Genomic DNA, 144,179 nt, shown 5'->3' with positions numbered 1-144,179 from the left:
CATTACTAACTCCATTATTGAGTAATTTTTCTTGTGTTGGGAGAGTGATGGATCTTAATATTTCTATATAATAGTAGATATTATCCCTCAATTTCACATGTTTGAGCTGAAGTTTTTCATTTAAAATTTATCTGCGTTATAGTTAGGTGTTATTTAATTTGTTAACATCTATCTATTTCATACTAAGCATTAACTCTTACTAATTCTGTAATCGAAAGAGGCGGAAGAGTAAATAGTTAATTTTTGGTATTGATAAATGTTAACTTTTATGTAGTGACATTTAACTCTTATATGTTAAAATTGCTTCTACACTTATTTGTAATCGAAAGAAGCGAATATTGTAGTAATCAGTTATAACAAGTAGGGTAACCGAAAGGGACTTACTAAAAAGAGCAAGTTTTAGTTTAAGCATATATTTCTGGCTCTTTAATATTACTATTCTGACGATTAATTTGTATAACCGAGAGGAACGCAATTAATTGTTCAACTTAAGTAATGATATATATAAATGTAATCGTGAGAGGCATTTATACATTTGTGAGAAATAGAAATTGAAGGATAATTTTACCTATTATATAATAGAAATATTAAGTGAAGTTATGATCCCAACACCTTTTTATTATATTTGTGAAAACAAAATATTTTCTATTGCTCTATTCATGCATTTTTAGTTAGTTAATTCACAACTCAACTCTTCCTAGTTTTCTTAAATAGTAATTAAAACAAGAAATGTTTGTAGAATAGATAAACCAATCTCTGTGGGTTCGACATCTTTCTATACTATAATTTGACAGAGTACGAGTTTAAATTTTATACACGCCAGACTCTCGTCATTTTGTTACATATAACTGGTTATTCGTCTATTACTATTTGTTACATATAATTGGTTATTCGCCTATTAATATTTTTTACATATAACCGGTTATAATTTATTGCTTATAATTTTAAAATGACCTGTCCAATTGAAGGGAAAAAAAAAGAACTTCACTATTCGTTACATGTAAATTTTTCCTCAAAATTTTAGTTCTTCATTTATACTTCTTGAATAGAGAATGACTTTTTAAAAACAGAAATTTTTCTCATACATAGTATTGAGTTATCAATATAGCATAATTTATTAAAGCCCTAGAAAAATTCAATTGATAAAACATATTAAGCACACTTGAAGTTTTGTATTTATCAAATAGCAAACAATAATTTTGTACATTTATCTAGAAAATTGAGCAATTATTAGTTATATAAGGAGTTACAATCAAAAGAGATATTTTTTGTTAAGTTATTTTCGATCGGAGAATTTATATGTAGCTAATAAAGTGAAATACTAAATTTGTACATTTATTAAAGAAATTGATAATCATTGATTATATAAGGAGTTATCATCCGAGGAGAACTTTTTTTTAAAATTATTTTCTATCGAAGAACTTATATGTAGCTTATACGAAAGTCTAAAACGGTGGAAAGAAAATGTAGAGAACAAGTAAATCGCATTTGGGACTTATAAATCGCAATTAAGGATATATATGATACAGCAAAATCTCGGGTTTAGGGCTGTAGGAGGTGACTCGGGATACTTTCCGGTCGTGATGGGTTTGCACCATCGTTCAGCTCTTACCCATTCTTGTTCGTTTTGGCGATGGATGTATTGACGTGGCACATCCGCGGGAGGTGCCATGGTGCATGTTATTTGCTGATAACATAGTGCTGATTGACGAGAGGGGAGGCGAAGTTAATACTAGGTTGGAGGTTTGGAAACAAACCCTCAAGGGCGTATACACCTTGTCCTATACAGTGTCACGGGACACTGCTTCATCGATTTTTTTTACTAGTTATATATAAGAGAAATAAAAAAAACAACTATAATAAGTTATTTATTTGTACATCTCTTCAAATTGTGACATTGTTTATGAAAAATTCTGCGTATGCCACTGCAAATCCTAGAAGCTAAAAATTTCAGGTTAAGCAGGACTAAAACCGAATACATGGAGTGCAAGTTCAATGGTATTACTCATGAGGACGTAGTGTAAGTAAGTCTTGATTCACAAGTTATCCCCTAGATGGGTAGATTCAACTATCTTGGATCAGTAACCAAAGTAACCAGAGAATTGATGCACACTATATTGGAGCAGTTTGGATGAAATGTAGGCTTGCTTCTGATGTCTTGTGTGATAAGAAGGTACCACCAAGACTTAAAGGCAAGTTCTACAGAGTGGTGGTTAGACCAACCTTGTTATATGGGGTGGAGTGGGTCAGTTAAGAACGTGCATGTCCAAATGATGAAAGTAGTGGAAATAAGAATGCTGAGATGGATGTGTGGGCATACTTTGAGAGATAGGATCAGCAATGAAGATATTAAGGACAAGGTGGGGGTGGCCCCCCATGGAAGAGAAGATACAGTAAGTGCGCTGAGATGGTACGAGCATGTGAAGAGGAGAAGCTCAGATGCCATAGTAAGGATGGGTAAGAGATTGGACATGTTGGGTTTCAAGAGGGGTAGAGGAAGACTTAGAAATATTAGGGAGAGGTAATTAGGCATGACACGACGCATCTTCAGCTTACTAAGGACATGATATTAGATAGGAGGTTGTGGAGGTCGAAGATAGCTTAATTGTAGGAATTCTCTGAAGAACTCGAGGATCAAACAGCTGACTCAAGAACTTAACGGAGAAGTTCGAGAATTTCAGCAATGGCGACGAGAAGAGCTGTGGAGTTGAGAGAATTATGAGAGAAGAGAGTATTTAGGAAAATTGTAATAGAATTCTTATTCATTTCTGCGTCTTACACTGTACTTATATGAAATGGAATGAATACAACTTGTTTAACAGAATTTGTTCTCCTAACAACTCGCACAACTAACTCCAACTAACTTTTGTTGATGTGGCATCTAACTAACTAACTAATTTTCGAAACTTTTCCTCCTAACTGTCATTTTGCTAATTCTACTAACTTTGAGATGGATGAGATGGAATTTCTGTATCAAGATTTTCTCATTTTGATCCTTGTGGTAAGTGGTAACCATGCCTATTTCACCAGTTCTTGTCCTACAGCTTTGTTTCCTTTCTTTACCATCCTTCTTTGTAGTATAGTCTCTGGGTTTGGGCGATGTGGGATGGTAGTGTCTGTGGTGGGAGGGTAGGTCATTTGAGTGAGTAGTTGGTGGCATTTCTTTAATAGTGATACATGAATGGTTTGGTGTATTCTGACAAATGGTGGAAACAATATGGTATATGCAATTGGTCATACTTTTTTGGAGATTTGAAAAGGTCCATAATACTTTGCAGCTAACTTGTAGAATGGATGTGCTGACACAGTAGCTTGTATATATGGTTGAATCTTCAAATAAACCCAATTTCCAACTGCAAATTGTCTGCCACTCCTATGAGCATTATCTTATTGTTTCATCCTCAGTTGAACTAGGAGTGATTTTAATAGCTGAATGATAGGATATATTGTACCGGTATTCAGCCATAAGTAACCAAGAATACTATTTGGAGTTGTACTCATTGCAGAAACATCTAAGATATGTTTTTAAGTATTTGTTTAGAATTTCAGCTTTCCTATAAGATTGAGGATGATAGGCCGATGAAGTGTTCAATTGCACCAATTGTATTGAGAACAACTCTTGCCAGAATGAACTAAAAAACACTACATCTCTCTCACTAACAATCGAGTTTGGAAGACCATGCAATTTAACTATGTTATCCAACAATACTTTGGCTACTGATTTGGCAGTGTAAGGATGCCTCAAGGGAATGAGATGACAATACTTACTTAGTCTGTCCACAACCACAAAAATGACTTCATAACCATGGGACTTGGGGAAACCATCTATAGAGTCCATACTAATTTGTGACCATACCACATATGGAATAGGTCGTGGTTGTAGAAGGTCAGGGTAGGCTGCTAGATCAGATTTGCTTCTTTGATATGTGTCATATCCCTGCACAAATAACTGGACATTCTTCCTGATTCCTTTCCAGTAAAATAGTGTCATGAGCTTTTTAATGTTGCTTCAATGCCTGGATGACCTCTTTGTGGTGTAGAATGTCATAGCCCAATGATGTGTGCTTTCAACTGCTGAATGTTGCCTACTACCAGTTTCTCTTTCCTACTTAACTGGTTGTGCTTCCAGGTGTACTATGGGTGAGTTGAAGGATTAGCCATTAGTTGCTCAATCAATGCTTTGAGCGCAGAGTCTGTCTCCTAGCTATCAGTTATAGCTTGCATCAGATCAGAACTGGTAGCAGATAGTACAAGGGAGAATAGTTCAGTTCCAAGCATCTTGAAAAGGCAGCTGCCACCTTATTTGTGACTCCACGTTTATACTCAATGATATAGTCAAAAGGCTTAAGCTTGGTCAGCCACATAAGTTGAGAGTTGGTAAGAAGCTTTTGTTCCATTAAGAACTTCAAAGCTCTTTGGTCAATTCTGATGATGAACCTTTGGCCAAGCAAATACTGAGACCATTTAGTGACTTCATGAACATAGCCAATAACTCCTTGTCATACACTAAGAGTGCCATATGCCTGGTAGATAATGGCTTACTAATAAATGATATGGGGTGTTCTTGTTGCATGGGAAAATACCTATCCCACTGGCATCAGTTTCAGCAATAAAAGTTTTGCTGATATTAGTGAATGCTAATATAGAGCGCTTTTGTCAAAGTTTCCTTCAATTATTCAAAGCAACATTAGCTTTGGGTGATCATTTGAAGTTATATTTCTTCAAAATGTATGTTAATGGTTTGCAAATGATCCCAAAAAATTGTATGAATCTTCTATAGTAGCCAGTTAAGCCAAGAAATCCTCTTAGTTGTTTAATGTTGGTTGGTATGAGCCTGTTTTTGACAGCTTATATTTTCTGAGGATCTGTTGATACTTTTTCTTCAGTAATGCAATGGCCTAGATACTCAATCCTTTTAACTCCAAAGAAACACTTACTCTCTTTAGCAAACATATAGTTTTTTTTTTCATTTCAAGGAATACAGATCTGAGATGCCCCAAGTGATCATTCATGCTCTTGTTATAGATGAGTATATCATCAAAGAAAACTAGTACATACTTTCTTAGTAAAAGCCTGAAAGACAGAGTTCATCAAATCTTGAAATATTGCTGGTGCATTTGACAGACCAAACGACATCACTAAATACTCATAATGCCCTAAGTGAGTCCTAATGCAGTCGTAAGCACATCCTCATTTGTCATTCTCAATTGGTGATATCCATATCTTAGATCTATTTTTAAGAAGATCTTAAAACCTCTCAATTCATCTAACATATCTTCCACCATAAGTATAGGAAACTTATTCTTTATAGTATGTTTGTTTAGGTCCCTATAGTCAACACATAATCTCGAGGACCCATCCTTCTTCCCAACTAAGACAACAGGTGCAACAAAAGGACTGTTGCTAGGTTATATAATCCCCTGATCTAACATTTGTTATACCAGTGATTCTATTCCTTTTTCACTAAGGGATGCCTGTAGGGTCTCTTGTTTATTGGTTCAGTTCCTGATTGCAATACAATTATGTGGTCAAGCACTCCCCTAGAAGGTGGTAATTGTGTAGGTTCCATAAACAATTCCTTGAACTCTGACAATAAAAGTATGTATTACTTGAATCATACAAAGCTCATAATGATTACCTGTAGCTCTAGTTAATCTCCCAACTCCAGTAGCTATGACATATTTGTCTGCTCCTCTCAGAACTTGCTTTCTTTTGGTAGTAGAACTCCATAGTAAGAGTTCTGAAATTCATCTTGATATCCCCTATAGTTAAGAGCCGCTGAACACCCAATATCACACCACATTGACCCTAAAGGCAATAGCAAGAATTCAACAGAGAACTCATCCCCTTGAAATAACCAAGAAATTTTGCACATCTTGTCAACCGTCAACATGTTATCATCAGTTGCAATTACTAATTGGGGTGTGGTTGGTATGATAGGACACCCAAGTTTGGCTGAGGATCAATGAAATTATGGGAGCTTATTGTATCCACCAATATCTGTAGGGGTTTCTTATAATAATAACCAGTCACTCTCAAGATTCTAACCCCCTTGGAACCATTCAAAGCATGAATTATTTTCAATTGGTCCAAAGGTTGATCCAACTCTAGTCCTTGTTCCCCCACCTCTCCTTCTGTATCCTTTTCAACTAGCTGACCTTATTCTTGTTCTTCTAGTTCCAACAGATACAACTGCTTAAGGTTTTTGCACTTATGACCCTGTACATACTTCTTATTGCAGAAGTAGCATAAACCTTTAGCCCTCTTCTTATTCATCTCTTATACACTCAAGGTTCTTCTATTGTATCCTTTATGAGTTATCTAGTTACTTGAATTAGGGGTTGGTAGAAGAGGTCTGTTGTAAGTCGTTGGATTCCCATACCTGTTAGCATTTGACTATTGGCCGCCTTGATCAGTAGAAGGATACCAGATAGCAGCAAGATAGGCTTCTTGTAGCATAACAATCTTGTAATCTTGAGACAAAGTAGTGGAATTTGTTAGCTTTACTGCTATGTTTAACTCATGTTTCAACCAACCTACAAAGTAACTAATCGCTGTGAGCATGTGATTTTTGCCTCACACGAATTGCTCCAAAATAATTCCCAAAATTAGGTCTTTTCTTTAATTATGTGTTATTTTTAGGAAATATTGTGCGATTTTCCTGTTTGTTTGCATAGATCTGTGTGCATGTTTAATTTTATTAATGCATTAAAAATACAAAAATATATAGCATTTGCATTTAGGATTGGATTTTTATATTTTGGAATTAATTAATAATTAGGTGTTTTACAAAAATGAAATTCACAAAAATAACATATTATTTGTATTTTGGTCAAATTGTGTGATTTTCTTTTAATTTAAGTGTTTAATTGTTTGTGATGGGTGTTATTTAAAGTTAATTAATATTTTTAAGTTAACTTAGGTCTTCTATAATTTAATGTAGGATCTTTAAGTTTAATTTTGAGAAAAAAAAAGAAGAAAAGAAAAGAAAAAGAGTTAATAAAAAAGAGGAAATCAAATTTGGGCGAGAAGATACTCAAGCCCAAACAAAATCCGTCCAAACTCACGCCAAACCAGCCCAGACCCGTCTACCATACCTGGTCCACCCCCACCAGAACCAAACGACGTCGTTTGGACACATTTCAATCTGGACCGTTGATCTCAACTGATCAAACGGTCCCAAAGTTTTGACCAAACCCGACCCCGACCCGCTTACCCTGAACCACACCCGCCCCAGCACTACCCCAAAACGACACCGTTTTCCTTAAATGAACTAATTCATGCCATTGATCGTGCCCGATCCAACGACCAGGATTAGACCATCCCTTCCGTATATAAACCTAACTCCTCCCCTCACATCCCCCTAAACCATACCTTGTTCATGGTCTCTTTCAGAGACGGACCCAAGCAACCCTCCCAAACCCTAGCCGCCCTAAAATCCCTTCGCTTGAAAGCTGGCGGCAACAACGCCGGTGACCACCAAAATAACACCCCTGAATCTCCTAACCACCCTCTCCACAAATCACTTAACTGTTTTGCTCGAATTAGACTCCAGCTTCTCGAATCTTCAATCGAAGATTCGAGCAAACTTGAAACCCACCCCAACCAGTCCCAAACTCACACCAAGGCACCCCCTGACCACCCTCATTATGGATCTGTTAACCGTTTGCCTCGAATCAACCTCCAGCTTCTCGAATCTTCAATCGAAGATTCGAGCAAAACCTGGACCTACCCCAATCTACCTTGAACTCATACCCTAGCACCCCTTGACCTCCCTCATGACCAAACCACTGTTGGTTTGGTTCGAATCTGGCTAGAAACACTCGAACCCCAAATCGAAACAAACAGAACCCTAGAAAAACCAAAACTGGTTTCTGTCCGAATTTTAAGAGGTTTTAGGTGTTTAACTGACCTTAGTCGAAGTGTTCTCGGTTGAGAACACTCGATTAAGGTCCGTTTGACCTCAAAAGAAGTTCAAATTCGAGTCGATTCAAGTCCGTCTGTTCTTTGTTTTATCTAAGGTATTTTTCTTCTTTTTTTTATTCTATTTTCTGATATTTTAAATGTCTGTTTATGTGTTTAGTATTGTTATATTAATTTTTCAGTTTTGTTGATTATTCTTTCCTTCTCCATCAGACCTTTTTATTTGGTCGAATTTGTTTCTGTTCTTTGTTGTGTATAATTATAGGCTGCATAATCAATTCAAATAAGTTTCGTCAATTAGTTGTGTTATTATAAACCTCTGTTCTTGTCAATGCCGATTAAAATTGCCTGATTATCTATTTTCAGATTGATTGTTATCAATTGTTGTAGGTAATCGGTTAATTAGTCCTCGTCGATTAATTCATTCTTGTTTGTAAACCAATAAGTTCGTCAAATGGTTGTTGTGTATGCTTGATCTGTGGACACTTAGCTTCAGGGCATTGTCAGTAGGCTGGCAATGAACCTGCATTCTTGTGCATTTTTTATTCAATTTTCAATTTCAGTTTAAATGATCCTGTTGAGTTCTGTGTGGTGATTTAAATTCAGTTCATTTGTTTCAATTGGAATTCAACCTTAGTCATTTAGCTGTCAATAAGTTTGGTTATAGCTGTTAGTCAGGTTTAGTTTTTAAATCTTTGTTAGCTTGAACAGATTTCAGAATTGAGTTTTAATACAGTTGAATAATTGTATTAGGGTAGGAATATTAAGGGGTTTCAGGGTTGATTTGGGAATGAAACAGTTAGGATAATATTTTAATGTTAGTGTTTTGTTAGCGAGATATTAATGTCTTTAAATTAATTTGGTAATGGGGAACAAAAGGGAATGAGGGGCTGAAAATAAGGAAAAGTTTTCCTTAGTGGGATTTTAAGTGAAAAAATTCAGATTTTAGTGGAAAAAAGGGGTCGGGTAGTAGGTTTAAAAGGTAATGCAGGTCTGTATAAGAGAGGGAGAACATTCTGAGAGAGAGGGATAGGAAATAGATACAGCAAGAGAGTTTAAGAGATTTATTAGGAGAAAGAGATTTAAACTCTAAGAATTCTGAAAATTGAGGGCTAAGACATACACGGATATACACACACAGGAAGACAATTCTACTGTTCCATTGAATTTTTCACTGATTGAGAATTATTTTAAACTTCTGAAACAATATCAATTCACCTGAGTGAGAAAGGTTTAGAATTGGTCTTCAAATTTGGTTTAAAGTTGTACGAGATATTGTTTGATTGGGGCTGTTTGTTGCTGCTGGTGATTGCTGTTGTTATTACTGCTGGTCTTACCTCCTTTGGACTTTCATTTCCAGGTATGTAAGGACATTTGAACCTTGAAGTAAATCTAGACCAGAAGCCTATGAAATCGAGAGGAAATTGTTTGTTTGTTTTGGCAATCCGCTAGGCAAGTGCCTAGGCTAGTTTTTTATTAATAAAAGAAAAGAAAAATACAACAGTTAGGAAAAGTACAAATAAGGGGGACAATAGCACCGGTATTGTTACCCATATGCCTTGGCATTGTTTTGTTCTTTCAAATAGAAGCTACTATTTTTTTTTTATGATTTATGCACATTTATCTCGTCAATCATTATGAGTACTTAGTCATATAGTTTGTAGTCTATTTCCTTTTTAGACTTGGGATTTTCACCAATGTGTTATAAATAATGTTAGATCATTGGATTATTATAATGATGTAAGTCAGTGCTAAGCTCAGCCACACCTATGTTTTGTTCATGAATGTCATTCATGTCTTTGGGAAACTGTTAGAATGTGTAAAGGAGTTTGATCTTCCCTAATCATGCTACTCATGATATAGGTTTGGTTACTGAGGAGAATTTGCCCAGGACCTACCTGCATTTTTCAGGAAATATGCATTTGTTCTAATGTATTCATCGTAAGTTTTATCTTTCAGAAGTTGGGGTTTTGTTATCTTTGTCCGTTCTTATATCGAAATTTGTTTTATTCCGCTAAAGTTTGCTGGATTCGGGTCATAGCTTTACTGTCAGTTTTCACAATTCAATCGTTAGTTTTATTATACGCCCGGAGGTATGATTCTTTGCGAGGGCGTTTCAAATATATTATTAGAGAAATAGCTTTGGGCTTTAAGAAATCAGGTTTTGGACAATGGTTTGTGCTAATTCTTGGGGATTATGTCCAGCTCGCCTGGATCTTCGAACTGGTCATGTGACCAGATTTAAAGGATGTAATTTTAAGCAAAGAATATGGGCCTAGCAAATAAGCTGCCAGGCCCTTCTCCACATTAACATTTCTGGGCTGTAAATCCATGTGCTTCGAATTAGCCCATTTGTTTTTTCACAATGTAGCTGGCCCATAACTTGTGACCCTAGCAATACTAATTCGATTTAGGGATAATTGTTGAATATTCGTAGAGAAACCTCTAAGGCCGTTTAAAATACAATTGTGATTGCGCACACGTTCGCATGGCATGATTACAATTCTAAAAGCTAAATTCGGAGTATGCGTTCGCGCAACTCCGAACAAACCTTCTTAATAATAAAAAATGGGTTTCGGAGGTTATTAAATTAAATTAGCTCATATAGTCTGAGGTGTGCCGCCTACCATTTAATCATACAAAATTGACAAATGTTCGTAGTTTGTTTTAAGCACGCGCAACTTCGGCCAAATTCATTTTTATAATAAAAAATGTTATTAATCTAATTATGTACACGTACGCGTGACATGATTCCTTACATAAAAAAATAAAATAAAATGAATATACGTACGCGTGATTCGCTTCAAGACAATTCTATAATTACAAATAATCAAGTTAAAAGTGGTAATAAAAGTTAAAAATACGCAATAAGTTTAAAATGTGTAATAAGTCAGATAATTAGGCCAAGTAAAAATTGTTAAGCGACCGTGCTAGAACCACAGAATTCGGGAGTGCCTAACACCTTCTCCCGGGTTAACAGAATTCCTTACTCGGATTTCTGGTTCGCAGACTGTTAAACAGAGTCATATTTTCCTCAATTCGGGATTAAAACCGGTGACTTGGGACACCATAAATCTCCCAAGTGGTGACTCTCAAATAAATAAAAAAATCCCGTTTCGATTGTCCTTTGATTGGAAAAACTCCCTTATATACTCCCTTCTCGGGGGGTGTAGGTAAGAAGGAGGTGTGACAATCGCATTTTCTTGTGACGGATTCACTCTAGTGAGATTCCTTTCAAATATGGCTTGGTATTCCTTTACACTTTTAGTTAGTGTTGCGGAAGCCAAATGTATATAGTGTGAATGAGTTACAACTACTATACCAAAAATTATGACAGCCACCAAAGAATAAATAAGACAATAAAGCAACAATAAAAGGAACACCAGAATTTACGAGGTTCGGCCAATTTTGCCTACGTCCTCGGACACAACCAATATTTTATTCCACTCCAATAATACAAGTGAAATAATACTAAAGAGAGAATATACAGATGCCTTAAGATGATAAGAAGGCAAATGAGAGGTGTGTTTAAATCCTAAACATTTGGCCTTCTTTTATAGGGAAAAAATCTCAACCAAATATATCACCCACCGATGTGGGACTTTTGCCAATTTCAACAAATCTCCACCTTGGCAAAATTCCACATCTTCAATTTTCTCTCAATAACAAATTTTGGTTGTGTCTTCATCTTCAATCTTCAGTGTTCAACAATGTTGATCAAATCCAAACAATGTTGAAACTTGACCGCAGTCACCACCTTTGTCAGCATATCAGCAGGATTCTCCGTAGTATGAATTTTCTTCACCGTGACTCCACCTTCTTCTATGATTTCTCGTACGAAATGATACCGAACATCAATGTGCTTCGTCCTTGCATGATAAACTTGGTTCTTCGCTAATTGAATAGCACTTTGACTATCACAAAAAATTGTGATACCTTTTTGTTCAACACCAAGCTCCTTTAGCAATCCTTGAAGCCAAATTGCCTCCTTCACAGCCTCTGTAATAGCCATGTACTCTGCCTCTGTTGTAGACAAAGCAACTGTTGACTGCAAAGTAGACTTCCAACTAACTGGTGCCTTTGCAAAAGTAAACACATAACCAGTAGTTGATCTTCGTTTGTCCAGATCACCCGCAAAATTCGAATCATAATATCCAACTACAGATTGATTGCCTTCCTGCTCAAAAACTAACCTAACATATACAGTATTATGAATATACCGTAGAATCTATTTCACAACATGCCAATGCTCCTTTCCTAGATTATGTATATATCTGCTAATAACTTCAATAACTGGTGAAATATCAGGTCTCGTATAGACCATTGCATATATCAAGCTACCAACAAGATTTGTGTATGGTACCCATGACATATACTCCTATTCAGCTTTATCTTTTGGCGACATAATAGTACTTAGCTTAAAATGGGGATCAAGTGGAGTACTAACTGGCTTAGTCTTCTCACCTATGCCAAAACGGTGTAGTACTCTTTTCAAATATTCTTTCTGAGATAAACAGAGTGTCTTTGAACGTCTATCTCTTATTATCTCCATGTCAAGAATTTTTTTTGCCTCACCCAGATCCTTCATCTTGAACTCCTTCTTTAGTTGAATCTTGAACTTATCAATTTCTTCCGAATTCTTGGAAGCTATCAACATATCATCAACATATAGGAGAAGATATACAAAGGAACCATCTTCAAGCTTGTGCAAATACACACAATGATCGTATTTGCTTCTCTTGTACCCTTGCCGCAACATAAACTTGTCAAATCCTGTGTACCATTGTCTAGAAGATTGTTTCAATCCGTACAATGATTTTTCAAGTTTGCACACCATATTTTCCTTTCCAGCAACTTTGAATCCTTCTGGCTGAGTCAAGTAGATTTCCTCCTCCAAGTTTCCATGTAAAAACGCAGTTTTTACATCCATCTGAACTAGTTCCAAATCCAACTGTGCTACTAAAGCCAACATAATTCTAATGGAGGAATGTTTTACAACTGGAGAAAACACTTCATTGTAATCAATTCCCTCCTTTTGAGCATATCCTTTGGCTACCAATCTTGCTTTGTAGCGAACATATTCTTGGTTAGGAAATCCTTCTTTCTTTGCAAATACCCATTTGCACCCAATTGCTTTGTTTCCCTCCGGGAGATTGGCCAATCTCCATGTGTGATTCTGATGAAGGAACTGTATTTCATCATTCATGGCAATCCTTCACTTATCTTCTTCTGAACTTTGGACTGCGTCTTTATAAGTGGTAGGAACATCATCAACTACAATTGAGGGGCACAAGCAACCGTTCACTCTGTTTCACTGCTGAATACTCCGGAGACAGATCTGGTCATCGGCGTTTATGGTTTTCGACAGCAGCCGACGCTGGCTGGAAACGGAGGAAGTTGACACCGGCGGGTTGATGAAGAAGAAGCTGGCGATGGAGAGGAAGGTCATTTTTTGAGTCCATGTCCTTTTTTGGTCTAAGTTGTATATTGTATGTATGTTTTTAGCTCCTTAGGCGTTTTCTGATTTTTTGTTCCTCCAACCCGGAGTATGTTCAGGGGTTTTGTGTATATATAGGTCTAGGTTAGTTTTTGTAAGATTTTTTAGGTTAAAGGGTATGAGCCTAGGAATTATGGGCTTGGTAATTATGGGTTAGGTCCAAAAATTAGGCCTAAAAATGGGTTGCTCGAGCCCAAGTTTTGTTCTTTCACCGTAAACAAAACTAAAACTACGACCTTATTTACTAATTAATCCTACTTAAGTAAAATAGCTATAAAAATAAGACTGTCCGTTAAAACAAAACTATTTTTGATATTTTTCAAGATTAAAAATGACTATAAAATATTAATAAACCTATTTTTGTAATTTTCGTTTTCTTGTAATAAAATTAAGTGAAAGAGTAAAAATGAGTTGAAATAGCTATATTAGGCCTAAATTAAATATTTACGTGCTAAAAGAGTAAAATCTCGGGGAGGGTCAAAATTACATGTCTACAATGTTTGGCCTTATTCTTCAACTTCGGACAGTCTTTCTTCCAGTGCCTCTTTTCTCGACAAAAAGCACACTCATCTTTGTTGGGTCTAGATCTTGGCTTGGATCTTTCCTTCCTTTCCTCATTTGATTTTGAGGACGACCCCTCACAACCAGTGCTTCTCCTTCTCCGCCCTTCTGTTTCTCTCCCTTTATTTGTTTATAACTGTACAAAGCCTAACAAACTTTTCTGAGAGAAATTTCATCATTTTCATGGAGTAGAGTAGTTTCAAGGTGCTCGTACTCATCAGGAAGTGACCCCAGCAACATCAAGGCCAAGTCACCATCATCAAAAGTTGCATCCATATTTTGCAAATATGTGGCCAACTTATTGAAACTGGTGATATGTTCATTCATCATGGTACCAGGAACATAGGTAAATTGAAATAGGATCTTCTTCATGTACAATTTATTTTTGACTATTTTTCTTCAAAAATTTATCCTCCAGTGCTTTCCATAATTTACTTGCAGAAGTTTCCTTTGTGTATGGATATTTCTGCTCTCTAACAAGGTATGATCGAATGGTACCGCAAGCAATACGGTTGATAATTCTCCAATCTTCTTCTCCAATAACATCTGATCTTTTTTCTTCAATGGCAAGATCTAGCCCTTGTTGAAAAAGGACATCTAGAATCTCGCCTTGCCACATCCCAAAATGTCCTGACCCGTCAAAAATTTCTACAGCAAATTTCACATTTGACACAATTCTTATCATAAGCGAAGATGCCAATGATGACGTATTGTTGGCACTTGATGTAGATTCTTCTTGTTTATTGTCTCCCATCTTTGACACAAATATTATTTAATAGCTGACGATACAAATCAAGATTATTTCCTTTCTGGTGTGGAAGATCAGACTAAGCTGCAACCACATAGCATACTCAGATAGAACCTTGACTCAGTTACCAAGACTATGCTGCAACCACAGAGCATACCTAGACAGTACCTTGGCTCTGATACCAATTATTGCGGAAGCCAAATGTATATAGTGTGAATGAATCACAACTACTATACCAAAAATTATGACAACCACCAAATAATAAATAAGACAATAAAACAACAATAAAAGGAACACCAGAATTTACGAGGTTCGGCCAATTTTGCCTACTTCCTCGGACACAACCAATATTTTATTCCACTCCAATAATACAAGTGAAATAATACTAAAGAGAGAAGATACAAATGCCTTAAGAAGATAAGAAAGCAAACGAGAGGTATATTTAAATCGTAAACATTAGGCCTCCTTTTATAGGAAAAAAATCCCAACCAAATATGTCACCCACCGATGTGGGACTTTTGACATTTTCAACAATTAGCTAGATCTTTTTGATTTCTTCCATCGGATAATCCAAATCTTTCCGCCATTGCCGTAATATATTCATTCCATGTAGCAGGATGAAAATATTGTTTGTACTTCATGAATGGCAAGTGTCTTAGATGGCCTCACATTCTAACTGCATTGCTGCTACTTCCACCTTCTCTTCAGTAGCTACTTTCTCTATGGAGAAAAACTGTTCGATCTTGTATAGCCAAGATCTCAAATCTTCCCTAGCAAACCTCAAATACTCCATCCTAGACCATCATGAAAAATTGAAATTGTGACCATTATGATGACCAACATTCCTTTCTCTATGAGGACTTTCATCAGATGGCTATTCTTCATGCTCTAATGGAGTTTTATTCCTTCATTGTCCAGTAGAAGTTGTGACTTGCTCTTGCAATTCAAGTACAATTTGATCTAACCTTTTAAGATTAGAAACCTCCCCTGCTAAAGTCCTGATCTATGAAATTATCTTTTGCATCAATTCACGCAATTCACCTACTTCTGATAGTGAATTTTCAGTTGAGATTACTCTTGTTATTCCTTTCATCATTATTGCCAAGGAAATGATCGCTCTGATACCACTGATAGCTTAATTGCAGGAATTCTCTGAAGAATTCGAGGATCAAGCAGTTGACTCAGGAACTTAACAAAGAAGTTTCAGCAATGGCGACTGTGAGCGCCTAATTTTTGACCATGCTTGAACTTTTCTCACTCTCCCTTACTAAATAAACTAATCACAACACAAAATCAAAAAGGGAGGAGGAAAAACAACACGGAAGAATGAGAGATTTGCTTTTGAAAAGATGAAAAATAGCAAAAGTCAAAAAGGGAGGAGGAAAGAGATGGACAACACGAGAAAATAGGGGGCATCTTTTGAAAAGGAGGAAAAGAACGTTGAAAAAATAGGAAAGAATTTTGAAAAATTGGAAAAGCAATATGAGAAGGAGAAAATGGAACACCTAAATTTGATTATTTTTGGACCGTAGCTTCACCACGTTTTTCTTCTTTCTATTTTGGTTCTTTATACCAATCGGCAAAAAACCACCTTCAAAGAGGGGGACATTCTATCTTACAATACAGGGAGATATACACACAAAATGAGAGAAAAATCAGTAGCTATAGGATCCCTTAGCAGCTAAAATTTAGAGCTTTGTGATGAGTGCAAAAACTTTTTGAAAAAAAGAAGAAAGAAAGATCCTTTAGGCATTTTGTGAAGTTGATAGCTAAGTTTCAAGCATCTCTGTTGAGTTTTTGGGTTGTTCTTAACATTTGAGTTGTTGTTGTTGTTGTTGTATGTTGCTGCTAAATTTCTGTTATTGCACTGCTATATTTTATTATTCTGCAAACCAGGTAACTTTCAAATTCTTATATTGCATATTCTTTGTGATAATAAGAAGGATTTTATCCCGGTCTGGATTGACGGAACATGTTAGATCCGATTATTTATTGCTTTAAGATAAATGTTATATTAATCTTATTATCATGTAAATCTTTTAAAAATTAGTTAAATTAACTTTTTCTCCTTTATGTATGTGATTGAAATTGCATTCTTTTAAGTTTACTTAGTTTAAGGAAAAGATAAATACCTCATTTTTAACCATGCTTGTTTAGTTTGAGATCTTTTATGTGAATTACTTTTAAGGTTCATGAATAATTAGTTAAAAATATTATGTTAGCCCTTAAGAAATAATTGAATAAGGAGATAAAGAGCAAATGTAATAATTAACATGTAAGTCTTGCTTGTGAAACCCAATTCTTTTTTGAACATTAACGTGAAGAAGAAATTTAGGCTTAGAAGAATACTCTATATTTTGTCATTTTGTGTTGTTTTGGTCTTTGAGGTTTTAAAGCAACATGGGTCAAATAAGCTAAAATCTTCAGGCACAATGATAATAGAAAGTAAGATGACTTTTATTTAAAATCAATAATTTATCTTTTGTTAGATAAAATAAGTGACCCAACATGAAAGTTTAGCAATAACTTACCTAGATTTAATGTCCAGCATTAGTTATATATATATTAATAGTATTTTTTGTCGAATAAGTAATAGTAAAAAAAGAGTTTAAGCTTTCTTTATAATTTTTTTAACGCCCGACAACTAGTAGGCGCATTTTGACAATTTAATGTTATTCAAATATTTTTATTTATTTTTATTTTAATAAATAAAAGGGACATAGGAAAATCATAAAAATCAAATAAATTACAGTTTATACAAAATTAGTTTAAGCCAAATATAGTCAATAAAGCGACCGTGCTAAAACCACGGGACTCGGGAAATGCCTTACACCTTCTCCTCGGTCAACAAAATTCCTTATTCGAACTTTATTTTCGCAGACCAATAAAAATAGAGTCAAATTTTCCTTTGATTAGGGATTCAAATAAAAGGTGACTTGGAACACCCAAAATCAATTTCAAGTGGCGACTCTGTAAATAAAATAATCTCTGCTCAAGTTTGTCATTTTAATTGGAAAAACTCTTTGACCCACAATCCATAACACCGCATATCTTTTTGGAGGGGTAAAAAGGGGTGTGACAGCGACGAGAAGATCTGTGGATTTGAGTGAATTATGAGAGAAGAGAGTATTTAGGAAAATTATAATAGACTTCTTATTCATTTCTATATCTTACACTGTACTTATATGAAATAAAATAAAATGAATACAACTTGTCTAACAGAATTTGTTCTCCTAACAACTCGCATAACTAACTCCAACTAACTTCTGCTGACGTGACATCTAACTTACTAACTGGTTTTTGGAACTTTGCCTCCTAACTATCATTTGCTAATTCTACTAACTTTGAGTTTGATGATCCGGATTTTCTGTATCAGTCAAGGATTAGGGTAGAATGTTAGTACGTAATATAGTGTCCGGCCTTTCCATACTGATAATTTTGGAATTACTCTTGTTCTAGCTATCCTAGGATCCCCATTATTATCAATTAGTACAGTACCCGCGCGATGCGCGGAAAGTGTTAGAGAAACAAAGTATTAAATATTATTGCGTTATTCTAAAAGATAAATATAAATATTAAGGATAATAGAGGCAATTGGCACAATGACTGTCATGGGCTGCTTTCCAGACATGCCCCATGACCCCTTGGTCGCGCCCCATGGCGGCCTAGCAAGCCTCACAATTCCTAGCGCCATGGTCGGCCCCGTGGTCTTGGCTGCGCCAAGTGACAAGCGCGTATGTGCCTCTGTCGCCCCACCGATGCCTCTCGCCAGCGCCCAAGGGCTGGCCAATGACAACAGCATCGCGCGCCCTGACAATGCCACGCGCGCAGATCCTTATGCCTCGCCAGCGCCCAGCTGCAGGCCCATTCCAGTAGCGCCTCGCGCACAGACCCTGATGCCAAGCACCAGTGCCCATTCTCAGGCCAGCACATCAAGTGTCGCGCGCGCCCACAGCAACGCGCGCAGACCTTGACCCGCAAGACAAAGATGCTGCCATCGGACTTAGTTTTACCTTGTAATAATCTAAATCCTTTTCATTGTAATCATAGGCTAGTTTACATCATTTTCATTTCAGTGTGCTTCTACAGCTTTATTAGGACTAGTCTTGTAATGTTGGTTTATTTTTTTTAAGCATTATTAAGGGGGACCAAACAATCAAACATTTTCAAGCAAGCATTTTCTGGTGTCTCTCCCCCTCGACACCGCATCATTGTAATCAGCATTTTCATTCATCAATAAAATCATCATCATCATTCAAAACCCAATTCTCTCTCAGCTTCCGCAATTTGCTCACGACATTGGTTTTCCCGCACGGCACTGACAATCTAGTCTAGCGTGCGGCGAGGACCTCATTGGCGGACAGCAACCGCACTGACATCGGTTGCTTAGCCTTACGTTGCCCTTCCAAAGATCATCAGGAAGGCGTTGCGTAACAGTTGGTATCAGAGCCTAGGCTCGACATCGGACGAGGGAAAACATTTGCCATCATCACCATTTCTGACCATGGTGAATCATGGGGAGCGTCTAGCATCCCTAGAGGAGACGGTTGACCGATTACGACCCATCGTAGAAACGGTGCCTGATCAAAGCAACAACCTAGTGCAAAGGTTGGACGACCTGGACCGCCGAATGCGGCAGGCGGAAAATGACATTGCAAACATCAGTCGTGACTCCGACGAGGACCGACAAACGGCAGCCATCGAAACTGCCAATATTCATGGCAAATTTGAGGACCTCCAACAGGAGCGTGCCGACGATTTAGCCCATCAGCAACATGAGGCAGACAGACTAACTGCCATGCAGCAAACCATAAACGACTTGACTGACAAGCTCAACGTTGTCAATGCTGCCTTACAGAGCCTACTTCGAGAAGGCGACCATCACATCAGGGGTGCAGCAAATCTCACCCCCATTCCACAAAAGCTTAAGATACCGGAGCCAAAGCCATACGACGGATCCCGGGATGCTAAAGAAGTGGAAAACTTCATCTTCGACATCGAACAATACTTCGATGCCGTGGGCCATTTGGAGGAATCCAAAAAGGTAGCGACTGCTGCCATGTATCTTCAGGGCGATGCCAAACTTTGGTGGCGGGTCAAATACGAAGCCATCAAGGCCGGTGAAGATACTCTCCAGACATGGGATGAATTGAAGGTAGCCATACGCCTGCAGTTCTTTCCCGAAAATGTGGAATACAATGCAAGGAGAAAGCTACGGGACCTCCGCCACACCAGATCAGTGAGGGAGTACGTGCGCGAATTCTCCGCACTCATGCTAAACATACGCGACATGGGGGACAAAGACAAACTCTTCGCATTCATAGAAGGTTTGAAACCTCATGCCCGTATGGAACTACAACGACAACGGGTAGACACCCTGCCCAAGGCCATTCAAGCTGCAGAATGCCTTGGCGATTATCATTTGGGAACTCAGAACGACAGGCCCCAGCCGTCTGTCCGAGGGGGATCCAACGGGCACCATCCCAGCAATGGTGGCCCAAGCAAAAGTGGGGGAGATCGGAGTGCATCCAAAACTAAGACTCCTCCCTCCAACAGCAACAGTGCTGCATCCATCAACAACAATCAGGGGAGAAAGCCTCCCTCAGAATGCCGTCATTGCGGCGGGGCACATTGGAACAATGAATGCCCAAACATCAAGGTCAATGCTCATCAGACTGTCGAGGATGAGACAGATGCATCAGACACATCAGAAGACAACCAGGTAGGCGCCTTCAATGCAATTGTTGGCTCTATCCCTCATGCCTTAGCGGGGACCAGTGCATGTCCTCCTAAGAAAACATCAGTCCCGATCACCAGGAAAGGGAAAGAAAAGATGGACGAAGGACCTCCTAAACAAGCGAGGACCCTCATGTTCGTCGAATTGAAAGTGAACGGCAAGCCCCTTCACGCATTGATAGACACGGGTGCCACCTATAACTACTTGTCATCAACACAAGTAGAGCGCCTAGGTCTTGTTGTACAAAAGAGCAAAGGCCGCGTCAAGGCTATCAACTCACCACCTCAGACATTGGGTGGAACAGCTACAAATGTCCCAGTGAAACTTGGCCCATACAAAGGAAGCATCGACCTGCGCATCGCAATCATAGATGACTTCGACATCATAGTGGGTTTGGAGTTCATGAGGCAAACCAACACCATACCGGTACCATATGCCAACATGCTCCTGATGATGGGAGAAAAAGGGGCCAAGCCCTGCACCATACCATGCTTCCCCATAAAGATGGCCGCTGAAAACATCTCGGCCATGCAGTTGGAGAAGGTAGTCGACAGACATGAACCCCTGGTTCCGACTACCCTTCGCAGCAACAATCAGCCATCATGTCATCGGCCTCAAAAGACTGGTGACGCTCATCATCGTGTGAAGACTTGTCAGCCATGCCACAAGGACAAGTCGGATCACTCATCACAGCCGGGACCCTCGCAGCCATTACATGTCCCTCAGAGACCATGGGAAAGTGTTTCCCTCAGATTCATCACGGGATTGCCCCAAGTCGGCAATCTTGCATCCATCATGGTTGTCATAGATCAGTTCTCAAACTATGCAACTTTCATAGCAGCCCCGCAAAATGCATCAGCAGAAGATACATCTCGACTCTTCTTCTCGCACATTGTCAAACATTGGGGCCTGCCCAAAGACATTATTAGTAGGCGCGACTCACGCTTCACTAGCAACTTTTGGACCCATCTCTTCAGGTGCTTTGGGTCAACATTGAGTCACAACTCAGACATCCATCCACCATCGGATGGCCAGACAGACCGGTTCGATGACATGCTGGAGGAATATCTCCGCAACTTTGCAACCGGATCACAGAAGCATTGGGTGAAGCTCCTGGATGCTGCTCAACTGTGTTTCAATTCTCAAAAGAGCCATCATACAAACAAGAGCCCTTTTGAAATTGTTACCGGACAGCAACCGCTTCTCCCGCAAACGGTGAATGCCTCAACCATGCCGAAATCTCCTCGAGCTGCCAACTTCTCGAGCGAATGGGAGCGCAACATGGAGATAGTGCGGAGCTATCTCATCAGGGCCCAAGAGCGGGCAAAAAGGTTCACCGAACAAAATCTTTGCTTTGCCCAACATCAACCAGGGGACAAAGTAATGCTATGCATCCCAAAGCGGTACTTGTTTGCAGAAAGGACCCATGACCCTCGCCTGCAACAAAAATACATTGGGCCCCTGCCCATTGCAAAACGCATTGGGAAGTCCACATACCAGGTCAAAACTCCATCCTGGTGGAAGATCCATCCAGTCTTCCATGTCAGCCGCATGCAATCATTGCTTCGCTACAACAGCAAGCTCAAAGAACAGAGGGGCGCAGACCTCCCATCCAACAACCATCAGAATCATCATCATCATCATCATCATCATAAGGCTCCGAGGACGGCGCCAACTCAGGTGGGGGAGAATGTCATGGGCTGCTTTCCAGACATGCCCCATGACCCCTTGGCCGCGCCCCATGGCGGCCTAGCAAGCCTCACAATGCCTAGCGCCATGGTCGGCCCCGTGGTCTTGGCTGCGCCAAGTGACAAGCGCGCATGTGCCTCTGTCGCCCCACCGATGCCTCTCGCCAGCGCCCAAGGGCTGGCCAATGACAACAGCGCCGCGCGCCCTGACAATGCCGCGCGCGCAGATCCTGATGCCTCGCCAGCGCCCAGCTGCAGGCCCATTCCAGCAGCGCCTCGCGCACAGACCCTGATGCCAAGCACCAGTGCCCAGCCTCAGGCCAGCACATCAAGTGTCGCGCGCGCCCACAGCAACGCGCGCGCAGACCCGCAAGACAAAGATGCTGCCATCGGACTTAGTTTTTCCTTGTAATAATCTAAGTCCTTTTCATTGTAATCATAGGCTAGTTTACATCATTTTCATTTCAGTGTGCTTCTACAGCTTTATTAGGACTAGTCTTGTAATGTTGGTTTATTTTTTTTAAGCATTATTAAGGGGGACCAAACAATCAAACATTTTCAAGCAAGCATTTTCTGGTGTCTCTCCCCTCGACACCGCATCATTGTAATCAGCATTTTCATTCATCAATAAAATCATCATCATCATTCAAAACCCAATTCTCTCTCAACTTCCGCAATTTGCTCACGACATTGGTTTTCCCGCACGGCACTGACAATCTAGTCTAGCGTGCAGTGAGGACCTCATTGGCGGACAACAACCGCACTGACATCGGTTGCTTAGCCTGACGTTGCCCTTCCAAAGAACATCAGGAAGGCGTTGCGTAACATGACAAATGTAAAGTTATTTCTTTTATATAGTGAGAATTAATAAAAAGAGTCGCTTACCTAATCTCTTAATCGAAAAATAGTCAGTGAAGGTATAATATATATACATATATATATATGTGTGTGTGTGTGTTTTGTGTGTGTGGGGGGGGTGAGTTTGTTTGTGTGGAATTAATGTATAAATTATGCATTTGACTGAAAATAGATAAACAGTAAATATTGACTGCTATTTGTATAAAAATCCGTTTATATATACTATATAAGTACTTGCATAATTTGTGGATTTTGTTAAGTATTGGAAAAAAATTAAATGTAAAACATTTTTCATAGTATAATTTATGCGTTCATCACAATAAACCATAATTAGCTTTAAAAAATCGTGATTATACAAATTTATTTAAAAACACAACGGTTCTAATAGGAGTGCATTAATTTATATATTGCTACAAAGTTTGATAATTGCTCGATTTCTACTTATAACATTTTTTCATAATGTTGTATTCAGCTCGTTAATAATGTCAGAAGAAAAAAGATTTTTAAACATTTAATGATTTTATGTGGATTAATAATAATTATAGTTTTCTTCATGCTTGAATAAATATGCCCCATAGCAACTCCACTCATATAGGAATAAGTTAGTGTTATTCCATTATGTTAATTATTTAATGTAATACTATTATGAAAAAATTATAGTAAAATGAAAGTTACTCATGTAAAGAAATAACAAACTTTGCTTAATTAAACAAATTATAAATAGTTGTACAAACGGGTCTCCCACTCAGCTTCAAATATAAAAACATACACACAAAAAGGTTTACTTGGCCAAACCTCTTGATAAATTTCAGTTAAAATACTACCTAAAGGTTGTCCAACTGAATCTATTAATATTGCTAATGAATGCCAATCTGATAGTTTCATCTGATCAATAGCATCAAATAGCGCATCTCTAGTAACATGATAATTAGCAATGTCTTCATTTAATGAAGCCCTAAGCTCGCTAAATTTCTTTTCTCTTTCCCTTCGTGCAACCCTTCGATACATGTGAATAATTTTGTATCGCAACTGGGACATTACAGATGACTTCAGTCTTTGAGTCAAAATGATTAAAGGAATAAACGTTGCGACGTCGTACCCTTATACGTTCTCCCATTTCTTGAATTTGAGAACTCGCATTTGGACTAATTCGAACGTGTCCATTTTTAGCCATATCTGAAATAAACTTGTTTTACAGTTCGAACTAAACGAAATATTCCTATAAAAATCTGGAAAAGCAAAACAAATGTTTGGATATTGACATTTAAATCTGGAAGAGCAAAACAAATCTATGGATATTGACATTTAAATTTCGAATAGCAAAAAGGAATTAGCAAGCCAATAACATAATAAAAATACCTTTTCATCTTGTAGAACCAATTCAATGGAGAATATAGAACCAGGATTAAAATGATCCGGTTTTTCTCACATACGGACAACGCGAACTTTCAACTTCCATTGCATCTTTGATATAGTTATATCCTTGATGAAATCATTGTTAGCGGCCATCTTTTGGGTAATTCGTAATTTTTGTTGAAATCTTGATAGAAGAACGAACATTAGAATTGAAGCAGTTGTACATGTGGAAGAAATATATATTTTGAGCTTTGAGCAGTTGATACCCAATATAGTAAATCGTGGGTTTGAAAGTTCAAAATAAGGTGACTTTGCAGATAAAATTTAGGGTTAATTGAAGTTAAAATTTGTTTACCAAATTTTGTGGAGTAAAACGATTCCGGTCACGTTTGTTTAAAAATAATTAAAATAAATTTAATTTAGATATATTACTGGACGTTTGAACGGTTTTTTTGTTTTACCCACGTTCAATTAATGATTGTTATTCAATTAATGTTTGTTAAACAAATTGTTTTACCCACGTTCAATTAAGGCTTGTTAAACAAATTTAAATTAATAAATAAACGCATGGAATCTTCAGCGGCAGTTTTGGAATAAATGCAAAAGATCATTCATTTAATGATTTTAAACAAATTTAAATTAATTAATTCGAAGACAATCTTTACCGGCGGTTTAGAAGAATTTTGCAAAAAAAATTTGAGTAAATAAGTTCTATCGAAAATACCTAATGTAATTAAGATTGTACTTCGTTAGTTTATTCCTAATATGTAGGAGTCTTGTCCGAATGTGACATGTGTCGTTCTTGCATTGTGACACTTGGCTTAATGAGGGGCTTTTATCCCCTGCTTTTAATTATAGATAGATTTCGAATGTTGTCAGAACACATTGTTAAACAAATCGATCGAGCAATTCTGAAAATTAAAGGCAAAATAGGAATTTCATAAGTTTTAGCAATTCAAGACATGTAACCACTCTGTTCAAAAAAAGAAACAAACGTATTGTAAATAACAGTTGTGTTGCTAATTCTGTTTATTTACCTAAGAAGTATATTATAAGGTAGTATATTAATTACAATATAAGTATTTAGGTACGGAGGCTTATGTAAGTTAGTATATTAATAAGTTGACAACACGAATATACTTCTACATACTAAATTAAAAAGTGATATAAAGATCATACCGTTGTTATCGAGTGAAATTTAGAGAGATGACGCTATCGAGATTTTCCAGAAATAAATTGTACGTAATATCTTTGGAGTTTATCAGTTTTCGTTTTTCTGTCACTTGTTCTTCTTTTACCGTCTCCCTTTTCATCAGATTTTATAATATCATGGGAAGATAATAGTGTGGAAGTGGGTATGGTGTGTAAGTGGGGAAGATTTGTGGATGGAGTTGTTAAGGAGATGGTTGGAATGTGCATTTGTTGTTACTGTAGGAGTGGCAGAACGTGGGGGTTAAATTGGTAGAGGTTGTGTGGCAGTTTTTTCTGTGGCAATTTCTTTAATTTTTTCCAGCTATTTTTCTGTCTAGTTATTGTTTTGTAGTTAAAAGCAAAGCAGAAACACACATTATCAAAGAAAAACGTGACTTTGCAGAAAAAATGCTTGTACAAATAATTAATTGCGTGCAATTGTCAAAGAAAAACAATTACAAATTATCCACATGTATACGGGATATAAAGCTGAGCATTGGTAATAAACTTGTTTTACAGTTCGAACTAAACGAAATATTCCTATAAAAATCTAGAAAAGCAAAACAAATGTTTGGATATTGACATTTAAATCTGGAAGAGCAAAACAAATCTATGGATATTGACATTTAAATTTCGAATAGCAGAAAGGAATTAGCAAGCCAATAACATAATAAAAAAACATTTTCATCTCGTAGAACCAATTCAATGGAGAATATAGAGCCAGGATTAAAACGATCCGATTTTTCCCACATACGGACAACGCGAACTTTCAACTTCCATTGCATCTTTGATATAGTTATATCCTTGATGAAATCATTGTTAGCGGCCATCTTTTGGGTAATTCGTAATTTTTGTTGAAATCTTGGTAGAAGAACGAACATTAGAATTGAAGCAGTTGTACATGTGGAAGAAATATATATTTTGAGCTTTGAGCAGTTGATACCCAATATAGTAAATCGTGGGTTTGACAATTCAAAATAAGGTGACTTTGCAGAGAGAAAACGTGACTTTGCAGATAAAATTTAGGGTTAATTAAAGTTAAAATTTGTTTACCAAATTTTGTGGAGTAAAACGATTCCGGTCACGTTTGTTTAAAAATAATTAAAATAAATTTAATTTAGATATATTAATGGAAGTTTGAACGTTTTTTTTTTTGTTTTACCCACGTTCAAGTAATGCTTGTTATTCAATTAATGCTTGTTAAACAAATTATTTTACCCACGTTCAATTAAGGCTTGTTAAACAAATTTAAATTAATAAATAAACGCAGGGAATCTTCAGCGGCGGTTTCGGAATAAATGTAAAAAACCATTCATTTAATGATTTTAAACAAATTTAAATTAATTAATTCGAAGACAATCTTTACCGGCGGTTTTAGAAGAATTTTGCAAAAAAAATTTGAGTAAATAAGTTCTATCGAAAATACCTAATGTAATTAAGATTGTACTTCGTTAGTTTATTCCTAATATGTAGGAGTTTTGTCCGAATGTGACATGTGTCGTGCTTGCATTGTGACACTTGGCTAATGAGGGGCTTTTATCCCCTGCTTTTAATTATAGAAGATTTAAATTAATTAATTCGAAGACAATCTTTACCGGCGATTTTAGAAGAATTTTGCAAAAAAAATTTGAGTAAATAAGTTCTATCGAAAATACCTAATGTAATTAAGATTGTATTTCGTTAGTTTATTCCTAATATGTAGGAGTCTTGTCTGAATGTGACATGTGTCGTGCTTGCATTGTGACACTTGGTTAATGAGAGGCTTTTATCCCCTGCTTTTGATCATAGAAGATTGTGATTGCGCCTTATAAATCGCATGAGCTCTTACGACTTATAAATCGCATGAGCTCTTACGACTTATAAATCGCATGAGCGTACTGCGACTTACACTTTTCTCAATTTCCGCTGCTAGAAAGTCTAATTTCAACAGCTCTTGTCTTTATACCTTTCGCTTATGCCCTCGAAGGGATAGAAGAGACGAATCGAAGAAGAGAGCAAAATGAGCGGAGCGCAAGCAATGAAGAGAATCCCACGCATCAAATTTCCACAGAGGCACTCTAAGCCTTCTGGTATTTCATCATCCATATATCCTCTATTTCTACTCGTTCGCCCGTGTATTTTTTTCTCTGTATTTAGGAATATTTTGATGGATTCTTCAGTTCCGGTATTCGGTTTTGGCTTACGTTTTAGAGCAGTATCGTATAGATTTTACCCGATCTCAACTAGTTTGGGATTGAAGCAAAGTTGATTAATTGATTTCTTTTGTTTACTCATGGTTGTATGCTGTTTCAATTAAATGATATATCTCTGAAAGAAATTGTTGGCTAGGAAGGAGGGGGATTCGGGATGGTGGTTTAGGATCCCTAATTTAGTTTGCTTCGAAACTAGAATTTGTCTATAATTCTAGAAAAATACTAAAAATTGAGGTCTCAGGTTGAAATCAAAATGAAAACACACAATACCACGTTATTCCTCCCCCCTCTGCCTAAGCCTTGGTGGACAAAGATGTCCGGTGACTGTGCTGGTGGGAGGTAGCAGATACCCGGTAGAATAGTCAAGGTGCCTGCAAGCTGGCCCCAACACCATCGTTGTCCAAAATGAAAAAAATAAACTGGAAATTAAGACCAATTGCGAGTAGTTTTAAAAATAAGAAGCATCTTTCTTTCTCTTTCATTCATTCACTTTCTTACGAGCAAATGTGGAAGAAGATGAATTCGTTGCTCAAGTTCTAAATATCTATTATTGGGGTGATCTTGCTAAATCACTCCGCTCTTATTGCCTAGAAATTATGTGAGTTTTTTTTTAAAACAAAAATCTGGACATAAACTCTAATTGCTCTACTGTTAGAGGAAGAAGAATTGACTACTTTGCCCAAGCCATCAATAAGCTATGCCGTGTCTCACAACCAGCAGATGATAGTCAAACTTTGGCTTTCATTAACAAACCCGACTTGGATGAAATAGAACATAGGCTATGCTCATTTGGAGCAAATTGGAGTTACGAGACATCTGGAGACAAGGTATGCGTAAAAGGAAAGAATTTATGTACATGGGAATACCTTCCCTCAGTTTAAGAAGTGGCAGGCTGATTCCAAATACTAATATCTCAAAATCATACTTGGACAGAGTGGCTCTGTTGTATGCCATCTGTTCAAGGATGCATCTAGATGTTTGTAACGTTATCAATGCTTATATCAGGATGTGTAGGTTTGAACCTAATGTGGGGAGTTTGTGGTTTCCGTCAACCATAAAATTCGGCTGGCCAGGGAAGTTGGGTGAATCCAAATCCAAAATCTATGACCCATTAACAAGATAATTAACAAACATTTCTGGTAAAAAATTGCAAAACCTCATGGCCCAAAAATAAGAGAAGGAGAGGAGGACCTACGTTTGAGAAACAGGAGACAACAACCACCTGCCTATTCTGGAGGAATGAGACAACTTATGGAACTTTTGGCAGGAAAGTTTGATGCCACCAAAACAAAATTTAAAAACTGAAGGACGATGTGGTTGCCAAAATCTAGGGACTAGAGGAGAGGTTGATGAGAAGCTAGATAGAATTGAAAATATTCAAATGCAATAAATGATCTACAACTTCACTTTGGTTTGGGGCCCCATAAACTTCACACAAAGAATGGTTTAGTCGTCGAATTACACTGAGCAATGAGAAATGCCAAAAAATGTTTTCTTAAACTTGATAGAAAAACTGTTTTCTCGAAAGCTGCGCAAAGGTACACTTTTTAGTGCTATGTTGTTGAGTACAAAGGCTGTCATGTTGGAAACAATTAATAAGATTCATTATAGTGATGCTTTTATTATGGAAAGTCTCATTGATCTAGTCTTTGCTCATCAGTGTTCTGTATCACTTAGTTCTTTTGACTTCATATTCATAGTTTCGTCTTAGCTGTAGCTGAGATATGGCCCTTGAATGCTGATGGAGATTAATGGCTGTTAGTAAGTTGGGTGAAACTTGTAGGGGTACTCACTTACGCTGGCCTTTAACTATCTGCATATCCTCCTACAAACCTGCCCTGTGCTATATCTACGAGTGCCTCTTAATCAACTGCAGCTCTGGTGGTGCTTTACTTGCCTCACCTTAGATAACATCATTCACCAATTTAGGCAGGATTGTCAAAATTCACCAATTTGCGTGTAGTCCAAGAAGTTGTAGTAAACAATTTCACGTCCTATGGTGAATTCACAGGTTGCTGGTAGTTTTAGTTTGTGCTCTTGCACCACAAATAATCACCATTGTTTCTTGTACCAGAATGCTGATCATTGGTCTTAGTCTAATAGCCTCCTTTGCACATTGAGGACTTCTCCCAGTAAAATGAGCAGAAGATCAAGTTTGCTATTTGCTCTCACCAAACTTTTACATGTATTATGTAATGGTATGTGTGGCTGAAGCTCAATATCCTCCTTTGGACATTGAGGCTTCTCCTCATGCACTAAACAAAAAATCAGGGTTGTATTTTGCCTCATCAAATATGCATTTGCGCTACGATTTGAAAATACAACTCCTAATATATACCCAAAAAATGCTAGGTAATTTCTTCCTATTTGTTTAAGTCTTAGCTGACAGTGTTACATGGTACCTGTGCTGGTGCCTTGTGAATTACTTGAGGTGCGCGCAAGATGTCTCGGACACCAACACTAAACCCCCCCCCCCCCCAAAAAAAAAACTGATATGTATTAGTTTTTTTTCTTTGAAAACCAAGAAATCCAGGAGTAGAGCATGGTTCGAAACTGGGTGGATAATGGGTCAGCCCCTCTACCCTTCTCCACATAAATACCAGGCTTTTGTCTGCTGTTGGGTTCGAACCCATGACATGCGCCTAATCCACGCATCACAGGTTGCGTGCCTACTACTGTAGCAAAGCTTTGGGGTCTCTGATATGTATTATTCTTTCTGCATGGGTTATCTTTCTCATGTATATCTTTCTCACTCTAGTGGCCCTCAATGATCCTGGTTTTAAAATCTAGATTGTTACTGCTATTTTTGCCCTATCACTGTTGGTTGTGCATTATCTGGCTAAGAAGAATTGGGGTAAGGTGATTAGGAAGGATATGGTTTTGCTCCAGCTTATCGAGGACATGACCCTCGATAGAAAGGTGTGGAGGTTGAAAATTAGGGTGGTGGGTTGATAGACAGTCTAGAGTTTGCCTTGTCTTACTAGTAGTAGTTGTACTAGTCGGGTACCTTCCTATTCCTAGTCCCTTGTTTATATACGATATGTCAGTATTAGCCGTGAGAGTGGCACTATTCTTGTTATTTCATTTTCGTGGATCTCTGTCATTATTCGTAGTATTATTTGTTTACACTGTCTTATTACATTGTTGTTGCTATTGTTTCTATATTGCTCCATTTGTTTTACGTTCTTGAGCAGAGGGTCTTTCGGAAACAACCTCTCTACCTTCATAGGTAGGTGTAAGGTCTGCGTACACACTACCCTTCCCAGACCCCACTTGTGGGATTTCACTGGGTTGTTGTTGTTGTTGTTGTTGTATTATTGCTGCCATTTTTGCCCTATCACTGATGGCTGTGCATTATCTTGCTAATAGTTCAATAAAGCCTCATTTGTTTTTTTTAAAGATTAAGACGTCTGAATCTGAATATCAAGATGTGCTTTAAGATTAAGATATCTGAATCTGAATACACATCTGAATATATTAAGATGTGTATCAAGATTTGAATACTAAATGATTAAGGCTGTTTGTTTTTTAACATCTGAATGTATAAAATTTATCTTTATTTGAAAATTAATAAACACAAAATTCAAATAAAATACTATTTAATCTGATATTCTATCAATATTATATATATATATTTTTAAAATATGATAGTTAGTGGTGGTGATGGCTAACGGTGGTGCTTGTGAATGTCGACTAGAGGCGGTAGTTGGTGGTGGTTCTGGGTAGCAGTTAGTGGTGATTGGTAGTGATAGCGATTATGGTTGAGGATAGTGGTGGTGGGTGGCAATAATTAATAATGGTAGGTGGCGACGGTGGTGGTAGTTGTGATTGAGGAAGGTGGTGGTAGTTTATAATGGTGGGCAGTGTTGGCTATGGTTGTTGATGGTGATGGGGTGATTAGTTTAGGTGAATGAATTTGTGGTTGTGGTTGAGAATGATGGTGGTGGGTGTAGTGAAGATGGTGGGTGGTGGTTGTCGATAATGGTGGCGGCTATAATTGAGTATGGTAGTAATGGTGGTGGTGGTGGTGGCGGCGGTGGTTGAGTATGGTGGTAGTAGGTGGCATGGTGATAGTTGATAATGGTAGGCGGTGACGACAATTAATAATGAATGTGGATGATAGCATCTTAATGAAATGAAGTCTTTGTTGTGGATCTTAATCATACAGACCTATTCTCTTAATCATACAGACCTATTCAGACCCATTAAGTGGTTGTGAAGTTAAAAAAAAAACACGCTTAATGATCAAGATCTTCATGATTAAGATTCAGACTTTAAAAACAAACGTACTTAATGTCTGAGATCTGAATGATTAAGATTCAGACCTCCATTAAGTGCAAACAAATGAGGCCTGAGTATATTTCAAGGTCATACCAAGACAAAAATAGAGAATGAAAAAAGAAAGTGAAACGTTAAATGTAATCCTTGAAGTTACTAAGTCAATAACTAATCAATTATTATGCTGAAACCAACAAGTAGAACTCGTATATGTAAGGGCATCTGTTTGAAGGTAACATTTGATGCTAACACAAATATTTTTACCATAGTGACAATTGGACTGGTGATTTCTGCACAATCCAATCTGGCTAAGGTCCATTGTGGGTTTAAAATTGATAGTATTTACCTAATCCTCCAGCATCTCATGAATATGTAGCCTGAAAAGTAGGTTGGTTGTGTCCCCACATGGTTTGGAAGAGTGTTGATCAATCCCTGAATCTCTCTATTATTTTCTAAAGCAAATTAAATTGTTAGTCCAAGGCAGGAAAATGTTTGTCTTATAGGCTTGCAAGTTCAGAGAACTGCAATCTTTCGTTTCTTCTGAAACAACAACTGAAGCTTATTGTAATTTATTTGATCCAAGAACATAGTCCAGCCCGTTCAATACAATCAGACTCTGCTTTATCCTGTTGTAGCAAAATTCCTAATGCACCACTGCTAGCTGCCTGTCTAGAAGTCTAATGGTGTAACTGACTGCTACAACCCATTGTGGTAGTGTTCAATCATATCCCTTTGTTCCTCTTTCTGTTCGATTGTTTTAATCCTGGGGTAGCAACTGTTTTTATTCTTTTTCATGCTGCCTAAGTCCTTTGCTCTTCATTGCTCATGCTTGTTGTAACTAATATCTTATTTTAGCCTTTTCAATTAAATGATGCATAATGAACTTGTTTTTTTCCCTCTTGGAATTATTTTCTATCATCACAGGAACAGGAAAAGTAGGTGCCAGTTGTGGATCTTGTTTGTTAACGATAGAGAATGGGTTATATAATGCTTTTAGCTTTTATCTGGATAATATGCTTGATTGCTTGTACACTTTCTTGATCTAAAAGTGAAGGTTCTTTTTGTTCTGCAGGTTCCACATCCCAGAATTCCCAACATCAGAAAACTTCAGCAGCTGAAGAAGCTCCTCGAACATTTTTCTCAAGGTCCCCATCTAGCATGTCTGCTGCAGGGAAGGCTTCTGACCAACCCAAAAGAACACCCGTGTCTCAGGAGGAAATTGATTCCATTTTGGTACATATCAACTGTTAATAAATAGTTTTGAACTTTCTGACATTCATATATTGGCAATTTACGTTTAATACAAAGCTCTTTATGGAGTAATTTTTAGGTGTTGGACAAAAAATAGTTGTATGTAAAATCCCAAATTTGGAGTGAGAAACAAAATGAACTTTCAAACATGATCGGAAAAACAAGCATGATCGGAAAAACAAAATCACCTTTGTCTGAATTGTAGTATTTGCCATTTTTCTTTTGCCTTTCAATTCAGTAAATTCAACTGTCTAATTATTTTTCTTTGCAGTTGGGTGGCTGCATCTGATTTCAGGCAAATTACCTTCAATGAGACGACACAGTTCACTACTTCTGGCTTATGTTCAGTGACTTGGTGACTACCTTTTTGCGTTTATGTTTTAACTGTTGTACTTCTTGGAACCAGTGACCCTTTTCAGCAACAAATGTTTTTGATTAATGATTGTTAATAATTTGTTATGAATGGAATGGGAAAACCTGGCTTGCTCAACTATCTTGTTGCATTGATAGGCTTTTATAAAGGATTCTCTACCATCTGATTATAGAGTTTGCAGAAATTTTCAGATAAGGTGGTCATATGATTCTACAAGGCACTTGCACTAATATTTGCACATGCCTGGACGAAGAAGAGGAATCAAGCCCGCACATGAAGAAAATTGAATTAAATAATTAAGGACACTTGTACTAGTTTCGAATTGTCATCCCGGTCCCTATACTCCATAAAGTTTCATCCAAACACCTCAACTTGATCAAAATAAAACTTTTAAACCCTTCTGACTACTGATCGAGCTTATGTGGCATTGATATGGCTGAAGTGGACAAAATGAGTGATTTACACGCACATTCGGTGCGTGAGTTGATGATTTTTCTTTATTAAAAAATAAAATTAAAAAAATACTAGCATAATTCCCCTCCACACTTCTCTTTTCTTCTTCATATCTACCCTCCCCCTTCGTTCTGCCACCCCACCCCCTTCTCTTCTTCTTCTTCTTCAGATCCCCTCCCCCTTTGTTCTCTTCCCCCCTCCACCCCCTTCTATTCTTCTTCTTCTTCTTTAGATCCCCGCCCTTCCCCTTTTTCTTCATCTTTCTTCATCCCTTCTTCCATTAGATTTTATCCTTGGTGTGTATTTCTTCTTCTATCATGTTATCTTCCCCTTCTCTATGACTCCTTCATTTTTTTCGGTGGTCTAAACTTTCAAATTTTTTCACAACCCTTCCAAATTGGGGTAGAGGAATAAGTCAAAATTCAAAAGAATTAATTCTCTCCTCATGTATTTTTCAAGAGGATTTTTCATCGATAGATAGCTTTCTTTAAAAGAGGAGTGAAGGAGGTGGTGGTACTCATGGTGGAAGCCATGACAGGTGGGTTATTCTTTTAAGAAGGTTGAGTGGGTGATTTGAAGAAGGGATGAGGGGGTTTTCTTTAATTTTTTGCTTTTTTTATTTTATTTTTTTTTATTTTTTTATTTATGAAATTAAAATTTTGTTAAGAAATATTATTTTGGCATAGAATCTGATGTGGATGCTGATTCGTCAAGCAAGTGAGCATCACACCTATCCGAAGGGGTTTAAAAGTCTTGTTTTGATTAAGTTGAGGTGTCTGGATGAAACTTTATGGAGTGTAGAGACCGGAATGACAATCCGAAACTAGTACAAGCGTCTCCTAGGCTATTCGACCAATAATTAATCTATGATTGCAGAATTGAACATATTAAACACCAGCATTTCTTTCTCGAGTGTATCTTCTGGGAAAATCCCAGATGCAGGATTTCCTTGACTACCTTTAGCAGCCGTAGATGAATATGATTCATTGGAGACTGACTTCTGTCATTCCTGTTGGAGGCCTTGTTCTCCATTACAGAGTCCTCTGCCTCTTAGTATCTCATATAGATTTGAATCTTGCAGTCGGTGTAGTTGAAGTTGAAGATGGAAATGTTGATGGTTTTGTTTGTAGATTAAAGTTTCAGCTTGCAAGTTGACGTTCGTTTATGAAATTGAAATGAAATTTTGAACTTGAATAAACTTTTCCATAACTTCAAATCTTTTCAAACTTCAACTTCAAATATTAAGAAGAGGTGGTGGAATTGAAGGCTTGGGAGAGCTGAAAGGAAGAGGAATGCAACTAATTTCTCAAGAGATGTGCTTTAGGTAAAAATAGCACGGGCTAGTCAGTTTTTTGGACTGGTCATTCAAAAATAGTCAGCGTTTGCGAAGTCATTGAAAAATAGCTACTATTTTGCTGCAACACGGAAAGTTCCAACATAATATATTGGAGATCGGTGCACCTGTGTATGGACTTCCAACACGCGGAAAGTTCTAGTATAATATACTGGATCGGTATATTATATTGGAACTCCAGTATATTATACTGGGATTCCAGTATATTATATTGGAGTATTTTTCCAGATTTTGAATAGTGTTTTTGTTCAGATTTATCTTTACATGAAAAATAACTAAATTTGATTACTTTTGAAATTGTGGTTATTTTTGAATGATCGCTTGTAAATTTGGCTATTTTTGAATTTCTCCCGTGCTTTAGAGCATGCCCCGGAGGGGAAGTGCAGTAACGGAAGGAAGTGATTCTGTCCTTATGCTAACCACAAATCTAGTGTTTGATATTTTTGAACATCCGATGTTTGGTGCGCCCTTTGATATTTGATAAATTTGAATTCACATAAGGAACTCAGACTTTGGGGTTAAATGCTTCCTAACAATTCTATTTTCAGGGCTTAATCACGAGATCTCTTACCACCCTCATCACGTGGTAGTATACTATGTGGAGTATTTATCTATGTGCAATTTGAACTAGATGTCCTTATTTTCATTTTTTTTGAGTTAAAGAAAAAACTTTTACTCACAACGCATCAACTAGATAAATATATGATGTGTATCAAATTTTTTTAATTTATAAACTTCTTCACTTAATCATAATTAATGTACATTTTGCGCATAGCTATTGATGATTGACTAATATCTTATTCTAAACGATTCTTTTATGTTCAAAAATTATTATATGTTCGAGAATTATTACACTAAATTATACTTCTACTATTAGATAGAAGTAATAACAAAGCAGCCTAGAACCAAAATAAAGTATAATTCAACTTGAAGAATCAAAGTAACGCGATTTTTTTTTTACCTCTAGGCATGCGCTACGTCCTAAGCTAACGGATGTCTGGTCAAGTTTAACCGGTGTAGCGCATGCCTACCATGCATTGGACTAATTGCCTAGGGCGAGTCCTCAACTTACAGTAATCTTCACAGTAACAAATATAGCATTTTATGGAATGCATTGAATTGAATTGAATTTTGTGACGCATGCGACATAACTAATCTAAAATATAAAGCTAAAGAAGAGAGAAAATGGAGAGAAGTTGAAGATGATAGGCATTGGATTCATTGGGGGTGTTGTAAGGATGGACAAATATGTGCTATATCCCGTCAAACTTGACTAGACGCCCGTTAGGCTGAGACGTTTATCCAATCCAAGCATGCGCTATAGGTAAAAAGGTTCCTTTTTTTTCTGCCCCCGTTTGTCATAGTTTTTGCTAAGTTTTTTCCAAATTTATTTTGGCAAAACATGTTTGTTTATAGATTTTATTCATGTTTTGGTAGATTTTGAAAACAAAAATTTCAAATCCCAAAACTAGCTCTAGACCTGTTTTTGGCCCAAAATATTACTGTTGGATTTTTTAACAATTTCAAAAATTACCTTAAACTTTTATTTTTTTACAATAAAGCCCACCATCTATTATGACCCAACTAATCAACCGGCTAATTACTATCATTTTTTTGGACTGATGGATCTTGTAATATTATTGCAATTTGATAAATTATAGTGGGCGATAATTGTGTTATTAGCAATTAATATTAAAATAACCGGTTATGATTTTAGGATAGTGCATTATGTAGTTCATTATAAAAATAATAATTTTGTGCCAAACTTATCTAAGTTCAGGACTATGGTTTGTGATAATGATAATGAATGACATCGATGAAGGTTCTGCATATACATGATTAGCAAGTTTGTTTGCTTGGTATTGTTGGGTATTTTTAATAGCTTTTAGAATTTATGAGTATAAGTCACATTTCATTTTTTTTAAAAATAAGTAAAATATATTTTGAAAAATTATATCCAAACAGATTTTCATCTTCAAACCAATTCACCAAAATCAGATTCTTTTTGAAAATTTTGGGAATCTGAACCTCAAAAAATCAATAGTAATTTCAATTTGTTGACTAAATAGAGAAACAACAACAACACAACAACAACTATCCAGTATAATTCCACAAGTGGGGTCTGGGGCGGGTAATATGTACGCAGACCTTACCCCTACCCCGAAGGGTAGAGAGGCTGTTTCCAGGAGACCCTCAGCTCAAAAAAAGCAATAAGAGACGATATATTAGTACCATAAAAATGCATAATAAAATAACAGAGTAGATATAATGAAATTACCAACAATTCCTGCAAAACAAAATCAAATACAGATTCTGCTGTAGATATAAATAATCAGGTCATCACGTGTCAATAGAAATTCAACTGTAGATATAAACTTCCCTTCAGGGTATTTCCGTCATTACACACTCCAATAAAAATCACATTTTACTTTCCCAGCAAACAAACCGTCGCCTCCAATATCTCTCTCGCTCACATTTTCTCTGCATTTTCACTCTCTATATAAACTCAACTTATACGTATCCTATACGGTTTTCTATACGTATACGGTTATCGGACGATTTGAGTGAAGGTCAAATTTCTGCAAGTTCGTCGGATTTCCGGCGAGTCAACCGGTACCGTCGGCGTTTGTCGAATTGGTATTGGTTCTCTATTAACGGCGCGTGATTCTAGTGGAATCGATATAAGTGTGCTGTGGAGGTACTTTTAGGATTTTGGTTTGAAAAAGCTTAATTTTTGGAATTTTACAGTTGCGGCTGGAAATTTATACGTATGCGATAAAGAGGTCAAAAGTTTCTGCAAATTGGTGAAATTTCCGGCGATTTGACTGTCACCGGCAGCGGTAGTCTGCTGCGAATTGGATGTCTAGTGGCGGCGCGTTAGTGAATTTTATGTGTGTAGTGGTGCTGTAATATTTCTTCGGTTTTGAATAAATGAAAAAGGCTTTAGGAATTTGACACCTACGCTTCGAATATGAGTATTGTAGTGGTGCTGTAATACTTGTAGGGCTTTGAATTAAGAAAAAGGCTATGTTTGGGGAATTTTAGAGTTATGCCTCAAAGTTCGAAGCAGAAATCGCACAAGCAGAGTAAACACAGTGCTAAGGGGAGTAGAGACTGTTCGGATTCTGACGAGGATATGAAGATGACGGAGAGGAGTAGTAAGGAGGAGAATTCAGCAACTTCCGTTGAGAAGCGTAAAACTTCTGGTAAAGATCTGATTAGCTATGGAAATGGTGAAAGCAAAGAAATGAAGGGAAAAAGTTTGAAAATTGATGCTGAGAAGGGATTAAAAGAAAAAGAAATGAAGAATCTGGCTGATTCTAAGAGTAAATGTAGTAAAAGGCAGGAGAGTAGTAGAGAGAAGAAAGAGGAGAATGTTGTTGCCTCATTGGTGGAGAAAGAGGACAGTAAGAGTGGAAGGGTAGCAAAGAGGAAATCTGAGAAGTATTCGGCCCGGAAAGAGGGTAAGGATTCAAGGGAAGTAAAGGAAAAAGAGATAGGATTATCAGAAAAAGAGAAGAAGAGTCAAAACAGTTTGAAGAGGCAATCAGGGGATTCTGTTGATGAGAAGCAGGTCAAAAGAGGTAAAGAAAATGCTGGTAAGGTGACTTATCTGTGTGTTTTTTGTGATTGGTATTTTGTTTAGGTAGCATTATGTGGTGCTTGGCAAGGTTTTGGTACCCCAAAGCCCCCTTTGCCTTTTGAGTAAAAATTCTCCTAGGTTTCAGTTAGCAGTAAGTTTTTGGTAGTACGAACAACAATTCGATTGAAATCCTATGATACTTAAGTGGTAAGCATTGCATTTCTTGTTGAATTCTGCATACCTAATTATGAAAGGTTGAAACTTTAATGCTTTTCCTAGACTAGAGGATGGCTTGTTTTAGTCATATTTGAATTAGAAGGAGCTCGTATGTAGTTACCAGCAGTGGTGGGAAAACCGAACCTAGAAACCTTCTGGCTTTGAGTATATAGTCACTGGTGCTTAGGAAATACTATGTGGAAAATGCCAGAATTATTGCGTTTTTGATGGATTGCTACGTTTATTATTATACTTTGTAGAAAGTTCACAAAGGAAAATAATGAAAGATAACAAACACAAGAGTTTCATATAGATGAAAAATCAACTTTTAGATCCTATGTAACAAAAGAGAACAAAAGATACATGCAAAGAAACAAAGATAAATAAATAATGATCTGAACTTTACGAACATGACCATGAATGCATGAGTTCCAATGATCTGGTATGAAGCTAAAGGCCACCAACTTTAGCTTGTGTTACAACTGCATGTAACAGTTTTGATGTTACTTTGACTTGGACTCAATAATAAGTTAATAACTCTATCAGTATATGTACATTATGTAATGCATGTATTTCGATATCATCTTGCATGTATGTAAAGTGTCTACTGTGCATTGTTATTCTACATCATTGGTCAAATTGTTATGTGTTGGTTAGTCTTTTTTTTTTCTTTTCCCTTTAATGAGAAATTACTGAGTGTTACCTTTAAAATCTTTTCATTTTTGTTGGATTTTGTAGAGTGGTCTACACAAAATGAGTTATATAATCCTGAGTTGGAGAAGGAAAGTGAGAGAAGGTCACGGAAGAGAAGAGAAGGCTCTGGTGATCGAGACAAATATGTAGATGTTTTAAACGAAAGTGATAGTAGACGGTCGTCATCCAGGTGTGACCGTAGTAAAGATGAAAGGCAGAGAGATGGAAAACATAAAGATGGATATGGAGATAAGCATCAGCATGGTGGTAAAGATGACAAGGATAGGGATGCTATGTATTTAGAGGATGTGGACAAGTATAGAAGACAGCATGATGAAAAAAGTCGGGAATATAGTGATAGAGATGGTCGACATAGAGAGGGTAAGTACCAGGAGGATGGTGAAATAGATAACAGGCACATGCATGAGAAGTATCTCAATGATGGTGACAGAGATAGTAGGCGCAAGAATGATAAGTATCACGAAGATGGTGAAAGAGAGAGGAGAGATAGGGATGAAAAGTATCGTGAAGATAGCGATAAAGATGATAGGCATAGGGATGATAAGTATCGAGAAGATGGAGATAAAGATGGCTGTCACAATGAAGATATATATCATGAAAATGTTGAAAGAGATGATAGGCAGAGGAATAGCAAGTACAGAGAAGCCAGTGAAAGAGATAGTAGACGCAGGGATGACAAGCAAGCAGATGAAAATGACAAAGACAAGAGACTCAGGTATGCCAAGTACAAGGATGAACGTGCTCCAAGAGACCGTTTAGGTGACAGGTCTGGTGCTAAGCATCCGAGGGATGAGAGTTATGCTGCTGATTTGCAGCCTAGAAAGTCAAGTAAGCATGAAGGCAGCCCTGGTTATGATGATCTAACAAGGTTTAAAGATGACAGAGGAAGAAGAAGAACCGGTGCTAAAGAGGACATTGGTGATATTAGATCTCGAAGTATTAAAGAACTACGATCTGATGCAGAGAAGAGATCCATGAGCAGTGCTACAGTAGACTTGGTCACTGAGAGCGGAAGATCTATCTCCAGGAATGCTGAAATAGAACTTGTTCCGAGCAACAACAGACGCTGGACTTCACCTAGTTCTGGATCTCATGCTACAAGGGATTATTACAGGCAAGTTTACCAGTTTCCTCACATGATACTGTGAAAATGAAAAGAATGATAGATGTGCATGGGCATAGTTGTGTTCTTTATTAGAGCGGATACTGAAATCCTTGGTTGTGGTACATGGAATGATCATTCTAGATATTTTTGGACCCTTCTATTATTTTTCTCTGTTTTTTAGGGGAAACTTGTATTCTGTACCACATTAATCAAACTTCTCTCATTCTTTTTGGTAACAAAATGACTATTTCGAACGATAGCGACAGTCCCTGGAGTAAAAGGAATATCTAGTGGCACTAAAGTTGGTATTTCCTGGAATTTCTGCCTGATCAGTGGGATAATTGAGATGTTGGATGGACCTCTTTGTGATGTAGGAATGCCAGAAAAGTCATTAACCCTTTATATTGCAAGAAATTTGTTCTGGGAGGTTTTTGACTGATCAGTGGGATAATTGAGACATTGTTTATAGTTTATCTCATTAGTTTTGGCTGCAAGTCATAATTATCTTCTTGGCCTTTTTCCCCGAAAAGGTAAATAACTTATTGGCAGTTTTATGCCACGTTTAGTTAGAAGTTCCGGGCGGGTGATTCTTTGTGCTTATGGTTCCCTGGCTCGAATGACCGTCTGATTGGCACACTGCTGTGTATTATATTGGAGAATCAAAACATCTTCCTTTGATAATCTCTTTTGATCATAAGCCAGTCACTTAAGTATTGTCTAATGAGCATTTTCTGCTTTTCTGCCAAATTGCTTATTCTCTGGTCATTAATTTCTTGTGTATAACTATGTGTTTCCTTGCTTTATCATTTTGTGCACAAATCTGACATTTTCGGCCGTTCTTTCGACTACCAGGTTCTCAAAGCAAGATGGATCTAAGCACAAGGATTATCCTTATGAGGAAAGGGTTCGACATGGCGTCACTAGAGATTATGCTGGTTCTGCTGGAGCAGTGGAGAAAAATTCTTCTTCTCGGAAAACGGAGAAACTGATGCAAAGGGAAGACAATATTCTCGGAGAGTCTTCAGCTGAAAGGCGTTTCAAATCAGATCTTTGCAGTTCTCCTTTACAGCAGGTGGATAAATCCCCTTCATCAGCAAGCTATGATAGGAGACACTCAAGTAGATCAGAAGTATGGAGGACCCTTGAAGCTGAGGAATCAACACAGAGGAGTGGTGGCTCCCGGGATGTAAAGGAAGGCAGAGGAAGCCGTGACTTGGTTGGGAAAGCACTCGCAGGTGATAACTTGTCCTTTATAGATGGAGATAATGTCTCTGTTTCTTCACCTTATACTAGAAGGAGTCACTTCTCTGTCAATTCAAAGTCTGTGTTGCCTGCTCCTCCCCCCTTTAGGTCAGGGGGTGACAGCCCTTTGATTTTTGGCTTTTCAGAGGATGATGGTAGAGGGAAGTCAAACAACCACCACAGAAGAATTAATGATCCTAATATTGGAAGAATGCAAGGACATGGTTGGAAGAGGGTTCCAAACTGGCCGTTGCCTGTTGCAAATGGGTTCATGCCTTTCCAACATGGTCCCCCTCCTGTTGGTTTTCATCCAATGATACCGCAGTTCCCTACACCACCAGTATTTGGTGGGAGACCTTCAATGGACTTGAGTCACCCTGGAATTACTTACCATATACCAGATGCTGACCATTTTCCTGGCCATGTTCGACCGATGGGTTGGCGAACTCCAGTTGATGGTTCATGCGGTCCTCCAATGCATGGGTGGAATGCTAACAATGCTGTTTCTGGTGAAGAAGCTCACCTTAATGGCAGACCAGACTGGGACCAGCCTAGGACACTGTCAAATAGTGGTATGAGTTGGGAGATAAGTGATGCGTGGAAGGGGCCACTAACAGGAAGCAGTGTGGAGCTGCCATCTGGTTCACAGAAGGAGGACTATTCAGTTCAGGAAGAGGAGTCAGCTCAACCAGTTCAGAGTGAGCAAAAGCAGACTGATGCAGATGATCAAAGCAATGACATCAGTCAGTCCAGGGGTGCTCTTGGGGAGAGTACATCTGAAAATTTGAAGACTACTCCTGAAGAGCAACCAATTGAGGTGAAGCCATCGGAGAAAGACGATTCTCTTCTTTGTCATGTTTACCTCTCAAAGCTTGATATATCTGCAGAGCTTACAGAGCCTGAGTTGTTTGATCAATGCATAAGTTTAATCGATGTCGATAAGAAAATGACATCTTATGTTGATGATTCCAGAATTTTGTTTTTGGAGGTAAGGAGAGGCAAAGTTATTTCTTTGCTTATTCATTGTTCTCATTTTTGAAATCATAATAAGCTTTCTTTTTCCTGTGGCAGGGGCATGTAGCAGCCTCCATAACGATACCAAGTAAATTTTCAAGTGGTCCACCTTTTGCTGTTATGACTGATTCTGTTTTTCAGGTACTTTATCCTGTGGTACATATGCACATGTCCTTTGAAAAAGAGTATTTCGATCAACTATATCTTTGACATACTATCTCAGTCATGTCTTCTTAGTTGTGTATTGGTAAAGTTGTCCGGCTCTTCTTAGCTGTGAAACGGAATTAATAAATTTATTTCTCTTTTTTTGCTGAGGTAAATATGAATCAAATTTCTCTTCTAAGCATAAAGTTGCACCATTAAATTTGTCTATTGCATGATGTTCAATTGCAGAAAGCGCTGTCCCTTTACCAGGAGAGAAGAGAAGTTAAAGTCATGAATTGCAAGAAGTGGTCATTTCCTGGTCAGGACGGAAAGGCTTATCCAGGACATAAGTTCGAGAATTTCAGTTCAGAATGCGGTGAAACTACGGAGCCTGCCATGGCTGGGAACATGCTAGAAGAAGATGGTGATCTGGGGGTTGTAGGTTCTTCAAAATCAAGCTGTCCTGAGACATCAGAGCCAATGACCGTTGACGGAGAGGAGAAATCTGAATTTCGTCTTTCCACGGCGGAAAGTGTTGGGATGGAAGGGGAAACAGTTCTGGGTGTAGCCGAGGAGGGAAATCCCCTGTCTGCTGAAGAGGTGGAAGGATCTTCTGAGTCTCCAACTGAGATGTCTAAAGATTTGAATAGGAGCAATGATTCCGTGGGGAATTTTTCTGATGATTTTAAGAAGGAAAAGGAGATAGTTGATGTTAAATGTGATCCTTTGCTATTGCCCTGTGTGTCTTCTGAGGCGTTTGAGGCAGTGATGCCAGAGTCAATTGAGTTTGGGTCAGTAAATTTAAGTCGGATACATCATTCTCCTGAAAGTACACATTGAGACAATTTATTTTGCCATAAGTTTTTGAAATGCCGCTCTTTCTCTTATTATTTGTCTGCCTGCTGCTATTAGCTAATAAATGAAATTTTTCTTGAAAATGCTTTTTCCCCATTTATTGAGCCTGTTTCATGCAAGGAACTATGGTCCCTAAGGCCTTTCTCCGGCAGAAAGGTTTCTTTAACTTGGAATGGTAGTTGATGCGCTCACGCATTTTGGAAAAATCAGGTACACATGCAAATAGCTTTTACTTGTCTGTTCATTACATCATGTTTCATTTGAAATAATATTGCATTGTTTGAGGCAGTTGATGTGAGTTTTGATTGGTCTTTTTTCTTGGAGGATTAGGTTCCTCTTATGCATGCTCGCGTGTGCTGCTTTTTGGGGTGTGTTATTTTCCAGCTTATATGATACCTAAACACCAAGTTTGTGCTATTGTACTGTGATTTACTTGTGATCATTTTCTGGTTATTTGGTTTTGTTCTGTCATTTGTCCTTTCCTGCTTTTGGTTCATTTGCCCTTTTACTTTAGTCCTTTCATCCTGCTTAGAAAGTAGTATGTTCGCGTAAGGGTAAGTGTGAGATTGGAACCTATAATTTGTCTAGAGAACCTATAATTTGTCTTAGAACAGTATTATTCAGTAGTGGAATGACAAAACTTAAAGGCACAGATAAGCGATTCATATAGTCTACTTTAACTAATTGGCGCAGAGGCATCATTCATCAAGTGATTTATTTTGGTTTGCTGTTCCCTCCTATTTCATGTAATGTTTGATTTGGTCTTTTTTAAGACAAGAGGGGTAGCTCTGATGGTAAGCAACCTTCACTTCCAACCAAGAGGTTGTGAGTTCGAGTCTCCCCAAGAGTAAGATGAGAAGTTCTTGGAGGGAAGGATGCCGGGGGTTTCTATTTGGAAACAGCCTCTCTACCTCAGGTAGGGGTAAGGTCTGAGTACACACTACCCTAGGTTGTTATTGTTGTTTTTGCTGCACTCAAAGGCTTTATCTGACTTTTTTGTTTTGTTTGCGTTTGTTGTTCTCTAATTCGCTGTCTATGCTCTGTTTACGTATTGCATTCTCAGGTTTAATAATGGTTATGGTGCTAGTAACGTCGACTTAGGTTATACGGAATAAATTGAACCGACTTCTTGCAGTTAGGGAAAAAAAGAAAAAACTCGAGTTTGATTTTTGGTATCAATTCTGCATTATCAATTCATAGTTTGTGCGATCTTTTACATATTATTTAATGTTGGATACTATGTAGAATAAAAATATGATAAACTATTACGTGGTGTCTTCCTGAGATGTCTTTGAAGGGCGACGTAAGGCAAATCAACTGATTTTTGTGTGATTACTTTTCACCAACTGAAGGTCCCCTCGGCATGCTGGACTAAACTGTCAGTGCAGTGCGGGAAAGCCGATATCAAAATCACAATTTGCAGTGAGAACAAATTGAATCAAAGCCGATATCAAAATCACAATTTGCAATGAGAACAAATTGAATCGTATAATTGAATGAAAGCTTGCTTGCGTTGACAGAGAACAGTAAGTATAAGAAAGCCAACTTGGTGCTCGGAGAATACTAGTACCTGGATAAGATTATCTAAAGAAAAGAAAACCATCGTATAATAAATTTAATGTACTTATGAAATGGAAAAGGGAATAATGAAGTAAAGAATCCAGTCGGACACAATCAACGAATAAGAATGATTAGTCGTTACTCTTTGATTACTTTATAGATATATTTCAATAACATTTTAACCAACATTCAGGTACATTGTTTTTCAAGAGAACTGCAGCTATGGGATTAACTCAATCTAGATAAATATTTCACACCTCCTCTTTTTTTGTTTTTAAAAAAAAAAAAAAAAACTGGATTGACATTTTAAAGATTTTCCAATCACAACTCAAATTATCCGTTACTCGTGTTGGTCGAAAATAAACAAATATTCAGAAAATAATCGAGATATTCAAAAGTTGATTAAAAACAATGGTTTTTAAAGAACCTTTTTAAACATGATATATACTTACCCTTCAAGGTGGAACATGATCTGAAGTTTATGAGTTTTAAATTTGTCACAGAACCTATAGCTCGTCTTAGTTAGTGGATTCACAATTAAATATTTACATATATTTAATGAATTTTCTAATACAAATATAATATTTAAGCAAAAGTGATTAGGTTCGGCCGAACTCGCACCTAATAAAGTTTGCTCCGCCATTGCTTACCCTCACTTGATGAGTACACCAAACGATATCAACTTATCGCGATTAAGTAATTTAATGAGGTAAAAATATTGATTAATTAACCAATAAAACAAATGCACGTGTTTCAGATCTAATGAGAAAGCAACATAGATACGAAGTCGTAACTACAAAACAACGAATCTGATTCATTCAATTAAGCCCAACAACTACGGCTAAGATTTGACCCAATCAAAGCCCAAAACTTTCTCCTGCCACGCTCCCACTTAGCGCGTGAACATCGTGTGCATTAATAGTCTTGGCCAAACTTATTTTTGGCCAAAAGTATTTTTTTTTTTGCCAAAAATACTTTTGACACAAAATTGAGTTGTTTGGCCAAACTTTTGTAAGTAAAAAACGTACTTTCGAGGAGAAGCAGAAGTAGTTTTGGAGAAGCAGAAAAAAATAAGCTTATCTCCAAAAGTACTTTTTTGAGAAACACTTTTGAGAAAAATAGACTTAGAATCAGTTTTTTAAAGTTTGGCCAAACACTAATTGGTGCTCAGAAATGCTTTACAAACTAATTACCCAAACACGAACTGATTCTCTCGCCAAAAACTACTTTTCTTTTTTGAAAAAAGTAGTTGCGAAATGATTTTTGCAGCTTGGCCAAACGTGCTCCAAATCAATTGCCTCAAATAAAAGCTCACTCATATCACAATCACTATTCATTCCTTTCTTCTTTCACTCTTCAAAAGAGAGTGCATTAGTATTTGTGTTTCTTTTGTTGAAAGATGAATTCTCAGATTTGTAGATCTGCTTCACGAGCTACTAAAACTCTGTTTTCTGTTTATTCTAAGCAGAGTTCTCGTGCTTTTTCTGGTAAAATATTTCATTCCATTTCTCTTTTAATTACAATTTATTCCTTCCTTATTCCTCGCTTATAGCTCCTTTTATAAATGTATATAAAATTTTGGATGCCGTGTAATTTTTTTTTTTTTTTTTTTTTTTGCACTGTGAGTCTGTGAAACGGAGCCTTGGAGCAACAAATAAAGTTGTTTTAGGACTTATAGGTTATAGGTTCAAGCCGTAGAGTACGCCATTGATACTTGCATCAGGTTAGACTGCCTACGTTACAACCATTTGGGGTGTGACCCTTCCCGGACTATGAGTCTATGAGTAAATTATAACATATATCAATTTTACCAGATTATCAATTAATGCTTATTAAGAGATTTAGCTATAATTACCTGAGAAGTGACCTCTTTTATGAGTGACTTATATTTTATAATGTCAGTGAACAAAACATAAAACTCTAAAAATTTATTAATGTGTGTGTGGTGCACATATTGATATCAAATCCTCGTGCATATTCGAGCTTGGTCTATATACACGTATGCGCATATATGTAGTGTGTCTGTGAAGTGTATTGATTTAAAATCCTAGATATTCCTATGGCTTCCTTTGGGATCGTTGATGTGTTTGATCTGCGCGCGGGAAGCATTGAGCTTTTCAATCATGATATCTAAGCTTTTGAGCTTCTAGGTTGATACTCAGGAAAAGGTTACTTCCGGATCAAGAATAATAAATAAAATGGAAACAAGATAAAATCTTATATCAAAACGACTTCTGGCATCACCGGAAGGATCGAAACCACATTCGTAGGCCGACAATTTTTCTGGATAGGTCGAACTATTGGAAGAAAATAGAAAAGGAAGACCGAGTGGGAGCAAAGAAACTAGCGGACTGATCACTAAATAGATACAAATAGGTGCAAATTCTGACATCACGCCGGTGTTCCCCTTCCTTCAGTAGATTGGTGTTTATGTTTAAGAGGAAACAATGATTAGTGGATATTTGAGAATGTTAAGTCTTATGGAACAATGGAGGAGATAGATCTGATTGATTATTACTAGTGGTCTTTACCTTTATATTTGTCGAGCAATAAGTTACCTATCAAAGCAGAAAAACAAGTAATTGTGTGCAGAGGCGGAGCCAGAATTAGAACCTTATGGGTTCGGAATTATAATCCTTCTAAGTTACCGGATTCTAAATTAATAAGTTGTACATTTCAATGGATTTCTTAAGACAAATACATGGTTGGAACAACCCGCATCCCGCACTCTACCTCCGCCTCTGATTGTGTGAATATGACTTGTCCTGTTTGCAGGGGGACGAGCAGTGGCTGCAGCAGCCACAGTTTCTTTGAGAGGAGTTGTGCCTTCTTTAGCTTCATATGGCAGGACTGACTCCGGAAATTCATCTAGAAGTTGGATTTCGGGAATCCTCGCCCTTCCTGCAGCAGGTTCATATCTTATTACTTATCTATGTTAAATTAATGTTGCTGCTCAAGTTTGTGTCATTCTGAAAATGCAACTTCGGTAAAAATTTGAATTTACTGTATGCATTGGCTTACCAGAGAAATAGGAACCTCTAGTCTAATTTCATTTGTTTTGTTTCTCTTTATTATATAGCTTACATGATCCAGGAGCAAGAAGCACATGCTGCTGAGGTACACTATCTTAACTTTCCCTTTGATTGAGATGTTATATCTTGCATTTGTCATCATTTTCATTTTTCATCACAACTAACATCACGCAATATTTTTCGTACAAGATGGAGCGTACCTTCATCGCCATCAAGCCAGATGGAGTACAAAGGGGCTTGGTATGTTAAGTAGTGTTAAAATGCTGCTTCCTTTATTTCTTATAAATTCCTGTATTATGCGTTTTCCTTCATTCTCGATTAAGTGGTTGGAACAGTATTTTGCACTTTTCATGTTCTATATGGAGTCGAATTGGATTAGTAAGTTCTTGGAATCCTATACTGATGTGAGTTCTATTTCCAATCGGCTTAGAAAGTTTTGTTTTATTGCAGATTTCAGAAATCATATCGCGCTTTGAGCGCAAAGGTTTCAAGCTGGTTGCGATCAAAATTGTGGTTCCATCTAAGGATTTTGCCGGAAAGCACTATCATGACCTTAAGGAGAGACCATTCTTTAACGGCCTATGTGATTTCCTCAGCTCCGGCCCTGTTGTTGCAATGGTTAGAGACATTTAGCTAAGTCTAAATTTACTTGTTTGACAAAATGATTCACTTTAAGTAATTCCATAATCAAATTCTAGGTATGGGAAGGCGAGGGAGTAATTAGATATGGACGGAAGCTTATTGGAGCGACAGATCCACAGAAATCAGAACCTGGAACAATCAGAGGTGACTTAGCTGTTGTAGTCGGAAGGTACAAAAACTTCTTGCCTTAATTCTATATTTAGTCTTCTTTAGTCTTAGAGCAACGGTAAAGTTGTTTCCGTGTGACCTATACGTCAAGGGTTCGAATTGTGGAATCAGCCAAGCATCAGGGCGGGTTGCCTACAACACACCCTCTTGGGTTGCGGCCCTTCCCCGGACCCTACGTAACCGCAGGATGCTTCGTGCACCGGGCTGTTCTTTTCTTGGTTTTCTTGTGCTGTTGCATATTGCCGTTAACACGAGTTGTTTTCAGGAATATCATCCATGGAAGCGACGGCCCCGAGACTGCCAAGGATGAGATCAAACTATGGTTCAAACCAGAAGAGTTGGTTAAATATACAAGCAATGATGAGAAGTGGATATATGGTGTAAACTGAGCAAACAATCTTTTCTCTTAATTTAAACTGCAATTAACTCAACACGAAGACTTGGAAACTACAGATTATCTGAATAAATCTGATGCCAATTGTCTTAGGCTAGTAGTAACATAACCTTTAGCATATTGTTATTATAATTGTTCAATAATCAGATGTACTGAAATGCTGCTGAGCCTTTGTCAATTGTATTTTTCTTTTTTGTGCTCCAAGCCTAGTGTTTTTTTGTATTGGAAGATTAGGTGCAACTCTTTATCTACTCTTTTTTAATTTTAATCCCCACCCAGAAGTACATGCTCTAAGCTTTTGGGACAAAGTAACGGGAATAACTGCGTTAGCTGCTATATTCACACTCGATGTGTACACCAAACCAATGAATCAAATAGATTTATTTTTCTAACCAAGGTCAAACAACGTGCATAAGGTTAAAATTACTTATTTTGGTATAAATACGGGTAAGTACAACAACAACATTCCTAGTATATTCTCATAAGTGGGGTCTGAAAAGGATAGTATTAAACGATATCACCCATTTCAAATGGTATGAGTGAATGCCTTTTACTTGTTTCTGCGCTTACTGCTCTAGAAGTTTTAAATGCTACATGTACTGTTGGAGCGCGATAAATGGGATTACTGGTTGCCACAGTGTATTGGATCAACTTCTAAGCCACAATCTTAAAACCAAGGTTGGATTGAGAGAGAGCGTATTCTATTTTTTAGAAGTACACTGTATGTGTACTTATATAGGGATAACTAGGATTACAATAATTACTAAAATTATTGTGCTTTGCCCTAGTGGGACCTAAGAACATCCCTTAAAGGTGAACTCTATTTCCTACATGAACATCTCAAATTCATTTATATTACCTGCGATTCTCGGCTTTAAAAAAAAAAGGTTGCTTCTGAGGCACAATTGCCTCTGAACTCAAGAAATTACAAAAAAATTATAGTTATATTGTACAAGTTTGTTAGATTTTTTTTGGTAATTAAATGATTTTATTTACCAGTATCAATATGTACAATGTCAAAACTGAGACCAGACAACCCCAATCTCATACAACTTCAGCTACAAATCTTCTATATTCAAACTAAGGATAGAAATTCATTTCTGCTATTTTCTTCTCTAGCTTACTATCTCTTGATCCCCTATTAACCATCTCTTGTATAATTTGTCTAACTATTATTTCCGGTGTTTTCTATTGTTCTTGAAATACTCTCCTGTTTCTTTCATTCCATATATGGTATACACCACATGCCAAAGTCAGCCTATATACTTGAGCAACTGCATTGTTTCCTGTTGCCATGTCTTCACCCCATTGTATCTCCCCTTGCCACTCCATCGAAGGTCTTGTTATGCCTTGCCAATAGAGCAGCTTACTCCATATACTTCCATCTATTCCACATCTAAATATCAAGTGATCTGTGGTCGCATCTGCATCATTACACAAAGGACAGGTTACGTCGTCTGCGATCCCCACACATGGAGTCTACTCCTTGTAAGAAGTCTATTTTGCAGAGCCAGATTTAGCACAAAGATCCACTTTGGAGCCCCAATTGTTGCACGTCAATTCCTTCCAAGTTACTTTTTGAAACTGTCCTCTCATGCCTTTATAAAATTTCTTGACAGAAAAATAATTCTAATCTGCCATTTCCTTCATATTGATCCCTGCTACTTTTACATATCTTTTTGCTTTAATGATCTTCTGAACTATCCATGATGCATTGCTTGGATTGCTTTTCCACACTTCTTGTTTCTTCCCATAATACATGTGAATCTACTGGACCCATAGTTTGTCTTTCTTCTTACACAGGTTCCATAGCAGTTTGCAAATTGCAGCTCTATTCCATGTACGCACATCAAGTACATTATATCCATCAGTAGTCTTTGGAGAGCACACTTTCTCCCAATATAACAGAGCTTTTTTTGATGCATCTACCCCTCTTGTCCATAGAAAGGTTCTACAGACTATTTCTATCTTTTTCATCATCTTCTTAGGAATTACAAATATCTGTGACCGATATATTTGGTTTAAGAACAATACTGTTTTGATCAATTGCAACCTTACTGCATAGGATAGGTATTTTGAAGTCCAGGAGATGATCCTTCCTATTATTTTCTCCAGTAATGGCTAACATTGTATCATAGAGATTCTCTTAGTACTTAGTGGGGCTGCAAGGTATTTGAAAGGCAAATCTCCCCTGCTAAAACCAATTGCTTGTATTATGCCCTGCTGTATATCTTGTGGTACACCCCCAAAGTATATAGAACTCTTTGTTGCATTTGCTTTTAGCCCAGATGTTTTAGCGAACTCCACGAAGCAATTATATACCATTTGAATAGAAAGAGCATCTCCTCTACAGAATAGCAACAGGTCATCTTCAAACCCTAACTGTATGATTTTTAGCTTATCACTTCTAGGATGGAAGTTGAAGTCTGGATTATACTTCAAGGTCTTGAATATCCTTGTGAGGTATTCCATACCAACAACAAACAGGTATGGTGACAGTGGATCACCTTGCCTTAGGCCTCTCCTAGCTTGAAGTGATTCCGCAGGTTTCCCATTAATAAGAATTGAATAAGACATTGTTCTCACACAGACCATTATCCATCTAATGAACCTCTCTGGAATATTCAAACTATTCAGAACTTGCTCTAGAAAATCCCACTCAATGGAATCATAAGCCTTCTGCAAGTCTAATTTCATCATACACCTAGGTGAAATACCCTTCCTCCCATATCCTGCAAGTTTGTTAGAAATTGATACTTCTAAAAATTAAAACAAAAGAAACCATATATTAGAAATTGGTTTGCAGAGGAACATTAATGTTATTATGGTGGAATCAACATTTGAACCTTATGAATTTGAGTTTAGGTTCGACTGAACCCGTGATCAAAGTGCTAGCTCTGCCCCTTATACTAGAAATTATGTTTTACATATTAACCTTTCAACTAATATAAGATATAAGATTAATATCAACTCCCAATGGAAGAAAATAACAAGAAAGTAACATTAAGCAAGAAATATTGTATACCGAAACATAATATATATCAAGTCTTATAAAACTGCACAAATATTATGAAATATTTAATAAATGACTTTTACGAGCTCTTATTTTTTCTTAAATTTCGTGCTCAATAGATTATACCATATAGATTGAGACGTACAGAGTAAATTGCTAATAATATGTCTAATGTTAATTTCCGCAAAGAAAAGTAAACATAACTCTCAAGCGAAAAGCACGTGATTGGCTCGTGCCCGATCCAATAATTAACGGTGCACCTGCACCGCCTCTCCATATAAATAGGTCAATATCCATATTTCATACTCAGTTCACCATAAATTTTTCGCCGTCTCAAGCTTTCTCTTCTTCTCAAGCTCGAAACCCTAACTTCAAATATCTCTTCTTTTAATTCTATTTCGAAAACATAATCAGGTAACAATCTTACTTCCAGAAATTTTCAATTTTAAAGATAGATTGCGTTTCACGAGCTCTGTTTTTGTTTTTGATATTTATGTTCATGTTATTACGCCGCAAAATGTTTTGATAGAGTAAAAATTGTGATTTAATTAGTTAAAGTTTATTTTTTTGTAGCTATCGGAGCCTTAATTTTATAATTATAGCCTCTTGTTATGTGGACTTGCGTTACTCACGAGCTCTTTTTTTTGTTTGTTTTTGTTTTTGTTATTCATTCATGTTATTATGCCGCAAAATGTTTCGAAAGAGTAAAAATTGTCTTTTAATTAGTTCAAATTTAGTTTTTTTAATTTATTTTGTAGATATCGGAGCCTTAATTTTATAATTATAGCTTTTGTTATGTGAGGATTGTAGCCTTTTGTTATGCGGACTTCTGAAATTTTCATACTTTTGTAGAAGTTATAACTAATGATGCCAAAAGCTGAGTACGAGCTCCTTTTTGTTTTTGTTATGTTATACACTACGAAATGTTCTGAAGGAGTAAAAATTTGTGATTTAATTCACTCAAGTTTAATTTCTCTCTCTAATTTTATAGCTATTGGAGCCTTAATTTTATGACTATAGCCTTTTGTTATTTGGAGACTCTAGCCTTTCGTCATGTGGACTTGTGAAAATTTTCTTGATGTTCTGGAAGTTATAATTAATGGTGCCAAATAGTTGAGAGTAAGGCTTAGTTTCTGTTGTTACACTTATATCAGAAGCAGAGATAGGATTTTGTTATGAATAATAATGCTGACAAGGATGCCACAAGGGATGAGCACATGGTGCCACGTAAGGGCTCTAGAAGGATCATTCCTCCAAAAAGACTTGAGGACTATTTATGGCAAGGAGGGGGCTCACGTGATTAATAGGCAGAGTTAGTTAGCCAAAAGGGTATAAAGCAGAGTGTCGTGGGCAGTGCAAAGGGAGGAAAAAGTTGTTATGAGTAGTGTCAATGTTCTCTTCTCCTTCTTCTAGTTCCTCACCCCTTCTGTTAGCCTCTCTTATTTTAGTTTCCTGTTTTCTGTATTTCCATTGCTAGCTGCAAATTGAGAGTGGTTCCTACAATTTGGTTATTGTAATTGAGTTCAATAGTCGGTGGAATAGTCGAGGTGCGCGAGCTAGCTTGGTGGAATAGTCGAGGTGCGCGAGCTAGCTCGGACAGTTGTATATAAGAAGGGGATTCATGTAGCTAATTCTATCTAGATTGAGGCGTTGCTGTTGCTGCTAGAACTTATTCCCCTTCCCCGTGCTTTTCTTTTGGGCTTTGTTTCCTTTTGAGGTCATTGGGTTATTCTCCGAGGAGAAGCTATAAATTTAACATACTTTTGCCTTTTCTAAGAACAACTACTGCTGCTCTCTGTTTCTAGTTCCTCTAGTTTATTTTAGACGGGAAGCCTGGGAAGTTGGGGAAACTGGTAGGGAACTCGAGCTTGGAGTTAGTTTCATCATATGGTGTGATGAAAAAATATAGCTGGGGAAGGGTCGAAATTTAGTTTCTAGATATTCATGTGAGAGGAGAGAGCTGATTTATGAGCAGAAGGCCTGATTATTTCTGTTTATTCTTAATGGGGATCCTTAAAAGGTTGAATGCTGTAGAGATGTGTTATTACTTGAAAAGGTGTGGGAAAAAGCAACTAAAGCTTCCATTTTTATCTGGATCTCATGTGTGTGTGCAGTTACTTTAACACATGTCTATTTGAACAATTGCTTTTGTCTTTTAGTTAGTACCTATAAGTTCCTCTGTCCTTTGAATAATGTGCTTCAAGCATCTGGGTTCTAGTGTGTGCTAGCATTGAGACTCTTCTTCTCTTGATCTTCCATCTACTGATATTCAAGTTTAGTTGGATAGTCTCCAACTCTCCATGTTGTCAATGCTGTGTTCAGTTGACTGACTTTCCTCCTCTCTCAGATGGCAGCTAAACCACTAACAAGTGAGGCTATTGCTCTTACAGAGAAGAAAATGGACATGACTTTAGGTATTATTGTCAGCTACACATGTTTTACGCGTCTCTTTTGGTTTTCTTCCTCTTTTGCTGATAATCAGTTGGTGCTTGCAGATGATATCATCAAGATGTCCAGAACAAACACAACCAAGCCTAAGAAGCAAAGAGTTTCAGTAAGCACATCGCTCTCTGACCATTTAGTGTTTATTTCAGCTTTTGTCAGTTTGATATGAAACGAGATTTTAATATTTATCATCTGCTTTCTGCAGAATAGAAGCCAAAAATTTTCTAATAATGTTGCTCAGGATAAATCTGCTAAGATACAAAAGTTTATGGACACAAGATCATCTATGAGACAGGTACTCATCACAATCTCTGAACCTATGAAGAATTTGATGGTTTCTTTTTCGTATTGGTGGATGCTGAATTATACTCCTTTGCTGATATTCTTATGCTTAGAGGGTTCTTGCTCGAAGAAGATCAAATTTTCAGGGAGACCAGTTCCCTTTGGCAACTGAGGCAGCCAAAAAGTCAGCAGTTGCTCCTATTCGCAATAGGCCTTTCAATCGAAGCCGAGCAGTGACTGTAAATAAACAGAGGTATGTTTAAACTGTGAACTGTGAAGTTAATATATGATTAAGCTAGTCGGTTATTAGTATCCTGGTTTGCTGCGCATGTCAAATTCTGAGCAATTTAACCCTCATTTGATGCAGGTAAATTGTGGTCCTATTTATTGTTGATGAATTTGCCAGGTGTCTCTCCTTTATGCACTTTAAAAGCTTGCTGATAGTTTGGTCGGGTGATGTTCAAGCTACAATCCTTGGAAGTTATATACTCTAAACCATGTTGTTAGTTTGGTTGGGGTTTCGTTCACGCTACAATATTTGGATGTTTGTTCAAGTTTCAAATGATGATTATTTTCCATCAGAACATTGCATCTAAAATAAAATGTGTCAGTGGACTTAAGTTTGTTCTGCATGTTTTGAGTTTGAGTCCTCTTTTAAGTTGGTATTGGACACCCGAGACTTGGGAAATTTTAAGGTGGATTAAAGTGCATCTGTGAGAGCTGGCATAGAGAAAAGAATGTGTTACAATATATTGTTTTACCTAGCTGCAATATTGCCCTTGGAGTATGAGATGAATGAGATCTTCCCCGTAATGGCAATAAGTGTGTATTTTGACTATTTTCTGGAGGTTTGTTTGGTAGCACTAGCATCATGGGGTATACTATGTCTCGTAAGTTTGTGGTTTTGGAATGGTTGCTTTCATATGAACAGACACCCTTAGAGAAGCTTGTCCCAGAATAACTCATTAGTTCTTTGAAAGTTGATCATCATTGATTTCCTTTTGAGTCACATTGAAGTATGTCCTGGTGAAAGCTTCTGTTCGAAGTAACTCAACTATTTGGCATGTACTTGTCTTTGAATTTCCTCTGGGATATGGATGATCAATTCTTTCTGATTTTATTTCCTCTGCCCAACCTCCAAAATTGTTGTTGATAAGAAGTTTGGAAAGGCATGGAGGCATTCATCTGTTGATAAGATGACACATGGCATTCATCTGCTTCCTTTCAGCACTTGCGAGGCTGCTGTGCATTTTTAGTTTTGCCTTCTACCACCTTAAACAATATTACTTATATTATTCATGGTTGGCGCGGTACCATTCATTTTGAAATGGTTGTTCCGGGACATGCAAGTGTTGATACTTCTCTTTCCAGGGGTTTGTATCCAACTGTGTGCAATAATCTAGACTAACCGGGGTTAACACTCCGGAAATTAAAAATGCCAAAATAGGAACAAGGATGGATATTGTTAGAAATGCCTTATGTCATAGAGTTGATCCACTAAAGTCTTGAGCAGCGGTGTAGGATCAGATCCCAAAGATAGTAAGTATTTTCTTTCTTATGAAAGAAAGTCTTCTTCAGCAACAAGAAGAAGGAAAAGAATTGAATAGAGGAACTCCTGAGCATTTTGCACTGTTTTGGAGGATAGATATTGCATGTTCTGCATATTAGGTTGTTTTACCAGAAGTTTTTAGGTTCGTAGTTGAGCTTTGCGAAGTTCGAAACTTTTACTTGCAACTCTAGTGAAGCAATTCTGGAAATCTTGGTGAAGCTTTACTTTTTGCTGAAGTTAGAAGTACTCTTGGATATTTGACTGATGATGAGATCCCAAGGATGTTATTTCTCCCACATCAATGTTCTGATAGTTCTACTTTGGACTTTGTTTCCTTCTGGTGGAAGATGAGCTTATGAAGTTCTGTTTCTGGGTGCCGCTTTTGTTTCTAAGGTTTGGCTAGTTGAGAACTTTTAATTAGCAGACTGATGGTAAGTTGGAAATATACATGAACTTGCTTATAGTGCTCTGCCACCACACATTGATCCTGCAACTTGGGGCTGCTCACTCTTTTAATAAGAAATCTGTGGATAAGCACTTCTCCTTACAGTTGCTCCAATTCTTTTTTTCCTTTTGCAGGTTCGGGGCTCCTTCGGTTCAGAGGGGTGCTGCAAATGGTGGCCGGTTTATTATTAAGGTAATTGAGGGTCCAACTAGAATTGATATAGCTGTTCTTAAGCTTATAAAGGTCCCCGCTTTTCTGTTCTTCCCACATTGAAATTTGAAAGCTTGGATTTGAGTCAAACTCCGCAAGGACCATATCACTGGAGGTGTCTCCATTTTTTGATAGTCTGATTTGTCACTTTTTAAAAGCATTGCCTTCTTGCTGCTGTCGGTTCTGTAGATCAGCTTGTATGCATCTTCTAAGGTTTGAAGAAATGTAACAGTTTGTGTTCTCTGTGTGTAGCAACAAAGGCGGGAGGTCAAACCAGTGTCAAAGCAGAGGCCTCAGACATTAGATTCTCTATTTGCAAATATGAAGGAACAGAGGATGAAGATGCATTCTCAGCAGAATAACGCTCCAAGGAGAAATGGAGGTGGGCAACAAATAGTGCCATGGGCTAGAGGTCGTTTTGGGAAGTGATGACAGATCATGTGCAGCTGATTCCATGTGCTATGGGCTAGTGTCGTTTTGGGATACAGGTTACCGTGCAGCTAATGCTGTGCGCTGTTGCAGATTAGTCCTTTGGGTCCGTGTTGTGAAGTGATAGCAGAGCTCTCTGCACCTGATCATTGTGGTTCTTTTTGTGTTCTTATCTTTTCTTGCGGAACGGCGAAAACTGTTTGGAACGTGTTGTGATTTGATGCAGATGCGCTTTATAACTATCAATATAAAAGACTTGTATAGCATTTCTGGGTTTTCGTTCGATTCTTAAGTTTCTTTATGTTTGATTCGTAAGGTCTTATATCTTTGTATTATTTGGTAGGAAGCATATATGATAAGAGTTGTCCCGAACCACGGACAAGGCATTACTAGTTTCTTTTTGGCACTATGCATTTGTCTTTAAATAGGTTGAATCCAACAGAAGTTTGAGTCTGAATCATTGAGATCTCAACTTAATTAAATGCACTTCTTTCTTTCAAAAGTATTTATCTTTAAATAGGTTTGAATTAGGGGTGTACATGGACCGGGTTGGTTCGGTTTTTATCAAAACCAAACCAAACCAATTATATCGGTTTGGATTGGTTCGGTTTTGTCGAGTTTTCGGGTTTTTTTGTTATATGTATATTATTTCAATTTTACTTTATTAAAATTATAGATAAAGCTTTGATAAGTGAATATATGTTTAGTAAATATGGAAAAAATTGATAAACATATGATCTATTAAAATATTCTAATGGGAGAATTTTTTTACTAACACATGATAGTTATTTTCTTAGTCGTCTAACAATAATTTTTTGCTAATTTACTCTTTCAAGGTCAATACATGAGATGATTCCAAATATTTCTATATTTTCTAAAGAAAAATCACTATAAAGTCTTAAAAATATAAATAAAATTTATATATTTATATGTCGGTTTGGTTCGGGTTTTATTACTTAATACCAAATCAAGTCAAACCAAAGTTTTTTAATTGATTTGAACACCCCTAGTTTGAATCTATCAAATCTTGTATAGACTTTTACTTTCAGGGACTTAAGTATTTACCATCACCACTAGCTTTCAAAATATGGTTACATCAAAGAAATAATTTAACAACGTTAAACAAAGTAATATTTTTTCTTTAATATTTTTTACGTAGAGTATTTATTAATAATTTATTTGAATTTTATATTGTTCAAATTTTAAATAAAGGCAACAACAACAACACAGTCGAATTTTACAAGTGAGGTCTGGGAAGAGTAGTGTGTACAATATCTTAATTATACAATGTTTAGTTCTAGATACAATATCTTAATTATACAAGGTTTGGCATTGAGTAAAAAAACCTGAACCAAATCGACATATAAATATATAAATTTTATTTATATTTTTAAGACTTTATAGTGAATTTTCTTTAGAAAATGTAGAAATATTTGAGATCCTCTCATGTATTAACCTTAAAAGCGTAAATTAACGAAAAATTATTGTTAGGCGACTAAGAAAATAACTATCATGTGTTACTAAAAAAATTCTCCCATTAGAATATTTTAATAGATCATATGTTTGCCAATTTTTTTCCATATTTACTAAACATATATTCACTTATCAAAGCTTTATCTATTATTTTAACAAAGTACGATTGAAATAATATTCATGTAATAAAAAAACCCGAAAACCCGAAAAACTCGACAAAACCGAACCAATCCAAACCGATATAGTTGGTTTGGTTTGATTTTGATAACAACCGAACCAACCCGATCCATGTACCCCCTAATTGCATGCACGCCCCAATACTTGATTTGACAAAGCCTTGAGATTCTTTAAGTTTTAAAATAAATTTTACATATTTTAAGACAATTTAAAAAAGCATTATAAGTCTTACTTGTTAATAGTTTAAAATATGAAAAAATATTTAAGATAAGCATGTCAATTAAAAACATTCTTTGACTCCCCAATAATATTATTTGGTGTAGATTGTTTTCACTATTAACTATTTTGCTGGACAACGGCAATAACCTACCAACGAAATGATTTCTCATGCCCACTTACAATTTAAATAGAACAAATAAATACAACAACAACAACAACGACCCAGTATAATCCCACAAGTGGGGTCTGGGGAGGGTAATATGTACGCAGACTTTACCCCTACCCCGAAGGGTAGAGAGGCAAATAGAACAAATAAATCTCATACTATATTTTATTTATATTTTTCAGATTTTATTTTATAGTGATCGTCTATGAAAAAGGTCATATAACTAAAATAACATTTATAATGAACTACAAAATCAGATAAATTTTCAAGAATACAATGTTAGGGAAACATTTTTCATTTTTCAGATAAATAGCAACTGCATTTTCCTTAATTATATATAACTCAGAAATCCTTGTAAATCTCATCATTTTTTTCTATATTCAGCACAAAACTAGGAAATGCAGCTGTGATATCCCTGCAAAATAAAATAAAAAACTCATTCTTTTAATTCAGTAAAATCAGCATAAATTTTGATAAATTAGCACTACTCCATTAAATTTGAAAAAAGAATTAAAGAAACCATAAAATTACTTGAGATATGGAATTGTCATGTTCTTCAATAAAGATGGATTTAGAGCTGCAAAATTATTCCATTCTTCTATATCTATCTTTCCATCCCCTTTTGAATCTGCCTCTTCCAATGTCTTCATGGCCCAAAAAAATTAGATTAAAAATATGAGTTAGTTAGCCTTAAATTCTACATTTTTCGGATTTTTATTGCATTTCTTTTATATATTGTTGGGGTTTTTGTGTGTTTGCTAGGAGCCGAGGGTGTATCGAAAACAACCTTTCTACCTGTACAAGGTAGGGGTACGGCTGTGTAGTGACTACCATCCCCCTCCCCAGATAGAGGCGGATTCAGAATTTAAACCTTATGGGTTCAGCTTTTAAGATTTTTAGCATTAAAACCATTATAATTTTGAAGTTATGAGTTCATATCTACTATTTATTCTAACTTTAATACATTTTACATATAAATTTATGCTCCGTGTCAAAAGTTATGGGTTCAATTGAACCCGTACTTATAGTGACATTCGCCTCTGTCCGCAGACTCCACTTGTGGGATTATACAGGGTTTGTTGTTGTTGTTGTTACGTTATTCGGACTCTTCAAAAATGCTATTGGGTGCTCGTTAGAAGCGGTGCATCTTTGGATGATCTAACACAAGTACGATAATATTATTGAAAAGTCCGAGCAACATAATTTAAATGTAAGATAATTTAGTGACCATCCCCCCCCCCCCAAGTAATTAGTTGCATATAAATAGTACCTTGTCGACAATATCTTCAACTATATCATCAGTGAGTATTAATTCTGACTCATATAATAGTGCTAAAATCAGCTCCTTCACCTGAACTCAGCTTAAATTCAAGGAGAAAAAACAGAAAATTATCTTAGTGAAATAAGGGCTTATTTAGCTTCTATTATGAAAAATTAACTTAAATAGCTGCCCACTTAACTGCTTTAATTTAATATAGTTGACGGATCTATAAAATACATATAATCCTTGTATAGTATGTCAATAACTATGTATAATCAGTGATTAATTTATGTATACCGACTAGAAAAAGTAACAATGAATATGACACGTTATTTGCGTAAAGCCTTCTATTAAAGGTCATATAATGCTAACTTCACACGTGGTCATCAAATTTTACTCACTATAATAATAGTCACAAACTACTTTTTTGTAATTACCAGTATAATAGTATATTCATACAATTATTTTTTCCATATTAAAGTGACTAAACTTTATCCATATATTAGAAAAATCACAACACTTTATTCACTATAATATTAACGGTAAAGCCACCATGCTGTGTACATTTGTCGTTATAGTGGATAAAATTTAGTGACTTTACTGTTATAGTCGATAAAAGTCAGACACGTTGATGTGATAAAAGTAATTTTTTGAAGTTACCGTGGTAGTAGAAAGTTTAGTGTTTAATAAAATAGTGGGTAAAATTCAATATTTTAAGGTGATTAAAGAAATAATTTTATGACTTTACTGTTATAGTGTCACAGAAGTGGTGCAAATTTACCTCTTCACGGCCAATGAAGCCTCTTTGCCATAAGTCATACAGTTTAAATGCAACTGCAGCATCAGAAACCACAGGGTTCAATGCAACAGTTGTAGCAATTTACGTTGCTCGGACCTTCCAAAAATATTGTCGTGCACGTGCCGAATTCTTTATGTATTTTTGGAGGATTCAGCACACACCCGATGATATTTCTAAAGAGTCCGAGCAACATAGGTAGCATCGTCTGTTTGATTTCATTGCCTTAAAAACACCTAATTGGAATTTCATACCAGCAATTTTCTGTGCTTGAGAAGCATCAGGATGGAAGATGCTTAGTGTACGAATAAACTCGCCAAAGTCTATTAGCCCATCATTGTTGGAGTCAAACAACTTGAACATCTATATATAACAGACATTACTGTCAAACCAAGGTTTAAGAAAATGTACATAATGAAAAAATGGCCATTGCCGGATTTTTCGGGTTCAACTGAATCTATTGCTTTCAGTTCAGATTATGTGTACCAAAAAAATTATAATATATTATATAATAAGATCATACTCATGCTGAAACAGTGGCAGAATAAGGAATTCTGGAAAGGGGATTCTACTACAAGAATAACACTTTTGGTATGTTGGATAAACAAAAGTAATCCTGGATAAAAATTTAGTACCGTATTGTCCCTTGTTTGGTTACTAATCATCAGACAAATAATCTCAGGATAAAAATAGTATCGGAATAATTTATAACTGCAAGAGGATGGAATAATAATCCCAAGATAAAGCAGTAAAATTGATAATCCGAGGATTAATATGACATGCCAAACAATCAATAAGAAATAATACCATGATAATTAATTCCAGCATAATTAAACCCAATATAACTAATTCTAATATAACTAATCCCAGTATAACTTGTCTTCAAACCAAACGACTATTAATTTTTGAACCCCTTTACCACTACCCTAGACGTTTCTCTTATGTCAAGGGAATTGAACATTAGTATATATATACAAAAAAAATAAAATATTTTTACTCTGTTCACGAAATATAATTTTTTTAATAAAATGGATTTAATTCCCTTCCCAAAAGGTGGCTCGACACATTTTTTTGCATTCACTAATTTTAAATTCTGAATTCGCCACTGCTGCAGCGTAAATATGTACATGCTGAAGTATAGAGCTAAAAAGAAGTTAACTAACCCTGTCTGAAAATAGAGATTGCTTCCTGCTATCTCTGAACAATCCAAGCTGGAACTCTTCCTGTAACAAACTCAATTATATTAAATCATCAAATATAATAAAGGAAAATTTTTAAGAAAGAAAGAAATGATGGAATTTACTTTGCTAATAAACCCATCTTTGCAAATAGAACAACTTAATTTTCTGAAGAGTTCATTTAAGGCCTTGACATCTTCCAAAGAAACTGAAATCACAAAAAATAGAAGTGAGTGGTAAGGGAAAAAGGGCAGCCCGGTGCACTAAGCTTTCGCTATGCGCGGAGTCCGAAGGAGGGCCGGACCACAATGGTCTATTATACACAGCTTTGCCCTGCATTTTATGCAAGAGGATGTTTCCACAGTTTGAACCCGTGACCTCCTGGTCACATGGCAACAACTTTACCAGTTACTCCAAGGCTCCCCTTCCGAGTGTTAGGGGAAGAAAATGAAAAAATAAAAAGGAAAACCCTATACGTACAATGTGTCTGAGCTGCGAGTACAACATGATCTTCATATATCCTTTCTTGCTTTCTTAAAGCACAGCCCATTTTATAGTAATATTTTTGTGTTGTTATGCTCTCACATTTATCTGTTTTGTGTAGGCTATATATAAAGAGGGGTTTGATTGTATAGATGGAAAGGGAGCTTTAGAGCAACGATGAAGTTAGCTCCGTGTATTCTATAGGTCACATGTTCAAGCCGTAAAAGCAGTCACTAATGCTTGCATTAGGGTAGGCTGTCTACATCATACCCCTTGAGTTGCGGTCCTTTCTCGGACACTGCATGAACGCAGAATACCTTGTGCAGCGGATTTGATTGCATGGATAAAAAGCATAGCCAAACGTTCATAAGCCCTTTACCTTACTTTCTTGACCATAGAAAGGTAACAAATGAGCAGGTTGAGTTAAATTTGAGTACGTCAAAAATGGTCAAATTAATAAGCGAGGTATGACCCCAACTAGTTTGAGACTAATATAAGGTGTAATTATTTTTTAGTGGAAAAAATTGTGGGAGTGACTTAGTAAAATGTACAAAAAATATACATGGGCGAAGCAATAGCTAACGTAAAATTATACTGGATATATAGGTTAATGTTACTTCTTCTACATATATACTAAATCTTGAACGTCCTTAGAGAAATTCAGCTACTGGCCCTATAATTAAGAGCAAAGTGTACATTCTATTAAAGGTATTTAGAGATTTCAACAATAACAACAACAACAACCCAGTATAATCCCACATGTCGGGTCTGCGGAGAGTAGTGTTTATGCAAACCTTACCCCTGCCCCGAAAATAGGCTGTTTCCGAAAGACCCTCGACACAAAAATTTTAGAGATTTCAACAATAACAACAACAACAACCCAGTATAATCCCACGTGTGGGGTCTGCGGAGAGTAGTGTATACGCAAACCTTACCCCTGCCTCGGAAATAAGCTGTTTCCGAAAGACCCTCGACACAAAATTTTTAGAGATTTCAAATGGTACATTATATTCTTTAGGTTATCATTTTCATTCAGGTAATTTCCTTTATTCTTTAATGTTGTTCAGCTAATGTGGAACCAGGTGCTGTTGCTTTTATAATGTGCGGTTGTAAGGAACAGAATTGTTCACATTCACCAAATTGGTTGTACATAAGTAATTCCCAATGTTCCAAATTCATGAATTATTTTCTCAAGAATCGGTAAAGTATTAAAGCTCAAAGGTCAGTGCTACAATAGCAATAATTACGCTTCAATTTCAAATAAGTTGAAGTCGGTTGTATTAATTGTCATTGGTCATATCGCTCAACAAATATCATTACTAAATGAAAATACGCAAACTAAGCCCCGTACCATCACTCTATTATTGCCATACTTGTTCCGCCGAATATGAGCTTTGATACCATTTGTTGGGCTAAACAAGCCCAAGGATACTGTACTCTTACATAATATAATATTGTCCGCTTAAACCAAACCCAACGATTTTTTCCAAACTTTACCTTCTTGATTGATAGATAGTGAGGCCTACGACTTGCTTCCTTATATTTGTTGAATTTAATTTCAGTCATTAATGTAGGACTTTTTTCTTTCAATAATTTCAGCCACTGATGTAGGACTTTCTTCGTACCCCCAACAATCGAAACATTTAAATTCTTACATAAAAGATTAGAAAATTAAAAGATGCAGGGAAAATAGAGATTTAAGCACCTTGAATTTTTGAAAAGCTAAAATGAGATAAGCAATAAATTCCAAAAGGATAATGACAACCATAAATTAGGCTAATGGTGGATGTAGCATATAATTAGCGGGTTCAAGTGAATTCAATATATATTTTCAATCGGAGTATAAATATATATGTGAAAAATCTCTAGAATTTTAAAATATTAATTATTTTAACCCCTAATTTTAGAAAGTATAATAAATATAATGATAAGTAGAACTAAAAAATTAATCCATCAAATTTAAATTTTAAATCCGCCCCTCCACCAAACATCTATTTTGACATAATCATTCATTTAATACTACGAGGTAAGGAGTGTACTAGCATTAAGTTATTGTCTTTCCTATCATCCATCTAAATAGAGATCTCTCTCGTTATCATTCATATAATCTTTGCATAAAATTTCAAATCCTACTTAGAATATATTCCTCCAATTAATTTTTCTAACTTATTTTTCGCCTTCTACCTATATTAAGCAAGAATATCTAGATCATAACCACTAGATTCGCCTAAAATAATATGTGCGCACCTTCTTTAGAAACTTGTCAGCTTAGAATCTTGCCAGTTCTGCTTGACCCGTCCTCCATCATTGGCATAATTTTATAAACCATAGCAACTCTCGTGGCAGAAGGTAGCGGCGTATGTAGCGTATATGTGATGGATTCAACTGAACCCATAATTTTTAATGCGGAACATAAATTTATGTATAAATTTTACTAAAATTGCAACAAATAGTAATTTGAACTCATAGCTTTAAAAGTATAATGAGTTCAATGCTAAATATCTTAAAGACTAAACCCATAGGATATAAATCCTGGATCCGCCTCTAGCAGAAGGGGAGCCTTGGCGTAACTGGTAAAGTTGCTGCCATGCGATCAGGAGGTCACGGGTTCGAGCCGTGGAAACAACCTCTTGTAGAAATGTAAGGTAAGACTGCGTACAATAGATCTTTGTGGCGCGACCCTTCCCCGGACTCCGCACATAGCGAGAGCTTAGTGCACCAGACTGCCTTTAGGAAATCTTATGACACATTCAAGATGACAAATTTCAATTTTTTTTTATTTAGTTCTTAAATTTCGTGCCTAATCAAACTATGCTACATAAATTAACACGGAGGGACAAATCTAACACAACTAATTCTTACATGAGATATTTCTGCTTCAGGAGTCTTCTGGTGGAATATACTTTAGTGACCAAACAATTTTTCCAAATTCAGTAACACACTTATGCTTATGATCTAACAGATCAGACCACTACAATAATGCTACAAAAAGGTAAGGTTATTATGTGGAGAATAAAGATGAAGATACTGGAATTTGTCAAAAAAAAAAGGTCCAAAATTTGCTCCTCTACTATATGAAATTGCTCAATTGCCTACGACAACACTTTTGAACAATTCATACAAGAAAATAGATTTTCGGTGACGATATTTAGTGGCGACTAATGAAATCGCCACGAACTTATGCCCATTGGTGGCTATAAACCGGTTGCATGTGGCGTACACAGGATATTATATAAGCGGTGTCACAATTTGAAGAAGCGGACTAATGAACAAGTTACTATAATGATAAGCATTGTCATTTTTTATATCCATCCTCAATTTTTTTATTTATTTTTTATACATATATAGTAAAAAAATTTGACGAAGTGGTGTCCCATGATACTGCATCAAGGTGCATACGCCCTGTCGGTTGCCATGATAAGTAAGAGTCTTAGTGGCGACTTTCCAAGTCGCCACGTATAACTGCGATTAAAGGTGAAATTTCTTGTAGTGTACCGTTGCCGTTAGCAACTTGTTTCATTTTTATGTTTTGCTCTTTATTGTTAAATAAAATGTCTAAGGGTTCGAGTGTTTCATATGGGTCGATGTGGACTTGTCACGTACACGATATAGCCAGTTTTCAGACTGGTCATTCAAAAATAGTCAGCTTTACGAAGTCAATGAAAAATAGCTACTATTTTGCTGCAACAGAGATCGGTCCAGCATAATACACTGGAGTTCGGTGCACCTGTGTATGAACTCCAGCATATTATGCTGGACCGTTATACTTTGATGACTCACTGGAGGCTGGAGCACCGGTGCTCGAAACTCCAGTATATTATACTGGACAATTATACTTGCTGGAACTCCAGTATATTATGCTGGAGTTCTAGTGTACTTATACTGGAACTCCATCATATTATGCTGGAGTTCCAGCATACTTATCCTGGAACTCCAGTATAATATGCTGGAGTTCAAGCATACTTATGCTGGAACTCCAGTATAATATACTGACGTATTTTCTGGGTTTTGAACAGTGTTTTCGCTCATATTTATCTTTACATGAAAAATGGCTAAATTTCAATTACTTTTGAAATTGGGCTATTTTTGAACGACCAGTTGTGAATCTGTTTATTTTTGAATTTCTCCCCGTGGACTCCTTTGAATACAGGGAGACGTTTTTTCAAATGTTCGAAACCTGAAGTAAATTAATTTTTTCACTCAATTGTTTATACTATTATGTATTCTATTAGTTTTCACATTTCAATTGTTTGATCAAATGGCATGAACTAAAGTATAAGCCTATTAATTAATTGCTTTTGTTAATTAACTGTTGTTTAAAAGAGAATATTACAATGACAATTTTTTCTTTTTAAATCTTAATTAATGGGGTAGACACTTGCATGTACATTAATTAATTTAATTAACGTCTTTCAATTTTCAAAGAGAAAATGACACAGAGGTAGAGGTGTTCATGGTTCGGTTTGGATCGGCTTTTCCTAAAAAGAAACCAAACCAAGTAAGTCGGTTTTTCAAATATTAGAACCAAACCAAACCAATTAAGACAATTTTTTCTCGATTCGGTTTATGTCGATTTTTCGTTTTTTTCGGTTATTTGTCGATTTTTTTCTTAAATATAAGACATACACTACCAAACACACATTTCGGTGACCATATTTTCAACGTAACACTATCAAATCAATTGCCCTTTGAGAAATTTATTATTTACCAAGATATATTGATGATAATTGAATCAAATAGTGATGAATAATTTAAGAACTCAATTAAAAATATATTATTTTTAACATGAAATAGATTCTTACACTTAACAAAAGAAAACTACTAATTAAACTAGAATGTATAGATAAAGAACTATACTAAAAATGCAAACGATTAATATTTACTATAAAAAATTTAAAACTTTGTATAAAAGTATACATATATATATGTGTAGTAATAAATTTAAAATAGCTACTCCTATATTCGGTTTGGTTCGTTTTTTTTTAATTAAAACCAAACCAAACCAAATTTGATCGGTTTTTAAATTTCAAAACCAAAACCAAATCAAACAAAAACGTATTGATTCTTTTGATCGGTCTGGTTTGGTTTTTAATTTGGTTCGGGTTTTAGAGGGAATCTACACTACTTCAAAAGGTGCATTCAATCTCACCTAAACCATACAGTACTTTTACTACTATTAAACTTTTAAATCTGACATAATAGTCCTTTTTTCAATTGAGGCCTAAATTTGTTATCAACTGGAATTCAAGATTTAAATTCTATGGGCCGTTTAGTTAGAAAGAAGTTACCCCAGAACTAATTATCTCTAGAGTAGTTATCCTGCAATTAGTCATTTCACCTTTTCACGGGGATAAAAAAAACACTACAATCCCGGGATAACTAATCCCACAATTAATTATACTGCACTTTTCTACCAATCAAATATGGAATAAACTCTTCTTAAATTTAATCTCGAAATTAATTATTCCTTATCCCTCATCCCAAACGAGCCCTATGAGTTTAACTTTTAAAATTCTTAGTATTGAACTCATAATATTCTTAAAGTTATGGGTTAAAATCTAAATTTATTGCTATCTTAGTAAATTTTTGTACATAAATTTATGGTCCGTATCGAAAATTATTAGTTCAATTGAACCCGTTGCTATAGGGCTACATCCGCCCTGTACCAGGTTAACATGCAAGTGTCTCACATAATGAGATTAAGGGCATCTTTGTGACCTTTGTAACTAAAATTAATCCTCAAAGAAAAACAGAAATTGAAAATAAATAATAAAGAGGGAACAAATAAGGAAGAAAAAGCAACAAAACAATTAAGCAGCTAAACACAATTAACTTTCCAATAACAAATCTTCATAGATTCATACAATTGACTACCTTAGAGATATTAATTAGCAACATATATAGTGAAAATCCTGTAATTTTCCATCACTAATGAGATCATATGTTAACTAGTAAGTAAACAAATTAGAGCTCACTAATCACTAATATAAACCAACTGCTATTGGTCCTATTAAAGGACCTGTTATTCTAGTTAGCAGTTCCAGCTCCGTATCAAGATCACGATCGATGTTATCACTAATATACTCGAGGAAGTCTTTGTTATACTCTTGTACATGGTCGAATCTAATCTACCTTCTATATAACGGACTATTTTTTGCTTCTCCACTTTCCTTCATCTCGGCCCTTCCCACTCTACTGGTCCGACCAATTCAAATTCGTGTCGTGTAAGGTCCACCGGAGACAAAAGAGCTATATCATTTAGGGCTGCTGGTGGAGGACTGATCCAATGCTAGTATTTTATTTTGCTTTTCATTTGGCAGCTTAAATACACTAGGAAGAGTAGATTTCCAATTAACACCACAAGAAGTATTTCTTTTGTGCTTTGTAGCTGAATTAGCAGTTGCAGCTAATCTCATTTGCTCAATTAAGGCATTTGTATTCCCTTCCTCTGATAATATTTCCTCTAATTGCTGTGGATTGATAACTAGCTTCACTCTCCAAACACCTGTTAGCAAATACAAAATCAGAAAGTAAGAAAAAGGGTTTCAGGCGCAGTGGCGGAGACAGAATTTTTACTAAGAGGGTTGAAAAAAAAAGAAAAAATTAAAAACTTAAAAGAGATTGTGTCCGGTGGGAATTGAACTAGCAACCTTACAAAGGTTTTAAATAAAAATTAAAAAAAAAACAAGTTTTTTAATTAATGTATATATCATTCAAAAATTCAAGTTTTAAATGAAAATAGAAAAAAACCACGTTTTTAATTAATGTATATAGCATTCAAGTTTTAGACGTTTTTAATTAATGTATATTTTTAACTAAGTAAATAAAAATGTATTTATAATAGTTTAAACTTTTAGATAAGATTATCACACACTTTAGCAAAGTATCATAGCAGACAGTGATACTCGAGTTCAAGTCTCACAGCGTCCACTATCAAAAAAAAAAAATATACTCATGAAAAAAAAAACTTGGCCACAAGTGAAAGGGGTGATGAAAACATAGGGCAGCCCGGTGCACTAAGCTCCCGCTATGCGCGGGTTGGGGGAAGGGCCTAGCCGCAAGGTTCCATTGTACACAACTTTACCTTGTATTTTTACAAGAGGATGTTTCCACGGCTCGAACCTGCGATCTCCTCACTAACATAGCAGTAACTTTACCAGTTACGCCAAAACTCCCCTTTAGCGCGAGTGAAAATACAATTAAGTAAATCAAAGTGACTATTTTGAACACTTCAAACTTTTATTAGACGAGATGGAAACACACTTCAAGAATATATGTTACAAACTATTCCTATCTAAAAATACCTTCTCGTGGAGCTGGCAAAACTTCCATAGCTGAACCTTTTGTCAAATTACTCGAAGAAACTCGAATTGGCTCTTTTTGTTCTGCTTCTGATATTCGTTCTTTTTCAATCACAGGGAGAAGATAGTAGAATTTTCCGTCGACGAGTAATTCTTGATCATGTAATGGACAAGACAAATGATTAGAACTAAAAATATTGTAACCTGGGAATTCATTTAGGACTTGTCGAACTAATTTTGGACCTTTAAGGTTTAATATTTCTCCAGAATCTGTCATAACACGAGCGAAATTAAAATCTAGTTTTCTTGCATCTGTTGTCACTGCTTTCATTGAACAGTTGCAGTTTCCCATTGATAAAAAAAGAGAATATTTTGCTCAATGAATGAAAAGAGAAATGGTGGGGTTTATTTGTAGTGTGTGAATTTGCGTGCATATATATATATATATATATATTACAAAAAGTTTTAATTTTGTGAAGTCACAATATACGTTTTTTGAATTTAAATAATATACATTAGGGTAAAGAATCTTTACATCATTCGGCCGTCTTTATTTGTTGTAGCAGATAACTTTTTTTTTTTTCAAGATCACAAATCTTATATTTTAAGAAGAATTATCTATAAATATTATTTGATTAACTATTTTTTTCTGTCCGTTCAAAAAAGAATGATCCTTTTCTAAATTTGAAAATAATTTAGCTTAAACTTTCAATTCTACATTTAAGGAGAAGCTTTTATAACCACACAAATATTTTGGATCCCTTTCTAACATGTTTAAGACCGCAAATTCCAATTTTTTTTATTTTTTCTTAAACTCTGTGTTCAGTCAAACTGATTCACGTATATTGGAACGGAGGGAGTAGTATACAATTATTTACACTAACATTACATATAACTTATACTCGATAATGTAGAAAACTATTTCTACTAATCGTTTACACAACAAAACCAAAATTTCTATAGCATTCTTGATGTAATAATCTGAAAAATAGAAAAAAAATAATCGGCTACAACGGTTAATTAAATATAAAGAGCAGTCCGGTGCACAAGGTATCCTGTACTCACGCAGGGATCAGAAAAAGACTGCATCCCAAAATGTGTGGATGTAGACAACTTACCCTAATGCAAGTATTAATGTCTGCTTCAACTGTTCGAACCTGTAACCTATATGTCACACAGAGATAATATAAAAATTCTGTATAGGGAGAGAGATAGAGGTTCCCTTTATAAATGTAAAGAGTAGTCTGATGTACAAGGTATTCCATATTCACACAGGGTCCGAAAAAAGGCTGCATCACACGATGCAGCGGGTGTGATGTAAACGACTTACCCTAATACAAGTATTAATAACTGATTTTACTGTTCGAACCTGTAACCAATAAGTCACACGAAAATAATATAAAAGTTCTTTAAACTGTCAATGTATCTTAAATCGATATTACAAAGACTCGTGACAGAAGAATCTTTAGCTAAATGCAAAAGGTCACGGATGGAGACGAGTGGGACGAGAGAGTAGGTGTACTAAGGATGCAGAAATTTATGGGAATTATTGGCTTTTTGAAAATTTGAATGCGAAACTTAAGTGATTAGACCGTTGGGATAATGATGCATTAATAATGGGTGAATTTTGTCATAGAGTGACAGTGAATTTAACTTTTATGCACGTGATAACATTTCAGGATGTCCACATATGTAGCATTTTGTTCAAGGAGGAGGAGTGAATCATCCTTATAAGAAGAACATCATGAAAAACAAAGTCAAAAAAGTAGTTGATTTTCTTTTGAGTAAAAAACAAATTCATGAACGGCTAAAGCAAACCATGAATCACTCACATGATCTCCCTTAGATAGAAAATGATCGTGGTAATAACTAATAAGCAATCAATTAAAAATTATTTAGGTCAATTATAGAGTTACATGCGATTTTTAGATAACACATAAACGATATATGGTAATAACTAATAAACAATCAATAAAAGATCACTTAGGCGATCATAAATAATACACGTCGATTTTTAGGTAACATATACGTGATATATGATTTTATCAGGATCTTCCACTTATAAAAAATAATCATGGTAATAATTAATTAACGATCAACCAGAGATCACTTAGGCGATCATAAATAATACATGAGTGGTATTTAGGTATCAAATAGACGATATATGATTACATCATGATCTCTTACTTTATAAAAAAATGATCATGGTAATAACTAATAAGCGATCAACTGCAGATCACTTAGATGATCATAAATCACATGTGATGCCTAGATAACACATACGATCTATGAGATCACCGGTGTCTTCCATTTTATAAAAACCTGGTAATAACTAATAAGCGATCTACCCAAAAATGATCTTGGTAATACCTAATAAGCGATCAGGAGATCACTTAGGTAATCATAAATAATACACGAGCGAAATTTAGATGCACACAGACAATCTATGAATTCACCAGTATCTCCTACTTTATAAAAAATGAAGAATAATAACAACTAATAGACGATCAAGCGAAAATCACTTAGGCAATCATAGATATTACATGCGCGATCTCTTAATAACAACGAAATTCCAAATTTATGGTCATAAAGGGCCAAATATGAGGAACGGTCATGGCGAAACGATGATTATTATATCTTAGATCATTTTTTATAGGCCGAAATTTTTTTAGGCAATTCGGGATCGGTTGTCCGGATGCATATAGATTACGTGGGTTATAACACACAAAAATCTGAGAATCGGATGGTATTTTAGTTTTATGGCCCTAAAACACCAAAATACGAGGAACGGTCATGGCGAAATAATGTTTATTGTTCTTTAAGTTGTTTTTGATGGGCCAGAAATTTTTAGGCGAATCCGGTCTGGTCGCCCATACGTATACAGATGGCATGAGCTATAACATATAAAATCCGAAAATCGGGCAAAATTCCAGTTTTATGGCCCTAAAATACCAAAATATGAGGAGCGGTCATGGAGAAGTGATGACTAAATTTCCTTAGGTCATTTTGATGGACCGAATTTTTTTTAGGGGATTCGGGACCGGCCTCCCGGATGTATGAAGATAAGGTGGGGTATAGCATACAAAAATCTGAAAATCGGACGGAATTCTAATTTTTATAGCCCTAAAACGCAAAAAAGAGGAACGGTCATAGCGAAACAATGACTATTGTTCCTTAGATCATTTTTATGGGCATGTAAAATTCTAAGGGATTCGGGTCCGGTCACCTGGATGTATGCAGATGTCGTGGGCTATAACACACGAATATTTGGGAATTGGGCGAAATTCTAATTGTTTGGCCCTAAAACGCTAAAAATAAAGAACGGTCATGGCGAAGCGATGAGTATTGATTCTTAGGTCATTTTTTATGGGCAGGTAAAATTTTAGGCTATTCGGGTCCAGTCGCCCGGATGCATGCAAATGGTGTGGACTATATAACACACAAAAATTTGAGAATCGGATGAAATTTATTTTTTGTCCTAAAATGCCAAAAACAAGGAACGATCATGGCAAAACAATGACTATTATTCCTTGGGTCGTTTTTTATGGGCCGACAAAAGTTTAGGTAATTCGGGTTCAGTTTCCTGGATACATGCAAATGTGGTGGGCTATAGCATACAAACATCTGAGAATCAGACCGAATTATAATTTTATGACCCTAAAATACCAAAAATGAGGAACAATCATAGTGAAGTAGTGACTATTGTTCCTTAGGTCATTTTTTAAGGATCGGCAAAAATATAAGTGATTCGGGTCCGACTGCCCCAGCTCTTGTAGAAGGCGTGGGCTATAGCACATGAAAATCTAAGAATCAAACGAAATTCTAGTTTTATGGCCCTAAATCGCCAAAGACGGTCATGGCGAGGCGATAACTATTATTCCTTAGGTCATATTTGACAGTCGAAAATAATTTTAATCCGGCCACCCGGGCCCATGCAGAAGGCGTGGGCCATAGCACACAAAAATCTCGAAATTGGGCAGAATTTCAGTTTTATGGCTCTAAAATGCAAAAAACAAGAAACAGTCATAGCGAGGTGGTTACAATTGTTCCTTAGGTCATTTTTGATGGTCCGGCAAATCTTTAGGCGATCCGGATCCGGCCGTTCAGGCTCATACAAAAGGTGTGAGTAATAACACACAAAAATTTGGAAATCGGGCGGAATTCCAGTTTTATAACCCTAGAGCGCTAAAAAATGAGGAACGGTCATGGTGAGGCGGCGACTATTGTTCCTTAGGTCATTTTTGATGGTTCCAAAAAATTTCAAGAGATCTGGGTCTGGCCGCTCGGGCCCATACAAAAGGCGTAGAATATATAGCATATGAAAAATTGGGAATCAGGCGAAATTCTAGTTATATGGCCCTAAAACGCCAAAAAACGAGTAGAGATCATGGAGAGGCAGTGAATATTATTATTTAGGTAGTTTTTTAAGGTTTAACAAAATTTAAGGTGATTCGGGTCCAGCCATCCAGGCCCATACAGAAGGTGTGGGCTATAACACACGAAAATCTAGGAATCGAGCAAAATTCTATTTTATGAACCTAACACGCAAAAAACGATGAACGGTCATGGCGAGGCGGTGACTAATGTTCTATAGATCATTTTTTATGGTCCAGCAAAATTTTAGGTAATCTAGGTCCGGTCACCCGGACCTATGTAGAAGGCGTGGGTTATATCATATGAAAATCTGGAAATCAGACAGAATTCTATCTTTACAGCCCTAAAATGCCAAAAACGAGGAATAATCATGGCGAGGCAGTGACTATTGCTCCTTAGGTCATTTTTGATGGTCCGACAAATTTTAATCGATCCGGGCTCGGCCTCTTGGGCCCATACATGAGGCGTGGGCTACAACACACGAAAATCTAAGAATCGGGTGAAATTCCAGTTTTATGACCCTAAATCGCCAGAAAAATAAGGAAAGATAATGGAGAGACAATGACTGTTGTTCCTTAGAATATTTTTTATGGTTCATCAAAATTTTACGCTATTCGTATGCGGCCGCCCGGACCCATACATAAGGCGTGGTTTATGGCACATAAAAAACTAGGAATCAAGCGGAATTCAAATTTTATGGTCCTAAAACGCCAAAAAAATGAGTAATGGTCATGACAAGATGGTGAATATTTTTCGTAGGTAATTTTTGATGGTTCAGTAAAATTTTAGGCGATCCGGGATCGTTCACTCGGTACCATGCAGTAGGCACGGGCTATAGCACATGAAAATATGGGAATCAGATAGAATTCTAGTTTTATGGCCCTAAAACGCCAAAAATAAGGAACGTTCATGGTGAGGTGGTGTCAATTATTTTTAGTCATTTTTGATGATCTGGCAAAATTTTAGACGATCCGGGTTCGGCCACCCGAGCCCATATAGAAGACGTGGACTATAGTATATGAAAATCTTAGAGTCGGGCAGAATTCTAGTCTTGTGGCCCGAATCCACAAAAAAGAGGAACGGTCATGACGAGACATGACTATTATTCCTTAGGTTGTTTTTGATTGTCTTGTAAAATTTCGGGCGTTCTAGGCTTGGCAGCTCGGGCCCATGCAGAAGGTGAGGGCTACAGCAAACCGAAACTCTAGGAATCAGGCGAAACTCCAATTTTATGACCCTAAAATGCTAAAAAATGAGGAGGTCATGGTGAGGCAGTTTTTATTTATCGTCGGGTCATTTATTATGGTCCGACAAAATTATCGGTGATCCGGGTCCGATGAAGGCATGGGCTACAACAACACGAAAATCTGAGAATTGGACGAAATTATAGTTTTATGACCCTAAATCATCAAAAAATGAGGAATGGTCATGGAGAGGCGGTGACAAATGTTCCTTTGGTCATTTTTGATCGTCTGGCAAACTTTTAGGCAATCCGGGTCCGACCATCCGGGCCCATGCAGATGACGTGGGCTATAGCAAACGAAAATTGGAGAATCGGGCGAAATCCCAACATACAAGGAAGAGTCATGGAGAGGGAGTGACTATTATTCTTTAGGTAATTTTCGATAGTCTAGAAAATTTTTAGGTGATCCGGGTCCGACCGTCCAGGCTCATGCAGAAGGCGTGGGCTAATGCATATGAAAATTTGTAAATTGGGCAGAATTCCAATTTTATGGCTTTAAAACGCAAGAAAATGAGTAACAGTCATGGAGAAACGGTGACTATTGTTCCTTAGATTATTTTTTATGGTTCAGAAAATTTTTAGGCGATCCGCGTTTGTCCGTCTTGGCCCATGCAAAAGGTGTGGGCTATATACTTCACGAAAATCTGGAAATCGAGCGGAATTCTAGTTTTATGGTCCTAATACGCCAAAAAATGAGTAACAGTCATGGCTAGGTGGTGAGTATTATTCCGTAGGTCGTTTTTTATGGTCCAGTTTTTTTTTTAATCAATCTGGGTCTGGGCGCTGGGGCCCATGGAGAACACATGGGCTATATCAGACGAAAATATAAAAATCAGGCAGAATTCCTGATTTATAGTCCTAAAATGCTAAAAAAATAAGTAACAGTCATGGAGAGGCGATGAATATTATTCCTTAGGTCATTTTTGATGGTTCAATAAAATTTTAGCCAATCCGGGTCCGACCAACTGGGCCCATGTAGAAGGCATGAGCTATAATACAAGAAATTTTGGGAATCAGGCAAAATACTAGTTTTATTTCCCTAAAACATCAAAAAATGCATAATGGTCATGGCAAGGCAGTGTTCCTTAGGTCGTTTTTGATGGGTAGGCAAAATTGTAGTCGATCTTTCTTTCGCAGTCTGGTTCCATGTAGAAGGCGGGAGGAATTTCAGTTTTATGGCCGTAAAATGCCAAAAATAAGGAATGATTATAGAGAGGCGGTGACTATTGTTCCTTAGGTAATTTTTTATGGTCCAACAAAATTTTAGGTGATTCAGGTCCAGCCGCCCAGGCCCATGCAGAAGTCGCGGCCTATAACACATGAAAATCTCGGAATCGGACGAACTTCCAACTTTATGGCCCTAAAACGCCAAAAGACGAGGAAAGGTCATGACGAGACTTTGACTATTATTCCTTTGATCGTTTGTGATTGTCCGACATAATTTTAGGCAATTCGGGTTTGGCCTTCCGCTCCCATCAGAAGGCGTGGGCTATAGCGCACAAAAATCTACAAATCGGGTAAAAATTCAAATTTATGGCCCTAAAACGCCAAAAAATGAGGAACAAACATGGAGATGCGGTGACTATTATTCCTTAAGTCGTTTTGGATGATCTGACAAAATTTTAGGCGATTCGAGTCTAGCCACCCAGGTCCACGCAGAAGGCGTGAGCTGTCGCATACGAAAATCTGGAAATGAGGCAGAATTTATTTTTTATGTCTCTAAAATGCGAAAAAAACATGTAACTGTCATGGAGAGGTGGTAAGTATTGTTACTAAGGTTGTTTTTGATTGTCTGGCAAACTTTTAGATGATCTGGGTCCGGGCGCTCGTGCTCATGCAGAAGGTGTGGGCTGTAGCACACGAAAATTTGGGAATCAAGCGGAATTCCAGTTTTTTGGCCCTAAAACGCCAAAGAACGAGGAACGGTTTTGGCTAAGCGATGACTATTTTTTCTTAGGTCATTGTTGAAGGGTCGTAAATTTTTTTAGAGATTCGGGTCCGGTCGTATGGATGTATGCAGATAGTGTGGTCTATAGCAGACGAAAGTTTTAGAATCGAGTAGAATTCTAGATTTATGGCCCTAAAATATCAAAAAGAGGAATGATCATAGCAAATCTATGACTATTGTTCCTTAGGTCATTTTTTATGGGCCGACAAAATTTTAGGCAATTCGGGTCCGGTAGTCTGGATACATGCAGATGGCGTGGGCTATAGAATACGAAAATCTGATAATCGGGTAGAATTCCAGTCTTATGTCCCTAAAACGCCAAAAACAAGTAATGATCATGGTGAAGCGATGAATATTATTCCTTAGAGGTCATTGTTTATGGGCCGAAAATTCTTTGGGCGATTCGGGTCCGCTCGCCCATTTGCATGCATATGGCATGGGCTATAGCACATGAAAATCGGGGAATCGGTGGAATTCTTATTTTATGGACCTAAAAGGCCAAAAAAGGAGGGATAGTCGTGGCTAAGCGATGACTATTGTTTCTTAGGTCTTTTTTGATGGGTCAGCAAAATTTTAGGCGATTTTTGGGTACGATCACCCGGATGCATGTGGATGGTGTGGGATATATATAGTATACAAAAATCAAGAAATTGTGTAGAATTCCATATTTATGGACTTAAAACTCCAAAAAGGTTGAATGGTCAAAGCGATGCGACGACCACTGTTCCTTCGCATCGACCACTGTTCCTTACGCTCGGATACATGCAGATGGCTGGGCACAAAAATCTGGTAATTAGGCGGAATTCCAGTTTGTGGCCCTAAAATGCCAAAAAATGAGGAACGGTCATGGTGAAGCGATGATTAATGTTCTTTAGGTCAATTTTTATGGGTCGGCCAAATTTTAGGTGATTCGAGTCCGGTCACCCGGATGCATGTAGATGACGTTGGTTATAGCACACGAGAATCGGATGGAATTTCAGTTTTATGGCCTTTAAACACCAAAAAACTAGGAATATTCATGGCTAAGCGATGACTATTATTTCTTAGGTCATTTTTTATGGGACTACAAAATTTACGGCGATTCGGGTCCGGTCGCCTGGTATCATGTATACGGTGTAGGCTATAACACACGATAATCTTAGAATCGAGTAAAACTCTAGTTTTATGTCCCTAAAACTCCTAAAATTGAGGAACGATCATGGTGAAACGATGATTATTCCTTTGGTCATTTTTGATAGGCGACAAAATTTAGGCGATTCGAGTCCGGTCGCCCAGATGCATGTAGTTGGGCACACTAAAATTTGATAATCGAAGGGAATTCCAGTTTTATAGCTTTAAAGTCAAAAAATAAGGAAAGGTCATAGCAAAGAGATAACTATTATTCCTTAGGATGTTTTTGATGGGCCGACAAAAATTTTAGGTGATTCGGATCCGGTCGTCGGATGCATGCAGATGGTGACACATGAAAATACGGATACCAGGTGAAATTCCAGTTTTATGGCCCTAAAACGCCAAAAACCGAGGATGATCATGGCGAATTAATGACTATTGTTCCTTAGGTCGATTTTTATGGCCCGACAAAACTTTAGGTGATTCGGGTCCGGTCGCCTGGATGCATGCAGATGGCCTGGGCTACATGGGCCCAAAACATTTAGGCAATTTAGAACTCGTCTCCATAATTCAAAAATATGGTGTAGACATTAGCACACGAAAAATTAGAAATCATCTTGAATTCCTATTTAATGGCCCTAAAATGGTAAGAAATAAGGAACCGTCTAGACGAAGCAATGACTTTTGCTTCATTTGGTCATTTCTAATTGGCCCACAAAATTTAAGGTAATTCGCAGCTCATCGCTCAAATTCATGAAGATAACATGGACATTAGCACACAAACAATTTTAAATCAACATAAATTCCTGTTTTATAGCTCTAAAATACCAAAAATAAGGAACAGTCATGGCGAAGCAATTGCTATTGTTCATTAGGTCATTTATTATAGGCCCATAAAATTTTAGGCGATTCGGCGTCCGTTGCCCGAATTCATCAAAATTGCGTGGACATTAGCATACGTAAAATTGAAAATCATCCTGAATTCCCGCTTTATGGACCTAAAATGCCAAATAAGAGGAATGGTGATGGCTAAGCGATGACTATTGTTCATTAAGTCCTTTTTATGTGCCCACAAATATTTGTGATTCGGAAACTGTCGCCCAATTTCATGAAGATAACATGGACATTAGCATACAAAAATAAAAAAATTATCTTAGATTCTTGTTTTATGTCCCTAAAATACTAAAAATAAAGAAAATCATGGCGAAGCGATGACTATTTTTTATTAAGTCATTTTTGATGGCCCAAAAAAATTCAGGCGATTCAAAGCGTGTCTCCCGAATTCATGAAGATGGCAAGGACACTAACACATGAAAAATTAAAAATCGTTCTGAATTCCTATTTTAGAGCCCTAAAATGCCAAAAAGCAAGGATATGTTATGGCAAAGTAGTGACTATTGTTCATTAGGTCGTTTCTGATAGGCCTACAAATATTTGCAATTCGGAGACCGTCGCCCGAATTCATAAAGATGTCGTGGATATTAGCACACAAAAAAATAGAAATCGTATTGGATTCCTGTTTTACGGCCAAAAATGCCAAAAACTAGGAACAATCACGGCGAAGCAATGACTACTTTTATTAGGTCGTTTCTGATGGACCCAAAAAATTAGGTGATTCAGAGCGCGTTGCCCTAATTCATGAAGATGGCATGAACATTAGCACACAGAAAATTAGAAATCGTTATGAATTCCTGTTTTGTGGCCCTAAAATGCTAAAAAAAGGAATAATCACGGCGAAGCAATGATTGTTTTTCATTAGATCGTTTTTTATGGGCCCACAAAATTTTAGGCGATTTGAAGCCCGTTACTTGAATTCAAGTAGATAGCGTGGACATTAGCACATGAATAACTGGAAATCGTCTTGGATTCCGGTTTTATGGCCCTAAAATGCCAAAAAATAAACCATGGTGAAGCGATGTCTACTGTTCATTAGGTCGTTTTTGATAGGCCCCACAAAATTTTAGGCGATTTAGATCCTGTTGCCCGAATTCATCAATATTGCGTGGACATTGTCACACCTCCTTTTTCCGCCCCCGCGAGGGGTGAAGGAGTTTTTTCCAATTGAAGGACAATCGAAACGGGATTTGTTTATTTATTTCAGAAGTCGCCACTTGGGAGATTTAGGGTGTCCCAAGTCACCAATTTAATCCCGAATCGAGGAAAAGAATGACTCCATATTACAGTCTGCGAAACAGAAATCCGGATAAGGAATTCTGTTAACCCGGGAGAAGGTGTTAGGCATTCCCGAGCTCCGTGGTTCTAGCACGGTCGCTCAACTGTCATATTCGGCTTGTTTATCTGATTTTATACAATTATGCGCTCTTGTTCAAGTTTTAACTCTTTACCGCTTTTATTATTATATTTTTTTTAAAAAAAAAAGAATGTGAAGATCGTCTAAAAACATGTCTTTAGACTGCGTCACATGAAATGCACCCGCAATCCGGAACACAGTTTATTCAATGTTTTGGGATTTGAATTTGGGTCGCATGAAATACGCACCCGAGTTTAAGAAGATAACATTATTAAATGCGCGCCTAAAGCGACTAACGCACCATTGATTTTGGTAGGTCTGTGAAATTTTGCTAAACGATCCATCCCGGAGTCTAAGTAATTTTAAAACAAATATTTACTGAGGGCCCCGCGATTTTGATTTTTTTTTCGGCGAGGCTCGTCTCATTCTTATTATTAAAAGGCAATCCTAAAAGTGGCTAAGGTTTTCTATTAAATTTGTCTCTAAACATGAAAGAAGACAAAGTCCTAATTAGTTCACATGCTTGAAAAGTCCGGGCCCTTTAATAACTTTTGCAGATTTGATTAGTTGCCTATCCTTGCTTGCTACCTTAACTAGCAATTTTAGACTTACAATTATGCTTCTTTTTCCTTAAAGCGTTACAGTACCCTTTTTTGAGTAACAATTGAGGGTAAGATTAATGCTCCGACCTAATTGACCAAGAACTCAAACCATCATGCTATAATCTGAGATTAGTTAACAACTTACTAGCTATTTCAGGGATCAAACCACAAGTGTCATTTTGCAAATTATCGGAAGTTATACCCAAACATCCATTACATGATCAAGTTCTGTTTGAATACGAGCTACACTACGTTATTCCAACACACTATCTAACGCATAGCAGTTTTCTACAGTCCCTCATAGACAACTAGAATGATGAAACTATATTTTTACAAATTACAGATTCAGTAATGCCTTAAGTGACTAAACAAAACAGTAACGACAAAACAAAACAGATTGCTTTTCTGGTTTTCATTTCGACTTCAATTTTCATATGCATTCATGCTTCACATTTTTCCGGCTTACAACAGCCATGGTAAAGGCGTGTACCTGATAGAAGAATAGAAACAGAGTAGAGAAAGAAGTCAGCAACAGTTGCAATGGCACAACAACAAATTCAGCAACACAGCAGCAGCCAAAAATAAACCCAACAGTAGATTAAAACCCAACAGTAGCTTCAGAAAATGCCACGCAGCGACACCAAATGCACCAGAAAATTCAAGAATACAACCCAAATGCCCCAACAGCAATATAAACCACCACAATATGACCAAAACTTGAGTTTGCAACAGAAGATGGACCAACAGACTTTCAGCAAATTTCCACAACTCTCAATGCAACAGTAACAGAGGTGAATACTGATTTCAACAGTAAAAGTAAAGCAAATTTCTCTTCTTTCAATCTCTCTTTGGTCTCTTAGGATCAGAAAAACCAGCCTATGCTCTCAAAACTAAACTGACCTCTCCAAGGTGGAAAAACCAGCCTCGTTTTTGCTCTTTTTTTTTCTCTGGACACTTAATAATCTTCCATCCCTTTTCTTGTTCTAAATGAGCCTATTTATAGGCAGAAATGGCAGGCCCCAGGCTGCCTTGATTCCTTCAGCCTTTTCCTGCTCATACCCCTTAGTTTCCCATGCCTAAATGTCTTTTCTTGATGCCAGTTATATTGTTCCCCATGCTTGTCCTTTTATTTTATTCAAGAGGTATGAGTGATTAAAGTATTATTAGTCAGCCCCCATGCTCCACTGTTTGGTTCCCCATTAACAACTAAATAAGGTTAGTTATTAACAACTGGGCAGACTTGAGCTCAGGGCCTTTTGAGACCCTTTTAGACTTACCAAACTTACCCTTTTAATCCACTGTTATTACTGTCTAACCCTAAACTCAGAAGTTAGAATCACAGCCTATATAAGCTTGCACCTTAAGACTGATTTCTGGTTGAATACTCAGGGTATTACAGCTATGTTTAATTCTCAGTTTAGGCTTAACCAATGGCTCGAATTTAATCCAACAGGGGTGCTAATCAGATGGTGTGAGTTGGCCATATTGGAAACTAATCCTGACCAACTCATACTCAATTGATCAGGGGGCAGGTGAGCAGGCAGACTAAAATCGAAACACTACTGATTAGGCACATTGATACTAGTCTCAATATGGACAAGAGGAATAGGCTAGTATGATAATCAGTTGGCGACATTTATTTAATCAACTATATGTACACAAAGGATAACAACAAACACGAAGGAATTGACCAAATGAAAGGTTTACTGAAGACGGGTGGAACTAAAAGAACAACGGAAGAACAATCAAACAGGAAAACAAACAAAAATTATCAGAATCCTAATAAAGCAGAAGACAGAAGAGAATACCTTAATGCCCGTAGGACAACAAATGACCCAGGATCGAACCGGACTCGACCTTTTTTGAGGTCGAATGGACTTTAATCGAAGTGTTCTCGACTGAGAACACCTCGATTAAGGTCTATTAGACCCCAACCTGTTGTTGATTTGGATGGACCCCCATGGATTCGATTTTTAGGGTTCTTGAGCTCGGATTTGTGGTTCGAAGAGTTCTACCTAGATTCGAACGAAACCAACGTTGATTAGGGTATGAGGGATGTCAGGGGAGTGGTTGGTGTGAATTTGGGACTCATTAGGTGGTTTAGGGTTTTGGCTCGAATCTTTGATCGAAGATTCGAGAACACTGGAGATGATTCGAAGTTAAGTGACCAGGGATTCGTGTTCAGGGTGGTTTGTAGGTTCAGTGGTGTAGCTATGGTGACCGGTGGCGTCGTTGCCGCCGGGTTTACGTTGAAGGGGAGCTATGGCGGCTGCTAGGGTTTGGGGGTGTTTGGGATCGTCTCTGAGAGAGACGATGAAACCAGGGGGGTGTTTGGATAGGGGGCGGGGTAACAGGGTTGGGCTTATATACGACTTAGGGGTTTAGATCCTGGCCGTTGGATCAGGTGAGATCGATGGCCAGGATCTATTCACTGAAAGGGGGCGACGTCGTTTGGACGTAGTGGTGGGTGAAACCGGATATCGGAATGGATCGGGTCAGGTCAACGAGTCTAGGGGATGTGATCCTGGCCGTTGATCCATTTGAGATCAACGGCCCTGCTCAACTGGAACAGAAACAGTGTCGTTCGGGCACCTCTGAGGAGACGGACCAGTTTAATTCATTGGGCCAGCTCGTTTGGGCCTATTTTTATTTTAATTTCTTGGCCCAAACCGAGTATTCTTACTATTTTCAACTCTTTTTCTTTTTCTACTTTAATTAACAATCAACAAAATTCTAAAATAATTTTTGTAAAACCAAAATTAACCTACAACAATGTTAAACCTTAACAACAATTAACACACAAGGTCAAATATTTAATTAAAAATAAAATTACACCGCGACACACATAAATGACAATACACAACAAAAATGCATATTTTTGTGATTTTCTTTCTTTTAAAATAAAACTTGGTTTAATTGACTCCACAATGCACAATTAAATCTTGAATGCGCATGCAACATGTATTTATACATATATATATTTATATCAATCACAACAACGGCAAGCATTTACGGACCAAATAATTACCAAAATGTCACGTAAATTCTAAAAATCGTACACAGATGGATTTTGTTTTATTTTTTGATTTCTTTTGGAGCAATTTCCGTGAAGCAAAAATCACGTGCTCACAGCTACCCCTCTTTGTCCGAAAGCACAAAGAGCTTTCGCGCAAAGATAAAGTGAGCGGATACGAGTGATTTTTGTCCTGTGGGAGTACTCCGTGTGAAGCATTTTTTGAAAAAAAGATTTAACTGAACCTTTGCTTCAAAGGTCTCCTACATATCCCTGGCTAAAAGGGAATCAGGTTAATGTAGTTCGGGAAGTTTTGGTAGCTGGGACTACCATGTGACTGTAATGTTTGCTGCTACTGATGTTGTATGCTGTTACTGCTGCTCTACCGGTCTCCTTGTTACACCGTGCTAAAAAGAAAACAAGATGCTAGACTAGACTACGGATCACAAGATTTTATCTATCTTCAAACTTGTTCTTGCTGTCTCGCTTTCTTGTCGGCTGGTGTTTCTTCCAGTGCTTCTTTTTTCTGACGATTGCTGGTGATGACACTGGCCTTTTGCTTTTCCGAATACCAGTATTCATCATTTTGTTCTGTCCATTGAGGATGCGGCTTTCTCCATTCTGCTGGGGATTTTTGTTGTAACCCTCTGCCTTCCGGTAGGTTACTGCTTGATCTTGTAAGATATTTTTCTGTTCTACAGGAGGGCTCCTGACTTTTTCATTTTTCAACACATAACAACCTCCGTTCTACAGGCGGGCTCCTGACTTCTTCACTTTTCAACATATAACAACCTCCGTTCTACAGGCGGGCTCCTGACTTCTTCATCTTAGACATACAACAACCTCCGTTCTACAGGCGGGCTCCTGACTTCATCTTTTTTCAGTTTAACAACCTTCGTTCTACAGGCGGGCTCCTGACTTCATCAATCTTCAACATATAACAACCTCCGTTCTACAGGCGGGCTCATGAATCTTCAACATATAACAACCTCCGTTCTACAGGTGGGATCCTGACTTCAACAACTTTCTCAAAATTTAATTCAGCCTCCATTCTCCAGGCGGGCTCCTGACTTCAACAACTTTTCTCAAAATAATTTAGCCTCCGTTCTCCAGGCGGGCTCCTGACTTCAACAACTTTTCTCAAAATAATTTAGCCTCCATTCTCCAGGCGGGCTCCTGACTTCAACAACTTTTCTCAAAATAATTTATCCTCCATTCTCCAGGCGGGCTCCCGACTTCAACAACTTTTCTCAAAATAATTTCAACCTCCATTCTCCAGGCGGGCTCCTGGCTTCAACAACTTTTCTCAAAATAATTTAGCCTCCATTCTCCAGGCGGGCTCCTGACTTCAACAACTTTTCTTTTAATTCAACCTTCATTCTCCAGGCGGGCTCCTGACTTCATCAACTTTCTCAAAATTTAATTCAGCCTCCATTCTCCAGGCGGGCTCCTGACTTCAACAACTTTTCTCAAAATAATTTAGCCTCTGTTCTCCTGTCGGGCTCCTAACTTCTACAACTTTCCTAAATTCTATCACCTCCATTCTCCAGGCGGGCTCCTGACTTCGACAACTTCTTAAAATAAATCACCTCCATTCTCCAGGCGGGCTCCTGACTTCTACAACTTTTCTAAAAATAATTTAGCCTTCGTTCTCCAGGCGGGCTCCTGACTTCTACAACTTTCCTAAATTCTATCACCTCCATTCTCCAGGCGGGCTCCTGACTTCTTCAACTTCTTAAATTTTATCACCTCCATTCTCCAGGCGGGCTCCTGACTTCGACAACTTCTTAAAATAAATCAGCTTCCATTCTCTAGGCGGGCTCCTGACTTCTACAACTTTCCTAAAAATATTTTAGCCTCCATTCTCCAGGCGGACTCCTGACTTCAACAACTTTTTTTTTTCCAAAAATTTATCACCTCCATTCTCCAGGCGGGCTCCTGACTTCTTCAACTTCTTAAATTTTATCACCTCCATTCTTCAGGAAACTTTGACAACTTTCCTAAAAATGAATCAGCCTCCATTCTCCAGGCGGGCTCCTGACTTCAACAACTTCTTATTGAGAGAAATATTTTGTAATGAGAGAAAATTTTCTGCCCCAGTTTGATAATCTGCTTTGTGACTCTGTCTTCCTGCGGTCAATATTATTTCTTTTCCCTGTTTCAAATCAAAGAAAAATTTGTTAGTTTAACATGGGGCGAGTGGTCGTGCCACTTCTGCTGAGGATGGTTTTTCCCTTTTCTTTTCCTTGCATGGCTATAAAACTTGTTGGGGAGAATATTGATTGTTGGGGCTGATATTCCCGCTGGGGACGGTTGTCGTTTCCCTTCCTTCCCCACTCCGTGTCGTCCGACCATTGTGGAGCTTAATAGAGAATCTGTCGGACTTGTCCCTGTATCTCGCAAATCTGCTGCGGATCATCTTGGAATTTGATCCATAACTTCCCTTGGAAATTTGGGCCTCTTAGGATCTAGACCCATTCCTCATTTGGTCTTGCGACAAACTTCTTTTCGTTTTGTCGCCTTATCTTTGGCTTGTCCCTTTCGTATTTCGCCTTGCACCATTTTGACAATTGGTAGTAAACTCTGAAAATCCTTTTCAAAAATGAAGTTGGGGGGAAATAAAATCTTTTAAACCAAGAAATGAAAGAGTGATAATTTTACAGATAGAAAAAGAAGCCTTTCTGAACAAACGCTGGGGAAAAAGAAAAGAAAAGAACTTATCTGAATGATATAACCAATCCCAACGATCATGTCGTGCATTCCGGATCGATCAACCTAGTCTATTTGTATCGATCAATCTTTCGGATGGCCTCATCTCGCTGGGGATAAATGAATATTCGACTTTTGCCAAAGGCGGACCCTTTCCGCCAATCTCGCCTTGTCGTCTCATAGCGCCCTTCGAGAGGTTTTCACTAATAAGACTCTCATTTCTCTCAACTCTCGTCGCCTTATGGTGCCTGTGAAGGTTTTCACCAATACGACTCTCTCATTTTATTTTATTTTTCAGCTGGGGATTGGAGCGTGTCGATACGACGCTCTTTGTTGGGGATTCTCTCGGATATCAATTCATTTCTAGTTTATGATCCTCTTCTCTTCTGGGGATCAGAGTGTTGTTCCCGACTTCCACGTGCATGAACTTGGCACTTCTCGAATACTGATCGGGAGGTCTTTTTTGGACATCAATATGGTTTTTTTGTGTATGGATAAAAAAGGGAAAATGGGCATCAAAAGGCTCAAAATAATTTTGACGGGTAAAACATTACAACTCTTGGAATCAAACTTCCTTTCCCAAAATTATAAACATAACTTCTGCCCCAGTTTTCTTGCTTGGGGATTCTTATTTTTGTTACACTATGACCGAGCCGTGAGGCGCCTACGTATCCTTCTTTGAGGAATCAGGTCAAACGTAGTTCCCCCGTTCTTTGTTTTTTTTTGTGATTTTTCTTTTGTCTTTATATTGTTTTTCTCTCTTTTTATCTTTTATTTTAATTAACGATTCCAAAAGAGGGATGTGAAAGAATAAATAAGGCTCAAAAGGGTAAGCAAAGGTTAAAGTGTTTTGATAGAAGAAAGAATTGCCTCCGTCATTTCATTCTCCGATAAATGCCAACCACAAACAAATGTCAATTACAATCAAAGAGATCATACATAATATCTCTTAACTACGTCGGAATTAATAGCCATGTCGACGCATTTTCCTTCGATATCCGTTACATAGAGCGCCATTGAACAATACTCTGGTTACAATGAATGGTCCTTGCCAATTCGGGGCGAACTTGCCCTTTGCTTCCGTTTGGTGTGGCAGGATTCGTTTCAACACTTGTTTCCCCACTTCAAATTTTCTGGGGCGCACCCTCTTGTTGTAGGCTCTTGCCATTCTCCTTTGATATAACTGGCCATGACACATAGCTGCCAATCTCTTTTCATCAATCAAGCTCAACTGTTCCAAACGGGTTTTGACCCACTCATCATCATCAATCTCAGCCTCGGCGACAATCCGAAGGGATGGAATTTCCACTTCCGCCGGTATCACTGCTTCAGTTCCATACACCAACAAATAAGGGGTTGCACCTACTGAAGTCCGAACGGTAGTGCGATAACCCAACAATGCAAATGGTAATTTTTCATGCCATTGTCTGGTTCCTTCTACCATCTTCCTCAGTATCTTCTTGATGTTCTTGTTGGCTACTTCAACAACTCCATTTTCCTTGGAACGATATGGTGTGGAATTACGGTGTGTAATCTTAAACTGTTCGCATACTTCTCTCATCAAACTGCTGTTAAGATTAGCACAATTGTCCGTGATTATCACTTTCGGGATCCCAAATCTACAGATGATATGGGAATGGACAAAATCCACCACTGCCTTTTTGGTTACTGACTTGAAAGTTTTGGCTTCAACCCACTTAGTAAAATAATCGATGGTCACCAGAATGAACCTGTGACCGTTCGAAGCTGCCGGCTCAATAGGCCCAATGACGTCCATCCCCCATGCCACAAATGGCCATGGTGCTAACATTGTGTGCAATTCCGCTGGTGGAGAATGAATCAGATCGCCGTGTATTTGACACTGATGACATTTCCGCACGAATTTGATGCAATCATGCTCCATGGTGAGCCAATAATACCCTGCCTGAAGAATCTTCTTCACCAATACATATCCGCTCATATGGTCCCCACAAACTCCAGCATGTACCTCTGTCATAACCGTCGTGGCTTGACTGACGTCTATACATCTCAGCAATCCCAAATCTGGGGTTCTCTTATATAACACTCCTCCACTGAGGAAGAATCCACTAGACAATCGCCGAATGGCTCTTTTTTTGTCTCCGGTGGCCTGCTCCGGGTATATCCCCATCCTGAGATACTCTTTGACGTCATAAAACCATGGCTCACCATCCACTTCTTCCTCTATCATGTTGCAATAGGCATGCTGATCGTGAACCTGGATGTGCAACGGGTCAACATGAATTTTGTCTGGGTGGTGAAACATTGATGCTAAAGTGGCCAATGCATCAACAACCTCATTGTGAACTCTCGGGATGTGTCTGAACTCTACTGATCGAAATCGCTTGCTCAGATCGTGCAAACATTGTCGATATAGTATGAGCTTCAAATCCCGTGTTTCCCATTCACCCTGAATTTGATGCACCAGGAGGTCCGAGTCTCCCAAGACCAAGACGTCCTGGACATCTATGTCTGCCGCTAATCGCAAACCCAAAATGCATGCCTCATACTCAGCCATGTTGTTGGTACAATAGAAACGCAGTTGAGCTGTAACAGGGTAATGATGTCCTGTTTCAGAAATAAGTACTGCTCTTATTCCAACTCCCTTCGCATTTGCGGCTCCATCAAAGAAGAGCTTCCAACCGGGTTCCTCAGGTAACTCCAACTCATCTATCTGCATTACCCCCTCGTCGGGAAAATACGTCCTCAACGGCTCGTATTCCTCGTTAACAGGATTCTCAGCCAAGTGATCTGCCAACGCTTGGGCCTTCATGGTTGTCCTCATCACATAGATGATATCGAACTCCGTGAGTAATATTTGCCATTTTTCTAGCCTTCCTGTGGGCATAGGTTTTTGGAAAATATACTTTAACGGATCCAAACGGGAAATGAGATAAGTAGTATATGAGGATAAATAATTTTTCAACTTCTGGGCCACCCAGGTTAGGGCGCAACATGTCTTCTCGAGTTGAGTGTACTTAACCTCATATACTATAAACTTCTTGCTGAGATAATAGATGGCTTACTATTTTCTTCCCGTAACGTCGTGTTGCCCCAACACGCAACTAAAAGAATTCTCCAAGACCGTCAGATAAAGAATTAATGGTCTTCCCGGCTCAGGGGGAACCAATACAGGTGGATTTGATAAATATTTTTTGATCTGGTCGAATGCCACCTGGCATTCCGTCGTCCATCCTATTGCAGCATCCTTCTTCAACAGCTGAAAAATGGGTTCATAGGTTGCTGTGAGTTGAGCAATAAATCTGCTGATGTAATTCAACCTTCCCAACAAACTCATTACTTCTATCTTGTTCTTCGGCGGTGGCAACTCTTGGATAGATTTGATTTTTGATGGATCCAGTTCAATACCTCGCCGACTAACAATGAATCCCAAAAGCTTCCCAGATGGAACACCAAATGCACATTTGGCCGGGTTGAGCTTAATATCATACCTTCGAAGTCTTTGAAAGAACTTCCTTAGGTCCGCTATGTGGTCTTCCTGATGCTTGGACTTTATGATTACATCGTCTACGTACACTTCGATTTCTATGTGTATCATGTCATGAAACATAGTGGTCATTGCTCTCATGTACGTTGCCCCAGCATTCTTCAAACCAAATGGCATTACCCGGTATCAATAAGTTCCCCACAGCGCAATGAAGGCTGTTTTTTCCGCGTCTTCCTCATCCATCAGAATCTGATGATACCCAGCATAGCAATCCACAAAAGATCCGATCTCACGACCAGCACAATTGTCGATTAAGATATGGATGTTGGGTAAAGGAAAGTTGTCTTTAGGGCTTGCCCTATTCAGATTGCGGTAATCGACACATACCCTGATCCTTCCATCTTTCTTTGGTACCGGCACCACATTAGCCAACCAATCAGGATATCGAGTGACACGAATAACCTTTGCTTGCAGCTGCTTGGTTACTTCTTCTTTAATCTTCACACTCATATCCGTTTTAAATTTCCTCAATTTTTGCTTGACGGGAGGGCATGCCGGGTTAGTGGGCAATTTGTGAACCACTAAATCTGTGCTTAACCCCGGCATGTCATCATACGACCATGCAAAAACATCTTTGAACTCAATAAGTGTTTTGACCAATTCCTCCCTGATATTTGGTGCAATGTGGATCCTTACTTTAGTTTCTCTAATATCGTTGGTATCTCCTAAATTGATGGCTTCTGTGTCATTTAAGTTGGGTTTGTATTTTTCTTCAAACTAGCTCAACTCTCTGTTTATCTCCTCGAATGCTTCATCCTCATTGCATTCCGATTCATTATCATAATCGACCTCTTGTATGTTTAGCTCGGAATCAGATTGATCTTTTAGACTAGGTTGAAGATCCGTTGTGCATGCCATGTCATTAGAATCAGTATGAAAAGAACTGTTCAGAGAAAGAAACGAAAGAAGCAAAATTAAAATAAATAAAATAAATAAATAAAAAAAAAGATAAGAAATAAAAAATAAACTCTTCATTTTATTGAATTACGGGATAACAAGGTTTCACACTGTATTCGACATAATAAAAAGAGATCTGGAATACAACCCTAGAATAATCCAGAAAACAGAAAAGGAAAATCAGAGTCAACTACCAAGACTCCCTCCAAGTAGGAAGAGGAGTAGCCATCCAATTGTTGACCTTGACCTTGGGACCCACAAACTGTATGTCTGCCTTACTGGAACCCTCTCCAGCTTCTATCATGTTGACGTCGGCAAACACTCTTCCAAAACTTTCATTCAAATCTTCGTTTGGCCCCATCAGAGGTCCAAGAACTTCCGGGACTGGCAACTTTCTGCACCCTGCTTTGACAAATGACTTGGACAGGCGTGGGACTGGTTTAGGAAGGACCCAAACTCTTTTCTTCAATTTGCAGGCTCGCTTCACATCCGCTGCGGTGGGCTTGAATCCCAACCCAAAAGTTCCCAGGTTCTTGGGCAAAGAAACTGGCTGGATCATTCCCTGTAGATCAACCCCCAGACCTTTCCCTGGTACAAACCCGCTATTCAACATTTCTGACGCTATCATGACGGTTGTAGCTGTGATTCTGGGAAGTGGAAGGCCCTCGCCCTCAGGGATTTTGTCCACCGAGATTGCATCAAAAACCTAATAAACCCATGGGCCCTTATCATCGTCGGTTTCTATGAAGGGCACAATAGTATCACTGGCGGCGTGTGTGCTGTCATCCCCGTGTACCACAATCTCTTGTCTATCCCATTCAAATTTGACCACTTGATGTAGCGTAGAAGGCACTGCATTAGCTGCATGGATCCATGGTCGCCCCAACAAAAGATTGTACGACACTGCCACATCTATTACTTGAAATTCCATGGTGAACTCGACTGGGCCGATGGTTAGTTCCAGTACGATATCACCTACTGTGTTAATGCCGCCCCCATCAAAACCTTGGACGCAGACACTGTTCTGGTGGATCCTGTCATCAGCAACCTTTAGCTTGTTGAGAGTGGCCAAAGGACAGATATTGGCACTTGACCCGTTATCAATTAATGCTCGAGTGACCACCGATTCTTCGCACTTTACCGTCAGATAGAGTGCTCTGTTGTGTTCAGTACCCTCTACTGGTAACTCATCGTCAGAGAATGTCACTCGGTTTACTTCAAAGATCTTGTGCGCTACTTTCTCCAAATGGTTTACTGAGAGCTTGTCCGGGACATAGGCCTCGTTCAGAATCTTCATTAAAGCCTGACAGTGATCGTTTGAATGGATTAACAAGGATAGCAACGAAATCTGGGCTGGGGTCTTTCTCAATTGCTCTATAATTGAGTAATCATGTGCCTTCATCTTCTTCAAATATTCCTCTGCTTCTTCCTCTGTTACAGGTTTCTTTATTGTTTCAGGATTGACCCTTCTCAACTCTGCGGGAGCAAAACACCTTCCCGATCGAGTTAACCCTTGTGCTTCGCATACGTCTTCCACAACCTCCTTACCCTTATGCGTCACCGTCACTTGACTGTAGTTCCACAGCACAGCCTTCTCACTTGTCATCGGCAACTGTATGACTGGCTTGATAGCAATTGGTCCCACATGGACCCTTTTTACTACCAACCTTGGTTTGTTTGCTACTCCCTGCAACACTGCACTGACTGACTCTGGCCTCTTCGCAGTAATAGATGACCCTTTCCCTGCTATCATAAAGGGCTTGTCATATACCTCTCCCGACTGTACCACTGCCTTTCCACTGGTCGACTTTTCATTAGTACTGGCACGAATCATCATTACCGTTTGTGAGGGTGTTTTTGGTTTCCCTCCCTCGTGCACTAATTCGATCATGTGAGCTTCATAGTGCACCGGTAACGAATTTTCATTGATGTTGGGTGCCCCTGGTGCCTGAACCTCGATCCTATTTATGTCAATAAGATCTTGTATGGCAGTCTTCAACCTCCAACACTTCTCAGTATCATGCCCGGGAGCACCCGAACAATATTCGCAACTCACTGAATGGTTCAGATTTCCGGGGAGGGGACTTGGCAATTTGGCTTCAACAGGACTTAGTAGGCATATCGCTTCAACTTGTGAAACAGAGTAGTATAGGTTTCTCCCAACGGAGTGAATGTTCTTGGCTTCTACATCCTTTCATTCCTGAAAGCCTGATTTCCGCGGAAGCTCGGTCCTGAAGGATTCCTGTAGGTCCTCGGTGGCGGATACGTGTTTTGTGAAGGTGAATGTGTGTTTTGTGGAGGTGGATATGTATGTTGGGGACCCGGTGCACGCCATTGCGGACGAGCTGGAGGCTGGGTGTAGGTTTGGGCGTGATGGACAGAAAAATGTTGTTCTTGTGGTGGGTAGTAGGGTTGTGGCGGGCTGTATAGGTAGTTTGGCCTGTGGGGTCTGGGTTGGTTGTAGTGTGGTTTGCCGGACCTGGACTAACTGCTTGCATCAGTCATGGCAATTTCTTCTTTCTTCCTCCTTCCTAGCGCACCTCCTATGCCGCTCTGAATAGCCTGGGTCGTTGCCTTGAGCGCTGAGTAATAAAGGATTTTTTCAGACCTCAGACCCTCCTCTATCATGACCCCTATCTTTACTACTTCATTGAAGGATTTTCCAACCGTCGTCACCAAGTGACCAAAGTAAGTTGGATCCAATGTTTGCAAGAAATAGTCCACCATTTCTCCCTCTCTCATGGGAGGATCAACTCTGGCTGCTTGTTCTCTCCAGCGGAAACCGAACTCATGAAAACTTTCCCCAGGCTTCTTTCCGGTCCTAAGCAATGTGAGACGGTCAGGGACTATCTCGAGATTGTATTGAAAGTGACCCGCGAAAGCTTGCGCCATATCATCCCAAGTGTACCATCTGTTGGAATCTTGCCTGGTATACCATTCCAGTGCCGATCCAGTTAAGCTTTGACCGAAATAAGCTATCAGTAGCTCATCTTTGCCGCCTGCCCCTCTCATTTTGCTACAAAAGCCCCGCAAATGTGCCATGGGATCATCGTGCCCTTCATATAAATCAAACTTAGGCATCTTGAACCCAGCTGGGAGTTGGACGTCCGGGAAAGGGCATAGATCCTTGTAGGCCACGCTGACCTGGTTGCCCAATCCGTGCAGGTTCCTGAAGGATTGCTCCAGGCTTTTGAACTTCCTCATTACCTCATCTTGTTCCGGGACCTTAACCGACTTTTCAATCTCTGCCGGTACCTCCAAGCGCGGATTGTAGGTATGGGGTTCTGGTGCATTGAATGTGGGCTCAAGGGGATAGTATTGCGTATCGTGAGCCTGAAACAACGGCTCGCTGATTGATCTTTGCAGGGTGGCTGAGGTGGGTCCCATAAAAGTGGGAACATTTGGTGTTGGAAGAGGTTGATGGGGTGGTAGAGCTTGGGAATCATGTGGGCTTCTCTTCTGAAGATAACGGTGATTTGGGAGGCTTGTTGAAGGGCCGGAGTGAAGGTATTCCGGCATGGACCCCAATGGTTCAGGGCTCTTTTGTGCTTTGGCTAGAGCTAACTGCATTGCATTCATCTCTAGTCCCATCCTTTCTAGCTTCTCCATCGCTTCTTTTAACAACTGGCTCAACGGCCTTTCTTCCTCGGTACTATTTTCTGAAGTAGTCATGTTCGTTGTTACCGGTCCTTTGGATCTGGTTTGGTAAGAGTGTGTTTCCAGAATGCTTTAACAACTAACTATCTGATATTTGTGGAAAACAACAAACTTGTTAGCATTAGAGTTTAACAGATTTGATGATAGCACATTGGGGATGCAATGCTCCTAGGCAGTTAACCATTTCTAACATGCTTTGCTTCAAACACATGCATCATCCCGGCTCGCTTATTTGCCCCTTCAAAGTACTTTGGGAACCCCTGTATTTTATTTTTATATTTTCTTCTTCTCCTTTTTTTTCTTCTTTCTCTTTATATATATATATATATATATCGGTCGAATCTTATGTGGATTGCCTACGTTTCACGTCCCCGCATGAATCAGACCGGGCGTAGTTCTGCCACAAAGTAAAAAAAATTCTTTTGGATTCAATTAATTCATCACCAAAATTTGCTATTACAAATTACTTCAAACAGGGAATAGCAATAGTACAGATTCCAAAGTTCTTGACCTGACTTGATGAAAAGAAAAAGAAAACAACATATGGGAAGACAACAAAACCAATTAAACAAGACTCGAACAAGGGATTAAAATTCCAACTTAGGGGCCCGCGAGGCATCGTTCGGCCTTTCCGCCGACTTTGGTGTAAGGCCTTTCTGCAAGCTCTTCAACTCATTCATGATCCGGTGGACGTAGCCCATGATGGAAGCAAGGAGGGTATCCCGAGGTATTTGCTCACATGCTAGGCATCTCATGTAGATGTAGTGCCCAATCTCATCAATCCTTCCTCGAATGTTGTCCCTTTCAGCGAACAATTGCTCTATTCGCCGGTTCTTTAATCCCAGTGCTTGAGCATTGTCGGCGAGTCGATCATGGAATTTCTCCATTTGTCTTTCCATTCTGGTCATCGCATCGTAACAGCATCTTCTGTCAGCTTGGGCATCTCGTGCTTGTTTGAAGATCCGCTCCTGAAGAGTGGAGTTCGTTTTCCTTAATATCCCGATGCTCATTTCATAATCCCTTATGACTTGTTGCAGACGCTGCCTCCGGGCCATTGTACCTTTTGCCCATCTGACCTTCATTCTTGCTATGCAAGCTTCCGATCTCTCTAATTCTTCTCGGCTTTTGCTGACCTGATTTCTCAAATCTGCTATCAATCTTTCGTCGGAGCGACGTTTCTGTCGGTCGCTGTTACTCTTACTGACTTGGCGAATGCGGGCTTTCAGTGTCTAGTTCTCTTTGGCTAATTTGTTCTTCTCGCCCTGCTCAGAGGCAACTTGCACATTGTTCTCAAATGTAAGCCTTTCGATTTGTCGCTTTAGCTTCCCGATTTCAGGCCGGTAGCCTTCTTCCCTCCTTAACCAGCCCCACTGCTCATGCGAATCATCTGTGAATTGTTGGACGTGAGCTCTTTTAGCAGGTATCTAATAAATCTGGAACCTTCTTTCGAACCAAGCATCGTACTTTGGGTCTACCTCACTTTTAGCCAGTTCTCGAACCATGGTCTTGGGTTCCAAGAATCTACATTCATGCCACAACTTTCTAATCTTTCCTTCGGGAAATACAACTCCCGGGCTCAGCTCAATGGCGTGCTTGCCTAGATCTTCATTAGTAGGAATTACTTGAAACCTGCCTAGCTGGCGCAATACCTGATGAGGAGCATATGGTTGGATGTTGCGAAGTCCCATTAAAAGAATATGACATTCTTCAGCTTCCATGTATATCACCTTAGTACCAGTCAGCCAACCGAATGCCCATTCAATTTGGTCAGCTGTTGTTGACCTTATTCGTGTAAACCATGCTTCGACACCTTCATGAAATCTGACGCCTGTCATGCGTTTCTCAAAGTCGCTGATACAATTTCTCTCATTCAACCCGTGGTTCATGTATCATGCTCGGTGATGGAGGTGTTCTTGCATCCATAGCTGAAGTAACAGGTTGCACCCCTGGAAGAACTTGCCTCCTTCTCGGCATATAGTTAAAGCTCGGTAGATTTCGGACAAAATCAAAGGAACCACAGTACTGTCGGTTCTTTTGATTGCAACATCGGTCATCCCTACAAGGCCTATCTCTACTTTCTTATCTTTGCGGGGACAGACCATGATTCCCAGGAATGTTGTGATAAAAGCCAAAGTACGTCTTGCTTCCCATTTGTTTTTGTTCCCACCATGAGTTAATCCGAGGTTTGGTTCTTCAAAACCCTGAGGAGCTCCGTACCGTTGATACAAGAATTGGAGAGCACAACATCCTCTCGACAAATCGTCATTCTGTACCTTCCGACTAATGCTTAGTAAATCTAAAAACGCGTGCGAAGATACTGACCTTGGTGAAAGTAAATACTGCCCTCTTAGCTTCCCATTCAACCCCGCATATCCGGCGACTTCCTCCAGTGTAGGTGAAAGTTCAAAGTCAACAAAACGGAATACATTGCGGGTTGGGTCCCAAAACGGTATTAGAGCTTCAAGAATATCTGTCCTTGGCTTGATACTCAGCAGATTGACAAGACCTCCCAATACTCTTCCCACTATCTCTTTACTATCGGCTTCCAGATCATTCCACCACATGTGGAGTTGTAGAGGGACCTCGCTAAGGGCCGAGAATGATTCATTTTGATTCGTGCTCATCCTGCACATTTATTAGGGTAATTAAAGAAAAACTCTTATTAGACTCAAAACAGAACTATCTATATTTGATTTTTCTGAATTTTGAAGATGAAGGACTCGGTTTTTCAAATACGGCCTTTCAGCACTTCAGGGGCGAAGATTTTAAGGCTGCGTGAGTATACCGGTCAAAAAATCAAAAAAAAAATGGCCGTTTGTGCAAATTCAAACTTTCGGCGTCCCTTTCGGGAATACTCGGCTATACATGGCAAAACAGCCTGACTTGATCTGATGAAATTAACATTTGACATGTTTTGGTTATTTTTAGCAAAAAGGGGAGGTTGGACCCGATGAGGGTTGCCTACGTATCTCACACCCGGTGAGAATCAAACCGGCGTAGTTCGCCCAATTTAAACAACTATATAAAAAAACTATTTTTGCTTTCGTTGGCAAATAAGCTAAAACAAAAATCAAGACACTTTCCTCATAACAGAACAAATTATCTTTTCATTTTCCATTTCTGCAGACCAGACAAACTAAAAATGATAGACTCTTTTTTTTTTGAATAAAACAAACTATATTAAAAATATTTTTCTCAAAATTTTGTCAGAGTTTCGACGTTATTGGGACATTGTTATTTTCTTTTCAAACAGAAGATAAAAAAAATATTTTTTTATGTATTCGGAGCCGGTCGTCATGCTAGTTCAAAACAAGTAAATGCACCGAGTTGAGTAAGATGCATCAGGATGGTCTTTTCTGTTTCAGGTTGCTATTCCTAGACGGACCCAACCCCTGTGTTGAGTCTCCTAAGTCAAAAATGCACATGATGCAGATAAGCGTTCCTACTAGGGATCCGACATGTGGCTTTGTTATACTAAGTTCAGAACCTGGGTGTTTGTTCTAAACCTGGCTTACCCGAGCGGACAGCTCGAGCCGAGGGAGGGCAGCGTACCGGGAATACAGAAGCTTCACCGGCTTAGCAACTTGTCCGAACCTCGTTCTAAATTGGGATTTGACACTATACAGAAAAGAAGTCGTACGAAGTACACCATTCTTCATGATTCAGAAGACTCAGAGAGGAGATGGGTTTCGGCACAGTTTATATACAGTTCACATAATATCAAAGCTGTAAAAGGCAACCAATTAGCACATTGAGCCCAAACATGTAATAAAATCAGATAAAACCAAATATAATAATTTATATAAGCTCGAATTTCTAACCCTGAACCAGTGGTTCTGGGTCAGGATCCCCAGCAGAGTCGCTAGAGCTGTCACACCTCTTTTTTCCGCCCCCGCGAGGGGTGAAGGAGTTTTTTCCAATTGAAGGACAATCGAAACGGGAATTTTTTATTTATTTCAGAGTCGCCACTTGGAAGATTTAGGGTGTCCCAAGTCACCAATTTAATCCCGAATCGAGGAAAAGAATGACTCCATATTACAGTCTACAAACCAGAAATCCGGATAAGGAATTCTGTTAACCCGGGAGAAGGTGTTAGACATTCCCGAGCTCCGTGGTTCTAGCACGGTCGCTCAACTGTCATATTCGGCTTGTTTATCTGATTTTATACAATTATGCGCTCTTGTGCAAGTTTTAACTCTTTACCGCTTTTATTATTATATATATTTTTAAAAAACAAATGTGAACATTGTCTAAAAACATGTCTTTGGATTACGTCACATGAAATGCACCCGCAATCCGGAACACAGTTTATTCAATGTTTTGGGATTTGGATTTGGGTCGCATGAAATGCGCACCCGAGTTTAAGAAGATAACATTATTAAATGCGCGCCTAAAGCGACTAACGCACCATTGCTTTGGGTAGGTCCGTGAAATTTTGCTAAACGGTCCATCCTGGAGTCTAAGTAATTTTAAAACAAATATTTACTGAGGGCCCTGCGATTTTGAATTTTTTTTTTCGGCGAGGCTCGTCTCATTCTTATTATTAAAAGGCAATCCTAAAAGTGGCTAAGGTTTTCTATTAAATTTGTCTCTAAACATGAAAGAAGACAAAGTCCTAATTAGTTCACATGCTTGAAAAAGTCCGGGCCCTTTAATAACTTTTGCAGATTTGATTAGTTGCCTATCCTTGCTTGCTACCTTAACTAGCAATTTTAGACTTACAATTATGCTTCTTTTTCCTTAAAGCGTTACAGTACCCTTTTTTGAGTAACAATTGAGGGTAAGATTAATGCTACGACCTAATTGACCAAGAACTCAAACCATCATGCTATAATCTGAGATTAGTTAACAACTTACTAGCTATTTCAGGGATCAAACCACAAGTGCCATTTTGCAAATTATCGGAAGTTATACCCAAACTCTATTACATGATCAAGTTCTGTTTGAATACGAGCTACACTACATTATTCCAACACACTATCTAATGCATAGCAGTTTTCTACAGTCCCTCACAGACAACTAGAATGACGAAACTATATTTTTACAAATTACAGATTCAGTAATGCCTTAAGTGACTAAACAAAACAGTAACGACAAAACAAAACAGATTGCTTTTCTAGTTTTCATTTCGACTTCAATTTTCATATGCATTCATGCTTCACATTTTTCCGCCTTACAACAGCCATGGTAAAGGTATGTACCTGATATAAGAATAGAAACAGAGTAGAGAAAGAAGTCAGCAGCAGTTGCAATGGCACAACAACAAATTCAGCAACACAACAGCAGCCAAAAATAAACCCAACAGTAGATTAAAACCCAACAGTAGCTTCAGAAAATGCCACGCAGCGACACCAAATGCACCAGAAAATCCCAGAATACAACCCAAATGCCCCAACAACAATATAAACCACCACAATATGACCAAAAGTTGAGTTTGCAACAGAAGATGGACCAACAAACTTTCAGCAAATTTCCACAACTCTCAATGCAACAGTAACAGAGGTGAATACTGATTTCAACAGTAAAAGTAAAGCAGATTTCTCTTCTTTCAATCTCTCTTTGGTCTCTTAGGATTAGAAAAACCAGCCTATGCTCTCAAAACTAAACTGACCTCTCCAAGGTGGAAAAACCAGCCTCGTTTTTGCTCTTTCTTTTGGACACTTAATAATCTTCCAGCCCTTTTCTTGTTCTAAATGAGCCTATTTATAGGCAGAAATGACAGGCCCCAGGTTGCCTTGATTCCTTCAGCCTTTTCCTGCCCATACCCCTTAGTTTCCCATGCCTAAATGTCTTTTCTTGATGCCAGTTATATTGTTCCCCGTGCTTGTCCTTTTATTTTATTCAAGAGGTATGGATGATTAAAGTATTATTAGTCAGCCCCCATGCTCCACTGTTTGGTTCCCCATTAACAACTAAACTAAGGTTAGTTATTAACAACTGGGCAGACTTGAGCTCAGGGCCTGTTGAGACCCTTTTAGACTTACCAAACTTACCCTTTTAATCCACTGTTATTACTGTCTAACCCTAAACGCAGAAGTTAGACTTGAGCTCAGGGCTTGCACCTTAAGACTGATTTCTGGTTGAATACTCAGGGTATTACAACTATGTTTAATTCTCAGTTTAGGCTTAACCAATGGCTTGAATTTAATCCAACAGGGGTGCTAATCAGATGGTGTGAGTTGGCCATATTGGAAACTAATCCTGACCAACTCATACTCAATTGATCAGGGGGCAGGTGAGCAGGCAGACTAAAATCGAAACACCACTGATTAGGCACATTGATACTAGTCTCAATATAGACAAGAGGAATAGGCTAGTATGATAATCAGTTGGCGACATTTATTTAATCAACTATATGTACACAAAGGATAACAACAAACACGAAGGAATTGACCAAATAAAAGGTTTACTGAAGACGGGTGGAACTAAAAGAACAACGGAAGAACAATCAAACAGGAAAACAAACAAAAATTATCATGCACACACACATTATCATAATCCTAATAAAGCAGAAGACAGAAGAGAATACCTTAATGCCCGTAGGACAACAAATGACCCAGGATCGAACCGGACTCGACCTTTTTGAGGTCGAATGGACTTTAATCGAAGTGTTCTCGACTGAGAACACCTCGATTAAGGTCTATTAGACCCCAACCTGTTGTTGATTTGGACGGACCCCCATGGATTCGATTTTTAGGGTTCTTGAGCTCAGATTTGTGGTTCGAAGAGTTCTACCTAGATTCGAACGAAACCAACGTTGATTAGGGTATGAGGGATGTCAGGGGAGTGGTTGGTGTGAATTTGGGACTCATTAGGTAGTTTAGGGTTTTGGCTCGAATCTTTGATCGAAGATTCGAGAACCCTGGAGATGATTCGAAGTTAAGTGACCAGGGATTCGTGTTCAGGGTGGTTTGTAGGTTCAGTGGTGTAGCTATGGTGACCGGTGGCGTTGTTGCCGCCGGGTTTACGTTGAAGGGGAGCTATGGCGGCTGCTAGGGTTTGGGGGTGTTTGGGATCGTCTCTGAGAGAGACGATGAAACCAGGGGGGGTGTTTGGATAGGGGGCGGGGTAACAGGGTTGGGCTTATATACGACTTAGGGGTTTAGATCCTGGCCGTTGGATCAGGTGAGATCGATTGCCAGGATCTATTCACTGAAAGGGCGCGACATCGTTTGGGCGTAGTGGTGGGTGAAACCGGATATGGGAATGGATCGGGTCAGGTCAACGGGTCTAGGGGATGTGATCCTGGCCGTTGATCCATTTGAGATCAACGGCCCTGCTCAACTGGGACAGAAACTGTGTCGTTCGGGCACCTCTGAGGAGACGGACCAGTTTAATTCATTGGGCCAGCTCGTTTGGGTCTATTTTTATTTTAATTTCTTGGCCCAACCGAGTATTCTTACTATTTTCAACTCTTTTTCTTTTTCTACTTTAATTAACAATCAACAAAATTCTAAAATAATTTTTGTAAAACCAAAATTAACCTACAACAATGTTAAACCTTAACAACAATTAACACACAAGGTCAAATATTTAATTAAAAATAAAATTACACCACGACACACATAAATGACAAAACACAACAAAAATGCATATTTTTGTGATTTTCTTTCTTTTAAAATAAAACATGGTTTAATTGACTCCACAATGCACAATTAAATCTTGAATGCGCATGCAACATGTATTTATACACACACATATATATATATATATATATATATATATATATATATATATATATATATATATATATATATATATATCAGAACAACGACAAGCATTTACGAACCAAATAATTACCAAAATGTCACGTAAATTCTAAAAATCGTACACAGATGGATTTTGTTTTATTTTTTGATTTCTTTTGGAGCAATTTCCGTGAAGCAAAAATCACGTGCTCACAGACATTAGCACACGTAAAATTTGAAATCGCCCTGAATTCCTATTTTATGGCCCTAAAATACCAAAAAATAGGAAGGATCATGGAGAAGTGATGACTATTGTTCATTACGTTGGGCCTAAAAAAAATTAGGCGATTTAAAGCCTGCCGCTCGAATACACGAAGATGACGTGGATATTAGCACACGAAAAATTAGAAACCATCCCGAATTCTTATTTACGACTCTAAAACGCCAAAAATCAGGTACAACCATGGCGAAGTGATGAATATTTTTCTTAGGTCATTTTTTATGGCCTCAAAAAATTAGGCGATTTGGAGACTGTCGCCAGAATTTATGAAGATAGCATGGACATGAGCACACGAAAAATTAGAAATTGTCTTGAATTTCTGTTTTATAGCCCGAAAATACCAAAAATAAGGGACGGTTATGGCGAAGCGATGACTATTATTTATTAGTTCGTTTTTTATTGGCCCACAAATTATATGCGATTCGGAACCCGTTGCCTGAATTCATGAAGATGACGTGGACATTAGCATATTTAAATTTGGAAATCGTCCTAAATTCTTATTTGATGGCCTTAAAATGCCAAAAAAATGAGGAATAACCATGGCGAATCAATGACTATTGTTCATTAATCTTTTTTGAAGTGCCCACAAAAGTTTTGGCTATCGGAGCCCGTTGCCCGAACAATTGAAAATTTTCAGTTTTTAGCGCACGAAAAATTGAAATCACCCTGATTTTCTGTTTTATGGCCCTAAAATGCTAAAAAATGAGGAACGATCATGGCGAAATAATAAATATGGTTCATTAACTCGTTTTTGATGGGCCTAAAAAATTTTAGGCGATAAGAGCCCTTCGCCTGGATTCTTAAAGATGACGTGGACATTAGCCCACAAAAATTTAAAATCGTCTTGAATTCCTATTTTATGGACCTTTATAAGAAATGATCTTGGTAATAACTTAAGCGATCATAGATAATACATGGACGATTTTTACATAACACATAAACAATTTATGATTTACACCAGTATCTCTCACTTTATAAAAAAAAGAAGTTGTATGTTCCTTCGGATAAATCATGTCCTTAATGATTTAATAGAAGTCTTGTTTCAATAAACAAAAAAAAAAAAAAAAAAAAAAAGCAGATCCTAGTGTTTTTGAACAAAACAAATCCTGTACTGAATTTGATTGTAATGTCGTACTGATTAATAATGTTTTTAACAGCAAACTACTATTTTCCTTCTTCATTTATAACTGCAATAATTGTAGTAGGTAAAAAATTAACATATGCAGTTATCACTTGAAAAGTGATTTCTTAAAAGAGGTATAATATTGGACTGAGATGGTTGTTGCGATTTAATAAAAGGAGGTAAAAGTATCAAGACTGAAAAAATAGGGGAAAAAAAAAGATAGGGCCCAACCGGGTTCGAACCGGTGACCTCTTGATCTGCAGTCAAATGCTCTACCACTGAGCTATGGACCCTGGATGGACGATTAATGCTGTCTTATTTTATTTATCTAATAAAGTTAGGACCTTTTATTGATTTGTCAAGAGTCAAAATTCCAACTTTAATGGTAGATTAAGCTCCTAACCATCCTTTTCCCATAAATTAAAATTCAACACAAAATAATTTTAAAAAAATAATGAAAAATAGAGTTGTGACATATTTACGCCGCAGTAAGAGACCAAATTTTCTATGATTATGTCAAATTTTGCATTTGATTGTATCCATTTAGTAAAATTGTCGGCCTACAATTATAACTTTGATCCTTCTAGTGATGTGAAGTCGTTTTGACATAATATTTTATCTTTTTGTAGTTTTACTTATTAGGTCCATATATATATATATATATATACACACTAGCTACAATATTTAAATATAAGAAAGAAAAAAGAGATTTCATATAATGACATGACACCAGAAGATAATCTTTAAATACTAGAACAAACAAAGAGAGAGGTTCAAATAAACTAACTTGTATTGTTTGAATTTGACATGGACAAGTAAACTTATTCAACGACTTGTTCCAATGTTAGAGAGGACAGTTCAACCATTCTAGTTGCTACTTTCCAACTACTTTCTAAATTTAACTCTCAATAATTGTCTTTATTTCCTCTTTATTCAATTATTATTCTATACTAAAAAGGGCAATCTAGTGCACAAAGCATCTCGTATTCACGCAACAATCGAGGAAGGGCAAGACTCGGGGAAGGGTTGCACCCCAAGAGATGTAATGTAAACAGCCTACCCTGATACAAGCATCAATGACTAATTCCACAGCTCGAACTTGTGACATCTAACCGTTGCTCCAAGGTTCCCTTCCAATTATTGTTCTACACTCATATTCATTATTCACCTCTAAACAATTGCTCATTTCTAGAACCTTGAGAAAGATATATATCTCACTTGCCCTAAGGATTTGGTATTTTGAAAGTCAATAACAACAACATATCCAGTAAAATTTTACATGTGGGATCTGATGAGGATAGTATATACACGTACCTTATCCTTACCTTGTGACAAAGTACAATAACGACTACAATACACATATTAGTCTGTGACAGTAAATGCAATTCTAGATAATGATCGCCAATGTCCACTTACAACGTGAATAGAAGAAAATAACACTAAAAAATCTCATATCCCACGTATGAAATTTACTCATCCCTCGACAGATCTCCATTTAAGTATCGGGCTTTTCTATACAACACGATTTGAATCCATGACGTATGCCTAACTCACACATCAAAACACTGCACTTGGTATCATCTTTCAAGAACAACTTGTCTTAGGGCCAATGTGCTAATAATAAGTTTTGAATAAAAACCCAAAAAACAGAATAGAACTTGTTTTACTTACAAAACGGTTTGTAACATTAGTCTGCAAAGGGAAAAAACAGTTCCTTCACATCACATATATTGCCTATATACATAACATATAATTACCTATGTATACTAGACCCTTCAATTTAACAAACTAAAGAAAGGCAGTCGGGTGCACTAAGCTCCCGCTATGCGCGCGGTACGGGGAAGGGCAGGACCACAAGGGTCTGTCAATTTAACAAACTATTCAGTATATTTTTCTCTGCAAAAATGTCCAGGAGAGAGATGGCCTGCAAAACCAAAACACATTTTTCATGTTAAAACAAAGGTCTCATATGCTCTATTTATAAACGGAGACCATAAGTTATTTCTTTTTACGAAGATAATAATCACCTCTGGAATGTTTAATTCAAGGCGGAATTTAGGACCATCGTAATGGTGAAGAATTGGCCTGAATGAGTCCTCTTCAAGTGGTTCACAAATTTTCCTTGTCACAACACGTACCTATACGCAAATAGACAAAGTAGCAAGTCTTAATACACAAACCAGGAACCTTATTCAGTCTGATTTCAAGTAATTTTCCAGTTAATCAAACCTCATAACATATTCATCCTTAATCTGGTAAATGAAATAAATATGATAGGATAAGAGAGATATTCTTATCATACCAGTCAGTGGCGGAGCCAGAAATTCTAATAAGGGAATTTGAAAAAATGCGATATGTCACATCTGTGATTTAAACCTATGACCTAAAGCAATTCTTGGACCATATTTGCGTCTATCTTAAAATATTTTCTTATGTCAAGAAGATTCAACAAATTATATATATGCAATAAAGTTTGTTACGTTTTTGTCTAGTTTCGTCCCTATCATTCAAATATCTAATGAAATTCTGCACAAAGCTAATAGCATTTGTTAACTTTTCTTACTTGAGCAGGAAAGCGCGATTCACCAGTGTTCTTCTTGTCTTCCCAGGCTGTAGGATCAATATTGGAACCACCAAAGCTCGCAGCCTATGAACCGATTCATGTATTAGTTAAACGGCCACGCAAATTAAAAAGGGAAAAGATCTTAAGACAGCAAATTTGAGAGATTTATTTACTGTCAACAATGTGATGGAAAATTAGAAAACAAACCTCAAATATTCCATGAAGCTGGTGGGTTGAGTAGTTGTAGAGGAAAAGAGGCAAGCCGGGTGTTATTTGGCGAACTGAATCCCTGTAACGAGGCGGCAAGCCTGAAATATAATAGGAGCAGATATCAGGAAAAAAAATTCAATTTTTACCTTCTTTTTGTTGTATGGACTGAAGGATAACTAGAATGGTCTATGCAAACACAATGAATCAATCAACGACACCTCAATCCCAAATTAGTCGGCGTTGACTATATAATCCTATGTATTCAGACCTATACAGTATTTGGAGAATTCATCGTAGCTAAACGTTTTTTATGCAGGCGAATTTGAGACCAGCTTTATTATGCGGAACTCATATTCTTTAACCGGGGAATACAAGCAGCGGCAAATTTGCATCACCAGCCAAGCTAGTCACTTGGTACATAGGGGTATTCAATCCCCGAGCTTCTGGCCTAACCGACTTCGGATCTCCGATATGAAACACTCGTCTGGGAGTTTGAAATGTGTTCTTTACTACTTCACGCATTCGACCACCCCAAACCAATAACACCAATATTACCAGATCAAAAGAAACCTAAATCATCCTATTTATCTTGAGAAACAGAACATCAAGAACTTCAGGAACATTCAATTACCAACTGAAAACGTCATCGCTGAAATGCAAACAATAATTATCAAGACACAAACTTGCTACTATCAAACAATTCAAGAACAGAATAGATACAGAGAAACTCAATACTCTTTCAGTAATTTTATAACAATTCGCCTTGAGCATACTCATTAAATCTAGCAAACTCAATCAATATATAAATTAATCAACTGCACCTCAATCTATCAATCAATCAACTATGCCTCAATCTCAAAACAGCTCGCCAGCTATATGCAGTGGCGTAGCCACATAGCTCCAAGCGTCGCCGGAAAAATATACTGCGTAGATAGGTAAACATTACTACTATGTATTGAATTCCCTCGATTTTTTCATGTATTTATTTTTTTAAAATTTGATCCCCTTAATGAAAATCCTGGCTCTGCTACTGGCAGTATGAGTCATCCATACCATACAGCCAACTTAATTGCAGCTATTTGCAAAAGTAAACAACTTTAAACTACAACATCCAACTGAGAGAACAACAATGCAGAAAAACCAAGAAATAAAAGTAATTTTTTTTTAAAAAAATAAAAATAAAAATAAAATATGAGAATAGAATACTAACCAAAGAGCTCCCTTTTGAGATTCTCATGCATAGTATCATTGTTGCAAACAAAAATATATCCACCAACTGTTTCATTTCTTGGTAATGATTCTGATGCTGGTAATGTCTTGAACCTCTTCTCTACACCAATATTCTTATTCTCATCCTTATAATTACTCTCTCTATTAATCTTGTTATTATTTTTCTTCCCAAATTTATTCATAAAATAGCCACTTTCATCCTCATAACCAATTTTTCCACTTTTCTTGATAACCCCTTTTGAATTCACAACAATATTGTTATTGTTATTGTTATTTTCACTACTACCCTTACTACTACTACTGTAACAGAAATTCAAAGGGTTAGTGTAAACCCCTTTATTACTAAACAAATTATAATCTGAATTGAGATTTTTTTTTGGCATATTTGAACTAATAACAGAATTTATAACCTCGCCACCAACTCTAATATCAAAGTTTTTTCTTTCTTCAGGCTTTTTTGGTACATAATTGTTGCTCCAAATTGAATCATTTGAAGATAAATTTGCTAAGTTGTTTGTTTGTAAACGAAGCTTATCACTGAATTGATAGAAAGATGACTGATTATTCTCCATTTTTGTCACTTTTTCCTATACCCCAGATGATATTTTTGTATAAAAATTCAATCTTGGAGTAAAAGATGAAGGTTTTTCTCAAATATCAAGAAGTGAAATTGTGTATAAAGAATTGAAATCTTGGAATAAAAGAGTGAAGTTTAGAGATGAATGGTATGAGAGGATAAAGAAGAGAAATTTTATAGTATAAATATTGAATCTTGGTCTATGTAGGAGTGATAATAGTTTACTTACAGCTGAAGGATATGAGAGTTTGAGGGAGAATAAAATAGGTAGAGGTTGACGCGGTAGAGGAAATTTCGCAGAAATGGAGTCGGGTACAGATAAGTTTTACTGTTTAAAAAAATAAGATAATTTTTTTTAAACTTATCATATAAAATAAAGGTATTATTATTTTTAGCCCGTGCCAGAAATTATTTATTTTTGGTAGCCAAAAAAGTATATAAAATTTGAATAATTATATATATATATAAACAAACAATATATATTTTTAGGATATTACTTTGAGAGAGACTATACAATGTCATTTTACCTATAAAATAATTGATATTGATAATATTATTTGTCATCTTAAACGTATTATAATATTTGTGTAATTATAAAAATTTGTCAATTAGGATAATACAAGAAATTTAAATTATTTTATTTTCAAATTTAAAAAAATCGTTCTCTTTTAAACATATTAGGAATGAATTTTCTACTTGAGTACTTAGTATTATTTATTTATAATTGAATAATATAATTTTATACTTTAATTTAATCGCTCAATCATATTAAACTAGTATAACAACTTGTTTGGATAATTGTTAGGTGTTGTATTATATCGTATTGTTACTTTAAATATAATATTTGTTTTGATTGTTACTTAAATATTATTGTATCGTATTATTAAATCTATCGTTAACAACAAAAAAAGTCACTTTATAGAACGACCGATTTGGTATGGTCGCGTGGTTCTCATATTTTTCTCTCTCTTCTTGCACTTCCATATTATTAAATAATCCTATTCTATCCTTTATCCTACATTTTTATATAATAATTCTATCATGAACCTTACTTTTTCTTTATATTTTTTGTGAGTGACTTGATAAAATGACGAAAAATAATACAAATTATCCAAATATTGTATACATTAAAATGATATACGATACGATACATTATGATAAAATATATAACAATCATCCAAACAAGCTGTAAATATATCCCATGCTTTACATAAATTATTGTCACTTAATTATCAATTAATATACATTATATTGCAATTCTATTACTAATATAAATAAGTCTAAACATCTCGTAAGATATACTTTTCAAAGAAATAGTCTTTAAATAGAGAATATGGAATGAGTAGTTAGTTCACTTTGGTGTGGGGTTATTTTAGGTGAGCTAATTAAAGAGTGATGATGGCAAAAACGCGGTTTAGAGAGAAAAAGACACATTGGAGTTGAATTTTTCTCAACCTCAAAACAGGAAAAAGAAAGAAAGAAAAATAATTGAAAAGGAAGATGAGAAAAGATTAAATTGTAGACGTCATATATTTATAGGTTTAAGTTTAACTAGACGATGGGTCGGGTCGACCCACGAACCGACCCACATAATCCATTAAAATTGATTCTTTAACAGGCCCATGACCCACGAAATCCTAACCGGACCAATTCATTAATTTAAGGGGCCTGGGTCGGACTAATATTTTGACCCACTGAACCGGACCGGACCCGAACCGGTAGCTTACCCACGGGTCAACCGGCTCGGACCAACTCACATATATATTCGGACAAGTGGTAAAAAATTGAATCCAACCATTAAAGAAAAAATATAGTACTAGACACCTATGAGTCCTCTTGGCGAAATAGTTCCATATCTTTCTCAAGTTTTAATGTTAATAAAGTATGATTTTTCCTTTATTTTTATTGCTCCCTGATGGTTACTATTTGATGCTACTTTTTCTCCTCTTTCCTTATCGTCTTTTGCCTTTCTCTTCCTTCTTTCTCCTCCCTTTTTCCTCATTCTTCTTCTCCCCTATTTTTCCTTTCCATCTTTTCTTGAGCCGAGGGTCTTCGGAAACAGCCTCTCTACCTCTTCAAGTAGGGGTAAAATCTGCATACATACTACCCTCTCAATATAGAATATTGAGAAGCAATCCTATTTCTTTGTGTCACACATGTCAATATAAGATATAAAAAACTTAATTACGTGGATATTAAATTAGTAACGAGAAAGAGAATTATGGTAGTTGTAAGAATTGAGAAGTGCAATAACAAAGAGTATTCGGGTCAGGGAAATCAGTATGTGAACGAACACAAAATCATGTTCCCCTCCCACCACCCGATTACTGCCTTTCCGACAATTCTCAGGTTCTTACCCAGTAGAAGATGTGGTTTGGTTGTTGCTCAATTTGGAATAACAAGAAATTTTGTACAGTTTTTATACAAATTTTATAAAATATGTCTTTTATAAATTTTGTATGTGATTTATACATAGTAAAAATAAATTTCATACAACTAATTATATATTATACAACTTATCTACAATTTTTATATATTATTTCTACTTAGTTATATACAACTACAATATCATACAGCTTAAATACAATTTTTATACAATATTTTTCAACTTTCATACAATAGTTAAATAAAAATATATATATAAACAAGAGAATATATTTTTCTATAATTTTACTACAATTGTACTACAATTTCTTGAGTATAATATATGTCATGTCATCGTCTTCTTCTTCTTCTTCTTCTTCTTCTTCTTCTTCTTCTTCTTCTTAGAGTTTCAATCTGAAATTCAGCCAAAATCAAGTCTAATATTCACCAAAACACCCTCAAAATTGAGATATAAACTCCAAACCATATTCCCAATTGTTTGCAATAACACTCAATCTAAACAAATAATGGTTTTTGAAAATCCAAATTCGAATTCAAAGCTTCAAAGCTTTTTAATGGCTGTCAATGGTGGAATTGCTGCTCTCTTTTCCTTTGCTCTATATTACTAGAATTAGGGATTGTAAGATAGAGAGAGACGTAGAGAGAATTCCCAATTGTTTGCAGTAACATCCAATTCAAACAAATAATATTTTTTGAAAACCCAAATTCGAATTCAAAGTTTTTTAATGGTTGTCAATGGTGGAATTGCTGCTCTCTTTTTCTTTGTTCTACATTACTGGAATTAGGGATTGATAGATAAAGAGCGACGTAGAGAGAGAGAGAGAGAGAGAGAGAGGGGGAGAGAGAGAGAGAGAGAGCATGAGGGAGCGAGAATAAGGATGAGAAATAATTGATTCCTAATATAAAGGGATACTCATTTAATTCCTAAAATGTATATAATTGGTAAATTTGTATATAGGAACTAATTAAATTGAAACTTGAGTAGGGAGGGTAATAAAGTTTCCAATAGTGTATAGGTATGTAAAAATTCCTTTTTTAACTAAATTGGATTCGGCCCATTAGAGCTCGTGGTCAAGGGGTTATGTGTTACGGATCTGGGCCGGATCAACATATTTTGATTAATGGGTCAAATCCGGACCAGTCCCTATAAGAAAGTGAGTCAGACCTGCCCTGTTAAGGACCCACGGGCCAAGAGTCAACAGATTCGGATTCGGGTCGGGTCGACCCGTTTAACAGGTCTAGGTTTAACTATATACAATGAAATAGTTATAAAGAGTATTTACATTATATTATCAAGCCATTTTACTTGTTATAAATTATTTTTATGATCATAAATTTCACTTTTTATGGTAGGTTAGTTATAAAGATTGTTTGAGTAATTTTGTAGTAAAGAAATATAAACTATAAGTATATATAAATTATTTTTTTTGGTAAGTAATTATTTTATTACCAGTAATAATACGTACAATGTATAAGTATATATGAATTAAAGTTCTTGTTATTTAATGTATGCATAAGTAGTTCGATTGTACCATAAAGAGATTGTACTACTAGCTAGATTCATAGCTAAGACGTATTTCAACAAAGCACTATAGTTGCAAAAGTAGTTACTTGTTAATTAAAACTTTCTATAGGATTGAATTATATTAGGATCCGATAGACGGATGGAATACGAGTCATCTCTTAGCCTGATTTTCTTTTGTTTTAACCGATTTATCAAAATAATAATTTTTCGTGGATCGTTATTGTCACACCTCTTTTTTTTACTAAACTCCGTTAAAGGGAGTATAAGGAAGTTTTTTCCGACTTAAAGTGACAATCGAAATGAGATTATTTATTTATTAAATTCAGAGTCACCACTTGGGATAATTTTATGGTGTCTCAAGTCACCGGTTCAAATCCCGAATCGAGAAAAAGATTGACTCTGTATTACAGTCCGCGAACACAGATATCCGGGTAAGGAATTCTGTTAACTCGGGAAAAGGTGTTAGGCATTCCCGAGTTCCATGGTTTTAGCACAGTCGCTCAATTGTTATTATTGGCCTATTTATTGATTTTAGTACATGTTTTAGCCTATGGTGCAATTTTAACTTTATAGCCGCTTTTATTCAGATATTTTTTAGAAAGATTCAACGTCATTTAAAACACGTCTTGAACCACGTCACATAAATGCACCCGCGGTCCACGATACATTTTATCTAACATTGTTGAGATTTGGATTTGGGTCTCATAAATGCACACCCGGATATTAGAAATTAAGCATCACAACTACGTCACGGGAACCGTACCCGTAGCTATGACGATTATTTAATTAAACACGCCTAAAACAAATTACGAAGGTTCAAGGCAAAAATTATGGAAAAGGTTTTTGGTGGTCAATTTACTAACTAAATTAAACTGGGTTTACTAATTAAAATGAAGATGGTACCAATCTAGCAGTTCTTAGCTTAAATCAAATCTTCACCGAATTTTCCGAGCTATTCTGCGTTTGAATCAGCGACTTCAGAATCCCAAAATAGTTTTTTGCTCATAGGTTAAACTCAACAACTAATCAATGAACGGAATATTTACATCATGTGCTAGGCTAGAAAAGACAAATAATTAAATCACTAAATCGATAATTAAACTAAAAAAATACTTGAATAATCACACTTTGCTACCATGATAACCATAAGACAATATCAAATGACAACTATTCTGAAAAAGAACTTTTCTAAATCAATGTTCCTTCTTTAAATCATTACGGCAAATAGCTATTATAGCAAATGTGGCTAATGGATTTCGATTCGACTCATGCCAAATCCTATAGCTAGCCATAGGAATTTGGATCTGTCAACTGTATACAAAGAAAACTATGAAACTGATGCACTATGTAATTCTGCAATTAGAGTGATGTACTGGCTTTTTCAGAGAGGACTCCGACCAACTGGTGGTCAAATCCATCCATCCACCATATCTCGATGCCATTTTAAGCACAAATCATCAGTTAGACAATAACAACCTAAAGAGTGTGGAGAACTAATTAACGCTACACTTTAGCAAGTTAAATTAGTTTCAAAAGACGCAGAACAAAGATCAACAAAGAATGAATACTAAACAGTTTAAAGCACACTGAATATATGGAACCAACCATGAACAACACAAAACCAAGTAAGACATACGAACCATACTAGTAAAGCAAACATCCATATATCTATAAGGTATCAGTATTGAGCAGACAGACTACACATATGGTGAAGTATGTTATCCCTTCAAGTTTATGACTATAAGATAGAAACAAAACGTACCTTAGTGCAAAAATTAACTAGAGAAGATAAGTAAGGGCCTGAAACTAGATGATGAGACTCAGAATTCCAGCAAAGGAAACAAACAGCAGCAGATGTTTTCCAACAATTGACACAGCCTCTAAATAGAAAATAGGAAAATTTCACCCCTCGAACTCGAACAACAGCTTTCAAAAGCGACGAACTTTACTTAAGTCAACTTCACTTGAACGAAAATCAGAGAAGGAAAATGGAACCCTTTTTTTTTTTGAAATTTCAGATTTCTGAAGCAACTAAGAACAAACGAAAAACTGGAAATTTTTTAGCATTTTCTTTTAGAAGCGAGATGAAGAGGGAAATAATAAAACCTAAGAAAACTCAGAACAAAACCTCTATTTTTTTTTCTTCCTCTGATTTTTTACCCTCGAATTCTCCAAAATTCTCCTCCTCAAATCTCTGAAACCTCACTATATATACTCGATTCTCGAAGCTTCTCACCTCTTCTCCAAGAAATCCCCAAATTTTATCCCAAAATCCGAAAAAAACATCAAAACCAACCTCACATGGAACGAAACTTGGACAAATGAAAGGCGTGGATATGATTTCTCACATCCAACCGCTCCTATTTACCCGAGATTCATCCCCCGAAATCAAGAGCGCGTGAAAATGGATAAATGCTGAAAATATTCTGTCAGAGACGGTTATGCCACGTTGGAGAGAGAGGAGGAGACCATGTGCGTTGAGTTTGGGGGACGAATTCATCCGAAAACTCAGATGAGTTAAGCGAGCAGAAAACTCAGACGAGTTGAGCGAGCAGAAACGGGCTTGGGGGAATAGCAGCGGCGTTTTGGGTTCTTCACAAATTAGGGTTATAATTGCCTTTATGTTATAATTAGAATTGTCTAGTAAAGGGGGGAAAAACGGCGCGGGTCATGGTTAGGCGGGTTTGGGTGTTAGCTGGGTTGATCCTACCGGGCTGGGTAGGTTTAGTGGCGTTGGGCTCAGCTTTGGGGTGGAGAATTGGCCCAATTGGCCCCTTTTTTCTTTTTAAAAAAATTCAGCCCCTTTTTCCTTTCAACCTTTCTTCCTTTTTTCTTTCTTTAATTAACAAAATCCTAACTTAAATTTTAATATGCAAAATTAAATTCATTATCTACTATGGTATTCAAAAACTAATTACTCCTAGATTAGAAAAAGAAATTGCTAATTTAAAACTAAAAAGCTAAAAATGCAAAAATAAGCCATTTTTTGTAATTTTATTTATAATAAACCAACTAACTTACTAATTAACCTAAAATGTAAAATAAGTCCTAAATGCAAATGCGTGATATTTTTTTGTATTTTTTCATGATTTAAATAAAATACATGCACAGACAAATGCAAACAATTAACAAAAATCCTATGAAAAATCTACAGAATTGCAAATAATGGAAGATTTATTTATCTTGAATTTATGGGAGTAATTCATATACGGCAAAAATCACGTACTCACAATTATGAATCCCATTGACTGAGATTAGTTGGTTTCATCTTGTCTTGACTGCTTACCCTGTTTGATGATTTTTCTTTTGTCATAGCCATATATATAATACTTCACTAGTTTCGATTTAATTACTTCGTCCGTTTTAATTTTGTATATTTAGTAAACTTTGATACGTTCATTTTATCCTTAATGATATTCTTTTATTAGAATGATATAACATGTTTAATACCACGAGATTCAAATGATATTTTTCACATGCTATACACATTTTAGTTTTAGACTACAAGATTTAAAAATGTTGTTTGTATTCTGAGTAGTTTAAAAGGGTTTTTCGGGACTCGCCCTGGAGCGGGGCACTGTCAAAACATCCTGAGACTCACGCGTAGGACTTAATTCGGCGAGGCTTACGCCTCAAGCGTCCAACGGTGCGCCCTAAACACGCATAACACCCAACAATTATTACTCAAATCATGAGTCAAATATCCTAATTAGCACTATTGACCTTTAAAACTGGAATATGAAGATTGTGAGTAACTTAAATAACAAGTCATAATATTGCAGATTTACTAATTGAGAACAACTTGCATGAGGGTCAATATCTAAAATAGATAGCCAAAATTTATATTTTCACTTGATATTGGAGGAAATGGGCCCTCATGGTTACAATGCTGAAATTAAGAAAGTGTCCTTTCTAGATCTCTTATATGTAAAAGATAGATCAATATTATGTGTAAAAGTTTGATAATAGCAAAAGGGGTAATATTCTAAATTACAACACTGGTGAAGTTTATTAATTATTTACGGTTAGGAAGGTAAAATATTTTGTTTAATAATATTTATTAAGAAATTTTGATTTTTTTATATTTCAAAGTTAAGACGTTATAATTGATTTGTATTTCATAGTAACATTATTATTATTATTATTATTATTATTATTATTATTATTATTATTATTATTATTATTATTATTATTGATTGATTGTTTATGCTAATAAAAACATGCAAGAAATTTTATTTTTTATGAGCTTTTTTAATCATCTGTAATTTTCTTAAACTTGTATTGTACTTCCTATATTTTTATGTTATTATGCTATTTTGTTAATATATACATTAACACATTTAAAGATTTATGGGGCTTACGCCCCATACCTTGGGGCTTGTGCCTTGCCTCATAGAAAATAAAGCGTTCTGGCTCACGTCTCCGCCTTTTAAAACATCGTATCTTAAACTTAATCTTACAAACTAATGAAATGGAGGAAGTAGACAACATACTTTTTTTATTTTAAAACTTTGAAAATATTTGATAGCAATTCTATTCATAATACTATAGTATACGAAATTATTCTTTAACCATATAAAAATAGTTTGAATAGTAGTTGCATGGACTCTTCTACCCTATCTACATCTGCCACATGCACGTAGACGGGGACTATTTGTGGACTTGAAATTAATGGCCTACTCTGCATTAATATGAACTCATAATTTTCTTTGACTTTTTTCATGTATGATGAATTTTTCTGGTTTTCAATCTCGCTTGGAATATCTGTTTTGGGCTCCGACTAATTCGCATTCACAACGAAAAATCTCGCTTTGAGAATAAAGTGCTTCCTTTTAAAGACGGCTTTATACTCAAAGCTAAAACCTGAGACCCTTAATTAAGGATCAGAAAATACTTACCACTCCACCGTGATAAACAGTCTGTCTTTAATCTAATGATTATAAGTCATATACCAAGAATGCTGAAAAATTATTGCACTTCCAATGCAATTTAATTGATTGTAATAAATTATTATTCTATTTTTCAGATTGTCATATTACATTTACTATGAACAATTACTTGTTATCAGGGGCAGACCTATGCAGTGACGGACCCAAAATTTTATGCAAGCGGGTTTAATCTTAGAAGTACATAACTTTAACCGTAAAATAGTAATTGTCAAGTGTGTTCAAATAAAATATTTATACAAAATTTACGCAGCTTTAATCGTAATTTATACATACATACCGTTTTTTTTTATGAAGTGGGTTCAGTTGAACCCGCTTGCCACCACGTGCGTCCGTCACTGAACCTATGTTGGGAGGTGGGGGTCACCGGAACCAGTTAGCTTCGGTAAAAAGACTATATATATTTCATATATAGCTATATATACAGCGAGGACCCTTAAATATTTTACGTGGCCCCTTAAAATCGCAAAATCTGGACAGAGGCTCTGTGTTGTAGAAGTGCTTAAGTACCTTCACTCTCTTGATGACCTAGGTTTGAATTTGGGCTCCTACAATGCATAATTTTTTTTTTTTTTAAAGCGTTCAAATACTGGTTCCGCCTCGACTTGTTATAGGTAAATTTTACGTAAACTCTTAATCTAATTTTACGTGGTTGAAGAAGAAATGTTCAGTTAAACTAAAAAAGATGCGATTTTTCCAACGAAGCAGTTTAGTTCATCAATATACGCATTAATGGCGATATTAGTTAGGCAATTTATTATTTCCTTTGTTTTAGCAGTCATTTCACTTTTATATATTCTCATAGAAATAGTTAGTTGTCGGACTCTCCAAATCCCAACTCAAATACTACATTAACTTTGTTTTTCCCTCCTTATTGTTCAATGTCTCTATGTCATTTCTTGTACTTTTGACAGGGTGTCAACTTTCTTTTTTTCCTATATATTCACCAAATGATGAGCTGAGTTATAGAGAAATAGTGCCATAATAAGCAAACTATAATTTGTGTTTAAAGAAAATGACTAGTATTACTGGTACTGGTTATTCTTCTGGTTTGATTTTAAAGCAGAGAGAATTAGGGATAAAAGGGAATTCTTTGTTCCAATACAATGGGCTTAGAACAATAGAAAACATGAAAATGCCAGTGGGGTTTATTTCCTGGAAGCCAAAAGGTACATTAATATTTCTCTTGCTATTACTGCAATTTCAGTTCTTGATTTTCCTTTTTTTTTGGTTTCCCACGCGGTATCCGGTACCCGCATTGGAGCCCGACTATATCTGGATTCGCACCGCGTAGGGCCCCATACGGGGAGAAGCGCTCCCTACCAAGGATTTTTTCATACCCAGGGCTCGAACTCGAGACCTTGATTAAGGGAAGAGCAGTCTCATCCACTCACCACATCCTTTGGTGGTAGTTCTGGATTTTCCTGTATAGAAAATGTGACAAGAGTGTTTCTTGGCTTTGAATGTTCTTTTAATTACTAATAGTTATCCTTGATCAAATTCAGATGGTGTTGCTATTTTTCTAAGAGTTTAAGTTCTATGTACTGATAGACTAATAGTGTACAAAATATACACAACTAGGTCATGTATAAGCATCGGAGAAGCCACCTTTTTAAAGGAGTGTCAATATCGCCGGAAAATTACACTGTGTAGACAAGTAATTGTTAATATATATATACACACTATATGTTGAATCCCATGGGCAAAGCTACAGTCTATTAGATTTTAGAGGTATCTAACATATATTGAACACCCTTTGTCGAGAATTTTTTTGACTTCTTTCAAGTTTAACACCTTTGGAGAAATTCCTGGTTTCGCCACAGTTGAATCCCCTTGACTTCTTGTATATTTACCTGGCTCTTTATATTTTGACTTCACTTAATAAACATTCTGACTGTGCTACTGCCTATAAAGAATTTATAGGTATAACTATATGAACACATTAATTGATGACCTTATAAATATGGTGAATGATATAGTTTTAATGGATTATTGAGCTTCTGTCCATTTTCCTTTTGTCTAGCACCCATGAGTTGAACTCCACAACTGCTGCAAGGTCATATTTTCTGTAGCTCCATTTATTAGCATGATCTTCTTATTAATGCATGTTTACTACTAGTAGTTACAAGCTTTTTGCTCTCAATGATGCATCACTTGAGTCGGACTTTTGTTGATGTCGTGCGCTAAAAATGCATATAGGTGTATCTTAAGCATAGCACGCTCTTAAATTTGTGTAATAGCGGATTCAAAATTCCACGCGGAAACTGTGTATATGGAAAACTTGGATTATCTTTATATTTTGTGTTTTGGTTGTCGAAAATTCTAATCCAATGAAATTCTTAAAAGCAGCTGTAAAATGTGGAAGAATCAGGGCCATGGCTTCAGCTCCCAAAAGAGAAAAGGACCCAAAGAAAAGGATTGTTGTAACTGGAATGGGCCTTGTTTCAGTCTTTGGAAGTGATATTGACAATTTCTATAATAGTCTGCTTGAGGGACAGAGTGGAATCACTTTGATCGACAGATTTGATGCATCGAATTACTCCGTTAGGTTTGCAGGACAGATTCGTGATTTCTCCTCTGTAGACTACATAGACGGGAAGAATGATCGTCGTCTGGATGACTGTTGGAGGTACTGTCTCGTCGCTGGCAAGAAGGCCCTTGATGATGCTAACCTTGGTCAAGAAGTTCTTGAAGCTGTGAGTCTCAATGCTTCAAACTTTAAGTTAGAAAGAGGCGTAAGGCGGATATAGAACTTCAACTTTATGTGTTCTAAATTCTAGAATAGCGACATCAGGTTTTAGTACCTGGGTTCTAAATTTATTTTTTGCACAAAATGGCAGTCTGGTGCACTAAGCTCCCGCTATGCACAGGGTCGGGAAGGCCGAACCACAAGGGTCTATTGTACGCAGCCTTACCCTGCATTTCTACAAGGGGCTGTTTCCATGGCTCGAATCTCTCACCTCCTGATCACATGACAACAATTTTACCAATTACGCCAAGACTCCCCTTCAAATTTAATTATTGTACATATTTAGTAAAAAATTTAATACAAATATAGAGTCGGACTAAAGGTACTAGGTTCGGCATAACCCGTACGTCGACTTCTAGCTCCGCCCCTATAAGCATCCACATGTAAGAAGAATATAATCTCTTGTACAACATCAGAACCAGAAATTCATATAAGGGGATTCAAAAATATACTACAATGCCACATCTAGGATTTGAACCTGTGACTTGAAGTAATTTTTGAACCCCTTTTACCGCTACACTAAAATCTTCCTTTATGTTAAGGAGATTCAATGGTTAATATATAACCAATTTTTTTTTGTTTTTGGCCTATTTGCACAATAGTATAATTTTCCGACGAGGGCTAAACCTAACTCCACTTCTGCATTTGTATTGCAGATGGACAAAACAAGAATCGGCGTCTTAGTTGGAACTGGAATGGGAGGATTAACAGCTTTTAGCAGTGGAGTGGAATCCTTAGTTCAGAAAGGATACAAGAAAATCAGTCCATTTTTCATCCCTTACTCTATCACCAATATGGGATCAGCATTGTTAGCTATAGGTACCGGACTAATGGGACCTAATTATTCCATTTCAACGGCTTGTGCAACTGCAAACTACTGCTTCTATGCTGCTGCAAATCACATTAGAAGGGGTGAAGCTGATATTATGGTAGCAGGTGGGACGGAAGCTGCAATCGTGCCTACTGGTGTTGGCGGCTTCATAGCTTGTCGCGCCTTATCTCAAAGAAATGATGAACCACATAAGGCGTCAAGGCCGTGGGACAAGAATCGTGATGGTTTTGTCATGGGCGAAGGTTCTGGTGTCCTGGTACACAAACTCGGCCACATTCTTCCTTTTGATAAATTGGCTTTATTAGCAATAGAAATTGTTTCGCTCTGCCAAAAAATTGTCGTAGCTTTGTAACATGATGGAATTAACTCAATGTGAACAGGTAATGGAAAGTTTGGAGCATGCGTTGAAAAGAGGTGCTAATATTATAGCAGAATACTTGGGAGGAGCTGTTACTTGTGATGCTCATCACATGACTGATCCTCGTTCCGATGGGCTTGGAGTTTCATCTTGCATAACCAAAAGTTTGGAAGATTCTGGCATTTCTCCTGAAGAGGTAAGATTGCTCTTATGCTTTCTGTTTTGAAAAGCATCCTGCTCTTTCGTACGAAGTCTTGACGTAACTGGTAAAGTTACTGTCATGTGACCTGGAAGTCAGAGGTTTGAACCATGGAAACAACCTCTTATAGAAATATAGGGTAAGGCTGCGTACAATAGACCCTTGTGGTCCGGCCCTTCACTGGACCCACGCATAGTGGGAGCTTAGGTGCACCGGGCTGCCCTTTTATCCTGCACTTTGGTCCATCCTGTATATGTTCTGTACTATTTGATTGCTGATATGTTGATTGTTAAATACTTCCTCAAATAGGTGAATTACATTAACGCGCATGCAACATCAACCCTTGCTGGAGATTTGGCAGAGGTCAATGCAATCAAGAAGGTTTTTAAGGATACTTCAGAGATTAAGATGAACGGAACAAAGGTGAGAATAATCGTGTTCCAAATAATAACAACTCACATTGGTCGAACTATCATTCAAATAGATGTTTTTTCGAGCAAAATAACTTGATCGTTACTACAAACGAGGACAGGACTACTGCCACTGCCCCTTGCATGTCCTAATATCGATCGTTACAAGCAAAGAAATAGCTCTTGCCTATTTTCTTCGTGACTATCTAAGAACATCATTTCGATCAAGGTTTCATACTTTAAAGCTTATCCTATAAGGAAACCGGCTTAACTTATCTCCTTACTTTTATGATTACCTATCCAGTAAATAGTGATCAATATTGCTAGACCATCCTCTATAGCTCATTTAGCATACAGTTCATATGTGCTTAAGCTCATTCTCGTCGAATAAAACATGATCCATCTGCGTAAAAATACTACATATAGCAGTGGCTGTATAACTAGATGATGTTTAATTTGTTTACTTTTGTTGTTCAGTCAATGATTGGGCATGGACTCGGGGCCGCTGGTGGACTTGAAGCGATTGCAACGATCAAAGCAATAACAACTGGTTGGCTACATCCAACTATTAACCAAGATGTAACTACTGACCAACTCTGTTCCTCTATTTATACATTATCCTGCAGTTCAATCGCTGTTCTAAGCTCTAATTTCTTCACTTTTGCGTGTAGGATTTGGAACCTCAGGTTACGATAGACACTGTTCCAAATGTGAAGAAACAACATGAAGTGAATGTTGGTTAGTATTTTCATCCTTTGGCACAAATCTCTCATCAAATGTTGGTTAATGAGAGTATTTTTGCCTTAAAATAGAGAGGATAAATAGAAAACAAAAGCAGATACAACAGCCTCATCTAGAAGGTAGTCCAGTGTACAAAGTATCCAGCATTCACGCAAAGTCAGGGGAAGGACCGCACTCTAAAGGGTGTGATGTGTATACAGCCACCCTAATCAGGGTTGGAGCTAGAACGCGATCTGCGGGTTCGGCCGAACCCAGTAGCTTTTGTTCAAACGTTGTGTTTGTCTTTAGAAAATTCATCGAATATGTACAATTTATTAATTTAGAACCCAGTAACTTAAACAGATTAGATTCTCGAACCCATAAACTTCAAATCTTGGCTCCGCCTCTGAGTCCCTAATGCAAGCATTAGTGGCAGCTACTATTAGAGGTAGATCCAGTATTTGAAGAGGATGAGTGCACTATTGTGAATAGCTGAATTTAGAATTTACATTTGACGAGTTTAATTTTAGTCTCTTACTATAAACCTACTATACTTTTGAATTAATAGGTACAAAATTATATTCTTTTAATTTTAGTGATTTTCAAATATATATCTAGAAGCAAGAACGTATCTAGGTCTTAGGATATGGGTTAACATGAACTCATACTCCTCTCCCTCCAGAAGGAGAGAAAATAAGAAAATAACAATACTATATATTTCTTGAAAATTACTTAAATATATACGCGTGCACCCATATCCTAAGACCTAGATACGCCCCTGCTTCTATGGCTCGAACAACCTCATCTAATATCTCTTATTTTCTCTCCTTTTTGCAGGTATTTCCAATTCATTTGGATTTGGAGGGCATAATTCAGTGGTTGTTTTCGCGCCTTACAATCCTTAAACAAAGTTTAAAACTTTTTTTTTTTTCATATTATGAGATCATAAGATAATGACTATAATATTATGATTCATATGGTTCAAGCTTTCAATTATGATTATTTAAATACATCTAATAGTACCTATGTCCAACAACTGTTTCTAAAATTGCAGAAATTTGTTAACTTTAGGTTGCAGAAATTTTCTGTTTTTTTTTTTTAAATTTATTTATTAAATTGCAATTTTGTTTGACTGTATACAAAGGGCGACCCCGTTTAAATAGTAATCCGACCGGCTACTTGTGTAAAGATCCCAAATATTTTCCTATATGCATCATACATATATGAGAAAAATCTCTAAAATTTCATCTTGCATATATGTAATGATGTTTGTGGTAGAGGTTTGATTGTTAGTAAGTCTCCTTTCCCTTTCGTTGCAATTAGTCAAGTGGGATTGTAGTGGAAAAAACTTACCTTTACGATCAGGTGTTTATATCAAATCAATAAATATATGACATGTTTCTTCTATGTACTATGGCCGACTCATTCGTTACTAATTAAAATATGATTAATTCATGTGGTTTGGTGGAAACATCTAATGTAAATAAGTTTTTTACGAGTTGCAGTTGTCAGGTTTCGTGCATCTAGAAATGCAACGCGTTGGCTCTTGTGTGTTTCAACATAGTGAATGAGATGAAGGCATATCAGAAAAATGCTAGATATAATTTTATTTTCTATGAGTTATATATTTTAATACGAACATTACATAAAGTTCTAATAATAAACTTTTTATTTTTTTGGTAAGAAAGATAGATAGCATTAATTAAAACATGCGTACAGAGACTAGTGCCCAAGTTGCACCATATTACAATCTAAGTTAAGGCCAGTGTTTTAAAAGGCGCGGACGTAAGGCGAGGCGTTTTGTATATGCCTCAGCGGGGCGTAAGCCCCATGGATATTCAATTTTTAATATTTTATAAAATAATATAATTATAAAAAATATTATTAAATAGGTAAAATTGCATAAAATTTTGAAAAAAATTATAAATAAGTGAAATATATAATTAATCTCATATTATCTAATGAAATCATATAGAAGTCCCAAATAAGTGAAATTACATATAAATCCCAAATAATTATATATAAGTGAAATCCCATATTATCTAATGAAATCATATAGAAGTCCCAAATAAAGTGAAATTACATATAAATCCCAAATAATTATATATAAGTGAAATCCCATATTATCTAATGAAATTATAAATCTCAAATAAATAAGTGAAATTATATATAAATCTAATCAATATATATAAAAGACGCATACATATAATCCCATATTATATTTTGAAAGAGAGCAAGAGAAACATTGAACTTAAAAAACTAATTACATACATATTTACAAACTAACAATGAAATATAAAAAGAGAGGAAAGTAATGAGTTCAAAATAATAAAGTTTTTACATGGAGGAAAGAACAAACCTGTTGAATTTGACTTACGGAGAAGAATGAAGTTTTCTGTTGCCAAAAAAAGTGATAAATCGTTGCTCTTGGTAGAGGCAGACTAGCGGAAAGAATTGGGAAAGAGTTCTAATTTAGGGCTTTTAGCAATATTAAAAAGTTTACTTTTAAATTTAATGTTCTTAATTCCTTTTTAAAAAGATATCTCTTGGGCTTACACCTCAACCAAAAAACTCGCCCGGGCGTACGCCTTACGGGATTTTCGCCCCCCACCATCGGCCCTGGGCGTTTTTGGTACGCCTCGCCCTAGGGCTCGCCCCAGGAACGCCTTTTAAAACACTGGTTAAAACTAGTAGTAGCAACATTGTTTGTGGTATTCCTAATGGAATTATCATCACAACAATAAAAGGATGTGGATAACATCTGATGTGCCTCCATGCATATACTTTGTGTGCTGTTACTGCTCCTGACGCTATTTTTGGTAGAGGTTGCATAATTGTTAGTCCATTTTTATCAGCTTCCAAAAGAGGCGTTACAAAATGTGGTGGTTTATCAAAAACTCGCATTGTAAGACTGCCTTCCAAAAAGTTTTCTGCTTTAGCCAGTTGATCTGCAACTCGATTTTGTTCTCTATACGCATGTTGAACCCTGGTATTATGGAGCGTCAGCAGAAGTTGCCTGCAGTTAAATAGTTGATTAGCATGTATTATATTGTCACAATGCAGCATAGTGATTGATCGCGCTGACTTGCTAGTTTAAGACCCTGTATCAAAGCAAATAATTCTGCGGAGATAGATGATTGTCGTGGCATGTTCCCTAATAAACCTACAATCCAATCCCCATTGTGGTTTCTAATAAGGCCCCCAATGCCATCAGTATGCAGTGCTGGTGTGTGTACCCCATCAGTGTTTAGTTTGTAAAAATTAGGCTCGGGAGGTATCCATTTAAGAGGAGTCATGACCCTTTGGGGCACTTTGTGGGAATAAGAAGCTGCCAGGTAAGAAAATTCAGTTGCTTGTTGCATTGTGAAATTGATGTTTATGCTAGTGCGAAGTCCATCGGGAGTGTTCCTATTGAGAGTGAGCCAAATGTTCCAAAGGCTTAAAGGTAAGTAGGTACGCGGATTAATGTTATAAGGTAACTTTATGCCTTTGTAATTTATTAAAGGGAATAGCCATTGCTGGGGTGTGTCCCACTGGATTTGTGTGTTCAGATGCCTCCTAAACCCAGACTGTGCCAGTAGAGTCTAGCATTTGCACAAGTTAAGAAGATATGATTTAAAGTTTCATCTACCTCATGGCCAGAAGTAGGGGTGTACATGGACCGGCTTGGTTCAGTTTTTAACAAAATCAAAGCAAACCAACTATATCGATTTGGATTGGTTAGGTTTTGTCTGGTTTTTCGGGTTTTCGGGTTTTTTTGTTACATGAATATTATTTCAATCTTACTTTATTAAAATTATAGATAAATCTTTGATAAGTGAATATATGTTTAGTAAATATGAAAAAACTTAACAAACATATGATCTATTAAAATATTCTAATGGGAGAATTTTTTTAGTAATACATGATAGTTATTTTCTTAGTCGTCTAATAATAATTTTTCGTTAATTTACGCTTTCAAATTTAATACATGAGAGGATCCCAAATATTTCTATATTTTCTAAAGAAAAATTACTATAAAGTCTTAAAAATATAAATAAAATTTATATATTTATATGTCGGTTTGGTTCGATTTTTTTTACTCACTACCAAATCAAGTCAAACCAAACCTAGTCGGGATTTTTAATCGATTTGGTTCCAGTTCGATTTGAACACCCCTAGCAAGAAGAAGAAGTGGCATCATTGATGATATGTAACATGTGTAGGAATTTACGTGTTGGCAATCTATTATGGTTAAGCAACCAAATAAAATGCTTTATTTTAGGATGAATTGGTATGTTGGCCCAAGTTCAAGTGAAGTTTTGAAGAATAACAAATGAACTCAGTCATGGACCAGGTTCATCATGTGAGGCATAGTAGATATCAACCTAGACATGTGAGATACACGTGAAGGAGATAAGTCTCAGTAATCAAGCAGCAATATCTCCTGAATTGATTGAAAAGGTTGCATATTGGATGAAGAGAGAAAGTCTCCTTATGGGAAGAGGACACAATCACACAATCCAAATAAATGATAGGGTTGGAGTTTGTATTGAACAAGGACTCAACTTCGATGGAAGATCAGCAATTGAGTCTCAATCAAACTCTGATTACTAACTCATTAAATAACAATGATTGTTCTCTTTTACAGGTATTACACATATGCAGAAGTTAAACGTGAATAGAGAGCAAAATAGTAACGCTTTTTGCAAGCAGTTCGTGTGTAATTCAAGTGTGCAAACCTGAAGCTACTTGAATGAGATAGAAGAACCAGTTCCATTGTGTTTATTCTTATTCTAGTTCAATTGTAGTAGGTGGTTTAAAGTTGTACATTTTCAGCTTTCATAGAAGCATTTGTAATAGGTACTTTGAGTGTTCAAGTTATAGGCTAACTTGAAGGTGTCGCAACAGTTGAGATTGTGTGCTACACAGGGATTAGAGTTAATCCTTAGGTTTATAAAGAGTTTTATAAATGCTGTTTTGGCTCAGTGATTTTAGTGGATGTTTGGAAAAATTCTACTGAGTAGTAGGTCGTGGTTTTTTCACCTTTTGAGCCAGGTATTTTTCACGTAAATATCTCTGTGTTCTTTATTTTCTATACTTTTAATTCCGCAATAGTAGCAGTTAGAACACCTAGAAGAACCAGGTTCTTCTAGATCGAATGGGTACCATACAAATCACCCCCCTCTTGTGTGGTATTAACGTTTAGAACATCAATTGGTTTAGAAAATCCTACTGAGTAGTAGGTCGTGATTTTTTCACCTTTTGAGCCAGGTATTTTTCACGTAAAAATCTCTGTGTTCTTTATTTTCTGTACTTTTAATTCCGCAATAGTAGCAGTTAGAACACCTAGAAGAACCAGGTTCTTCTAGATCGAAAAATTGGGTACCACACAAATCATCCCCCCCCTCTTGTGTGGTATTGACGTTTAGAACATCAATTGGTATCAGAGCAGGTTATCCTTGAAGAGGCTAACACCTTAGGAAAAGATCAACATGAGTGCACCACCTAGGAACTGGGAAGGGAAATCCACTGCCAGGCCTCCACTGTTCAATGGATAGTACTACTCTTGGTGGAAGAACAGGATGAAAGATCACATCATAAGAGAAGACTATGAACTCTGGGACATAGTCACTGATGGTCCTTTGTCAACTATAATGAAAAGTGAGGAGCACTGCTGAAGACCTAAAAAAAGTGGGAGAAAAATGCGAAGGCCAAAAAATGTCTTGTGTATGGACTAGGTCCAGATGAGTAAAGTAGGATCCAAAGTTGTACTACTGTCAAGGAGAAATGGGACACTTTGCAAGTGGCTCATGAAGGAACACCTCAAGTGAAAAGATCCAGAGGAACACTGTTGTATTCTCAATATGAGAATTTTACTATGAATGAAGGAGAAACTATCCAAGAGATGTATACTAGGTTCACTACACTGACAAATGAACTTAAGTCCCTTGGAAGGATTATTCTTGAAGAAGACAAGGTTGAGAAAATCTTGACAAGGGTTCTGCCAGTCTTATGGGAAAGCAAAATCACGGCCATTCAGGAATCCAAGAATATTGCTACTCTCAGACTGGATGAACTGATTGGAAATCTTACTGCTTATGAACTGAGAAGGCAAACCATGAAGATGGATACACCCAAGAAGGAGAGAAGCCTAGCTCTCAGAATTACTGAAGGTTCAGATCTGGAAGATGATGAGATGGCTATGATCACTAGAGAATTCAAAAAGTACCTGATGAGAGGAAATGGTTATTCAAGAGGTACAACCTTGAACAAGTCAAGAGCTCCTGAGAAACATACCAATGAGGATTGCTACAAGTGTGGTAAGACTGATCACATAATCAAAAACTGCCCTCAATGGGAAATTGAGTGGAAGAAAGAAAGGGTTGAACGAAAGAACAGGAAGAAGGAACAGGTTCAACCAAAAAATAACAAAGGTTCAACCAAGGCTATGGTTGCTGCTTGGGGAGAAACTTCAGATGAAGATTCGGAAGATGAAGCAGAAGAAGAGCAAGCACTGATGTCCATCGGAGAATCAGATGATGAACAAGAGGTAAGTATCCTTCATCTCAAAAATAAGATTAAATTTTTGTCTAAAGAAAAATTGGCTGAGCTACTACTAGACTTCATTGATAAGTCTGAGATAATTAACAATGAGAAAGAAGTTCTGTGTAGGGAATGTGTGATCCTAAAAGCAAAATGCAAAAGTCTAGAGTCTAGGGCTAATAAGAGTGATAACACAAATGCTGAGTTGAAGAACCAATTTCTTGAACTTGATAACAGTGTCCTAGAACTTAGGTCTGAAAACTTAAAACTGAAACTAGGAACAGGAAAGAAGAAAGCTGATCACACATATCTCACTCTAGAAGAAAACTTGGGAAAAATGAAAGATGAATTGTATAAGAAAGATGAACTCATCAAAGTCCTGAAGAAAGATCTAGGAAAGGTGAAACATGAACTAGACAGAACCTGCAAGTGGAACAAGGCTTCTGATGCACTCTCTTGGCTACAAGAGCATCACAGTAGCAACAAAAGAGGACTTGGCTATGGGACTCAAGCTCCAAAATGGGACTCTAGAAGCAAGTACCTCACTCTTCCTAAAAATAAAATCTACACACACTGTGGCAAGGCTGGCCATTACAAAAATGAATATAATGCAAAAGAAAAGGCCAGTCAAAAGAACAAAGTCTTTGTTTAAGAGAAAAACAAGTTGCCTGGGTGGGCAAGAAGGAATCTGATTCATCCTTTGGCCTATAGAAAGGGACCCAAACTAGTTTGGGTTCCTAAGACTAACCCCTGATTTCTTTTTGTAGGTCCAAGTGAAAGGGATGAGCCAAATATGGTATATGGATAGTGGCTACTCAAAACATATGACAAGGAACAAGGACCGGTTCCTTTCACTTGAGGACTTAAAAGGAGGTAATGTCTCATTTGGTAATAGAAAGAAAGGTGAGATCATTGGGGTTGGAAAGGTAGGCAAAACAGATTCTCATTCCATAGAGAATGTCTACCTGATAGATGGCTTGAAATATAGCCTAATAAGTGTGTCACAATTGTGTGACAGAGGTAATCTTGTAGCTTTTACCTCTACCAAATGCTTTGTGATTAACCTTACCACTGACAAGATTGTTTTGTAGGGAAAAAGAGTTAACAATATTTACATTGTAGATTTGTCTACTCTCTCAGAAAATGAACTCACTTGCTTAAGTGTGTTGGTTAATGATCCCCGCTTGTGGTGCAAAAGACTTGGTCATGCAAGTCTAAATCAGCTAAACAAATTAGTCTCTAAAGACTTGGTGATAGGGTTACCTAATATCAAGTTCAAGGAAGACAAAGTTTGAGAGGCATGTGCAAGGGGAAGCAGGTAAGATCATCCTTCAAAAGCAAGAAAATGGTAAGTACAACCAAGTCGTTGGAACTGGTCCATATGGATCTATGTGGTCCAATGAGAACCATGAGCAGAGGTGGAAAGAAATATGTAATGGTGCTTGTCAACGATTATTCTAGATTTACCTGGGTTCTATTTCTAAACTCCGAAAATGAAGCATTCGACATGTTTATTGCATTTGTTAGAAAAACTAAGAAACAATTAGAAAATCAACTTGCATCCATTAGGTCTGATCATAGAACTGAATTTGAAAATTCCAAGTTTGCTAAATTTTGTGATGAAAATGGTATAGATCATAATTTCTCTGCCCCTAGGACCCCTCAACAAAATGGAGTAGTTGAAAAGAAGAATAGAACTCTGGAGGACATGGCTAGAACCATACTGCTTTCTAGTAAATTGCCCCACAGCTTCTGGGCAGAGGCCGTAAATACTGCATGTTACATAATCAATAGATGCATGACCAGACCTCTGGTAGAGAAGACTCCATATGAGTTACTTAAAGGGAGAAAACCAAACATATCCTATCTTAGGGCATTTGGTTGCAAGTGCTATGTGCACAATAATGGAAAAGACTCCCTAGGTAAGTTTGATCCCAGAAGTGATGAAGGAGTATTCTTGGGATATTCTTCACATAGCAAAGCATATAAAGTGTTTAATAAAAGAACTCTGTGTGTAGAAGAAAGTGTACATGTAGTATTTGATGAAACTAACATTCTTTCTGAGAGACAGGAACATGAAGATGAAGCCATTAGATTGGTAAAGGAATTGACTGAATCCCCAGCACAAGTCAAAGTGGCATCAAAAGAAGGAACTGGTGATGGAACATGTCCTTCAAATCAGGGCAACCTGACAGGGGGAACTAATCAAGGAGAAATTGAATCAAACCCCCTAGAGGAACTTGTTCATGAACCTGTTCCTCAGCAATAGAACATAGGAGAGACATCTAGCAGAAACCAGTTGGTTGTGAAACCTCACAAGTATCAAAGTTCTCATCCCATTGAGAACATTATTACTGATCCAATATCTGGAGTCAAAACTAGATCACAGCTAAAGAATCTGTGTGCTTTTGATGCTTTCCTATCTCTTATTGAACCTAAAAATATTGTTGAGGCTTTGCAGGATGCAGATTGGGTGAATGCAATGCAAGATGAACTCAACCAATTTGAAAGAAGTCAAGTTTGGCATCTAGTTCCGAGACCCAAGGACAGATCAGTCATTGGTACAAAATGGGTCTTCAAAAACAAACTTGATGAAGATGGAACAGTTACAAGAAACAAAACAAGACTGGTGGTACAAGGATACAGCCAAGAGGAGGGCATAGACTATGATGAGACATTTTCTCCAGTTGCAAGACTAGAGGCAATCAGACTCCTCATAGCCTTTGCAGCACACATGGAATTCACTCTTCATCAGATGGATGTCAAAAGTGCCTTCCTGAATGGCTACATAAAGGAAGAAGTGTTTGTGAAACAACCTCCAGGGTTTGAGAGCAAGGAATGTCCTGAGCATGTGTACAAGTTAGACAAGTCTCTCTATGGGCTCAAGCAGGCCCCAAGAGCTTGGTATGAACGACTATCCAAATTCCTACTGGAGCACGGTTACAAAAGAGGTAAAATTGACAGTACCTTATTTTTAAGGGAAAAAGGTAAAGATCTCCTTTTTGTGCAAATATATGTAGATGACATCATATTTGGGGCTACCACTGATAGGCTGAGTAAGGACTTTGCAAAACTAATGGGCAGTGAGTTTGAAATGAGCATGATGGATGAGCTTAACTTCTTTTTAGGCTTGCAGATCAAACAAAGTCCAAATGGAACCATGATCCATCAGCAGAAGTATACAAAAGATCTAATCAAAAAGTTTAAAATGGAGGAATCTAAAGAAATAGACACACCCATTGCAATTTCCACCAAATTAGATATTGATAAACCTAGTTCATCAGTCGATCAAAAGTTGTATAGGGGTATGATTGGTTCACTCTTGTATCTTACTACAAGCAGACCTGACATCGTTTTCAGTGTAGGTCTTTGTGCTCATTTTCAAGCAAATCCAAAAGAGTCCCACTTGACTGCGGTAAAAAGGACACTAAGATATCTGAAAGGCACCACTGATTTGTGTCTCTGGTATCCTAAATGTAGTAATTTTGATCTAGTTGGATATGCTGATGCTGATTATGCAGGTTTCTTAGTGGATAGGAAAAGCACCTCAGGTACGGCACATTTTCTTGGTTCATGTCTTGTGTCATGGGATACCAAAAAATAAAATTATGTGGCCCTATCTATTGCTGAAGCTGAGTATATTGATGCTGCTTCCTATTGTGCTCAATTGTTATGGATGACAACTGGTAGATTTTGGAATTGAAGTGCGATGTATTCCAATATTCTGTGATAACACTAGTGCTATAAGTATGACAAAGAACCATGTTCATCATAAGAGGACTAAGCACATAGATGTTAGACACCACTTCTTAAGAGATAACTATGAGAAAGGATTGATTTCAATAGAATTCTGTGCTACTGATAAACAAATAGCTGACATCTTTACTAAAGCACTGAGTAGAGAAAACTTTGAGAGGAACAGGTTGGAGTTAGGGATGATTAAGATCACCTAATAGGTCCAGTTCAGAATGCACAATGGGAAAAAAAGGAAAAATATATTTTTGGTTAGGAGTTCTAACTTTGTGTAAATATCTAGATCAATTCTTACTCAGTTTCATACTTTGATTAGTATACTCCTGTGACATGTGCATGACTCACTGATCTCTTACAAAGTTTCTTCTATTTTGGCATTTGAGGCATGTTCAAGAGAGTTCTATATAAAGAACCTGGTTCATCAGTATGTGTTCATATGAAAAGCTCAGGTATGTTTTCTATACTCTGCACAATTAGAAAGATCATTTTTCCAATCATGAGCAGAAGTCCTACATTCATCAAATTCCCATAAATTCTATCCGTTGAGCATTGAACCAGTTTCGTTCCCCTATAACTCTAAAAATCGGGATTTTTGCCTAAAATCTAGCGATGCCTAATAATCACTAAGAGACCGAAATTACATCTTGATTAAACTTCTAATTGACCTTTGAAAAAGCTTTCGTTACTGCATTTAAGTATAATCATCTTTAAATACACGCCACACCTCTTCTTCATTAGTCCATAACCGTCAAAACTCTTCTCAAGTTCTGATCGGCCTTCTTCTCTCCAAAATTCCCAAATGTTTCTTAAGAAACAATCCACCATGACTAACCCCCAAGATAATCCTGGCACCCCCACCAGTATCCCATTCGAATACATCCTCATCTACACCCCCTAGTGAAACCCCAAAACCTAGGTTTCGTAGGCAGAAAATGTTGGTCAGAAAAATTGTAGCTTCTGGAGCTCTAAGAAAAGTTCTAAATGAGAAATTGAAGGCTAGCCAGAGGAAGGAAAGTCCTACTTAAGAATCTGACTCAAGCTCCAAGTTTGAAGCTTTTATTTCTGCTAGCGAAGGAGAAAAACATGGGCCTTCTGACACTGCCAAAATTCAAGAAACCCCTGGTGAGGTAAGTTCTTGTGTGGTACTCTCTACTGTGGTTGAAAATGTAGAAAATAAGTTTGTCTTGGTTGGTCCTGTCAAAGATGTAAAGGGGGCTGAATCTAGTAGAAGTGGAGGTAAAAAGAAAGAAAAAGAGAAAGAGGGAGCAAGTGGTGATGAGAGGGGAAATAGGAAAGAAAAAGTTCTGGTTATCTATGGAGGTGTTGAAGAAGGTGGCAACAAGTCAGGGGGAAGTGGTTCTGGGGAGGCGGCTGAAGGGCTTGTGCATCTAAGCAAGCAACAAGATGAACCTAGTTCATCTGTTGAGGAAACACTGGCTGATCTTCTGAAGAGAGTTGAGGCCAGTTATGATCCAAAGAAGCGTAAAGCTTCCACACAAAAGGCTCCAACTGCTTCCAAGCCAACAAAGAAAAGCAAAATGTCATCCCCAAAACCTACTGTACCTTCAGTACCTAAGGGAAGAGTCACTAGAAGCAGGGTCAGACAAAGTGAAGCTGAGTTACAGAAAGCTCTGGAAGAAAGCAAGAAGAAAAATAAGGAGAAGGGAAAAGCAAAGGCTGTGGAGAGTTCTGATGTTGCAGAAGAAGAAGAAGAAGAGGAGATGGAACTGGTCCATCAAGAAAGGGGAACAACTGCGGAGGTTCCTACACCCAAACCAAAAAGGGCCAAGGCTTCTTCCAAGAAGTCTTCCTCTGAACCTGTATCTGATGAACCCTCTTTAGCCAAAAGAACCAGATCTGTAGTGAAAGGTAAGTAGGTAAAAATTACTAAGGAAGAAAAAGAAGAGGAATCTGAAAAGGAACAAGATAGGTTTGCTATCTATGGCAGAAGAAATCTTTTGAAAGGAAGATTGTTGAGAGACCTGGATGAGCCAGGAATGAGAAGACTGGTGGATGCCCTAGCTGCACAAGGTTAGAAGGACATGGTCCTTGAAATGGATGAGAGGCTGGCTAGGAAAGAATTGATTGAGTTTATGGCCAATGCCGTAGTGAATAATGGGGTAGTCACCAGTATAGTGAAAAGAGTAAGGGTGCAGTTTGATGCACTCAAATTGGGTAAGATTCTAGACATACGTAGTGAGGGGTATGATGATTATACAAGGCAAATGTGGTCATGTCTAGATTCTCTCCCTACTGCTCTTCAAATCACTAGGAATTTTTGTGATGCTGCAACTGCTGAAGATATGTCTGAAGCCAGATTTGTGTAGAAAAGTGAGATGAGGCCTAAGCACAGGTTCTTGTTTGAATTTGTTAACAAGTGCTTGCTGCCCAAACATGAGAGAAGACACACTGCCAACTACATGGACCTGGTTCTTATGGAGTGCCTTGTGAGAGGAATGCAGATAAATTGGCATGTCTTTATTGTCAAATTACTGGACAGAGTCATAAATGGCTCCAAGGCTCATGCCACCCCATATGGGTTCATATTGACTACTGTTCTGGATAGGCTGAATATGCCTTTGAAGAAATGGGAGATGGCATCAAGCAAGGAACATTTTGGCGTCAAGACTCTTCTGGCTTGTGACTATCCAGTCAATGCCACCCCAGTTGATCCTGGTTCATCCCTGAAGACACCTGTGAACAGCAAGGTTAGGGCTTTGGTTCAAGAGTGTGGATCTAAGGATGCTGAAATTGCTCGACTCCAGGCTCGTGTAGCTGAACTGGAAACTGAAAAAGATGGCCTTAGAACTGAGCTAGCAAAAGAAAAGGAGAAGAGTTATGGGATGCTTCAGAATATGCTCAACCTTTTCCAAACCCAGCCCTCTAGTTCCTCCAAGCCTTAGGATGTCCAGTTGTTGTCTTCTGAACCAAACTAGTACCCCCCCCCCCAGTGAACCAGATTAGGGACTTTTTCGTTTTTTTGCTCATGCTTTGGAAGTTTTTCTTTCTTTTTGTGGTTTGTTGATGGAAACATATCTTATCAATAACAGCTGATGTTTCTCTTATTCTATGAAGATTTTTCTCTTAATAGTTTGAATATGTTTGTTGATTATTGATGATTTCATCCATGTTTTCACTTGCAGTTGCCCAAGTGGCCATGAGTAATTACTAAAATCTGGGATTCACAATGCATGCAACTTTTCGATGATGCCAAAAGGGGGAAGAGATATTGTGTTTTACTCTTTATTCTGAATAATGTGATATTTATAACCTAATTAAATCTGGTTCTTGATTATAAGTTAAAATTCTAAGTTAATGTGTTGATGGTCAAGCTGAGTTCCTACAGGTTCTTTGATTAGTAAAAGCACACGAGTTTGTCATCATCAAAAAGGAGGAATTTATTGGCCCAAGTTCAGGTGAAGTTTTGAAGAATGACAAATGAACTCAGTCATGGACCGGTTCATCATGTGAGGCTTAGTATTTATCAACCTAGAAATATAGTATACACGTGAATGAGATAAGTCTCAGTAATCAAGTAGCAATATCTCCTGAACTGATTGAAAAGTTTACATATTGGATGAGGAGAGAAAGTCTCCTTATGGGAAGAGGACACAATCACACAATCCGGATAAATGATAAGGTTGGAGTTTGTATTGAACAAGGACTCAACTTCGATGGAAGATCAGCAATTGAGTCTCAATCAAACTCTGATTACTAACTCATTAAATAACAGTGATTGTTCTCTTTTACAGGTGTTGCACATACGCAGAAGTTAAACGTGAATAGGGAGCAAAATAGCAATGCTTTTTGCAAGCAGTTCGTGTGTAATTCAAGTGTGCAAACCTGAAGCTACTTGAACGAGATAGAAGAACCAGTTCCATTGTGTTTATTCTTATTCTAGTTCAATTGTAGTATGTGGTTTAAAGTTGTACCTTTTCAGCTTTCATAGAAGCATTTCAAGGTTCAAGTTATATGCTAACTTGAAGGTTTCGCAACAGTTGAGGCTGTATGCTACACAGGGATTAGAGTTAATCCTTAGGTTTACAAAGAGTTTTGTAAATGCTGTTTTGGCTCAGTGATTTTAGTGGATGTTTGGGAAAATCCTACTGAGTAGTAGGTCGTGATTTTTTCACCTTTTGAGCCAGATGTTTTCCACATAAAAATCTCTGTGTTCTTTATTTTCTGTACTTTTAATTCTGCAACAGTAGCAGTTAGAACACCTAGAAGAACCAGGTTCTTCTAGATCGAAAAATTGGATACCACACAAATCACCCGCTTGTGTGGTATTAACGTTTAGAACATTATGGTAGTTTCCATATCCATTGGAATATGTTGAAATTGTTTACAGTGTCAATAACTTTGTCGTCGAAGGCCCTATACATAGAATTAACCGTAAATGTGCCTATCTTCCATTGTAACCCAAGTTGGCAATATTGCCATGCTGTATGGATATTGCGCCAGGTTTGCGATGATTTGTTGTTGTAGACACATTTAAGTATTTTTGGATTAAAATCTTAGCCCAGAGAGATTGAGGAGATTGGAATACTCTCCATGCTAGGCTGGCTAGCAACAGGGGCGGAGCTAGCTCATTGACTGCGGGTTCGGTCGAACTCAGTCGGTTTAGTCCAATCCATGTAGTTATTTTGAAAAATTCATTAAATATGTATAAACTTTATAATTTCTAAACCCGTAAATTTCCAAACACATAAACTTCGAACTTAGAACTTTGGAACTTGTAAAATTCCGAACATGTAAATCGAAAGATGAAAAAATTAAAATTGAAAATATATTTAAAAAAATTCTTGGGGAGGGCGGGGTGCAGGGGGTAAAGAAAAGTGAAAAAATAAAAATTTGAAATTACAAAAGAAAAAAATTGTGCGGCGGAGCAGGGGGGATTGCAGAAAAATAAAAAAATAGAAATTTGAAATTACAAAAAAAAAAAACAGTAAAAAAAATAATTATTTTTGCTGCGAAGGTAGCAGGGTGGATGGTGACGAAAAAAAAACTGAAATTTGAAAAGAAAAAAAAAAGAATGTCTTTTTGGAGAGGGGGTGGGGTGTGTAGGCGTGGGGTTGGTGGGTTGGTGAGGGTGGGAAAGGTTGAGAAAGAGTTTTGGAAAATGTTTTCCCTTCTCTTGACAAGGAAAATATTTTTCTCCAATTGGAGGAAAATATTTTCCAAAACATTTAAGCCAAACACAACGAATACACACCTTTAATGACAAGTTTTTACAGCCACACAAATACTATGACATATTTAAAATCACAAATTTCAAAAATCTTACAACTGCACAAATAATCCGACATATTTAACATCACAAGTACTTTCACAATCTTCTTTTTCTTTCTTAAACTCTATACTCAGGAAAATTAAGTCATAATAATTAAAACAGATCAAGTATACAATAATTTAGCATAAAAAAAGAGAGAATATCCCAGCTACAAAGTTGACATATATTATAACAATATATATGGAGTTTTTTTTTTTTTTTTTCCATTCATTTGTTGCCTAGAGGTAATCGTTTATGAGTGATCATTGATCAATATGTATACATAAATAATACGGGCAATATTAATTGTTTATGTTTATAACAAATATTCGTCTTCTGAATTTACTCCCCATCATCATCCTTCTATTATTCAGGTTTATGTTTTCTTCAATATTCGGTCCTGCCGAACCCAATAGCTTTGATTCGAATCATGTATTTGTTTTAGAAAAATTTATTGAATATGTATAAATTATTAATTTAGAACTCAGTAACTTAAAACGACTAAAATCACGAACCCATAAGCTTGAAATCCTAGCTCCACCAGCTAGTTACCAGATGCATGCACTTAATATAAGAAGTATTTATACAATCATGTCATTTATGTGGTAATTATAAGTGATTCTACGATAACATGACTAAATGGGATAAAAATGATATTTATTCTGCTATAATAAATGTTCAACTAATATCCTTCGACTATGTAAATATTTTTTATATTATTAAGTTATATAACTCATTCTCCTTTTTCCCAAATTTTTCAAGCAGGTTTTACTGGCAAACGGCACAGACAAAGACATTACAGATATTTTTATGCCAAATCATGGTAAAATAGAATTCTAAATAATAGAATTTGGGTATGGTAAAATTTACTCAGTGTTTATATATGTAATTGTGCGTAAATTTCTATCTCTTAATCATGGTTAATATATATATATATATATATATATATATATATATTCTCCGACCTGATTAAATCAATTAACCATAATAAGTTAAAATAATTTGGTGTAAAGGCCGAGTGCTATCACACATGCGTGTTTAAATATCTTTCTACTGTTAGCAAATAAATTTTGTCATTACTCCCTTTGTCTCAATTTATATGACCCACTTTTTACTTCTCGAAATTCAAATTATATGAACTTTTACTAACGTTTTAAAATATATTTTTCATCATATATGTTCTTTGAATATCTAAACATTAGTTTTAAATTATTAAATTGCTCTTATCCAACTTAGCTAAAAAAAATAGTCAAATTGACTTTCGAAAATCGAAATATATTGACACAAAGGGAATCAAATTTCTGGCCCAAATTAACCCATTGGGTATGGATGGCCTTTTTGGGCCCAATTACTTAAGGACTGGGTGCTTTTTCCGTCGTCGGGCTTTGTTTGGCGGCCCATCAACATTTGTGCAGCAAGAAATGATTCTAGATCATGCAGTGAACAAGCCCATTATTAAGGCCCAAAATATTCTAGAGCAAGCTCACCTAGTGGCAAGTTACAATTATGAGAACCAAACTAACTGGGGTTTCAAGGTATGTATATGTTTTATTTTCTTTTTTCATCGTCAATGACAGAGACAAATTCAGAATTTAAATTTTGTGAGTGCAATTTCGAAATTTTATCACAACTCATTAGATCTACTCCGTTCGTATAACTTATAACTTATCCTCTACATCCGCCTCTGGTAACATGGATGTCATGAAAAGCCAACTAAAGTAACAGTAAGGAGGAAGCCCGTGTGATTTGGATTTGTAACATTGTAGCTCGAATTATGATCTTTTAACCATTTCGTGAAAATTTCTATTCTTAGATTTCTATTATTACCTGTTGTTGCTTTTACTTTGGTTATCTTATTTTTCTGGCTGTTATTACAGCTTCTTCTGTTCTCTACTACCGTATTTCTACTTTTCTTGAGTCGATAGTCTATCGAAAACAGTCTCTCTATCTTTACAAGATAAGGTTAACGTCTGTGGATGCACTAACCTTCCTAGACTTCACTTGTGAGATTACACTGAGTATGTTATTGCTGTCATAATCATTCTGTGGAAAAGAGTCTTTACATTTCTTAACATATATATATATTTTGAAAAAAGCTTTTTGTTGGTGACTAAACTAACAACAAAAAGATGTACAGATGGGCTTTAGATATGGATGGGCTTATTCAAATCAAGCGATGGTCCATGGGCCTTCTTGAAGTGGCTTTCTCAAAATACAGCCCATTTACATTCGGTACGCGATCTTTGGGCCCTATAATGGCCCAATGTTATACTTACTATGCATTTTGGCCCATTTACTTCATCCCCATCGCGCTCTATGCTTTCCTTCCTCAACTCTCTCTTCTCACCGGAGTTCCCATTTTTCCAAAGGTATCTCTTGATTTATTGTTTAATTACTCGTAATATTAGATCTTCATAAGAAATATTTTAATTATAAATATTGTTATGTGTTTACCATAATTTTCTTACCATATTTGGTTTTCCTATTTGTTGAAGGAAAGAGCAATATAATTACCTTAATTGAGTTTTCCTTTTTGTAGAAGGAAATTATAATTCTCCTATACCTGGCTAGTCCTTTTTCTTGTAGGAAAAGGTTTGGACTTCTATAAATTAAGGATCCGTCTTTCTCATCAAGACAAGAGGGGTTGCTCTGATGGTTAGCAACCCCCACTTCCAACCGAGAGGTTGTGAGTTCGAGTCTCCCCAAGAGCAAGGTGAGAAGTTCTTGGAAGGAAGGATACCAGGGGTCTATTTGGAAACAGTCTCTCTACCCTAGGAAGGGTAGGGGTTGTTGTTGTTGTTGTTGTTGTTGTTGTTGTTGTCTTTCTCATTTAGTAGCATCCACAATGTAGCCATAGGGGCTTGAGTGGTGTTTAGGGGGAGAACTTTACGGGACAAGTGTTAGTGTGTCACTTGTGTTTGCCTCTTTGTGAGGTTGTTCTCTCGATATTTTGTACTTTTTATATAGTGGATTGCTCATCTCCGCGGTGGACATAGGTCAGTTGACCGAACCACGTTAATTGTTTGTGTCTCTTTTGGTATATTTCTCCTTTGTTGTATGATTTATCGTCGCTCAAGATTTGTTTTGCTAGCTTCCGTATGACACCTGATTATTTCGGTCCTAACAAATATGATTGTTAAGCTGACATTTGGAACTATTGAGTACTTAACAAAACGCCTTGGTATAGCCACACAAAGGTTCAATATAACAAGCAAAGTAGTCGATCACGACCAAGGTACAAGATATAATAAAGGAAATTTTGAGTTTGGGGTTGCTTCGCCTATGTTCGTGCCCCTAACAACGGCATCAATTATCAATTTAATGGCATTCCTCAAAGCAATAGTGAATTTTTCCAAATGGAAAAACTTCAATGGATTATTTCTCCACACTCTTATTGCTTGTTTTGGAGTAGTAAATTGTTTGCCAATATATGAAGCTATGGTTTTAAGAGCTGATAAAGGCAGGATGCACACCAATATTATTATCAGTGGCGGAGGCAGGATCTCCACGAAGGGGGTTCAAAAAAAAATTGTATTTAGTGAAAATTGAACTCATGACCTTATGTAGATTTTGAACCCCCTTGACCACTAAACTACACTTTTGGATTGTGTTAGAGAGGGTTCAAAACTTAATATATAGAGGTAAAAAATAAATTTTGCCTTATATATACAGTGTATTTTTTCGGCGAAGGGGAACCCCTTGCGCCCCTAAATCCGCCCCTGATTACTATCATTTCAACATTTTTAGCTTTGTGTCTTTACACAATATCTTCTTGTCTTGTAGGACATATGTAACATCATACTTATATTTCTTGTGATTTTCTTAATACATATCTATTTTTATTTCAGTGTTTGCAACATCAATAAAAGAGTATTTAGTTTTTCCAAATAAATTAAATGCATCTTTCAACAATAAAACAGTCGTAAATTAAAAGTTGATATGGTATTACAC

The 144,179-nt window shown here is 37.1% G+C and overlaps 9 protein-coding genes and 1 non-coding gene across 13 annotated transcripts; 6 read left to right on the top strand and 4 right to left on the bottom strand.

Moving 5' to 3' along the window:
• Positions 1-27,399: 27,399 nt before the first annotated feature.
• Positions 27,400-33,770, top strand: LOC104210154 (uncharacterized). The gene is made up of 3 exons (XM_009758972.2): positions 27,400-27,628; positions 33,102-33,262; positions 33,552-33,770. Exons 1-3 carry the CDS (start codon positions 27,559-27,561, stop codon positions 33,567-33,569), a joined length of 249 nt encoding a protein of 82 aa, XP_009757274.1. The 5' UTR covers positions 27,400-27,558; the 3' UTR covers positions 33,570-33,770.
• A 4,110-nt stretch (positions 33,771-37,880) lies between these two features.
• Positions 37,881-44,416, top strand: LOC104210155 (uncharacterized). Of its 3 annotated transcripts, XM_009758976.2 has the most exons (6): positions 37,881-39,059; positions 39,998-41,087; positions 41,931-42,313; positions 42,467-43,308; positions 43,392-43,475; positions 43,728-44,416. In XM_009758976.2, the coding sequence occupies exons 1-6, from the start codon at positions 38,510-38,512 to the stop codon at positions 44,316-44,318; spliced, it is 3,540 nt and encodes a 1,179-aa protein (XP_009757278.1). In that variant the 5' UTR covers positions 37,881-38,509; the 3' UTR covers positions 44,319-44,416. The 3 variants fall into 3 exon arrangements, with proteins under 3 accessions (XP_009757278.1, XP_009757275.1, XP_009757276.1); XM_009758973.2 differs by having other exon boundaries at positions 41,931-43,308; XM_009758974.2 differs by having other exon boundaries at positions 37,901-39,044; positions 41,931-43,308.
• Positions 44,417-47,215: 2,799 nt separating this feature from the next.
• Positions 47,216-50,333, top strand: LOC104210156 (nucleoside diphosphate kinase 3-like). Its single transcript, XM_009758977.2, has 7 exons — positions 47,216-47,380; positions 48,669-48,803; positions 48,973-49,010; positions 49,115-49,165; positions 49,376-49,543; positions 49,624-49,736; positions 50,001-50,333. The coding sequence occupies exons 1-7, from the start codon at positions 47,293-47,295 to the stop codon at positions 50,122-50,124; spliced, it is 717 nt and encodes a 238-aa protein (XP_009757279.1). The 5' UTR covers positions 47,216-47,292; the 3' UTR covers positions 50,125-50,333.
• Positions 50,334-53,446: 3,113 nt separating this feature from the next.
• Positions 53,447-58,768, top strand: LOC104210157 (uncharacterized). Its single transcript, XM_009758978.2, has 7 exons — positions 53,447-53,556; positions 55,490-55,556; positions 55,638-55,696; positions 55,793-55,882; positions 55,983-56,122; positions 57,998-58,055; positions 58,326-58,768. The coding sequence occupies exons 2-7, from the start codon at positions 55,490-55,492 to the stop codon at positions 58,500-58,502; spliced, it is 591 nt and encodes a 196-aa protein (XP_009757280.1). The 5' UTR covers positions 53,447-53,556; the 3' UTR covers positions 58,503-58,768.
• A 1,991-nt stretch (positions 58,769-60,759) lies between these two features.
• On the bottom strand, positions 60,760-64,349 carry LOC104210158 (calcineurin B-like protein 7). Of its 2 annotated transcripts, XM_009758979.2 has the most exons (8): positions 64,253-64,349; positions 63,898-63,980; positions 63,758-63,817; positions 62,849-62,957; positions 62,580-62,632; positions 61,808-61,888; positions 61,069-61,181; positions 60,760-60,952 (listed from the first exon to the last, which is right to left on the bottom strand). In XM_009758979.2, exons 1-8 carry the CDS (start codon positions 64,320-64,322, stop codon positions 60,880-60,882), a joined length of 642 nt encoding a protein of 213 aa, XP_009757281.1. In that variant the 5' UTR covers positions 64,323-64,349; the 3' UTR covers positions 60,760-60,879. The 2 variants fall into 2 exon arrangements, with proteins under 2 accessions (XP_009757281.1, XP_070021218.1); XM_070165117.1 differs by lacking the exon at positions 61,808-61,888.
• Positions 64,350-70,072: 5,723 nt separating this feature from the next.
• On the bottom strand, positions 70,073-71,965 carry LOC104210159 (uncharacterized). The gene is made up of 2 exons (XM_009758981.2): positions 71,560-71,965; positions 70,073-70,760 (listed from the first exon to the last, which is right to left on the bottom strand). The coding sequence occupies exons 1-2, from the start codon at positions 71,906-71,908 to the stop codon at positions 70,510-70,512; spliced, it is 600 nt and encodes a 199-aa protein (XP_009757283.1). The 5' UTR covers positions 71,909-71,965; the 3' UTR covers positions 70,073-70,509.
• Positions 71,966-106,198: 34,233 nt separating this feature from the next.
• TRNAC-GCA (transfer RNA cysteine (anticodon GCA)) lies at positions 106,199-106,270 on the bottom strand. Its single transcript has one exon. It is a non-coding gene; the product is annotated as a tRNA-Cys (tRNA).
• Positions 106,271-107,589: 1,319 nt separating this feature from the next.
• LOC104248627 (B2 protein-like) lies at positions 107,590-110,801 on the bottom strand. The gene is made up of 5 exons (XM_009804930.2): positions 109,961-110,801; positions 108,748-108,848; positions 108,541-108,624; positions 108,005-108,115; positions 107,590-107,901 (listed from the first exon to the last, which is right to left on the bottom strand). The coding sequence occupies exons 1-5, from the start codon at positions 110,550-110,552 to the stop codon at positions 107,842-107,844; spliced, it is 948 nt and encodes a 315-aa protein (XP_009803232.1). The 5' UTR covers positions 110,553-110,801; the 3' UTR covers positions 107,590-107,841.
• Positions 110,802-120,347: 9,546 nt separating this feature from the next.
• LOC104248628 (3-oxoacyl-[acyl-carrier-protein] synthase I, chloroplastic-like) lies at positions 120,348-125,762 on the top strand. Its single transcript, XM_009804931.2, has 8 exons — positions 120,348-120,582; positions 121,763-122,109; positions 122,819-123,250; positions 123,375-123,548; positions 123,861-123,974; positions 124,439-124,540; positions 124,633-124,699; positions 125,519-125,762. Exons 1-8 carry the CDS (start codon positions 120,429-120,431, stop codon positions 125,584-125,586), a joined length of 1,458 nt encoding a protein of 485 aa, XP_009803233.1. The 5' UTR covers positions 120,348-120,428; the 3' UTR covers positions 125,587-125,762.
• Positions 125,763-130,541: 4,779 nt separating this feature from the next.
• Positions 130,542-132,501, top strand: LOC138884242 (uncharacterized). Its single transcript, XM_070165314.1, has 3 exons — positions 130,542-131,213; positions 131,974-132,132; positions 132,298-132,501. Exons 1-3 carry the CDS (start codon positions 130,542-130,544, stop codon positions 132,499-132,501), a joined length of 1,035 nt encoding a protein of 344 aa, XP_070021415.1.
• Positions 132,502-144,179: the final 11,678 nt, after the last annotated feature.

Source organism: Nicotiana sylvestris, chromosome 12, assembly GCF_000393655.2.
Source record: "Nicotiana sylvestris chromosome 12, ASM39365v2, whole genome shotgun sequence".
NCBI lineage: Eukaryota > Viridiplantae > Streptophyta > Magnoliopsida > Solanales > Solanaceae > Nicotiana > Nicotiana sylvestris.
The sequence above is the reverse complement of the archived record's forward strand: the minus strand, read 5'-3'. Positions and strand labels throughout refer to the sequence as shown.

Bases quoted from the DNA above. Each gene is read 5' to 3' on its own strand.
- LOC138884242 (XM_070165314.1), top strand. From the start codon at position 130,542: ATGAATGAAGGAGAAACTATCCAAGAGATGTATACTAGGTTCACTACA. The intron at 131,214-131,973 runs GTAAGTATCCTT...TTCTTTTTGTAG, and splicing joins AATCAGATGATGAACAAGAG to GTCCAAGTGAAAGGGATGAG. The intron at 132,133-132,297 runs GTAGGCAAAACA...ATTGTTTTGTAG, and splicing joins AGATCATTGGGGTTGGAAAG to GGAAAAAGAGTTAACAATAT.
- LOC104210154 (XM_009758972.2), top strand. From the start codon at position 27,559: ATGAGCGGAGCGCAAGCAATGAAGAGAATCCCACGCATCAAATTTCCA. The intron at 27,629-33,101 runs GTATTTCATCAT...TTTGTTCTGCAG, and splicing joins GAGGCACTCTAAGCCTTCTG to GTTCCACATCCCAGAATTCC.
- LOC104248627 (XM_009804930.2), bottom strand. From the start codon at position 110,552: ATGGAGAATAATCAGTCATCTTTCTATCAATTCAGTGATAAGCTTCGT. The intron at 108,625-108,747 runs GTTTGTTTTCTA...ATCGGTTCATAG, and splicing joins AGCTTCATGGAATATTTGAG to GCTGCGAGCTTTGGTGGTTC. The intron at 107,902-108,004 runs GTGATTATTATC...TTGGTTTTGCAG, and splicing joins TTGAATTAAACATTCCAGAG to GCCATCTCTCTCCTGGACAT.
- LOC104210155 (XM_009758973.2), top strand. From the start codon at position 38,510: ATGCCTCAAAGTTCGAAGCAGAAATCGCACAAGCAGAGTAAACACAGT. The intron at 41,088-41,930 runs GCAAGTTTACCA...TTCGACTACCAG, and splicing joins GCTACAAGGGATTATTACAG to GTTCTCAAAGCAAGATGGAT. The intron at 43,309-43,391 runs GTAAGGAGAGGC...TTCCTGTGGCAG, and splicing joins CCAGAATTTTGTTTTTGGAG to GGGCATGTAGCAGCCTCCAT.
- LOC104248628 (XM_009804931.2), top strand. From the start codon at position 120,429: ATGACTAGTATTACTGGTACTGGTTATTCTTCTGGTTTGATTTTAAAG. The intron at 122,110-122,818 runs GTGAGTCTCAAT...TTTGTATTGCAG, and splicing joins GTCAAGAAGTTCTTGAAGCT to ATGGACAAAACAAGAATCGG. The intron at 124,700-125,518 runs GTTAGTATTTTC...TCCTTTTTGCAG, and splicing joins ACAACATGAAGTGAATGTTG to GTATTTCCAATTCATTTGGA.
- LOC104210156 (XM_009758977.2), top strand. From the start codon at position 47,293: ATGAATTCTCAGATTTGTAGATCTGCTTCACGAGCTACTAAAACTCTG. The intron at 49,544-49,623 runs GTTAGAGACATT...ATCAAATTCTAG, and splicing joins CCGGCCCTGTTGTTGCAATG to GTATGGGAAGGCGAGGGAGT. The intron at 49,737-50,000 runs GTACAAAAACTT...AGTTGTTTTCAG, and splicing joins TTAGCTGTTGTAGTCGGAAG to GAATATCATCCATGGAAGCG.
- LOC104210157 (XM_009758978.2), top strand. From the start codon at position 55,490: ATGGCAGCTAAACCACTAACAAGTGAGGCTATTGCTCTTACAGAGAAG. The intron at 55,557-55,637 runs GTATTATTGTCA...TGGTGCTTGCAG, and splicing joins GAAAATGGACATGACTTTAG to ATGATATCATCAAGATGTCC. The intron at 55,697-55,792 runs GTAAGCACATCG...TGCTTTCTGCAG, and splicing joins CTAAGAAGCAAAGAGTTTCA to AATAGAAGCCAAAAATTTTC.
- LOC104210159 (XM_009758981.2), bottom strand. From the start codon at position 71,908: ATGGGAAACTGCAACTGTTCAATGAAAGCAGTGACAACAGATGCAAGA. The intron at 70,761-71,559 runs GTATTTTTAGAT...ATTTGCTAACAG, and splicing joins TTTGCCAGCTCCACGAGAAG to GTGTTTGGAGAGTGAAGCTA.
- LOC104210158 (XM_009758979.2), bottom strand. From the start codon at position 64,322: ATGGGCTGTGCTTTAAGAAAGCAAGAAAGGATATATGAAGATCATGTT. The intron at 63,818-63,897 runs GTAAATTCCATC...AGTTTGTTACAG, and splicing joins AAGATGGGTTTATTAGCAAA to GAAGAGTTCCAGCTTGGATT. The intron at 61,182-61,807 runs GTACTATTTATA...TGGGCCATGAAG, and splicing joins TTGAAGATATTGTCGACAAG to ACATTGGAAGAGGCAGATTC.